Raw genomic sequence first — 144,179 nt, 5'->3', positions numbered from 1 at the left:
CCATTGCCATTTAATTTAAGTGAAATTTTATACAAACTTCAATTTTAAATCAGAAAATATGTAATTATATTTGGTAAAGTATTTAAACAAACAATAGGTTTCAATACTCGTATTATACTATAATTATACTATATATGGGCAAAAATAAAAGGTATGACCAAACATATGTATGAATTGTGATATTGTAAGTGTAGATGGTCTTTAATTATAGTATGATTCGATTCGATTTCGGAGAAATCAAACGGAAGTTAAAGGGTACAATAATTATACGCTATTTACTCTTAATCAAAAAAATAATGCATTTCAATTATAAAATTGCAATTATATAAAAACTCATGAATTTAAGAAGAGAAATTTAATTTATCGCTTTGTTCAGTATTAATTGTTATAAGTTAATAATATTTTTATGATTTCATTGAAAATTTAAAAGAATTTAAAAAAAAATTTTTCGTAATTTCACAGCATTTATACAAGTAAACAAATTTAAAAAACTATTTGTATTGATAAATGGAACGGAAAGGTTTAAGTTGAATTAGAAGGCTTTCATAATAATTTAACGTGAATATTAATAATTACATTGTTCGTATAAATTGTATTCTAATTGCTCTTAAATTGTATGTAAAGCTCTTAAACAACAAGAAGGTTAAATTTCTTAAATGAATTTGACAAAAAATTTGACATGGTATTGATAGGAAAAATAACAAAAATTTAGAAGTTTCGTTTTAGTACATTGTATAAAAGCTCAAAATGTTGTGATTCACTTGACACATGCTTAAGTACTTTTAAAAACTGTGATTAAAAATTATAATCTAATAATAATCATCTTCCGTCTTGCATATTATACGAATAAATTAAAAATTTTAATATTTTAACTTTTAATTTAACTCACATATGATTTGATTTAAGTAAATAAAAAGTTTACAACGTTTCTTGGATGACTATTGAAGTATTATACATCACGTATCCTGGTATCATAACATTAGCTATTGACATTGTTCAATCACAAGACATTAATCAGCTACAGTGTTAATTTTCCATTATAAAATTAACCCTTAAACAATTATGTGTTCGTTCATATAAATAGCTATTGCCTTATGACGGTGATAATTATAAGGGTAATTAGGCTCCTTTTAGTAACATTATTGTTTTCATAATACATATTTGTATTGTAATCACCATTTACGAATTATATTCACAACTGGCTGCCAAAGAAATTCGCTCAAAATTTTTGAATTTGACGACAATAATCTCTTTAAAATTATTACCCATATAATAATTTTGCATATGTAATGCAAATACAGATTCAACTTACAGAACTTTTAGTAGATTCGAAATGTCTTATGCAATATATAAATGAATATACATACAAATACTTGTATTTCTTTACACGTTATGTATTTTCATATGTTTTTGCATATTGCACTTAATAAATTAGTAAAATAATTGAAATAAGTATCTCGATTTTATTTATTAATTTCTTAGCTATATACTCATTGATTTCAAAATACAAGAATAGGCCATGTGTTCACGCACTATAATCATTATACAATTGCAGTATATTGTGTGATTTTCAGTGTCAATGTTATGAAGTGTGATTTATATATATTTTTTTATACATCTTTTCATTATACTAAAACCAATTGTAATAATAAGTGTATTGTGAAGAATGTAAACTGATTTTTCAAATAATTCACTAATAAAAGAAAGTTAATAATTTAAAACCAGTTTGTTTTTTATTTCTTTCTCTATCGATTTTATTATGCCATATTATAAGTTTTTACCATATGCTATACCTCATATTCTTGTACGCATTCATAGTGTGTTGTGTTCATAATAAGTCAATTGTATACGTATACGTATACCTAATGTGCAAAAATTGTTAATGCAATCATATGTAAATTGGTTGATTTACTTTTTTCACTTTTTGTGCAAAATTTTTTAATATTTTGCGCCAAAAATTTTTTTCAGAACATTGTTTTTGAATTATACAATGTGCAGCGGTCTGTTTTCCATATTTATTTCATTAGATTAATAATGATGATCTTTTGGATCATCATTTTGATTAATTATTTAAACTGAACTTGGCTATAGTACTAAATTACTATAAAAATAGTTTTTTACGGCTCTAGTGAATGTATTTCCTAATTTTTTTTTGTTTAAAATTTTAAGTCCCAATCGATCATCGTTGAGGAAATCTATCACTGATGAGTCTGCACTTTAAGTTGAGTTTTTTTTATGTTCAGCGGTGAGTACGATATATTAGGTCTTCACATGTTAATATTCCTACAATAACTAAATTAAAATTGATAACAAGCTAGCTTCTTGGTTTTATTTCACACGAGAGTAGATAGAGTTGGCCGTATTAACTTTGTGATACCTGTACGAATATAAATGATTGTAAGAGTTGCATTAGAATTGTCACACTGTTTCACACAACCTTGTTTTTCTTTTATTTATAATGCTATTTTTTACATATATGACAGTTAAAACATAAACTTATACCATCCCGAAAATTTTTACTGAAAATAATTACCATATTGATTATGTGAAATTTCAGCATTATAATTTTAGTATAACTTTGGAAGTTGTAGGGCAGTTGCGGAAACTACTGTATCGATCCCATCCAATTTAAATAGGGTTCCGGAATTTACTATTTTAAATCATTTGTCGAAATTTGGTGAGCTTAGCTCAACTGGTTTGTGAGCTATCCCTCGGACAAACGTACAGTTTGACATTCATGGTTGAATCGACTCAGAATTCAACGCTGATCAATAATATACATTTATGTCTATACCTCAAACTATCAGTTCTTAAGGTTACAAACAGTAATGCAAATTTAGTATACTCTTTGAACATACGTTTGTACGGGTATAAAAAATTCAGTGAATTTGTACAATTTCTATCAAAATTTCTTCAAAATAACAAAGGAAAATTAAGAAAATTCATTAAAATATTATCAATTTTTATTTTAATATTATGAAATGAAATTTAAAGATGATATCGAGACTATAATTAGCTTTTTTTTTATAATTCACAATAAATAAAATTCCAAACAGATTCCTCTAAAAGCATTTCATCGTAAAGGTGTTTTCTTAATGTTAAAATTTTGATGCATACACAAAACCTATAATTTTTTTATGAAGCTTTCTACAGACGGAAAACTGATAGTAAAATGATAATTAACTTTCTTTATCGCTTCTCTTTTTTTGCTTACAATGGGTACAAATTTGTTCTCTTTCATTTCTTTTCAAATATGAAATTCATTTAATGACTTCGTAGCCCTAAAAAAGTAAATATCTTCTATTATCTTTAACTTTTTTTTTGTGCATTAAGCAGTATAATGCATAAAAATTATGCGGTGATTAATTGTCCAAACAAAGAAAAAACGGTAACACAGAAAGTAAACCTTCATACCATTAACCTCTTTTCTTTCTTTTTAAACCCGTACGAACGTATGTTCGAAGGGTATACTAAATTTGCCTTACCGTTTGTAACGCTAAGAAATAACGGTTTTAGATATAAACTCAAGTGAATGTTTTTGATCAGCGTCAAATTCTGAGTTGATTTAGCTTTGTCTGTCCGTCCGTCCGTCCGTCCGTCCGAACGATAACTCAAAAACTAATTGAGCTAAGTTCACCAAATTTTCACAAATGATTTATTGTAGTAAGTGCCAGAACCCTATTGGACGTGATCAGGGTACCGGTTCGGGTAGCTGCCATACAACTTCAAAATTTATTTGGCTATATCTCAAAAACTATAAAAGTTGTGGTATTGAAATTTCATACAAACGAATATATTAGTAGGGCCAATGTGTCTCATAAAAGTCGTTGAAATTACTTGGCTCCTTCTGGTACCTGCCATGCAACTTCAAAAGTTATTTGACTATATTTCAGAAACTATTAAAGCTATGGTATTGAAATTTCACACAAACGAATATATTAGTAGAGCCAATGTGTCTCATAAAAGTCGTTGAAATTACTTGGCTCTTTCTGGTAGCTGCCATACAACTTCAATAGTAGTTTGGCACAACCAGTATTTTGAAAAACACATAGTACTGAAATTTTGCATAAATTAATATGGTAATACGGCAACTTAAAGTCATAGTCTGCCCCATAGTTAGTTATGGCACATTAGTTATTCGCACATAGGATAACAAATTCGTACGGGTATCACAGAGTTGACAAGGTCAACTCTATTTTTTTTCTCGCTTTTATTAATGTTGCTTACTATTATTATTTTAGGTCACTTGAAAACAACTTTTTTGACAGAATTTCTTCTAGTTTATGAATAAGAAATAATTTTCATTATAACAGGAAATTTAATAGAACATCTGTAATGTTAAGGAAAAGTGTTAATACACCATTCAAAAAGAAAGTTAATTGATTTTGAACTTTGTTTCATTTATACGAGTACAGAATAAGTTTATTACAATCATACTAAATAGTAGCTAGTTTAAGAAGAGTTTGCGTCTGTATTCTAAAAAAATTATGGATTCACGCAGACTGTATAAGCTTGTAATGTTCAAATAATATTTGTCAGCTATATTTCACTTTCACTTCAATAAATTGGCTCAAAATGAAAATTATTAATTATTGTTAAGCAAATTATAATACTACAAATAATTATTGTACGAAGATATTCGTACATTCGGTTCCGTCGAGGTGTGTGTTATTAATATACATACAAAATCAAAATGTATTTTCATTTTCTAAGCTTCTGTTATTTATAGTTATAAAAACCATTGAGTTACTTTAAAAACCATTGAGTTGATCCGGATTAATTGTTATATTATAAGTGTATATTTAAGTGAACGTAATTTTTAACCGAATTATTTAACCAAGTATTTCATGTTTTTACGTCAATATTCTGTGAAGAAGTTCATTTAAACTGTTTACACAGATTTGAAAGTTTAAAATATCATATTGCATATGAAAGTGTGTTTGTATATATGCAATTTTCATCGATCAAAAATTTAAATTGCCATATTTTTTTTGTTAATCTTTCATAATTGAATTTTCTAAGATTTTCATAATTTACACAAATTTAATTAAAATTTTAAGTTATTTGAATCAATATATTCACCATTAAAATTTAACACTGGTGCTGTTGCCCCTTCTACATTAAATAAAAGTCACATTTTTGTTTTAAGTTTTATTAGTTATGTTAAAATACGAAAACAATTTAAGTTACAATATGATGTAATAATACGATCTTATACCAAACAAGTAAAAACGTTTCAGTCGGTATAAACCGATTGAATTATACCCTGCACCTTTCGTTGTTGTATAGCAATTATTTTAACCTGTGAAACCATTCTATAGAAATTTCACGGATATGTCTGATTTATAACTGGACACACAACTGCAAAGTTTCATGAATCTGACTTTATTTTTCCAAATATTTAAACTTTTGGACTTGTATGGGAGCTACTCGTAGCTGTGGAGCAATTCAACCAAAACTTCAGAAATATATCTGACCTATAACTCGACACACAACTGCCAAGTTTCATGAATCTGACTTTATTATTTTTCCAAATATTTAAAATAAGCTTCTGGAGTTGTATGGCAGGTACCCGAACCTGTCAAGGAATTCCTCTAAAACTTCAGAAATATATTTGACCTATAATTGGACACATGACTGCCAAGTTTCATGAATCTGACTTTATTATTTTTCCGAATATAAAAAATTTGCTGTTTGAGTTGTATGGCAGCCACCCGAACCGGTGCAGCTATCCCATTATAACTTTTAGAGCATGTGTAGAATATAATTGGAAACGTGTATACAAAATTTTATATTTATACCTTCATTATTTTGTGAAATATTTAAAATAAACTCTTTGAGTTTTATGGCAGCTACCCGAACCCGTTGTCCGAATTAGTCCAATAACAATAGGGCTCGTCCTTGGCACAAAAGAAAAAACTTGTGAAAGTTTGGTGTCGAGTGCATTATTCGTTTTTGAGTTATCGTGCGATCGGACGGACGGACGGACAGACGGACATGTGTAAATCGACGCAGAATTTTACGCTGAGCAAGAATATATATATATGTCCATACCGCAGATGACTCCTTCAAGTAGCTACAAACTCCATACCAAAGTTAATATACCCTTCACGAAGTGCAGGGTATAAAAATGTAGTCGATCGAACTTACGATCAAACTTATAAAGATCTAAATTTAAATTAATCGAAATAAGGTTTAAGTATTCTCTTTAAATATTTCTCTTATCAGAATATAATTTTGTATGAATTTAGAGTAAATCTTAAACCAGTCAAATGCGCTTAATATCAATCCGATAAAATATTTTATATTCTCGATTTTTATTTCATATAATTTTAATTTATCTGAGCTTCACTTAATTTCACAACTCGATTAAAATCACAAATTCTTGAACATTTTTCTATGCTCTAACATTAAACGTGTTCGACCATATTTTTGAAAAATTTATGTCACTTTATATTGGAGCTTGAATGGTATTTAATTAATGCTAATTAATTTAGTTAATTATACTTGCTTAAATTATTGTTGCATTTTTGCTTTTATATAAGTACGTGAAAATTTATAGTGTTAAAGAAGAAGAGAACTAAGAGTATTTCGCATATTTTATTTCAGAATATGCAAGAAATTTTTGTCTGTTGAGAGGTCATGTGGGAGGAAAACTAGTTTGAAATCTGCAAAAATCAATTGGAAGTAACGGAAGGGTCAATTAAACAACTTAACATTTTCTTATAGATTATTGTATTAGAAGAAGCCATATTTGACCTTTCTGTGTTTACAGAACTTTCAAATTTCTTTTAAATTAGGCATCGAAACTTGTGGAGAAAAATTGCATTTTCACATCTTTTTAATCTATTACTTGGACAAAATGGAGGACACTTCTAATCCAAAATGGATTCTAAGGAGATAGCACCACCCGTAAAACCTATATATGCACACAATTTCGTTTTCATATTCTGAGCCCTGCAGAAACCCTGAAGGTATGCAATAAAATAAATTATAAATGGGAAATTCTATTGTTTTGTAAAATTCTTCAGTAATAATAGCTTTAATATTTCTATTTCTGACTTAATCCTTCTTCTTGCACATCATAAATGCTAGAATTAAAAATATTTGCAAAAAGACTATTTCATTGGTTAGCGTAATGGGTGCAGCGATTAACAAATTTTTGGTTTAACACATTAAAAATTAATTTTATTTCGAACTTCTTTAGCGAAAAAACAAAATTTTAGTAATATTGCTAATACATACATACATATATACATATATAATATATTAAGCAATAATAAAAGCTTTTCTAGTCACGATTTTTAAGTTCAGTCAACCCGAATGCACTTAATTTATTTTTTTATTTTATTTGTCAGACTAGTCTTGTTTTTGATTATTTCACATAACCTGATTATAAGTTGACTTTATTTGTTTTTTTTTTCATATTAATTATTATGCACAAAATTTTATATATATACATTTACACATACATACATATTAATTGAATATTTCTCACACCTTTTATGTAAACAATACTATTTTAGCAGCAAACAAAAAAAAAAATTATTGCGATAAAATGCTAGCTAGCTATTATTATTAAAAGGTTGAAATTAGAAAAAATTCTGTTGCATTTGGTGCAGAAAAATTCTACCGAACTAGCAAAATAAATTACAATTGTCGATGTGAACATAAATTTGAAGTTTTTATCGAATTGATCATGCTAAAATATCTGTTCATATTTTGAATTCTGGTTGGTTTAAAATTTTGCTTTCATATCCCATTTTGATTAATATTCTTTGATACGAGTACTAATTCATCTTTGGTATACTTTAGCACTAATTCATTAAGAATGTTTGACCTTAATAGTAATTTATTTTAGGATTTCATTCAATATTAAAAAATCTATGAGATCTCTAAGGATCACTATGAGGTGACGCGAAATATTATAACATCTTGTGATATCTTGTGTCGTAGAAAAACAAAGTATCACTTAAGCGATACTAGTCGTATATGATCCGTCTTACAGAGCTATGGTGAATATGTGCCACAACCGAAAACATAAATATCAACTTGATCTCAGATTTAAATAGACAACATTCGATTTCTATAGATATAATCAACCGGAAAAATATAGATTGCCGCTAAAATTCGATTATCGTGAAAGTTTTCTTGCAATAAATTTGCATTTCTTTTGAATATTATTAATTATTTCAATTCAAAAAATTTTACCCGAATTTTTTATTTTTAACTTTTAAAGTTTGTAACAACGCTTACATCAATTAAATTAATTTAGTTTAATGTTAACCTGAAAAATGGAAAATAATACTATTTACTACGCTTCACTTATTAACTTAAGTAAGAGTCATATTTTGTTACTGCTTCAATATTCAAACCATATTGATTTACTTTAAATATTAAATTTTTTTTAACAATTGAATTCCTTCCAAAAATATTAATTAAATAGAAGCGAAATTTTTGCAGTCGTGCAATATATGCATATAGGGTGTCTAAGTTTCATGTATCCAATCCAATTTTATACAGAGTGTCCCAGACTATTTAACAATATAATAATAAGATTTTTGCTTGGTACTTTTTGTTCGTCAAGTTTTTGCCCAGTATTTGGCTTGAAAAGGGAAACTCTTCACCTTAAAACATGCTGATAGGTTAGTACAAAATACATAATTAATAGTAATACTGGTATAATTACAAAAATGTTGCAAATCTACTGAATTATTTCACAAAGTGAAGAAGTTTTTAATTTTGCTGATATCTCGACTTTAAAATGATTTTACAGAAATCGGTCTATTTATTTTGAAATTTATTTAATTTTATATAAAAAAACTGGACACTTTTAAGAAAAACCATTTTGACTTTGAAGGAATCGTCGAATTTGATAACTATTATGTTCACGCTTCTTTCAATTTGTTTTTTTAGTTCGTAGATTTTTAGTAAAAGTATATTAACTTGTTCAAAGAAAAATGGGCTACTTTACAAACCATTGATTTGATCTAAATTTATTAAATTAAATTTTATGTTTTCTATATTTGATTATGACTAGTTTTTGAACTATCAACAAAATCGATATCAACAAAAAACAACTCATAGGATCTTACATTATCATGTAAGATGAAAATTCAACGCAATTCATTAATTTAGAAGCTTTCTTTGGATGTCAGTCTCTTTATGATGAAACAAATTAAATCAAAATGAGTCAATTTAAAATAGAAATATCATATTGTATGTGTAATTTAACGTCTACAAAATCAAAACTGCAGGATTTGTAATTTTCATAAAAAAACTGAATTATTTTGGAATTTCGTGAACTGGAAGGGATTACGTAACCAATACTTCATTAATTAATTAAATTACTTTATCTCACACGTCCAGAAACACACGTCCATTTCATAATGTATTAGAATAGGTTCACCTGTATTTTATTCATTAAAATATTTTTAATAGCAGCAAGTAAATAAATAAAAAAAAAAAAAAAAACAATAAATAAAATTCTCTTTAATGTTATGTTGAAATTCAAAAACAAAAAATTTATCACTTGCTTATTGAGTTTTACAACATAATTTGATTTTAAAAAACATTTCACTTTATACACATTTCATTAGACAGTTTTTCAATAAAATTATTGGAATACGCAGTTCTTTAAGCCCTTATGCAATCACAATATTGTAAAAGCAAAAATACTTTATTGTTAATGCAATGACAACTCACTCGTTAGCTTGTCTTCATATTTAACAATGTACTGTACTTAAATTCTCCTTCCTTGTTTAATATTTACTTAACTAAAATATTTTAAATTGTTTTAAATTCATCGCTACATTTTATTATAAAATTTATTTTTGCTTAATGAATTTTAATTTTTATTTATCGATTTTGATGGATTACTTACTATATTGCTTTTGTAAATTGAAACACTTGCATATAAGGCATTTTAATTAAATAATCGGAATTGAATATTGTATACAAAACTTTACATAAATTTAGAAAATAATTTTAATGTACACATAGGTTTTAACAATAATCAAAATAATGCGTACAAGTAACTTATGTTTATAAAAGGTATGTAAGTATAAAAATATTATTAAGTAAAAGGTATGCAAAGCACAATAAAATTACATAATTATATTTAGGTATACATAAGAAAACGTGATTAGAGAGGGTTATTATTTTATTTTTAGTTCATAAATAATTTGAATAAATTCTTGTTTTAAAATTTATTAACGATAATACTTTCTAGTTCTAAAGAGTTCAAATAATATTTTAAAACACAAACATATTTAATTTTATTTTTGATTTCATAGACATGCTTACATTCATATTTGACACTAATGTTTTGAAATAATTTTGCATTCATGTATATAAAGCATCGAAAAAATAATATATAGAGTTTTCAAAAATCTGTCAGTATTATCGGTTTTCTTAAAGTATATCAACATTTTTAAGCAACTCTGTTTCAATTTGTACCTACATATATGAGTTTATTCTTAAAATTTTGCAAAATTTTTCGTCTTTTTAAATTTTGCCGCTCGGATATGAACGCATACGTGCTTAAGTAGACTATTCAATATAGCTTCAAAAATCAATTGATTTGTATTTTAAGAAGTATAAATTTACGAAATTAAAAAAAGTACATGGTAGTGAAAACATATAATATGTATGTATATATGTAAATGTATATTAAGATACAAATGCAGATAATAAAATGTAGTCCAATATATTATAGGACAATTTCCAGACAAAAAATAAATTCGGTTCACAAGAAAATTGTATGGCTTCTTCCAAAAATTTGAGAATTTAGCCAAGACTTTATTACTAAATAATGTACAATAATGTATATCTACATAATATAAATCTACTGCAATCAAAGCATTGCGTTGTTATTTTATAATATAAGTAGTGTTATATAATGAAGAGAATGTTGAAATTACAGTAGATTCTGTTATACTGAAGTTAATTTTTTACCGACCACCTAGGCTGCAATAAGACAGGTTATGTGATGATACCAATTTAGTAAATCAGTGATAGGGAGTTGAATCTTTTCACTTCCAGATTTTGCATTTTTGATAATTTTTAGAAAAATATTCAACAGATTAAATTGAAATCTTATATGGGATTTTGGGCCAAGAATTAAGAACCAAAATACATAATTCTAGATATGTTAACAAAAACTTACTAATCTCGTTATAATTTGAAAGAAATGTTTAAACATTTTCTCCAAACTAGGCAATACATCTTGCGGTCAGTTATGTGTTGATCACATCAGAATTTTCGTTATATATTTTGATGTAAAAAAGACTAATCTGTCGAAAGAACGACTTTTAAATTTAAAAGTAAATTTTATTATCACTGACTTTGATTGTAAACGAATAAAGTAGAATCAAATGCTGAAATTTAAAATTTTTTTAATATACACACATGAGAGCCTACAGTTGCTTCTTCACGGAAAAAATGTATAAGAAAACGGAACCTATATTAGGTTTTGTTTTATAATTAGGAAATTTTTCGATCAATCACCTGCATTTATACTTCCGACACCTGGTTTTTATGTAATTATATAATTTTATGTGAAATTTATTAATTAAAAAACAATAATGTCTCTTGTATCATTGTGTCTTTTTTTAAATCAAGCGCAGTTAAACATGTGCAACAGTAATTAAATAAATTTGAATAATTAAAATTATTGGGCATTAAGAAAATATTTTTAAATTTATTTGTTTGAAATGTTTCGAAAACGCAATATTTTAGCGTTGATTGGAAGATTGTCATTAGTGAAATTTTCTAATGTATTGTTTAAATTTATGAGAATGCAATTGAAATTGTAATTTAATTACTTATTAATTCAATTTGTACTAAAAGTACATACATAATTAATTTATAATATATTATTATATAATATATTTATAAATGTATAACAATTGGCTTTTTATAATAAAGTAGACCAGGCCAATTAAAAATGGAATTGATTATTAAATTTGAATTAAATTAAATCCGATAATCTGAATTATGTCAAACATACTACAATTGATTTTTGATAAATTTCTAAAAATGTTAGTGTTTATTAGTTTTTTTGTTCGCATTTTACAAAATTTCTACACTTTTAAATTAAACTAAAATGTCAAAGCATCGAATTGAACCCCGCAATTATGAGTATTTTTTATAGGTAAAATTTCTTGAACAAGCAAGTTTGATTTCATTGTAATCATCTCAATAGCGACTTTTCTCTATCCCGACTTATTGTCTCAAAGATTGAAAAAGTCAACTTTCGGTCTTTAATTTCTCTAAGATTAGTATGAGATTACCCGTAAATTTATGCAAACTTTTATTGTAATAACAGAATTACATATTTCAAGTGAATTTATTCATTACCTACAATTAAAATTAATTTATACAAATAACAGCTCTTAAATTACTAAAGAGAAATATGCTGTTTTACAAACAATGCTATTTAAAAGCTATTTAAAATTTTCGATCGCTTTACGTATAAGGTTTTCTATTGTGTATTTTCGATATGATCAATTTGTAAGAAGAATGCAATTTCTCTTATTATACCAAAAGCTATACACTCGGTAATTGGTTTTTGCAAGAATACTATCTCACTAAGGTTTTTTAAGTTTTAAAGAACAAAATTTAATTTAAATCATTAATTAAAGATGATATATTAAAATAATTAATTAAAATTTTTATACGTTTACGTTTCTAATACTTTTTGAACTTAATATACAAAAAATCTTGATATTAAACTTGACCCGAATTTTTAATTTTAAAATATTAAGGTTATTTTCATAAATTTATAATTTTCGATTTAATAAAATAAAACCTTTAATTCCCTTATATATTAATAAAAATCAAAAATTTTTAATTAAATCTTTTGAATGCCATCATAATTCAAAAATGGATTTATATTAATTTAAGTCCAAAAATATTATTTACAATAAAATATTGACTGAGCAGTTTGAGTTGAATATTAATTTGGTCTAGATTTTTTGATTAACAAAACAATAGAATATAAATCATATAAAAAGTTGGGTCAAACCAATGGTTTGTATTGTAGCACTTTTCCCTTCAACAAGTGAAAATACTGCTTTTAAAAACAGTCTATGTATACCTATCACACTATTAAAATTATTTACATTCATATACAAAACTATTTCTAGAATTGCATATATTTAGGATGAACGATTTATGCAGTCTTTGAAAAAAAGCAAAAATAATATAAAGTGGGGTTAACATAATGCTCGATTTTAAGGGTTAATTGTGTGAGTTAAGAAAAATAATTATATTTTTTAATGTCATGGAATTTACCGTTAACTTTTTGCGTTTATAGAAATTCGAAAAAACTTGCGGTTTCAGAAATATAAGGTGTCAAAAATGCAAATTTTATAAATTTCAAGAGGCCATAACTTGAGAGGGGGTGGAGATGGAAAAAAATTTTCTTCTAACGAAATGAACTACTTGTTAATGTCTAAAAGCCCCTAAAATTTCAAGCTCCTAGAGGCTGGGGTCTAGAAGAAAAACGACATCAAAAATTTGGAAAAAAAGGACTTTAGATAACGGTAAATTTGAGCGGCCATTTTGTTTTTCTAAAGTTTAACTATAGTATACCACGGTAGGGGAAGCACGCCGCTGCCTTTCTGCGTTTGCAAAATTTCAAAAATGCTTATGGTTTCATTGCAACAAATAGTTAAAGTAGGTAATTTTTAGTGCTTTGGGGGGGTATAACTTCTAGAGGGGGGGAGATAGGTAAAAATTTTGTTCTACGAAAATAAGTTTCTAGTAAAGATCTATGTACGTATTAAATTTCAGCTCTCTATCTTTAAGAATGTAGAAGTTTTGTAAACAGACACACGGACAGACGGACGGACGGACGGACGGACAGAGTGAAACTAATAAGCACTTTTTTTCAAAAATTTTTTGGAAAAGTGCTAAAAACGAGTATTACCCATACTCAGCTCTGACGAAATAATAATAAATCAGTAAATAGTCAAATATTTGGTAATCACATATTGAAAGTTTTAAATATACCTTTAACTAATGGAGAATGACCAGTTAGATTTCTTGATTTACTTTCACAGTTTTTATTATGGATAGTATTCCTGAAGCAGCACTGTTAATGAAAGAATGATTGAAGAAAAAAATGTGAAATACTCCTAAAGAATGTACTCTATTATTTCTTATTCATATGAGTTAATTTTATCGTCTTGCTTCGGGAATTCCTAACGACATTTTTTGGAATTAAATTTCGCTTTTTTCGCCCTCTTTCTTAAGCCGTTGTGTCTCAAAATAAATTTTTCTTTAAAGGGCTAAGATTTTAAATTTTAATGTTATTTTTGAGTTTTAAAGCAAATATTTTACGAAAAACACTCAAAAGGTTATTATTTATTAACATGCGGTTCTAAGTTTTTTCGAATTTCTTAAAAGTTTAAAGGTTCTATTTAAATTTTTTACAAATTATTAAAGCACTAAATTTCAGACACATGATTAACTTTAGAAAGAAGGAAAATGTTATATATGTTTTAAATCCATACTCTCGAGGCTTCGACACTCTGTACAAAAAATTTTTTAACCTGAATTGTTGTCACTCTAATGTCGAATATCAATTAAAAACAAAATGATAATTAAATTCAATAATAAATCAATTACTTGAAAATGAAATGTCGATGATCCTTAGAAAATTCTTTTATGGGTAGCCAATCACCTTTAATTGGTTAAAATTTTTGGTACGTTTTTAGTTTTCAATATTAAAATTATATTCATCTTTAATTTTAATTCAATGGACATACTTTAAGTATTCAATTGTCGTTTGTTAAAACTTAAAATAAATTGGTATTTCAAGGGAAATATGATTAATTTTTGTAATTTGTTTTTGATACTATGAACAAAAAATAATCACGAAAAGAAGTTTTCCTTTTACTGTTTGCACATAATTTTTTTTTTTAGAAAAGATCGGAAATTGATTAAAATCAATATTTCGACAAAAAAAAGGGGCTACCTTCAAACATATTAGTAACCAATAATTCGATTTCAAAGTCATCAAGTTTTTTTTTTGTAAATTACTTTGCTAGTGCGCGTCTCAATTTCAATGTCTTAAGAAATAATCTTTATATTCTTTACTTCCACAAAATTATAAAAAAAATTAATAGTCTATGTAATCACTTCTGTTTTCCATACATACAAAACATTCTCAATCATATTTACTTACGAGTTACGCACATTTGTTTACAAAAGACTTAACTGAGTTCTATGCTTTTTAAAAGTACACTGACTAGCAATTGTAATTAAATGTCCAACTGTATTTAAATTTTCTAGCAATATTAATTTTTGTATTTTTGAGAACCGTCTTTTTTATTCGGCGTTAACGGATTGTTGTTACAGTTATACCTAAAATTACTAGAGTAATTATAAAAATAAAATTGAAAGAAGAAGCTTAATTTTGTTCTCTATTAAATCATATGGCTCGGAATTATTGAATTGTTGAAACAACAACGCTCCAAACATTGAACGAAAGCGAAAATCAGATAAGTTCTATATCCAAGCTATTTCCAACAGTTAGAACTCTGGATCTTCATTTTTTTGATTGGAAAAATTATAACAGTTTTAGTTATTTCATTTGGTTTGGTAGGCAGCTAATGATATTATAAGATCTGACAGTGACATAATCGATCGTTACTTCTCAAAAGAAGACATTAGCGATAAATATATTGAAAAATGCATTAGGTGGACATTTAAATTCAGATTTTGAATATGTCAATTGGTCGCTGCAGTACTCAAATGCTAAAATTTTATAAGTAGATCAAAACTTTCATTCCTAATGGTCTATCCAAATTTAATCGGTCTATGTTTAATATAATATATACAAATAAAGAGCATTATAACTGATATTGTGTTGACGAATAAAATTAATACTTTAAATAAAAGTAAAAATTTTCAAATATAAAATTTTTGAATCCTAAAATGTTCAACTCTGTTAGCCAAAATCCATCACATAAAGAAGAATTAATTTTCTTTTTACTGGAACGATTTGTTTTTGTATTTCCGTTGATTTTGTTTTTTATCAATTAAACAATTAAATTTCATCACTTATTTTTTAATATAATTAACAGCGATGACATGCTGTGTTGAACATTATGATTAAATATTTAGCATAACTCACAAATAAATCTTTTCTTCAATAATATTCAAATAAATTTTCTATATATAATAGTATAAAATGCATATAAAATAAGCAGCGTGTTAATTATTAGATTGTGTAATAATTGCGTAAATGCAAAAACGAAAAAAAGCATATAATAACGATTTACGGGGGTCGATCATTGGAAAATCTCTGCTTAGCTAACAACAAAATGTTACAAAAATCTCTTTTATGGTTTATTTAATTGAAATTCTCTTGTTTTTTAACTTATAAACAAATTTGTATAACAAAATATTTTTTATTTATTTTTGAATGATTTTACTAAATTGAGCATAAAAGTGGGTAAATTAATTACAAAAGGTTTAACAATAGTAGAAAAGAAACAATTAATTATTATTTAAAAAATATGTTTTTGTTTTGTTTTTTAAAAATTAAATAATTAAATTATATAATAATGGTCATTTAACGTCATAGACGGTATGGTGGGATGATTTTAAATAAAGGATAAAGTATGATGAAGATTGCATCTCAGCTATTGCAGAGAATGTTGTTAAATAAATTGTGAAAGTGTTTTTCATTTTCAAATCTAAAATTTTAATATTGCAAATTTGAATTATTTCCGTATCTATATTATGCTTGTGTAATATTCAAAGAAGCAATCATATGTTAATGACTGCCCATTTGGGGTATTAAAAACGCAAACTATATATATATTGCGTAAATATCTATGTTATTATGTAACAAGTTAATTGTTGTTAAGAAATGAATTTTTATATTCCCTTTAAATAGTATTTTTTTCTTAATTTTAATTAAAAATCGTGTTCCTTTTTTGCAGTTAATTTCATAATGGAATTTATATTTAATTACTGCCGCCTAAAATTATATAATTGTTAATGTTACAAGTTACGTAATTGATTACTTTACTAAAATTAAACAATAATCAAAAAATTACATAAAATCGTTAACTGATAATAAGTACAATTTTTAACATTAATACATGCATATTTCTAAAATGGAGATTTGACGTCAACTGCGAGTACTTGATCGACTCGACAATACAATTTTAATTATTGAATAAATCTAATATAAATCTGTAAATAGGTAATATGTGAATCATAATCATAATTTATAGAATTAAGACTGCTTTAAGATTGAACTGGATAATTATACTATTACATTGAAAATAAGAATTTTGGTTGAAAGCAATCAATATTCCATAAGTCATCACAAAATCGTTTATTTCTGTGTTTACTTACAGGAATCAGAAATTTAACAACTATACAAAGCAATTGTATTTGTTATATGGTCCCATTTCTATAATATCTGCAAAAGCATAAATCTGACAAGCGGTATTTGTGCAGTTTTACATTTTGACCGACTGTTCCCACTGTACGAGTAAAAGAATTGCATAATTTATAATTACAATAATTATTTTTTTATTAATTCATATTTGAATATGTTTATATGAAGTTTCTATATGCATTTGGTTCAAGAATAGATGATCAAGAACAAAACACATTAATTTTATTTAGATGTAATGAATTGCGAATGTGTGAATAATTCAAAAATTTTTTTTTTTTTAAATTTTTAAACTTTATTGTTAAAATTGTTAACAATGGGAATGAGTTTACAATTGCGTGCAGAGAATGTCAATGTATTTTTACTGGTACCATTGCAACCCATGTAGATTATATTTTAAAAAATATTATAAATTATTCTTTTCGTTTGTGATTCTATGAAATGAAAGTTTTTTTCTATGAAATGAAGCAAATGAATTCTGCCTTATGATTTTCAAAATAGAATTGCTTAATGAAATCACTCAATTGGCTATCATTTAAATTTATGACACCAATTTGAAACTTTACCAAAGAAAATATCCTTAATTTGACACAAAAATCTCTATAATAAATTATTCTTCTAGTAAAATTTTTATAAGACATTGTTCCTAAAAGAAGGTATGTATAGTATGACTAAATTTGCTTTCAACTGAGTAAGAACTGTTTTAACTAACAACAGCTGTAGAATTAATAAGATTTCATTTTAATAATGCAAAGTAAAATTTAATTCCCAAATGCAACTTGGTAAAAGAAATCCTAAAAAAAACTTTAGATTGTTACTTTGTATCGTCATTGTTATTAGAAAATTATTCCCATAGGATTTGGGTTAACATGAAATTTGAATGTCAGAAATTATCACATGCAAGAAAATTTATTACAATAATATAATATGTGTGTTTATGCATAATTATGCTTACATTTTAATGTTATATGTAAAAACTAAATTTTATTATAAAAAGCAATTGTCAACATTCATTCAAGCACGCAAGCGTTTACATTAAATTAAAAGCATCCATCCATTGTTCCACTTAATATTGGTGCCATTATTTAGTCTTCCATTTTGATTCACATTCAATCACTCATTTAATCACAATTTTAATGGTGTTGCAAACTTAGTTTTGGTTTCATGTTGTCAAATTTTTTAAAATTGAAAATAAATTATTTTTTAATTTATAAATTTTAAATTGATTGCTTCAAGTTAATCTCCAGATCCTAGCTTTGATTTATTTTATAATATTTATGTTACATGGTATTCAAATTTTGTGAAATTAATAATTATAAAAGTGATTTTTATAAAAGTTTCAAAATATGCTTTCGTATTTCAAGTATAATTCAAATTTGATTTTAAAAGATATCCAATTGCGAGAGAGGTTATTAAAATCGACTTCATTTCAATTAAAATCGACTCATTGATGGGAAATTATTTTACTCACAATTCGAACATATTTTGTTATTAATTGTCACTTAAAATCAGCCGTATAACACAGATGCAGAGGCAAAATAAGAAAATTTTCATATAATTTTTTTACCGTGCAATCAAAAATTTTAGAGAATAGTGCAGTCATTCTCTATACGTTACTTAAGAATCTAGCCACATTCATGCTTACAGGAAAAAATCTGAAGAAGGAATGCGTTACAAAAATAGGTGGGAAAAATATTGTTAGGACTTAAAATACGCAATACTTTTAAAATTCTCAAAAAAAAACTTTATTCCACGATTCTCCAAATAAAAGAGATTTGACGCAAAATTTCAAAGAAATTGTTTTTAATTGGTTAAAAAAAAAATTTGTCTTAAATAATGCTGAAGAATTTCAGATCGATTTCTGACAAATGTACAGTCCCTGAGACTTTATGTGAAAAAAAAATACCAATTTATTGCATTCGCAAAAGAGAATTTCATTAAAATATCTTCAAAATCGTTTCGTAATTGTGATAGAGGGCAGATTTACCGACCATTGGACAGGCAAACAGACGCCACACTAATGCTAACTGTTTGTGCAACGGTCCTACGAAATAATGAATAATAGTTCCAGTTTTTATGGAATCACTCATATTTTCATAAATTAGAATTAAAATCTGAAAACAAGTTCTATTGCAAAATTATGAAGGAAAACACTTCTTACACCATAATTATACGTATAAACCAGTATCAAATTCAATAAAAAAAATAATAAATTTTATTTGATTTTCCCGACTAAAATACGATTTTTCCGGTATATTGTTTAAATATACTCGTAATACTATAAGTGTGATTTCAAAAGAAACATTGTTTTGTCTACACGAAAATAATTTTGTCACGGTTTATAAATGTAAAACAAAAAATCAAAAAACAAATTTACCTTTTAATCTACAAATATCTTAAGAATATTTTTTCTTTCATAAAGTCTTGTACGATTTAGGCGCACTTTTATGATCTTTCATCACAATAAAGTAAGTAATTATATTATTTGAAATCTTAGCTATCATAAGAGTACCTACCATTTAAAAATTTGGTTTTCAGTTCCTCTAATTATAATAATCTACAAGAAGAATAAAAAAAATTTTTTTTTTCTGAAAACCTTGTCAGGTGTGCAATTGTTGAAAAACTGTTTGAAGAAACAAAAGTAATAGCAAAAATTAAAGAGTACAAATTACATAGAGATAAAATGTATAAAAAGAGTTTGTGATATAAAAAAATCAACCGGAAGTAGTAATTTATCAAAAAAATTATTGAAATTTTATAACAAATTAGAACTTCACTGTGTGTATGAAATTTTTAAAGTTTAAAGTTATAATCGCGCAGCATTTAATAACGGTTTGACTTGTGGCATTTAAAATATAGATTACACGGTGTTTAATTAAATAATTATAAATACCTTTTTTTTTGCAAAAAAAATTGCATGTTTAAAAATAAATATCAAATATTTATTGTTCCGCAAAATCTACGGGAATCTTATACAAAATTGAAAGTGACTTTAATAACAATTTAATTGTGTTTAAAACAAGATGGAAGCTCAGAAGCAGTTTTCACTATATTTTGATCTTTGTGCTTTCTGCTAGTTTAGAATACTATGATTTAGTGATTCGGTGATAACAATTAAAAGCACCATATTTTCGGTCTCAATATTTTATATTAAACAATTTGTCGCCTGAATGTAATCTGGATTCATACGCCCCTTTCGTTATTTTTGATTTAAGAACGCTTATAGGTTTTCGAGGATCATTCTTAAAAAATATGCAATGCATATTTGACTATCTCGTTTAGTTTTATATAGATAAGTAGAGGTTATTTTGATTCACCTTTATTTTTAACTCAATTTGGAACGTATTTTGACCCATATACAAAATCAAAGCATTAATGGAACGAGTTTTCAATCAACAATTATTGTTATAAATTTCAATAACTAAGAGCAACAATAATTTCGTTTAGCCTGCAAATTTGTCATATTATGTCAATTAAAATTAACGATGAATTTTTGATGAAAATGAAATGAAATCAGATGAAAATGAGATTATTTAACTACAAAACGATCCTCAATCTTTTGTTTCACTTTATTAAGTGACCTATAATAACGATAATCTGAATTTGCTTTAGAATACAATTGTGAATTAAAATTAAGTAGATCGGTTTTTCAATTTTTTATAATAATTATTAACTTAATCAATACTTTAGATTCTGTTGTCCACTTTTCGGCTAATGTTTAAATTATTAAAACAGTTTTCGAAAATTAATTCTCTATTTGAAAAATCGGATTGCTGCTGTAGTATTGATATAGCCGAAATTCTGTTAAGAATTGAAAATCTACATAAAAGCAGAACATTAACATTTAAACAGAATCTGTAACGAAAAACAAATTTCCTAACAATATTAACAGACAAAAACATTTTATAGAGCTAATGAACTGAAACCGTAATACAACTATAAATGTCAGATCTTGTCCAAAGTTATTACAATTTTTTCATTACAAATTCTCAAAAGGTTTTTTTCTCTTAATAATGTAGTTTATTGTTTCTTTATATAAAAACAATAAGTGCTTAAATGGAAATCAAGATTTTATTGATTTCCTGTTCATATTTTTAAAAGTAGAACAATATTATGCAATATGATTTCCAAAATTATTATCAAATGTATATAGAAAACATTTGTGAGAACTTACCGTATATAAATTATTATTTAATTGAATAATAAATGAAGCAGAAATTTTAATGTTTTGTAAGAGAAATTATAATTTAAAAGAAGAAAGTTCCTCAAGAGAATAACTTATTTTTGCCTTAATGGTGAAAAATTTAATTGTGGCCCATTTAAATTTTCAGAACTTTTATTCACTGTTCTGTTACATTTAATGATCTTTACAAATTTGAATAAAATTTCGATTTCAAAATTAGTTAAAATTTTAATTTTAAATTTATTTTCATATTTTATTCAATAGTTTTGATTATTACATATACAATTTCTTCATACAACTGCCTCGACCAACTGGACTCGAACCAGTGACCTACCGCTTTTTAGGCGAACGCTCCAACCAATTGAACTACAGAGGTATGAAGAATTTGCCGACGAAATTATCGCTGGACGAATTACAAGTTTGCTAAGCTTGGTGGTTAACACTAAGAGATTGAAATCGTCATAATTCAACGCTTTTATTTCAAAATATTTCTACTACATTTTTAATAATAAAAATATATTCGCCTTAATAATCTCATTATTACAGAAATTATAAAAAAAAAATATTTTAATTTTTGTTTTTTTTTATTCGAAATTTGCATACAATAAAAACTTCTTAAACCTGACTGTATTTAACCTATATTTCTTCCCTTGGTTAAGTTAACGTACATTCTATTAATCAGTCTATGTTATTATTATGCAGAAAATGTAGCAATATCACTGACTGGAATAATATTTTATGAAGACATAGAAAAAACTAAAATTGCTCTAAATAAAAATTTTATTATTCTTAGGTTTTTCTATATTCAAAAACGCTTCTTAAATTTACGTTGACAAGGTGATGAGAAATACAAGTATACCAGGAGTCATGTAATAATTATTTTCCGATGTAATTTTTTTTTTGTGGTTTTATGGCTCCCAAATTATCAGATTTTTGAAATTTTTGAATTTTTAACTACTATGGTGTATGGTATATAAACGCATAGCAAGTTTATTTTTCTAATTCCACTCATTCGTTATTTTGATGCCATAATAACAAGAGGAATTAAAATGCTCACTAAATATTTTGTTTGAATTAAATTTATTAAGTTTTTTAAAATTGGGATGGCTAAGAGGCAGGACATTTCCTCATCGGATATCGGCCGGGGATGCCAAGACATCGGGGTGGTGGAGGATATTCATAACGTGCTGTGCGAGTGCTTTGCTTTGATGCGGAAAAGGGAACACTTTTTGGGAGGATATCGGATTGACGAGTTGGAGGAATTGTTGGCCCCGCCTGTGAGTGATCTGATGAACTTTTTCAAGGGACTTTAATGGATTTAGGGGAAGGGATGTGTGTTGGAAGAATGTCGATGGTCCTTCTACTGGCCTAGTGCTGGTGGCGGCGTTATTGCTGCCGCCTCTCCTCTGTAACTAACTAACTAAATTTCAATTAAATTTCTTTTATAAACAAATTTTTTTAGCTTTGCTTATCACAACTACATATAATACAATAACTGCACATCTAATTCTCAATATGCTTTTATATAATGTTATATTGATACAAGGTGATTCAGTAAAGCATTATTACCTTTTAAAAAATCAAGAATCGTTTAAAGAATCAAAAAAGAGTAAAACTTTTATGGTTTTCGAGATACACGTATTTAAAGAATATTAGATGAAATTTTTACTTGATCACGCGTTTTTTGCTTATAGTTGAAGTTGTAAAGCTGATATGAGCTTCAAACAAAAAAATTAAGGATTAATAGGGAACTAAGATCCTGTTTATAACGTTATCAAAAGAAAACCTTTGAAGTACCAACTAAATCTTGAAATCATGTTGCAGCATTGCTGTTGATTAAAATATTTTTAATCATTTGAATTTTCTTATGCAATTTCAAGCTTTGGAATCAAACTTGGAATATGCTTTCTACTTATCTTATATACTTTGTTTCTAATAAAATTTTATACACCTTATAAGAATATCTCAATTACCCAATTGAAAAAAAATCATTGCAATTCCAATTTTGTATAAATTATAATTATAGTGATTAATATTTCATGCTGGTTATGACTTTTCCCAATGACTATAAAATTATAAATGTTCAAATTTATGAATTTTTGGTATTTTCATTAGAAAACTCAAATAAGAAAAAAACATTACTTTGCTAACAACATGACAATACTGTTATTAAAAATATCCAATTCCTTTACAATTATTTAAGGTTTTCAGTATAACCTTGAGTTAATTTTTATGCCTTTTCTTTTCAAATGTGCAGAGTACCTATTTCAAACTGTTTTAAATTGTAAAATTTTTATTGAATTTTTGAATTATCATTATGCCTGATTGAGTTTGAAAAGAAAATAAGTACAATTTATTAATAATATTGCAATTTTTTTTATAAATATCGTAAAAGCGTTCAAAATCAACATGATATTTTTTTTTGTATAACTCCAGGGTGAACCAGTATTAAAGACTAATGGACTTTTGTAAAAAAAAACAATAGTGAATAAATGATAATGTGATTCGGTTCATTCAATTGGAATGAAAGTAAAATTTTAATTGAAAAAAAAAAATACTTAATTTGTTTGGTTTCGTTTTTTTTTTTGGAATATGGTTGTTATTCTTTTAGTTAGACAAAACAAACTTCAATCACAAAATTGTGGTGACATTCCATTAGCAGATACTTTCCGTCATTTTGATCTACTATTACAAAACGCTTTAAGAATAGAGAACAGGTTAGTAAATTTAGAGAAGTATTTGATTGAAGAACAAGCCTTTATTGTTAATAAATCCGGGTCGTACCATCTGGGTCAATAGTTTACAGTTTGTAGTAAGTAGTACATTTCCCTCCAGTAAGTGAAAACATTTTAAAAAAATCGAAACAACATATGAACAATTTTAACAATGTGAATTTGGCACTTTGAAGAGGTCCCTGAAAAATTCTTCAGTTATTTCTGATATAGTAATCGGAACCTAAATATTAATTTTTAAAAAAACTTTCAATTAGTTTCTGAAATATGAAAAGAAAAGTTAATTCGGCCCATAGTAAAAATCTAGAAATTGATATTTAATTTACTTGAAAAGCATTGTGAGACGAACCTTACGAGTTTGGTACCTTCACATAACTTGTCTTATTGTATGCAAAGCGGTCGGTAAAAAATTATTTTTTTTTAAATTACATATTCACATTAACATATTCTGAAATACTTTATGATAACTGCATATTTTAGGGGTTAGCACATTTCAGGGGTTAGAAAACAAATATTGTAAGAATCATTAACATTAGCTCATATAAAGGATTAACGTTAATTAAGATAAATAATTATATTTTGTCATATTATAATTTTTATTTCCGTTATTGCAGTTTTAAAAAATTGAGAAACTCAAAATTACACGACGGTAATTTATTAAAAAAATCAATAAATATTTGTTTCAATTTATTAGAAAAGAATTTTACCTCCCTCCCTTCTTAAATTATCATCTATCAAATTTAAGAATATTTTAATATTCCATCAGTTTACTAAGGAATGTTAGTTCCGCATCGAAAACTAAGATTGCGTTCCTTATTTAAATTAGAGCAGTTTGTTTTTAACAGTGCGCTAGAACAAAATTTATAAAAATTTATAAGCTTTTAATAGAAGAGTCTAGATTTCAAATTATTGATTAAAATTTTCTATAAATATTGGAGAATTTGTTGCAGTTTCGTAGTAATTGACCATTTATTTACGTAATTGTGTCATGACATTTATTATAAACAAATTTTCACGTTGTTGTTGCAAAATAAATTCAACCGTATAATAATTGGGTCTTTGCAAAATATTTAGTAATAATCTTAAACCCTCTAATTATTTTGTAATAAACACAATCAAATAAAAATCATTGTGAAACCTCAATTAATTAAAGATTTCGAATAGAAATTTAAAATTATAGCATTTTACATTTTTATTTTCCAAAAATAATTAAAATATTTCCAAAATCATCAGAAAATTTTAAATTATTTTTAACAAGATTCCAAGTTAATTTTATAAAATAAGTAATTATTTTATCAATTAGTATCATAAAATATTTGAAATACAAGAGTATCTGATTGCTAAATAATAAGTACAAATAAATAAACTCATTATATTATTTAATGATGGAAAATAATGAGATTTAAAATTTATAATTTGACACAAAAAAAAAATGAAGAAATCTTCAAGTAAGTAGGCAAATTTTGATTATAAAGTTCAATCAATTTTGTGTTTTGAGGGTCTTTATAATGAAGCATCATCATCTTTGGTCAATTAAATTTTTATTTTTAAATTGTTATTTTAAATAAAATATTTCAAAAGCAAGCAATAAATAGTGTTGACAATGCTAGAGAAAAAGAAAAATTTTAATATTTCATTTGAAATAAATTGTAAATTTAATTTTATCTTATTGCAAATTTAATTGTTGAATTATTTGGAATTTCATTTTCAGTAAAACAAAATTTTTTTTTTATCAAACTCAAATACGAGTACTCGTATTATTCAAAATGAATATTGTAATCTGAGACAAGTATAACAAAATAAAAGATAATGTGTGTAGAGTGAAGCAATCGCATAGAGTACCTATACTATTGCGAATTATTGTATACGTACATAATATTGTGAATGAAAAATAATTTTTAATGTTTCTAAATTCATGAAAAAGACCTTCACGACCTTTCATTTCAATCATTGTTTTTTTTTTTCTATCATTAAGAGTTTGATATAGTCGTCGCCTAAAGCAAGTTATGTAAATTTCTGCATAGTATTAAAAATAGAGTTAACAAGGCAGCAAAAACCCAAAAAAAAAAATAAAACAGTTGTTTCTCTTTGAAAAAATTTTTTTTCCATATTTTTTCATTCTTTAAATTGTTTTAAATGAAAAACAAAAAAAAAATGTAAAATTTAGATTTATTAATTTTAACTGTGAAAATGTTTTTTTTTTCTATTTATTTTTCTATAGTATAGAAATTAATTTTCTAAATACAATTGTTGAAATTTTCTTTTTTCTTACTTAATAAAACTAGGTGTACTTATTCACAGTGTTGGTAAACTCACAAAAGCTATTTTGGTAAAATTTTATTAAGATTGGGAATTTAATGAGATTAATGAAAATATTATATGAGAACTATATAGAAAAATACCTTATATGTACAGTTACTCAGGTCTTGTACAAATTTAACTTATGACTTGTTTTTATTGAAATTACAGCACTGAAATTTTGCATTAATTAATTCCGTACAAACGTTAGACATTTATAAATACTTATTATCGAATTCTGAAGCGATTTAGTCATGTCGATTCGTCCTAGTGATATCCTAAAAGTTTTTACCGAATTTTCACAAAGAGTTTATGATATTAAACTATTATACCCTATTTAATACAGATTTGATCAATAGGTGTAGTTTAACCAGCTATCGTATAACTTCGTACCGGTATCACAGAGTTGACATGTTCAACAAATTTATGAATTAAAAGTAAAATTCCCATGTTTTGCTAGCGAAATTTTCTGCATTATCGAGCTAATTCTACATTGGATAATGTGAATGAAGGTTTTAAAGAGAGTTCTTTTAAATTTTATTAATTTTTATAAGTTTTATTAATTTTTATATGTTGTACTTAAGATTATCATCTAACCGATGATAGCGCATTCTGTTGATCAATCATTATTTTTATTTTAATACATGCAGTGTAAATATAAGAATGCCGACTGACCGTGTGAATGTAAAAATCCCAACATTTTAATTAATCAATGCTGAATCCCAAAATATATTAACTATATGTACACATATATTCCATGCGGAATAGGTTATTTATTGGGTTTTTTTTTCTAAATTTATTAATTTGTTTAAGCTTTGTTCATCGTTCTATAATTCGGAATATCTAAAAATTTAATTCTCTCTTAAAAAAAGATAAACCAATTTAAATCGCGTATCAATTTGAACAAATTCCCATTTATCATTGTGGCACGTTTATTTTTCTAACTGTATATATGAATGTGTAATTGTATGCAACTATCATGAGCATAATATATGAGTGTTTGAAAATGGTAATCTTTGAGGTGTGACATATAAAAGTAATTTGCATGATTAAATTGTAAATAATTGAAAATATTTGATATTGTTCTATATCTATATTACAATTGACATAATTATGTACATTATTATGTATAACACTATTTATGCATACGTGTAATTGTTTACGAGGTGCTTATTAAAAGTATTATAGATAAAATTTGACGCCCGCCTTATACTTGAAATTTTTCTCTTGCAAATTTCCTACTTTTTTTTTTCTTTACCTTGAAAAATTATGCGAATTATTTAGTTTTTTTTTTTTGTGAATTCTACAACAATTAAAATTTTGGTAATTAATTTTTAAGTTTATTTTTAGATATAAGTTAAGCAATTGCTGTTATAATAAATTTTAGCTATAATTTGCTTTCGAATTAAATTATAAACTAATGAGTTGCATCTGATTGATGTTTGCGGTTTTAGGATAGCATAAACGCCACACAGTACACACAACACTGGGCTTATTAAAAAAATCTTGATTTATTCACTAGTTGGAAATATAGATTTCACGTTGTCATCCTGACTTAATTATCAACTAACTTTCTCGAGAAAGTATTTGTAACTATTTTATAAACAGGGTGATTCAGAAATGTATAAAACAACATATACCATCGGTTAGCATTAGAGAATCAAAACAGAGTAAAACTTTTGTTCCGGACTGTTTGTCAAATCTCAAAGGTTTCCGAAGTACAAGGAAAAGATACGGCCTTCAAATAATCAGTATCTGAAAAAGCTGGTTATCTGAAAAGGCTTGAAACCAACACATTACTTAATTTTGTACTTTATGTACTTTCAGAAGACCAAACATTCGAACTTTAGAAAAAATAAAATTTTACCCTTTTTTCATTTAAGTTTTCTACCTGATAATTTCATACGAAATTTTTGGAAACTTTGAAATTTTTTTAAAAAGCCTTACGTTAAAAATTTTGTTATGGTACAGGGGCATAACACAAAAACCATTTCTATGTCAAGATTTTAAAGGCCCTAATATATAGGAACCCCAAAAATTAACACTATTTTTAATTTTTATTAATTGTAAGTTCTATAATTATCAATTATTATTAATTTTGTATAAACCTTTACGAATCACTCTGTATACGAAAAATTTAAGAAAATAAATTATAAATGCATTTGATTAGGGCCAAAAGGTTTAAAATTAACAATAAAATATTACGGAAATGATTTTTTTTATTTTTATTCAGGCCATTCAACTTTTCATTTCATTCAGATAAAAATTTTTGTTTTCATTATTATTTGTGATTTTAATCGCAATTATAAACAAAAAACTAAAAAGAAAAAACAAATTTTCACAAGCAGATCAAGTGAAATTAATCATAATATGCTTAATATATCTATATGTATATATATGACGTAAATACACCGAATACATCACCTGCTTGTAAATTTGAACATGTATAGGCACTTCATCATGTATTCGTGCTGTATAAAAGTTTAAATGGATAAAATGAATGAATGATTTCAATAATCCTACACATTAAGTTCGCCGTTTTAATCTTCTGTATATTCCTAAATGTTTTAACTCTGAATGGTAATAATGATAACCTTAAAGTCAAACTATAAACAGCCATCATCATCATCATTTTTTGAACTTTATTGTATGATTTTCTTTTGTATCACTTTTTTTTATCAAATTAAATTTTTGAATATAAAATATTTGAGTAGAAAGTGAAAGTCATTAATGATGTTACTTTCGTCGAGTAGATTTTTTTGGAAATTTTTATTTCTCTGTTTTTTGATGAATTTTATTCACTAATTTGAATGAAAACATTTCGAGTGAAAAGGAAACAAAATATTCGGTGTTTATTTAAAAGACTTCCGATGATATTTTAATGAATATTATTTTTTTAGGAAATTTTTAGTGTGATTTTCACTTAAAATTTTAAAGAAAAATTTTTTTTTTTTAATTTAATATTGTGATTATATTAAAAGTATTCAAATTTATTATGTGACTGAAGTCATAACCATTACAAATTAATTATTAGAGTATTTGATAATAAAATTGGATGTCTTTCTCTCCTATTTTGATTGACTCTCATGTTTTCGAGTTCTGTAGGAAGAAAAACTTAAAAATCTTTCCTTGCAACAATATTGCCAGTAAAACAAATTAATATTATGTCTGAAATATAACAATTTGGAGCTTACAAATTACTTACTAATTATACTAAACCATTGGCAAACTAAAATTGAAGTTGCTTTAAAGTAACTTGAATTGAAGACTATACTTATGGCTGTTCGAAAAAAAACGGGAACTAAGACCACACAAAATATTTAAATATTTGGTTTGTAGAAACTTATATATACAAATTATATATTATATGTGAATATTAAATAATATTGTATACTCATATACCTATACTACATATTGCGATTTTACACCACTTAGTGCATTGCCTGGTACATCAAATTTTCTTGTATTTATCTTTGAAAACAATATAGTACAACTTCCTACTTTTGGTTACTGCAAATTTTTATTAGATATTTGAGAAAATCCGGAAAATTTTAATCCTGGGGTTTTAGTTTAAATAATTTTTATATTTCCAATTTATATACTTCTATATTATATTGTAGTGAAGTAACAATTTCCATAAGATCAAATTTACAGCAATTTTTACTTGTTTAAGATAAGAAAACCACCGTTATAAGATTATTGTCATATAAAAAATGATTTATGAAGTTAGTGAACAGAAGCAATTTCAATTTATGAATTCATTTTTATATCAAATTTCTAACAGATTTGAAACAAAATTTTTTTATTAAATATTCAGTTAATCAGTTTAGCTGCGCATATGCTTGGAAAGAATAGGAGCTGCGCATATGTTTAGAAAGCATATTTATTTTTTAAAATAGAAAACTGAGATTTTATATACAGAAATAGAATTTTTAACGAAATCTGATGTTTTTCTGGAAGAAAACTGTTATACACATACCTTTCCATAGCCTCTTAGTCGTAAAATTTTTATTCAAATTTCGTATATATAGCAACTAAAGGGAAGTATATATAGCAACTTTCATCTTTAATATCGCAAAGTAACATAAATGTAGATAAACATTTTTTGAACGCTTTCAAATTTTCAATATCAGCAAAATTTCATTAATTTGGGAATACTTCTTTTAATTAGAGATATTTGCATATATATATATATGCAATAAGGAAGTTTTTACTCTGTTCAAAATAAACAACATCCGCCTAGCCAGCCTAAAACTCAATTGTCAGAAAATAAATTTCTGTTCCTTAAGTAGTATAATAACAGCTGAAGGCGGGACTGAATTAGATATGGAAAATAGGCATAAGAAAACTAAAACAGCATTTGGTAGGGTGTAACCGATATGAAAGAATATAGCCAGAAATATCAAGAGTAACCAAACTAAGAATATTTTAGAAATGTTTAAAATTAGCTTACATCAAAATCAACTTACCAGAAACTGCAAGTTTTCATCAATAAATAATATGCCAAATGCCTAAGAATGATATACCGAATATTCTAGCCGAAAATCTAATGTAACGACAAGCAAATCAAAAGGAAATCCATTTTGGACACTTTACGAAAACCCGTAAATAACATAACCAAAATGAATTTAAAGTGAAATTCGCAAACCAGGTTTAAGCAGATTCGGACGTCTCGGAAACAATTGACTATATCTGTATCAAACAAATCGGGTTTGTCATATGGGCTTTAGTTAAGCAAATAGCCAAGAATAGAACAAGATGAAGAAGTCATATAGAAGCTCTATGCTTCCAAGTGCGACCAAATATTGTTACAAATCTAAAGATTTATGCATTTATTCTTTTATATTCAGATTATTGAATTAAATTTTCTATAAATGGTAAAAGTTTAAAAATCTTAAAACGAAAGCGAACACACACTTTATTAATCACCAAGTCTATCAAAAGGGCAAAATTTTTAAATTAATTTTTTTACATAATTTTATTTTATTATTGAATTTTCACTTTTTTTCCATTAAAAATGTTTTTATGACGATAATATTTTTTATTGATAGTATAACACATTTATTTATATGTAGGTATATGAGATGTAAAACCAAATATAGCTTAGTTTATAGTGGTTGATATTTTTGCAAAAATAATAAAAATTTCACTCCAATTTCTAAAGCCCACATAAAAAGTAATTATGTAAATTTGTTATATTCGTATATAGAAAAAACAAAAAATTTCTCTTTCATTTAAGGTTGCATTGAATATCAAATAAAATAATATCGTATAACAGAAAAACAAATATTGCAAATTTTGTATTAAAAATTATGGGAAGCCCTTATAACTATTTCTGTTTTTATACCCTGCACTTCGTGAAGGCTATATTCACTTTAGTATGGAGTTTGTAACCACTTGAAGGAATCGTCTCCGGTATGCACATACGAGTATATATATAATCTTGCTCAGCGTAAAATTCTGCGTCGATATAGACATATCCGTTCATCCGATCGCACGATAACTTAAAAACGAATAATGCTTAATGAAACCAAACTTTCACAAGTTTTTTCTTTTGTGCCAACGACGGCTGCTATTATAATAGCATCAATTCAGACAACGGTTTCGGGTAGCTACCATACAACTCAAAGAGATCAAATTTTGTATAAAGACGTGTCCAATTATACTTCACATATGTTCAGAAAATTTTAATGAAATGGCTGCACTGGTCTGAGTAACTGTCATACAATTTCGAAAGTTAATTTTAAATATTTGGAAAAATATTAAGGCTAGATTCATTATACTCGACAATCGTGTGTTCACTTAATATCCATGAAGTTTCTTATTAGTGTTTTGACAAGTTCAAGTAATTGCCATTTAACAATCAAACTTTTTTCTAAATATATCAAAAACAAATTTTTAAATTCAGATTGTCAAAGGGCAGGGTATTATACAATCGGTTTATAGCGTTTAGACTGAAACGTTTTTACTTGTTAATTTTCTAATTCACAAGATTCATCTATAAACAATTATATATGTATGTAAGTACATATAACAAATTATTTACATTATTTAGGAAAATAAAATTTTGCAAATTAATAGTATAGTTTCATACATTGTAATAGCTTTTATTATTGTACAGCTTCTACACGCTTGTCACAGTTGTATATTCAAAGTGAAATTAACCTATTAATATTGTGAATTTAAATTTATAATAACCAAATTAACAATACCCTTTTCTTTTTTAAGCACATCAATGTACATAAGTAAATGAATATATTTACTTGTCACCACAATTTTTTATTCAAAACCCTGAGAAATATATGCATATGTAATGTATGTATAATAATTTTTTTATTTGTCTTGTTTGATAGTGAAGAAATTATCACTTCCAAGAAGTTGGTTAAAATTTCGGTTTAGTAAAAATTCACATGATCTTTGTTTAATTGTGTACAACAAAATTATTTGAAATTAAAGAAAAATTATTATCATTTTCTGTATAACTATTTATTAATAACAACATTATAATTTACACATTCATACTTATATAACATATACATACATACATACATTATTTATTATTGTGTAATTTGTTTTAAATTTAATATTTTTTACATTTATAAATAACATCACTGTTTGTTTTCCTAAAATTTTTCAAAAAAAATAATTAATTTGTAAAAAAAAAATTTTTTTTTTCATCTTAAAAGGTTTCACTTTTTCACGCATCTTAACAATTTCACATTGTGTTTTACATTATGACAATAATTAAAATAATATCAAGTCTGGTTTTTTTTTGTAAAGAAGAAGTTTTTTTTGTGGATTTGGTTTGCTTTTTCCAACAATTCAAAAAGAAAACATAAAAAAAAAGTTGATAATGTCTTTGGCATAGCTGACAGACAGAAAAATAAAAATTTTAACGTAATTTGTGATTGTTTTTCATACTAACGGTTCAAATTAATAAATAATTCTTTGGGATTTTTATATTAAAGTATCAAAAAATAATAGTTATAAAATAATTAAAATTTTAGTAACAAAAATAATGGTAATAAATTTTTAACAAATTTCCAAAAAAAAAAAAAAAAATGGTTAAAAAAATGTTTATTAATTCGTCCAATGTTCGTCTGTCTGTGTTTTTGTTTACAAATTTTCTAAAGCCTTTGTGATAGAATCTATATTTACCTATCTTATTCGCTCTAAGAAGTTGTAGTCTCTTAAAATCCAAAATATTTTATTGTAGCGAAACAAATATTTTTTAAATTTCGCAAAACCCTGAAAGCTATAGCGACAAGCTTCTTCTATACTGCGTCACAGCACAATTTTCATATTATTAAGAAAATATGACCATTAAAATTGAATGTTGATAATTTTTTATTTTTCTTCTAAACGACAAGTTGTGGGAGTCTGAAATTTTAACAGTTTGTAGACACTAGCAATATGATGTAATTTATTTCGTTAGAAAAGTAAATTCTCTTAGTTATCTTATTGCTTCTCCATATTCATAAAATTTGAATTTGCGGCACCTTAAATTTCCGAAAATACAAGCTTTTCTAAATTTCTATAAAAGCAAAAAGCTTGAAGTAAATATCGTAAAATCAAAATGTCCTGCTTTATTTTCTTAGCTGGCTTAATTAAACGTTCAATTCAATCATGATGATAACGATTATTTGGATTCTTATTTTTTTTTTATCCTAAAAGTATGCAAAAGTTTAATTTTTTTTTTTTGTTACATAAATGAAAGTATTTAAATTTAATTAATTAGTATGTAGATTATTTTTTAAGAGCAGTATTTTCACTTGTTCAAGATAAAAGTGCTTCTTTGCAAACCATAGGTTTGACCCCACTTTATTAATATTTAAGAAGTAAATGTTTCTTTTTTAATTGAATACTTAGTTGTCCGGTATATTACAGAAAAATATATGCAAAATAACTTATTTGTAGTAGTTAAACAAAATATTCATTTTTCCTTTTTGATGACGATGATTACTACGAGTATGAAATAAATTTCAATTGCCCTATTGTTGTATGAACTTTAAAAAAAAAATATTTATGCATTCTCAGAGCGCAGAAAATGAATTGAGAACTGAGATTTTCTTTTATTTTGGAGTAGATCGTTTTGTTTCTCTTTTATTTGTAGTAGGTTTATTTTGTAGTTTAATGTTTCTTATCCCCAACAATCACGCGTATTACACATAATAAACATATTTTTTTCCATCAGAATACATATTATCTATATGTAAGGATTAAGCCCTTAGTAAAAATGCTGCATGAATCTTTATAATTGCTATACTTTTGGAAATTTTCCGTAATTTATGGCTAAACGGTTTAATCAATTAATAATTTATAGTAGATCAACACAAGTTAGTCTACTATAGTAGTAAGAATTTCTTCCCGAATTTAAAGTTTATTGAATTACAAAATTGAATGGAATTTTTAATAAAATTATTTTGTTATTTTATTTGAATATTGTTCAAAATTTGTTAATTGAATAATTATTCAGTCAAAAATTGTTATTACAAAATATTGAGTCACTATAAAAATGCAGATCTAACGTCAACTTTTCTAATTAATTAGTTTACTTTTAAGTAAATGCCAGACGACATGTAAATTATTGAATGAGTTGTAAAAAATTGAATTGAAGTTCCTCCATTTGTCATAACTGATGATTTTTGAAATTAATTATGTTCTTATCTCGCACTTAATTTGACAATGTTGGGAATTACAGATATTCTTACAAGATAAAAGAAATTTTTGTAACAATTCGTAATTTCAGGCGTAATTCCCATCTCTATTTCTCCAAAAGATCTTTTAACTTAAATTTCTTTTATTTTCGCGGTTAAAATTTCGATTCTTACATCGGATTTAAAATTTTTATATAAAAAATTTTTTTCAATTTCTATATCAAAACTAATTTTTTCTTATTTTCAGATTTAATACATTGTTCATCATTACAATAAATCTCATTTCCCCGATGTGTTAAAATTAAAGTTTGGCATCAAACTCTAAAATATAGAAGAAGGTGTTCTAAAAATATAAATTTACAAATTTTAAAAATGAATCTTAATTATTCAAAGACTTCAATACATCTAGCTAATTTTATTGCTACAATATTTTATATAATTTGTTTAACATTATTACCAAATAGTTGTAATGGTCATGGAAGGCTGATTGAGCCACCAAGTAGAGCAAGTGCATGGCGTTATGGTTTTCAAACTCCACCAAATTATAATGATCATGAATTGTACTGTGGCGGATACCAAAGGCAATGGAGCAAAAATGGTGGAAAATGTGGTGAATGTGGTGATGCCTGGGATTTACCCAAACCTAGACCACATGAATTTGGTGGTAAATGGGGACAAGGTGTTGTTGTTAGAAAATATAATCCTGGTAGTGAAATAACTATTAGAGTTGAATTAACTGCAAGTCATATGGGGTGTGTATATTTTCTTATAAGTAACAAAAAAATTTATGTTTAACATTTTATGGTTTATTTTTAGTTATTTCGAATTTAGATTATGTCCTGAAATTAAAGCAAAACAAGACTGTTTAGACAAGAATTTATTAAAAATAATAACTGGAGTACCATTAACACCAATGCCGGATGACCTAGACACCAGATTTTATCCAAGAAATGGTAGCCGAATTTATGAAATCAAAGCTAAATTGCCAAATGGTAAAACGAAAATTTTTTAATTTCTTAAATGTTAAATGCTTTAAAAAAATTCTTTTTAGACATGAAATGTAATCATTGCGTAATGCAATGGCGATATGTTGCTGGCAATAACTGGGGTATGTGTGATGATGGTGTCGGTCAAGTTGGTTGCGGACCGCAAGAAGAATTTCGAGCTTGTGCTGATATATCAATTGGTGAAACTGGTCGTGCTACAATACGTCCAATTATACGGCCTGGTGTTAAAATACCTACAACAAAAACTTCAACAAAAACAACAGAAAAGACACCAACAGAAGAAGAAACAACCAAAGATACTACCACAAGCGAAGAATTACCAGAAACAATACCATATATTGCTCCAATTATTATTTTACTTACACTGCTTATTGTTATTTGTATATTGGCTACCATTTATTTGTATTACTATCATGGCAAAAGAGTTAAAGAACTTTTACGCTGGCAACGTAGAAAAGATGTTAATGAAAATTCAGAAAATAATGAAGAATATAAGAATAATTGTGAGAAAACAAAATCACATTTTTTCGCTCCAATAATTATTAATCCGCCTGTACCACCACCAAGAAACAAAAGACCATCACAATTTAAAAGTTTTACACCGGAACAATCAAGTGTCGCTTAAAAATGCAACAAAAATTAATTTTATTAATTTTTATTGAATTAATAAAATTTTAAATAATTTTATTTTAAGTAATTTTTTTTTTGTTTTTACAATTCTGTTCATCATAATGCTACTATTTTTAATTTCTTATTATTATTATTATTACTATTACAATAATAGTTATTTTAATTAATATTTTATTTTATATGAAATTTATTTAATTACGATTAAGAAGCTCATTCCACTGTCTCTTCACAAACATCAATCATAATTATTTTCATTGTAATTTGTATTCAATAAGATTTTTATTATAAGTAAAATATTTCCCTGTAATATTTAGGTATGCCCTCAGAAACAAAGACTTTAACCTCTTTAACTATAAGTGAAATTCTTCAATCTAAAATTTTATTCAATCACTTATTAGTTCTTTAATACTCAAATTTGTAAAATTAGGGAATAATAAGAATGACTGAAAAATATTATTTTATTTAATATAAGAAATTTATGACTTCGTTGTAATGCGGGAATATTAATTCTTTAAATTATAATATCATAGAATATTGATAATACCATATAGCAAAATCTTCCCCGTGAACTTACAGTGTAATCCGATTTTCGTGAAATGATTTTGGTATTCGGAAAAATTGTAAGGTAGCACAAATCAATTTGTATGGTATTGCCTTTCAATTTCTGCGCATATACGCAAATCGAATTACATAGTATAAGGACCCAGTGTCCAGTGTAATTATTCTTCTTTAAAACATTTCGAAAGATACGATATTTAAGAATGCTTTTATGTTAGAATTATTTTATTATAGCCTATTAGAATTACATACATTGTGTGTAAAATATGAAAGAATTGATTGACATTAGAGCAACTACATGAAATTCTTAATAAATTACAATAATATTGCGTCTACTTTTATTTATAATTTCTGATTTGATACTACACTATTTATGAAAATATTAAATGAATTTAATTTGCTTAGATGTTCGCGATTAATTATTAAATTTTCCGTTTACAACGAAGTCATGTTTTTGCAACCCGATTTCATTTATAAAACATTATTTGCAAGAAAGTATTCACTCTTTTGACTTCGATTTTTATTTATTTTATTAAATTTGCTAAAAACTCTTTTTAATGTATAATTGTAATATAGAAAAATCTTAATAGAAACTTTTCAATTTTTCATTTATAAATTTAAAGTAGAAAATATTGCAGATGAATTAAAAAACTTACATTATAAACTGAGTTCGAAATAAAAAGTAAGCCTAATTAAATTAAGCCAATTAGGCATATACTATAGCTTTCGAATTCGTATTTAGAGCTAATAAAAATATACCTATTTTGTATTTAGCCAATATTATTATTGTTAACTATAAGAACCATAATTAATTTTTTATATAATTATATGTATATAAATTGTGATAAGGTTCAAAATCTAAAAATGAAAAATTTTACAACTATATGAATTGCTTATTTGTATAATTAGAAATTTAATAAAAAAAAAATATACTATATACGAGCTTAATTTTTAATTGATTGTTATGAACTAATTTATTATTAAAGAAGTTGTTTAAATAGTACGATTAAATAAAGAAATTATAAAAGGAACCACTATTGTTGAACAGAACGACTTCTGACCCAGAAACCTAATCAACCATTTCTGTTGACTAAAAGCATAAATAATGAAATAATTGCAAAATACAAGTTCTTTTTATATTAACTTATTTATTTATTTACCTATATTAAAATTACATTTTATATTATAATGACGATCGCCTAATACCCGTTTCAATATTGAAAAGAAATTGCTTCAATCTAGAGCATATAACTATTTGAATTTTTTTTTTGATTTAATTTTAAATTTTATATCTTATATAAATTATAAAATGACTATAATAATTTTCTTCTTTAAATTTTCAAGCAAATATTTTTCAAAATTCTAATGTAGATTTGGATCATATTCATTGATAATATCAGTCACAATTTTATTATCCAACATACTTGTATGATTACCTTCAACAAATTTTACAATTACTTTACCAGATGTATATTTTGAATATTCATAATCTTCTACAATATCTGTAACTGAAGCTGAAGTTGGCCGTACTAATGTAATAGGCGATTTTACATGTTTCATTTCAATACCACATGAAATTAATGTTGTACGATTTATTAGTGTGCTAATCAATTGCAAACTATATTCTAATGTAAATTTATTTTGTTTTTGAAGATATTCTGAAAATTTCTTAATTTTATCTTGGTAAGTTTTTTCATGTAAAAATGTAAGTCCAATTTTATCTTGTCTCTCTTCTGGAAACGCTTGATTTACAACTAATGTAAGAACTAGATCTGTAATGTCATTATCGGTATGATTTTCACCCATAAAACCAATAAGAAGTTTTTTCAATTGTATTGGGGATCCATCTAAAATCAAAATTTGTCCTGTATATCCTAATTTTTCTAGTCTTGCAGCAATTTCCATAGCTAATACAGCACCAAACGAATATCCAACAATATAAAAATCTTTGGACTTATTTAATGACATTTTAACTTCCTAAAGTTTGAAATTATAAATTGATATTAAAAAATTATTATTGAAAGAGAAACTTTTATTTACCTCAAATACAGTATCAACAATTTCATCTGCTGATTTACTATTTGACATTTTGAAAGTTTGTAAAACTTTTGCTCTTGAAAACAAGTTTTTGCTTAATTCCTTCCAAGCATTACCGCAAACACTCTCAAAACCTGGTATGATAATTATAGGATTTTTATTAAGGTTCTCTGCTTTAACTAATGTGCTCATATCAATAAGAGTTTCCATACAAGTCTCGGTATCTCCTACATTTCGAACCAACAGATTCATACCCAGCTGTTGGTCATTGACCGAAACATTTAATTTAATATTGTCAGCACCTTCCTTATTTCTAGAATCTGAATATTCTTGTAATTTTTGGAATGTTAGACCTCTTAAATCTTGTGGAGTTAATATTAATTCGAAATCTCTTTCCAATGTTTGCTTAATTTCAACAGCCATTAATGAATCCATTCCCATTTCAGCAAGACTTGAACTCATGGAAACTGACTTTAAATCTCGAATCCCCATTATACTTAACACTGTTTCCATTATACTCTCAGTACCACTTCGTCCAATACGCTTTTCAGCCACAACCATACTAGCTACTAAAGCATCCGGTGTTGACAGGAGGGTGTCCAATTCTTGAAGACACGATGAGATACGTTGTTGTAATGTTCCTCCAATTTCCATATCGATTTTATTTTCTGCCATATCAGCCACCAAACCAACTTCACCAACAGCACCCCACTGTATTGCTTTTCCAGCAAACCCATTAGCAACACGATCCTCAATAATTCTTTCCATGACCGAATTAGCCATCCCATAATTCGTCTGACCAGCATTTCCACGTCCGCATGACACACTTGAGAAAACAACAAAGTGCTCCAAATCAGGACACATCTTGCGCGTTATTTCGTCTAAATACAACGTTGCCAAACCTTTCGGTGCCATGCTTTCAATGAAATTTTCAGAAGTTTGATTTTGGAAAATTGAATCCTTTAAGCGTACAGCTAAATTAAAAACACCTCCAATTTTTCCTAATTTCATTGCGGCTATGATCAGATTTTCACAACCTTCTCTGGTGGAAATATCATCAGTTCTGATTACAGTTTCGACATTATATGTACTCCACAACCTAAAAAAAAGTTATGTTCAAAGGTGAATAGTTCAACACAAAAATAATTTCATACGCTATTCTATAACTCTGATATGTTTTCGATATTCCTCGACTTGAACTAAGCACAATTTTTTTTGCTCCACGAATAGCTAACCAGTCAGCCAATTCAAGGCCGAAACCCCCTAGACCACCTGGTATAATATAAACCAAATTTGGATTAAAATAGATTTGTGGAACAACCTTAACGCTCATTGTAGTATCAAGAGATAATTCATCTCTAATTTGGATTAAAACTTTCCCCATATGTTTGGCCGAGGCTAAAAATCTAAATGCTGATTCTATTTCATTAGCCTTAAAAATATGCCTTGGTAATGGTTGAATGATTCCATTTGCCAAATCTCGATCAACCATTGCTTTTATTTTCTGATAAAGTAAATTTAATTTCAAATTTATAGTTTTGTAATTTGAAATGTAAAAATTTACTTACCAATATTTTGTCAGGTTCAGCTGTTAACAAATTATCGGCAAGAACCGAATGGAAAGTTAATTCTCTTGAAAAATCTCCCAAACCAATTTTTAAATCACTAACCATATCAAATTTTCCTATCTCTAAGAAGTGTCCACCTTTTGCCAAGCACCTAACTGATGCAAGTAATTTATCTTCAGACAGAGAGTTCAAGACATAGTCTACACCTTTTCCTCCAGTTTCTTTTAATACCATTAGTTCGAAGGAAGTGTCACGGGAATTGCCAATATGACTCTCTAAATCAAAAAAAGGGGGGTTGAAAATTGGAATAAACGAAGTAAATTCGAATTTAGAGTAGTTTTTTATTTAAGAAACTACCTTGCAGCTGGGGGTATGTATCAAGCAAGAATTGCTTCTTCTGTGGTGTGCTGACAGTTGTAAATACGTCCAATCCATAAGCGAAAGCAGTTCTTATGGCAGCCAGACCAATACCACCAGTACCAGCATGAATCAGAATTGATTTCCCTTTTTCAATTTGTGTTGAAAAAAAGAAAGCATAATATATTGTTGAATAAACGCATGGTACAGTTGCAGCCTCTGCCCATGACCAACTACCAGGAATCTCCCACATTATACGGGGCTTGTAAGTTAAAAATGAAGCACAAGCCGCTTTATCGGTCATACCCATTATTCGTTTTTTAGTTAGTACGTCAGTGCCACAAAATTCAAATCCTAAAAGACACTGTTGCTCTAAGCGGCTCTCTCCATAAATTTCCGCAGCTAAACGCCCGCTCGCTAACATAACATCGCGAAAATTTAGGGATGCATACTGAATATCGATTACCTTGTTTTTTTCTAAATACGGTCCCTGGAACCAATTCAACGATGATAAATCACCACGGTTCAATACATTAGTGTAAATGTGGTCTTTTGATGGTTTTGGCACAATATGCAGTTTTAGTTGCAAATGACGATAGGTTCCCCATTGTCCCTGCAATTAAAGAACGTTGAAACAAATCTATGAACAATGATTTAGAGTTTAGTTACATATTTATATATATTGATAGCCATTCCTTTCTTGAGTTGCCTTTGGTAAAATGAATTATCGATATTGAATGGGGGTGCATTAGGATCATCAATTATAACACACGTTATTGAATTACATTCAGGCTCTTTGCGTAAACAATTAACCATGCCTAAAAGGCCATTAAACTTTTCATTTTGACAATACAAAATTACTGGACCTTTAGATATTGCAGACTGCACTTCACTTATCCAAGAAAATTTTTTATCAGTATTAGAAATTTGTAATATTGTTGGAGTTGCACTTAGTTTCTTGCTCAAACTTTGTAATAAAACCAGACTATCAGTTTGTGTTTGAAAAATACCAATCAATTCAAAATCGTTTGGCACTTGAATTGCGCTGATATCAAAACTAATTACCTCTCTGGAAACGAGATATGATCGTTCACCTAAAATATTTGCCGCTTCTGCTAACCGTTCTTTGCTCTCTAGTAAATTGGTAGCGACAACAAAAGTACAATCATTCCGTTCTGGTAGATTTCCTTTCTCGATTTTAATCCCTTCTATTGTGATATCCTTATTTGTTAGCAAAGTATAATCCCCTGAAATTAACGGCAAATCTTCTATGGCATTTAAAAAATGGGAAATTATGGGTTCATAATCACTACTATTGGAATTATCAAGCTCAACTATTTGCATTTTAAAGCTTGGAATATTTTCTAAAGAAAGTTGAACACATATTCTTACTGCATCTGCCACGTCTAACTTAGGTGATGGAAAATGTGGTAAAAACTGGTATTTTTCTAGAACTGGAATCCCTGGAGATTTGCGACGAGCGACTGGACTTGCGTGGAGGCCTATAATTTCAATTCCACCAGCCACAAGTCGTTGGAACTTTCTACTCATAGTAACATCAAAAATTTGATTTTCTGGGTCCATTTCATTTACAAGTTGAATATGGTGTCTACCAAAAATGCGTAGTTTGTGAATTTTGGTTGGCAAAACTAAAGAACGTGCATCAGTGCCCAAAATATGAATTTGTAATAAACAATCCATAAAAGTCACCCAATTGAAATTCCATCTTACTTTTCCAGCCAAACCATCCCCCCTAGCTTCTTCAACAGATCTAAAACCACCATTGTAATGATAGCCTCGAAGACGCAATTCTTTATAAAAATCTTTTGAAGATACTGTGGGGAATAAAGACTCTTTAGGTTTTGGCAGCGGTTTGGGAGGTTTAGGATCTAAAATTTCGCGAATTATTCCAGTTACTACAGTTGTTCCCGTGTCAGAAACCTATAAAAATTAAAAATTCGTTGGTTTTTAATTAAGCGATTTTAATTATTAACCTCAAATTGTCCACTTTCATAATCAATCAGCACTGTTAAGTTCACTTTTGTATCTTTGCTTAAATGAGTTGCTCTTAAAAATTTTACGTCTTGAAACTCAACTGCCATATCCATATAAACTGGACCGCGATACATTGAAGAAAATGATTCCCAAACATATTGTAAATAAGCTGTTGCTGGGACTAAAATTCTACCATCAATCATGTGACCACTCAAATATTCATTATCATCATCTTTTAAGTTTATGTTGAATGTATGCTCTCCAGTTTGTTCGACTTTAATGTTTTCAAATTTTGTAACAAACCAATCATCTTTGTGATCCCATTTAATTAACGAGCACAATCTGGATGTACCCCTTGAAACAGGCCACTCAACTTTTGGATATATTGTGTTTAACGACATTGAAGTTTTATTTAAGAATAACCTGCAATATGTTTTTAATTTTGTAATTTCATCACTTTAAAGAAAAAATTGTTTACTAGGAACTTTAACCAATTTTGAAGGGAGAAAATAGGTAAATTAAAATTTTTTTTTTTTGGCTTCTGAACTTACTTTCCTAGCGATTCCAAAAATGGCTTTAAACTAAAAGACTCACATTTTTGATATAATTCAATATACTTAGCATTAGGAACAGAATCTTGTAAAATATGTTGTAAAAGACCTCTCGGTGAAACTTCAATTAATATTGAATTTGATGGTAGCATTGAAATGAGTTCCTCAAAGAATACATTGTTCAAAAAGTTATTGACAAAATATTCAGCAGAGCAAAATTGATTCTCAACTTCATGCCATGAGTCTCTTGGCACACTGGAACTCAACCATTTAGGTGATCTCTGAACAGATTGTGGGATTACTTTTTTCATGCAAGTTAATAGAGCTTGACCCAGATGTTTGACATAACGAGTATGATATGGCACATTTATTCGAAGGTTTTTAATTTCTTTAACTTCGTTTTCCTTGAGTATTTGAACAAATTTATCGACATCTTCTGTTGGTCCACAAACAAAACTTGAATTTAGGCTATTATGACACGCAACATCCAAGTTTTCTGGTAAAAATTTTGTAATTTTTTTATAGCCCAGTGGTATAGAAACCATTTTAAAATTGGCTTTTTCAATTTCTTCGCAAACTTTTCCGCGGTAGTATGCAGCCAAAATTGCCTGTTCCATTGTAATACCACCATCAGCATAACCACATGCCAATTCCCCGATTGAGTGTCCAACATAATAATCAGGTTCAAGATCAAGAACCTTGAGTATATTAACTAAACCAATTTGTACTGTTGCAATTCCAACACAAACATTTACTGTGTTGTCAAATATTTTTGAATCTGATGAGGTCAATATTTTAAATATATCAACACCAAGTGGCTTCAAAATCATATTGGATTTTTCAACAGTTTCTTTGAATGTGGAAATCTCCAGGAGAGCAGCGCCCATACTATTCCATTCTGATGACAATCCACTAAAAAGGAATACAACAGGTCGTTTAAGACCTGGACTGTAGACAATCTCTTTTGATAAACATTCTGCAATGCCTTTTTGATTTTTAGCAAACACACCGTAACCGCGGTATACCAAACGATCTATAGGTTTTTTGTGTATATCATTAATAAGTGCTATAAACTCTTGGTCCAAATAATTTCCTTCAATTGCATTAAAAATCTCATGAACTGCTTCTTCTGTTCGTCCAGCCCACACGACAAGTCGTGGTATGTTATCGTCAGGGATTCCATTATTAATCTTTTCTTTTTCATTACTTTTAAAAAGCGCATGAGCATTTGCACCACCAAAACCAAAAGAATTAACTCCTATGTAAGGACTATAAAATTTTCTTGGTTTATCCACAACAATTAAACGGCCTTCTTCTAAAGGTGTTATGCCAGGCCTATATTTGGTATAATTAATATTTGGCGGTACCATACCTTTTTCACAAGAAAGTAACACTTTAATAACAGAACAGAGCCCCGAAGATGCTTCGGAATGTCCAATATTTGACTTAACTGAACCAACTAGTAAAGGCTCCGTACGTTGACTACAAATGACACTATCTATAGCCTTACATTCTTCAGGATCTCCCACAAAAGTTCCTGTACTATGAGCTTCTAAGTATCCTAATTTAGCTGGGCTAATTTGGCAATCTTTATAAAAGTCTTTCAATAAAATTTCTTGTATTTGTCCAGATGGATAAGTAATACCCTCTACCTTATGGCCATCACAGTTAGTTTTTGAATAAATCAATGTTGCATATATTCTTTTAGCATTTTTTTTTCTTTGAAGAAAGCAACAATTTATAGCTTCAGATCTTGTATAACCACTTGCATCTTTATCAAATGGCCTACAATATCCATCTTTTGAAAGTACTCCAAGCCTAAAAAAAAAAAATAAAATTAGTACTAAGAAAATTAATATACATATATGAAATTTAAATAGAAAGTTACAATACCTTGCAAATTGTAATGTGACATAAGGATGCAATATTAAATTTGCACCACCAACAATAGCCGCATCAATTTCACCACTTCTTAATGCTGAAAATGCATTATCCAAGGCATACATTGAACTTGAACATGCTGTATCAATGATATATGATGGACCATTTAAACCAAAGCAATATGAAATTCTATGTGCTAATATAGAACGAGAACATCCAGTTAAACTAATACCATTTCTTGGAACTCTTTCATAAAGCCAACTTTTTTCAGATTCTGATATACATGCACCAATATATACACCAGTTTTAGAACCACGTAAATCATTAGGATTAACACCAGCATCTAAAATAGCTTCGTATACACATTCAGTTAGTATACGACTTTGTGGATCCATTGCGTGTGCTTGTTTAAAATTAATTCCAAAAAAATTTGCATCAAACTTTTCTAAATCATATAATTTTCCAGCTCTTTTCGGAATCTCTGTATTAAAATGTTTCCATCTTGTTTCAGCATCATCAACCATATCAACCTGAAATTGTTTTCATTAATAAATGAAATTTTAAATATTTTAATTATAGTGTAATTATTTTAATAACAAAAATACAATAAAAAAATTAAAAAAAAAAAAAATAATTCTAAAATGCACTCATGAATTTTATTTAATTTTAATACAAATTATTTTAAAATTCAAAATAAATTTCACTTAAATTTGTGATTTTTTTAACCTTGCAATACACATGAGGCCAACTTTTTAATTAATTATTCATTAATTTTAAGAATTTCCTAAATATTTAAATTAAAACCATTTTGAATGAAAAAACAATAATCTTTATGAACTTGTACTGAACTATAAACAATATAAAAATAAACAATGTATAGCTTCATTGACTTCATACGAGTACAATTTATGAAATCATAAGACAGGCAAATAATGTCAAATTTACACAATTTATTTCAAAACGTTTTATAGCATAGCAACTTGCTTTTGCAGTTTAAACGTTTTAAAAAGGCACCAATTGAATAAATTTAAAGTCACTTGATCATGTGCTAAAAATAATGTTTATATAGGAGAAATATTTAAAAAATAATTTGAATTAAGGAAAATGAAAACTTCTTTAAAAATTTTTTTTATATAGAAAATAATTAGAAAAAAATTTAAATTTTCATTGCGACATTACGTATGAATTATAATTTTTGCAACAAATTTGTGGTAAGAATAAATTTGACTTTGAAATTTTCAATATTTTTAATTTCTTTGGTATTAATTAATTTATTATTAGTTTAGAATTCGTTCTAGATCTGGTTAACAAATTTTTATTCATATTACAATATTAATAATTACTATTATTTGAGTATCGGTTAAGAGCACTCTCCAACTGCAGCTTACATTAAAATTTTGAATTACTATTAATTAATAATTTTATCATACTATTTAAATTTCATAAAATTGGATTAATACACTTAATCTGTTTCTACGTGTTCACATTATTCTAATTAAAAAATTAAATCATTAAAATTTAAATTTAAGTTTAAATCCAAATTTAAAGTCTTTGAATACAATTTTGAATTATAGTTATTATCATTGACATATTTATTTTATTTGAGTCAAACAAAAATTAAAATTTCCATTAATAGTAAAATATAGCTAGTTTATTACATAATAATATTTTAGAAAATACCTACCTTATTAAAAAGATTATATTCAAATTCTGCAATATTCCTTGTATTTGGAAAACGTCCGGACATTCCTGATATTACAATTTCTTCGCCATCATTCTCAGCTACAATTCTAGAGAAGGTTTTCTCATTCGATGAAATATTTTCATTCGGTTTCGGAGACATAGTAATATTAGTAGATAACTTGATATTAAAAATATAAACCAAATATAGATAGTAGATAATAAGCAAATTAATATTTTACACAAAACACTTGTTTTAAAACAAAATTAGCAAAGATTCACTTCTTATTTTACACGTGTATATAAACCAAAGAATAAAATTTTTCATATATCTAAATATATATATATATATATATATATATATATATATATGTGATTATTTTTTTATATTTATTTTACTCAAGAAAACCCCGTTTAATTTATTTTAATAGAAGAAACAGGCATAAAATGAGACGTTATCGATTTGCGAGCTAAACCGCAATTAACCCGGTGATTAGTCTCTACAATTCCTTTTATAAATTTTCAATTTATTGTTTATGTATTTGTGCATAAATTATATAGTACATTTAAGTATCAATAAATAAATAATTTATTTATAGTTTTGATTTAAATTAAATTTAAATTATTGTTAAAATTTAATTCAATTGCATAAATGTTTGGGTATAACGTAGGTATATTGATAATATTGAAAGTACAAATAGAAGTTTTACTTTAAAAATACCATAAAAAAAATTATAATTACGAGATTATAATTAAATGAAAGTGAAATGCTTACTGTAAATTTCTTACATATACCGTATATAATATTGTAAATATTGTAATGAAATATTTATTTTAAATTGTACAACTGGGGACATTAAAATAATATTAAATTTAAGTTTATATTACCTATGTATTGTATATTTGTGCTTGAAAAACTTACGTATTATGTTTTCTGGTCAAAGTACCTGTCTGATTAAAAGAAATCAATCACAAGCAAGAGAAATTATTGAATCTATTTGAAAAGTTGAAATACAACCATTTAATTAAATTTTTAATAAATTCAATCTGTTTTTTATTTGATTGCATTTTTTGTGAAATTTTAGAGCCCTTAATACCCTAACTAATGAAGAGATTCCATTAATATTACTACTCCTTTAAATCAAACCATAAATTTTGCATATGTTTAGGGGAAATCTTATAATGAAATTCAAAAAAAAATATATATATGTGGCTACTAGCTGTCTATAGATTGAATTTTGTTGCTGAATAGTTAAAACAGCAGTATACTTTTGGATAATAGGACAGTTACGTTGGAGGTATTCGATGAATAAGAGAAAATATATAAATATTACTATGAAATTTATGAACAATATGAAACAAACATTTAAGAAACTGTGTTAATTATGAAACTGAATATGAACAGAAATAGTGGAAACAGAAAAAATGACAAAAATTATCGATTACTAAGTCTTTAAGCGACTAATATTACAGCTATTTTGTTCCCCGTTGTTCTTCCAATCGCTATTTTATTATTTATTTTTTTGTAACGTTTTCCTCACGACTTATACGATTATTACTTTTGGCCACAGTGCTAAATTATATATTTTACATTAAATACACATATTATTTAGAAAATGCAGATACGGCGTTTGGTATTTAAGTAAAATAATCTTATAGAAATTGATTTAGGTCTAACAAAATTTTAGCGAAACTATTTTTTAAAATGTAGCTATAAAATTCACAAATTAATTAATAAATATTTTTCTTATACTTCTTTTACTAAATATCTAGAGAAATCTAATTTAGTTATAAAAAAAAATAGCTTAAGTTCTGCAACGGAATTCTATGTATTTTTTACAATTTTAGAAAATTTATTATGAAATCGAATTAAAATATTTATAAGTATAGGGTGAGTTCCAATAGCTATGGACGACCCTGTCTGTGAACAGGTGTTATTCATATCTCAGAAGATATGTAAATTATTTTTCATCAAATTTCCGCCTAAAGTAAAATTTTTTAAAAATCTTGAAGTTTTTTCTGACTACACCATTTGCTTAATAGAATTTTCAGTTTTTTGTTGTATTAAATGCATTATATATTCCATATCCTATCATCTATAAGTGGAGTTCTTTTACATTTTAATCAAGGATATTTTGTCTTGACATGAGTTCTAAGACTAAAATTAAGTTCTACCCATAGAATGTGTTCATGAACACAATATATTTTGTATACCATCTCATCTGATTTCTAACAGCTTATTAGTTACTACACCTTTTTTAATAACGTATAATTAATAAGAATAAATTATAAAAACATGTTACTTGAGAAAAATTTGCAATGTATATTCATTACAGATCTACTGTACATACATTACAACATACATGCATAATAGGGAAGTGCATAATAGCAAATACAGTACATGCACTTAGACAAGAATTAAATTTTCTCATTTTTTCTTAATAAATCATTAATTTTATCACTAACGGGGTGCATTAACCAAAATTTGAAATTTAATTTCTGACAAAGGTTGTTCACGAATACATAAAATTTTTGATTTTGCCCATAGGTAGATTAACTCACCATACATAATACACATACATAATATGTATAAAATATGTACTTAAAATTTTAAAATATTCTAGAATTAACGAAATAATTTTAAACAAGAATTTATTTAAATTTTTTAAATTTAGTTCAGAAATGCATGTATTTTTATGTAAGGTTCACGTGCCCATTTTTTTTACAAAAGTTCAAAAGCAAAGTTTGATAACTCTTTAATTATTATGTAAATTAGAAAAACAAGTTCAAAAATAGGTCAAATTGAATGCTTCTAAAAATTTTAAAATATCAATACAAGCATAAATATGTATGTATGTATGTATGTATGTGAGAATGTATGAAAAAATCCTTAATTTAGAATGAGGAAAAAATAGAAAGCATATAAAACGAAATATGTATGTATTATGATATAAAAAAAAATGTGTTGGGAACACTAGCCAATCAAGTGCTTCATCATTGACAATCTTATCAATTGATCGTATAAGAATTTTGGTTCTACAACAAATGGTTAAACAACAAATAGTGTTACCTAATTTAAGGCTATTTCTTATCCGTTTGTATTGTATTACCAAAATATTGTAAATGCTATTTCAACTTTACATTAAAATTTTTTTATGGTTTAGACTTATTAAATTAATCTACAAATTAAGTACATACATACATACATAATTATCAATAAGAAAAATTATTAATCGGATATACATACATACATACATAAGAATCCAGTCCAAAATTTGGCAAACACATATGACACAGGCCACCATCATGAGCCACCATTTTACATCTTCCGATTAAAATATTTTTTTCTCTTTTTTTCCTAAAATTTTTCAGCATTCTCATTTTATTTGTACATTGTACCAAAAGCTATCTAGATTACTAGAATAATTTTTTTTTTTCTAATTAGAAGACAAAAATTAATGAAATTATTACATAGGGTTCTTTTTTTACTTTTAATTCAAAAATTTTAATTTCTAATTTAGTACCAGAACCATTCCATTTGGAAGATATAAGAAATCAGATGTATTAAAATCGCGAATTGTAGCGAGTCAGCTAAAAATATTAGTCAATTTCCTTCACACAAATAATTTCCAACACCTCTTGCGATTTTCATACAATTAACAATTTCAGTGCCCTTCCATTTTAGAAGATAGGAAAAATCTGATGCTGATGCCGCTACAGAATAGTTTCAGTTCCTAACCGATTTTTTCAAAATTGAACTTTAAATACATTTGTATTTACTTATGTGATTCTCATACAAATTCGGAAGTTTGTTTTGGAAATCAGAGAGTAAGAGCTTTGTGGCCTGATATGTATGGCATTAATGAAAACTATAATAAAATTACTTTCGTTTATATCGAATCAAGAATATCTAAATTGTGGAAAAGAATGCTAAAGGAAAATGTTACAATGTTATACAAATGTATGTATGTATGTATGTACGTACATGCATATGCTTTACTTAATACGATTTTTATACTTTTTATTATTAAAATTTTTATTTAATTCTCATAGAATTTTTCTATCATCAGTACAATTTGACACCGATGCCTTTTCTAACTCCGTATCTGATAATTCGTTGTGAAAAAAATTTAAAACCAAAATTATTTAATATTCTAATTTAACATAATAAAATGTAGTCATTAATTGAAAATTCCAATTTAAATAATATTATACTGTTTCTTTTTAATTCAGTTTCGAAATAATCGCTGTATAGAATAGAAGAGTTCAAAAAAAAATGTGGCTTACAATAATTGTTCTTTTATTTGTTATATTTTATTATTCTATTATAAGGGCAAGATATGGAATTGTACATTACATATTATTAGGACCTCTGTGAGCTTCTCATTCAGTATTCGTTATATGAAAATAATCACATTCAATAAAAATATACATAAATGGTTTTTTACATAAATATGGCACAGGTTTATTATCATATATGGTGTGAAAAATATTAATGTCAATGAATAAAATTATAATAATGAATATTATAATAAAAATGTTTTTGAAATCTTTTTACTGCACAAGCTTGTATCATTTTGCTTTTTTATTTGTGCATATCAAAAAAATCACATGATGCATTGATTAAAAAGAGGCTTTTCGAAAATGCGGTTCAAAATTTTAAACCTGAGAATTGCATTAATGAAAAATTTATCAAAAACGTAGATCTCTTGAAGATTTACATTTAAGAACTTCGAGAAACGAATCTAATAATAAAAATCTAATAAAAAAATTATTAAGTCCAATTGATTTTGTTAATTAAAACACAATTTTTATGCATATAAATTTTAATATATTTTATTAAAACTTAGTAAAACCAACCACCAACAAGAATAGGTTTTTGAATTCAGTTATTATCTGTTTCAAATTTTCGTCCACTAGTTAAAAATTCCTGAAAATTTTGTTGTTCATCACGATTTGGATTAAAGTCATTAATCAAATTTCCAAGCTCTTCGTTTTCCATAATAGTAAAATGATTACTTTGGAGATATTTTATTTCAACAGTGCTGGTTGTTATCGCTGACAAATTATAATCCTCTTCAATATCAATGATTGAAACTTCTTTGGGTTTAACTAGCATTATAGGACAGTTTATCTTATTATTTAATCCTTTGTATTTTTTAATCATTTGTATACGATTAAACGCATCTTGAACTGCATTCAACGCATATTCTTCTGCATAATTACTTTGTAATTTTATATAATCTTTAAATCTGTTCAATTTCTCGTTATATGTTACAATATTACTGAATTCAGTCAACAGTTTATCTAATGGTTGATTATCGAATTGGCTTAAAATTATAGAAAGAACTTGATCAAAAATTTCTGCATCCGACATTTCACTATTATCAGTATTTTTAAGCAACTGTTTCATAAAATGTGGTGCTCCATCAATTATTAAAATCTTGCCTTTGTAATTATGTTTTTCTAGCATCGATGCTAATTCTATGGCTAACATAGAACCAAAAGAATATGCGACAAAGAAAAATTTCGTTGTTTTCCGCAAGACATGACGAATGTCCTAAAATAAAAGAAATATGAAATATTAATTTTAAAAAATTGATTGTTATCAGAATAATGTGTTATTTAAACTTTATAATTTTATTGTAATACAAAAATCTTGTATGTAGCTAAAATGCTATTATTCCCGTATAATACTTTCAATATACTGAAAAATACAAATACTAACAAAAAAAAGTATAAAACAGAACATTCCTTTCCAAAATAAATTCCGTGATACAATGCATACCTTGAAAATTGATTGAACTATTTCTTCGATTGATTTAACACTTTTTATTGTATTAAATTGTAAGGCAATAGGATAAGAATTCCAATTTTTAACCGCATTATACCAAACACTAGATACGATTCCTTCAATTCCAGGAATTACAATAATCGGTGTTGCCTTTTCAATAGATTTATTTGGTATCTCAACTAGTGTTTCTGCATTTATAGGAATTTCTCTAAAATCTGCCAATAAAGCTGACACACCTTTAACTTTTCTATCGTTGCTTAGTTTTAATTTTGTTTGATGAACTATACTTTTTCGTTCCGTTGAAGTTAAACTTTTTATTTTTTGTAAGTTCATTTTATTGAGTTCCGTAAATGATAAATTTAAATTTAGTTTTTCATCCAATAATTTTTGTATTTGAATTGCTATAAAAGGATTTATACCGATGTCAGAAAGATTTTTCCTTTCATTTGTTATTATAATTTCATCAGAAATTCCAGTTAAATTTAGAATTTCGTCATAGACATTTGATTGATTCCCTTTCAAGTCAAAATTTTCTACTTTATCTACAATTAAACTTCTTGTTTTATTGCAGTTTGTAAGAAGAAGTTTGTCTAAAGTGTTTAAACAAGAACGAATTGGTTGAGTTATACAACCATCAACATTTGTGCTTTCATGTTCTACAGCACCAAAAGTTAAAATTTTCGCTGGTAAATTTCTTGCATTACGATTTTCTACAAGCTGCTCATAAATTGAACACAACATACTGTTCGTTAATTTATCGATAGAATCATTGCAATAATTTGTTACTATTACAAAATACTTTAACTTTGGACATGATGATGAAGATAGTTCATCTAAAAATTTTATTTTATTGATTTGTGGTATAAGCTCATTTATATGTTCTTCAGCTAATTCCCAAGTAAATTTCTTATCAACATTAAAATTATTTAAATTAAATATTCCACCTACTGGTCCTAGTAGTTTTTTGCTAGATTCAAGTAAAGACAAACATCCTTTCTTTGTTGTGATATCTTCATAGCTTAAAAGTAAATTTACTCCGTATGTTTTCCATATTCTAGAAAAAATTAACTAATTTAAATGCAAAATATTCACGAAATATAAAAATAGAATTTTACGCGATTTTATTAGCTTGAAAATCATTCTGTTCTTTAGAATGTAACAATATATTCTTTGCACCACGCATAATCATCCAATCAATAAATTCTACCCCAAATACTTTTAGATCATCACAAACAATGTAACTGAGATCAGGATCAAAGTAAACTTGACCAATAATATTGTTAATTGATTGATGTTTCATATTAAATACAATTTTGCAGTGATGCTCTAACTTTGCTGCTAAAGTAAACGCTTCTTTCAATTCTGCTGCATCAAAACATTTTAATGGTAATGGAATAACAATACCATTATCTATATCTGCCTGAATCAAATTGTGAATTTTCTAAAAAGTAAATTACAAACATTAACTAAATGCTTAACATAATATTTAATAAACAATATCATAAATATTAAAAATATGTTACCAATATTTTTTCATCAGATTCTGACAAAAATTTTTCTATAGAAATAGTATGTAATGTTATTTCTTTCAAAAAATCTCCCATTCCAAAAGTATTATTCTCTGATATATCATATCTATCAAATTGAAGCATGTGACCTTGCTTTGATAAACAACGAAGAGATGTTAACATTCCTTCACCTGACAGTGTGTTTAAGACATAATTAACTCCATAATCTAATTTATCTTGAATCATTTCTTCAAAATCAATATCTAAACAACTACTTATTTGCTCTTTTTTAAAATCTTGAAACATGTTAAGTAAAAATGTCTTCTGTTCTTCATTTCGAACTGTTGTAAATACATTTAAACCACTTGCAATAGCGATTCTAATAGCAGCTATACCAAGATCTGATGCTCCTTCATGTATCAAAATTGAAAAACCTTTTTCAATTTTAATTATATGGAAGTAAGCATAATAAACCATAGTATATACATATGGTACAGTGGCTGCTTCCTCTAACGTCCAATGAGTAGGAATATTCCAAATACATTTTGAATTCGAATATTCAATGTATGATGATAAAGCATTTTTATTTGCAATACCCATTACACGTTTTTTAGAAGCAAGATCAACCCCTGAATATTCTACTCCAAATAAACTTGCATGATCTTTACGGTTTTTACCATACATATCTTTTGGAATGCGTCCTGTAGCTAATGCAATGTCACGCGAATTAATTGTTGCAAACAAAACTTCTATAATATTTTCATGCCTGTAATTATTCTTTTGGTACCATTTCAACGATTCTAGGTTTCCAGGTTGGTCAATATCTGCATAAAAATTATTTATATTTAATGAAATGTCCTTTAGATTTAGATCTTTGTAAGATCCCCATTGTCCCTAAAAGTAAATTTCATATAAATTTTGGTTATATAATGTTTTAAAAATTATTTTTAAAATTACTAACATCTTTAAATATATTCACTGTCAATCCCAAATCGATTTGTCTTCTATAAAAATCATTGTTTAAACTAAACTTTGGAGCGTTTTTATCTTCGATAAAAACGAAAGATACTATGTTTGCATGGCCATTCAAATCTTTCAAGCAGTTCACCATTCCTAAAATACCCGTATATTTTTCATTTTCTGTATACAACACAATTTTCGCTTTATCTTCCATATTTTTAACATTAGAAATCCATGAAGGATCAAATTCAGAAACTTTTATAGCAATGGTATCTCCAGAAGTTTTAACACGCTTTACTTTTTTTAGCAAAATTAAAATTTCTTCGGCAGTATTTAATATTGCCACACAATTGAATCCAATAGGCAATTTTTTCGTTCTTATATTTCCTCTTAAAGTTTCACGTGATATCATAAACGCACCATCTAGTAAAGATTTAGCAGCTTCATCAGCTAAGGAAACGTTATCTAAAGCATTGGTCAAAACAATGAATGAACAGTTGATATGATTGCAAATAGATCCTTCTTCAATTTGAACTTTAGGTAAACTAACATCCTGGTCGGTAATTAAGAAACATTGTCCATTAACTTTTACAGCATTTTCAAATTCTTCAACAAAATACTTCACCAATGGTTCTGCGTCATGATTTTCATTTATAAACTCAACAACTTTCATTTTTCCATCAGATAAGGAAAAGTTTTCAGTTGCTGTTTGAATACAACAACGAACAGCATCAGAAATACTCAATAATGGACTTGGAAAATTCGGAATAAATTGATTTATACTTAAATTTGGTTCAAAAGTTATTTGCTTTCTACTGATATGTTTTGTTTCCAAACCAGAAATTTCAACACCGCCTGAAACAATTTTTTTGTAAATTTTGCTATTTTCGAAACAGAAAATTTCATTGGTAATCAAAGCATCTAAATGTTGTTTTCCAAAAAGTTTCAGTTCACGAATATTAGATACTAGCATAGGATCTCTTGTGTCAGTACAAATCATAGCAGTTTGTACTAGCGACTCAAGAAAGGAAAAGTAAAAACCATTCCATTTCACTTTTCCCTTTGAACCATCACCACGTGCCTCTATTACACTTCGAAATATTCCAGTATATTCTTGACCTCTAAGTTGAAGCTCCTTATAAAAATCGTCTGATGATAAATTAGGTGTCGTGGAGCGGTTCACAGTCTTACTAATATTTGTAATTTCATCAGTTCCCAACAACATCGAGATACGACCTTCTATTACAGCAATTTCATTTTGAGTTATCTAAAAATTAATTGATAAATTTTATTTATGTAAATATTGAACTTAGAAAATTTATGTGTACAGCAAAGTGTCCACTTCCGGGATGTATCATTAAATGTAAATCGATTTCATCACTTTCAGTTAAAAATAAATATTTTTTTATTTTAATATTATCAAACTGAATTCCTGTTTCCATTAAATTCGCTTTGTGTAAGAAAACATAAAAATCGGCAACAATTTGAACTAGGAACATTGGTGGTACCACAACTCTGTTGTCGATTTTATATCCATAAAGAAATTTGTATTCTTCTTTTTGTAAACTAATCTTTAATGTTCTTTCATTTGTGATCTTGTCTTCACTAACTTCTGTAACAAACCAATTATCAGTATGATCCCATGATACTAAGGGAGAAATGCTTTTTGTTCCATTTGAAACTGGAAAATCTACTTTTGGATAAATATTTTGTACTGGCATGTCTACTCCATTCAAAAATATTCTATAATTTAAAAATAAAATGTCATTTATAAAAAAGGGTCAGAATGTTTTCCAGAAAACTTACTTTCCCAAAGACTGTAGTAAAAAGTGATGGTTATTTTCATTTCCTCTCTGAGTAAGTCCAATATGTATAGCATTTGGCATTGATCTTTTTAAGATTGCTTGAAGTAAACCATGGGGCGCTATTTCAATACAAAGTGCATCTTTCGGTAATAAGTTTGCAGTTTCTTCAAATAAAACACTGTTTAATAAATTATTTGTGTGATATTCTGCAGAACAAAATTGTACTTCAGGACTGTTCCAGCTATTTTCTGGTACACTTGAGCATAACCATTTTTTAGAGCGTAACTTAGGATCCGGAATTATTTGTTTTAAATATTTTAGTAGATTTGGTCCCATTTTAGCAATATATTTTGAATGATAAGCAATATTGGAACATGGTACCTCTTTTGCAAATATATTTTTCGATTTTAACTGGTTTACAAATTTTGTAATTTCTTCAGCTGGTCCGGAAATAGTACTTGATTCGTGACTATTATGACAAGCTACCTCAATTGTTGATGGTAGAATATTAATGATTTGTTTATAACCTAAACCAACTGCAGCCATTGATCCCACAATCTTTTCAGTCTCGAGGCTAACTTTTCCACGAGAATAGGAACAGAGGATCATTTGTTCAGGAGTGAACCCACCATCAGCATAACCACATCCTAATTCCCCAACAGAATGCCCAATAATATAATCGGGCTCTAAATTTAAAGACTTTAACAAATCGACGAGAGCAATTTGAATAGCAGCTATTCCAACAAAAGAATGTAGAATATTATCGTAAGTTTTAGGATCTTTAGATGTTAAAATGTCAATTAAATTTAAACCTTTAGGTTCAAGCGCTTTGCTGCATCTAATTAATGATTGCCGAATCACAGGAATTTCCATTAAAGCTGTGCCCATTCCTGTCCATTGTGATCCCATTCCACTAAATACCCACACAACTGGTCTTTGAAGGCCTGAATGATGTTGAACATCCTTCACCAAAATTTTTCCATTATTATTTTGATCTTTAGCCAATAACCCGTAACCGCGAAAGAGGTATCCAGAAATAGACGTAGAACTTATTTCATGTAATAAAGCTATGTATTCAGCATCAAGTGGTTTGCCTTCAAGTTCGCGGAAAACATTTTCCACACCCTCTTCTGTTCTACCACACCAATTAATGATTCTTGGTAAGTTATCTTCCGGTAACCCTTTATTAACTTTCGGTTTTTCATATGCCTTAAATAACGCATGTGAGTTTTCACCAGTCAAGCTATATGAGTTTACACCGATATATGGCGCTTTAAGTGGCTCAATCTCTTTCACAACTTTCAACCTTCCATCGCGAATAGACACTATTTCTTTACGTGGCTCAGTAAAATTTAAATTGGGAGGTACCTTTTTATTTTTAAGTGCTAAACAGCATTTTACAATAGCAGCTATTCCAGAAGCGGCATCAGTGTGGCCAATATTTGATTTAACGGAACCGATCATAAGTGGTTCTTTCCTATATTTGCTTAGAGTAGTATCTATTATTTCACACTCACTTATATCCTCATTTGGAACACCATTCGCATTAGCTTCAATGTAACCCAATTCACTAGGATTAAACTTTATTTCATTATAAAATTCATTAAGAAGCTCCTTCTTGGCTGTAGTTGAAAATTGAGCTATACCATCAGATTTATACCCATCATAGTTACACCTGGCATGAATTAACTGACCATAGATTCGCTTAGCATCCCGTTTTCTTTGTAATAAAACACTAGCTACAGTTTCAGATCGATTGTAGCCTGATGAAAATTGATCGAACGGTCGTGTGATTCCGTCTTCTGAAATAGCACCTAAACTGCAATGTAAATACGTAATGTTCTGTGTTAATATCTAATAAGATTGTACGAGTATAATGTAAAATAAAATTTAATGTAAATTTAATAAACTAATTTGAATTTACTTTTTAAAATGCAAATCTATATAAGGAAATAGAATAATATTTGCTCCACCAACAATAGCAGCGTCAATTTCGCCGTTCCTTAGACTATTGTAGGCTGCAGTTAGGCACTGAAGTGAAGAATTACTGCCAGAATCCACTAAGTACTAAATCATGGAGAATTAGTAATAACAAAAAAAAATCATAATTTATTTACCGAAGGTCCATTCAATCCTAAACAATACGAAATACGGTTTGCCATCATTGCACGACAACATCTTTAAAAAATACACATTTACTTACATATGAATAGATTTTCAAAAACAATTACTGAAATTTGTTTCAATATTTACCCAGTTATTCCGAATCCACCAGGTAAAATGAGTTCATAAAACCAAGCTTTTTCAGCTTCTGAAAAACTAGCTCCAACAAAAACACCCGTTTTGGTTCCACGTAATTTTGAAGGGTTTACACCTGCGTCTAACACACATTCAAATGCTGTCTCTAACAGAAACCTGCATTGCGGATCCATACATTTGGCTTGTTTAAAATGAACGCGAAAAAATGTTGAATCAAATTTATCTCGATCACACATTTTACCAACACGATTTGGCAAATCGTTCAAAATGTATTGATTACTGCCATCAGGTCTTACCATATCCACCTTAAAATTATACAAAAATAATTAGATAACGAGCATCCGATCCATTTAAAAATTTAATTATAAAATTTTTAAAATCTTTGAAAATTAATATGAAAAACATTCCAATAAAAATAAAAAGGATTTAAACACAACCAACAATTTGATCTTTTGGACAGATCCCTTTCCCGTCTATCACAGGCTACACACATACTTCAGCAAGGACGCATAAACCAGAGTAAATCATTACAAAGTTTTAAAATTTTTATGCGCATACCTATGTACATATGTATGTATGTAACATAGCAGTTAGTTTTCAATATCTAATAAGTATAAACATTTAGAACTTATTTCAGAAACAACAAAGCAGCAATTTCAACTTCAAGTATTTCTACCCGCATTTTTAATCTGTTGTTATTACACGATTGCCCATAATCGGCATTTTACAGTCACGCCATAAAACACGATATAAAATATAGCAAAGTTATAATGTCAAAATAACAAGAATCCATCTGCAACGAAAACTAAAGGAGGCCATCAATATATATTTAATAAAAGCACATACTATTTTCTATAACGTACGTACGTGCATATGTATGTATGATTTCTAGAGAGCGAAAGAAATAATTATTTCATAATAAGTTTCTATACTTTGAAATTCCACATAGTAATAAATAACACACTTCTATTTATGTGTGCCTACAACACGAAAAAATAGCTATGTACATATATAGTACCACATTTCACAAGATATTAAAGTTTCTAAACAAACAAGTGCTAAAAGCTCACTTACTTAAAAAGAAATTAAAAAATAAACAATTAGATTTCGAAGGACGCAAGATTTTTGTTCACATTTAATTCCAGTAACATAGTGATGCATATTAAAAAGCTCTGCACTAACTTCAGTGTCACAATACTCCAAAATCAAATTTTAAATATCATTAACCATCCCACATGAACTCAAAAAAATATGTAGACAACTAATACAATCCTGCACTGACCATGCAAAATAAAATGTTATAACTATTCTTAAACCACCTCAACACGAATATTACGAAAAGGCTAATTTACTCTCATGTTTTATTTTAATACCTCTCATGTTTTATATTTACCATATATGTATGTATATTGTAATTGTAATATCTGTGGAATTTAATTGTAAAATCATGACAAGGGTCTAACTATATTTGGTATCGAATTGAACTCTTGTTTCATATACACGTATACATACAAATGTACAATATTTATTTTTAATTTTGCAAATAGGTCGAATTTTAATTTAGATGCGGTTTACTTGAAGAATATGTATTTGAATATTTTTAATATTAAATTATAAAATCGGTATACCCTTGAACATTCTTATAAAACGTAAATTACCAAATATTTTACAATTATAAAAAATAAATAAAGCCCCAATATCCTAAATGGATTCGTTTTTTATATAGCATGACAATAATATCTGCTAAAATATTTTTTTATAAGAAAAACACCTGCCATCGAAATTTTATAATAAATTTTTTTCCAATACATATGTAAGTCCTTTTTTCATTTATTATAGTAATTTTTTTTAATTGTAATACTGCCTTTTTTTTAGTTTCGAAAAAAATTTATTTTAAATGCCAAAATTTGTTAAAATAAAATTAATTTTTACCAAAAATTTTTAAATCTATCCTAGAACTAAGTAATAATATGCACTTGTATCAATGCTCGAATTGTGGCTTTCACACATACTTATGTAACTACATATATCACGGAATGTAAAGTAAAAAATTAAATTTTGTGCTATATTTACTAAAATTAGTAAAGCAGAACACTATGTTATCTGCAGAATTTAATATTGCATTATAACTTTCATCAATCTTTTAATTTTCTTAAAAAACATTTAAAAATTTCAAGAATAGTAATTTTTTAATAAGCTCGTTAAAGCATTTATATTATTTTAAATATTGTGAACTTTTACACTCTGATAACATCACTTGGTCATTTAGTTGCAAAACATTGTCTTCTATTTAATTTTTTAATTCTATTTCAAGATATTATATTTTATGATTATGCATAAATTCACCTTGTTATATAAATTATACTCAAATTCATCAAGATTTTTGCAATTGGGAAATTTCCCAGATATACCGGATATTACAATTTCGTCATCTTCAGACATAGCCCGAAAACGTGAAAATTTATGTTTTTCAATTGAAGATGATTCTTGTGGTTTTGGCGTCATTTTTGTTTTTTTTTTTTTTAAACACTGAATAACTAATTTTATTTATTCAAATTCTAAAAATTTTGTTTTAAAAATTATTAATTTTTTTTTTAATCCAATTATTTTGAGTTTTGAGCTTGCGATATCCAAATTTCAATTAGATTTCAAAAATTCTATTACAGCAACCGTGTGCTTTGCCAAACCGTAGTTGAAAAAAAACTGCAGAAAATTATAAACCAACGTTGAGCTATTTATATGAAAAATTTCTACTTGATTTAAATATTTTCGTTTTTAATTATAATATAATAAATATAATTAAAATAAAATAAAAAAAAAAATGAAATCGAAATTATTCGAATGTAATCATTTTTAAGTTACTTTTGCATATTAACATTCTAAAAAATTTACATATTTATATAAAATATATTTATTTATTTATAAAAAAAAATGTATCTTATTTAAAGTCTGTAATTTAATTTAAATGAATTTAACATTAACTTGTTGCCGATATTGAATTGGATATTTGGAAAGTATATATTGTATTATTCCAAAACAATTCTAATAACTTATTGATAGGCTTGTGAATCATTGCATTGTCGAAAAACAAATATTACTTAATAGACGACTTGATTCTAGGCATGTGTATATACTTATGTTCATATACAAGAAAGATTAAAATATTTTAATTGAATTTATGATCATTACGTATTTAAAATAATTTATACAAAATAGCTTTAAAGGGTAAACAACCGAGTAGGCTATAGAAAAAAATTTCTAATTTATTTGTATTTTAAATAACAACTACATACATACACTTTTTATTTGATTATTTAAAAATTTAAGGAGTTTGCATAAAAAATATGTATATAAGTCACCGTCATAATAAAAGTTTTATGAAAACATTTAAAAGTGAGCGCATTTCTTAAATTAGATTAAGTGAAATTAAAGTGCAAGAGTCAATGAAGAATTTTTATTTTCAATTTTTACCACTGCAATCCAAACGCAATATCTTCTATGCACCAACACAAGGTTATCATAATTTTAAATCATTATTAATCTATCATTCTACTTATAATATATTAAATAATTTAAAGTTATATAATAAAAAATATGTGAATTTATTCTAATATGTAGCTATGTAAGTACATATGTACATAATAATACAATTTGTATTAAATTTTAAAACATGCCTTCGGGTGGAATTTTAAAATTCATAAACCCATTTCAAGAATGAAATGCTATTTATTGCTACTGCAACTTCACAAAACTTCATACTGTAAGGCTATTTAACTAAGACTATTTAACTTAATTTAGTTAACTAAGATAAAATATACACACATACATATATGTAAATAAAATATACATACATATATGTAAAATTCTTAGATCAATATATTTTTGTGAAATTAATTTTCTTTTAAAAAACTTTTATTACCTGAAGGTTTTATAAAAACAATCACTAATCTTTCCAACTATGTGATTGTAAGTTTAAAAAGAATTATAATTTGAACTAACGAAATGGAACAATGTTTGCTTAAAAACTAAAATTATGTATGTGTATATGGATGTAAGTACATATGTATACAGTTCGAAATTTGGTAATCAAATTTAACTTTATCTTCGTTAGCTCATAGAAGTATACGTGGTATAAGTAAAATGATGTCAAACTTTCACAAAAATTTCAAGTCAGGGTTCACGATTTTACGTACTGGGACATGTCGGCCTGCTTATACCTACATACATTTTATGAAAATAAAATTTCACAAATCCAAAATATTTTCTGCTAAAATTTATACTTCTCTTTATAGCATCTTTGATAATAATCGCCTTGTTTAACAAATAATATACATATTAAAAAATTTTATATTTTAAAGCTTTGATTTCTTCAATTTATATCATAATTTATAATATTTTAGTCATTAAAAGAATTAAATTAAAAGATCAAAACAATTAAAGCAAAATTTTGTTTTTCGTATTTTGTTTTTTTTTTTTGGTACAATTGAAATGACCATTGAAATTTTATATTATGGTAATTCTAAAATAAATATGATATATTGTGATATTTAATACATCTGTATTAAAAGTAAATTCATGTTTGTGTTAATTAAGACCAATTTATATGTATGTAATTTACGTAATTTTAATGTCCAGCCCTTTCAAGAGCATTCAATTGATGTGATAATCTTTCCTCTTTGGCCTTTCGCATTGCACTTATCTTTTTGGAATCGCAGTAAGAATTCAAAAATGTTTGCACATCAATTTTACCAGACAAAAACAACTCAACATGTCTTTCACATTCTGAATCTGAATTAGATGCAGCAATTTGTAAGAGTTCCTAAAAAATGTAAATGTTGTGTAGAACGTACAATAATTTAAAATACAACAAAATATAACAAAATATAATATCTAAAAATTATGAAAACCAAATTTACTTTAATATGTTGCGGTGCATATTCTTCTGATTTTTTTAAGTACTTTTGGTTTAGTTTTTCACATTTTTCACCCAAATCCTTGAGTGTGTTCACATCTTGGAATAGTTTTGTTTTTAGTTCATTTAAATGCTCTTCCTTCGAAGTATTTTCCTCTGAAATATATTGGAATAAGTCATTGAATAAGGTACAAATACAAGCAATTAAGCAAAAATTTGTCTTCCAATGAGGTATGTTTGTCATAATTCTATTAATCTGGCCTGAAACATAAATTTATCAATTTTAACTTACTTGCAATGAGTTCAACTTGATTAATAAGAGTATCGAGATCATAGTTTAAGTTCCGGACAACATTCAATTCCTCTATGAAGTCATCAAAAAATTGTGGGTCGCTGTCCAATTTTTTTAATTCATTTAACGATAATTTTGTCAGTTCAGACGGAATTTGACCACAAAAAATATTTTTGTTGACTGCAGGATAAATCATATTTTCCTGTGGAGACAGCTCTTTACTGACGCTTAAAGAATCAGTATTGCTATTACCATTATTGCCATCACATAATGGTGGAGGAAATTTTTCAAACTCTCTTATAATTGCTTGAACAACCCGACCTAAATCAGAATGTGGCGAATACTAAAACAAGAATAGTTAGAAAAATAATTTAATTCAAAGTAAACCTTACATTTAAAACTCCAGGTGCGTTAAGGACAACCCCTGCCGCATTGCAGTATGAATGCTTTACTGGTGGCAATATTGTCAAAAGAGGTTTTTCATTTGGAAACTGTTGACTGAGCACAACACTCAAAGTGAATAGACGTTGTCCAGATTCGAATTGAATGGCATATTCTTCATTTTCCTTTATTTGTGTGACACTAAAATTAAAAATTTCCATTAATTATTTTCATTTAATTGCACTTTATTTCAACCTTCAATTTCGGCCTTTAATTTTAATAAGTTTGCTTTCATAGGTACAATAGCTATGTATGTACATAAGATAAGTACATGTACTTAGATACTTAACGTATGTATTTTATATAAATTAAATACTTACTTGTCATTGAAAATTTTTAATGTATCTATTTGCCTCTTCCGTTCCAAATCGTATGCAAACGGACGTGGTATCATATTATTTTAACATTTATAATTTTTAAATATTTTTTAAATTTGTTAAACGAAAATTAACCCAAAAATAATGCGAAAAACAAAAATTGAAATTATCACAGAAAACTTCTTAACTGCAAAGCAAACGTCAATAAAGAAACTAATTAAAGAACAGCTGATGTAGTATATTGCATGTTGCGCGGCGCAAACTGTATAATCAATTTCAACCCCTGATGTACTTTTGTACTAAAACTCTACTTGTACTAAAATTTACAACCTAACGACCTTGAATAAATATATTTCTAAGTCAAGCAGGGGTGGTGTCTTGCCTAATATTTATAAAAATGTTCAAAAGAAACATGTGAAAACATAAAATCCAATAACATGAATTGTACATGCATATAAATTGTATGGTCATAGAAAGGGATGTATGTATGTATGTACTTGCATTAAGCTAACTTTATTTGCAGCGATAAGACAAGTAGACGATACTTTTGAATAACAAAAACACATACATATGTACATATGTATATGTAAATGGTAATTTTGAATTATGGACAAAGCTTTTAATGCCCTTTTGCAATGTGGCTTGACTCGTTACGATTCTTAAAAATAGTTTTTTCAAAGTGCATTTCTCCAAATGCCACTTACTTTTACGAACCATGTTATATTTTTTGCTTCAATGTGTAGTTTTCAACCATTCTATTAATATTAATACTAATATTTGAGTTCCTGAATGGTAATATTTCAGTTCCCGAATGATAATATTTCATAATATAGCTCTTAATATAAAACTAAAACTATTTAATGGGGTTCAATCTTTTTTTTATTATCAACTTTATTCTTATTCAGATCTATAAGTTATAGTAGAAAGGTGGTAAATATTTTTATATTTCGATTGTGGATGTGCTTAATAACAAAAGAAAAATAACAAAAAAATTTATATCGGGAAAATATGCTTTTACTTCTTAGCGAAATCAACCCCCTTCTTAATATTTTTCTGTAATTCTGGAACGGCGGCTTCTACCAATTTCTTTTCGTAGTCATTAAGTGGTGGCATGCCAAGGTTCTTTTCTAATCCATTTCTTCCTAAAACTACGGGAGTGGCAAAGAATGAAGCATCTGTAATTTTGGATTCAACGTATGTACATTCGATGACATTGCTTTCTCCATTTAATCCACGTAGAAGTGAACCAGCAAATCTTGCACCTGCATAAGCCATAGAGAGAGTTGCAGAACCACCACCAGCTTTGGCTTTGACTACTTCAGTGCCAGCATCTTGAATTCGGGCAGTTAAAGCTTCAATTTCTTTTTGCGAACCACTGTATTTTGGTTTACATTGGGATAAAATGGGCATAATTGTTATACCAGCATGACCACCAATAACTGGTATTTCTACCTTTTGTGGGTCGACTTTTAGGGCTTCACCAAGGAATGCACGAGCGCGAACAACATCTAAGGTTGTTACGCCGAATAAACGATTTGGATCATAACATCCAGCCTAGAATTGATTTAATTTTTATTTATATAAAAACTTGTAAATATTAGATTAGCAAACCTTTTTCAACACTTCAGCTGCCATCGGAACTAATGAATTAACTGGGTTAGTAATAATGGCTACTAAAGCTTTTGGACAGTGTTTTGCTACACCTTCAACAGTTGCTTTGGCAATTGAAGCATTAACATTAAACAAATCATCACGAGTCATTCCTGGTTTACGTGGCACACCAGCTGGAATAACCACAACTGAACAACCTGAAACAAGCAATATTAAAGTAATTTAAGAAATTTAACATTTCCCTAAAAAAGTTGGAAAATTCCTTGGTCTGTACTCTTATATAGAATGAATATTATTAAGAAAATATTCAAGTAGGTATAATTTCCTTATCTTACAACGTTCATAAAGGCAACAACACATTCATACATATATATTAATCACATAAATAATTATCACTTATTATATTAACTTATTTAACTAAGTTAAAAAATAGTAATTTTAAGCTTTTTTTTAAAGTTCGATTTTTAAAGCAAGTGACACTGATTTGCTTTTATAATTTATGTATGTAGATATTTCTAGGAATTAATATTACAATTATATACATATATGTATGTATTAGCTACTGTTATCAAGTTTATACATTTATTTGTAAAATGTTATTTGTAAAATTTGTTACATTTATTTGTAAAATGGAAGAAGTATGTATAAGTGTTCAACATTGTTTATTTACCTTGCAAAGCTGCACCTAACTGTTCGGGGCCAACATGCCCTGCTGTTTCACTACTGGTATCGCAATGGGATAAATCACAAGCAACACCGGGAGTCACTGGAGCGACATCATAAACCGCAAGTTTTGTTACATTAGAATTTAATTTCAATAGTAATGAAAGGGGTTGTCCAATTCCACCTGCACCTCCTATAACAGCTACCTTATGATTATTCTTAAAATAATTAAAAATTTTTTAGATTTCATCAGATGAATTTTGAAATATCATCAATTCTCTATATAATGTTCTGATACACATATTACGTAAAAGTAACCTAAGTAAAATGAAATTACCGTGCTTGTTGTTGAAAAGCTACGAGCAGAAACAGTAGCAACTTGTCTTGCAATTTGTCCAAACATTATCGAATTTTTAAGTTCAAATTGTTATTAAATATTACAAATTTTTTAATTTATAGTATATTGCCAAATTTAACAATTAGAAACTTAATCCACGACCTCTAAAAGTTCAAAACCCAAATGCAACTTTTTAATGAAATTGGTGTCAAATTGAAGTATATCGCATTTACAATGCAATGATAAGATTTGACATTTCATTTTTATTCTAATTTTAAATTAACATTAAAAATTCATCATGTTCACATGTATGTATGATTTCTATTCAGAATTTAATGAAAATTTGGAGTAGATGGTATTGGTAAAGTAACAATAAAAATTCGTTCTTACATATCGTATGTTTTTGATTACACACCTTGTAACAGTAGTTTCTTATAAATGCAGTTCAGTATCCAACAGAACTCTGCTCAGAAGTATAATTCGGAATTTGTTATACACAATTTTTGAGACATGTATATGCATTCATAGTAATGTTTGATCTACAAGTGTCGTTTTTTTTCATTCTTGTGCATTACAATATATTATTTTTGCTGATAATTAACAAAATCAAATTTTACAAAAGTTGATATTTCAAAGATGTTTCACAATTTCTTATGCATATCCTATTTTAATGGTCCTCAATAGTTAGCATAAAAGTCAGGTAGAATCGTATGCGGCTTATGTATAATACGAATGCCTTCTTTCATTGCATATTTTTAACTATTAGTTAAAAACTTGTAAACTCTAACCATTTTTCAAAACTGAATCTTTAAAGTATTAATAATTATATTCCAACTTTATATCATTGTTCTATACAATCTCAGCAAAATCCGCAAAGTCTAAAATCTTAACCTATTAGATTTTTTTGCTCCGTATCAAATCCGATAGGAAAAAAGAAGAAAATTTGACTACGATTTTGTTTTACTCATGCGTTTAAATTTTTATTCATTTACTACTAGTATTTCATTTGTATATCGTTATTGCCAATGACATAAACACAGCTTTTCAAATGACACCTTTAAAAAATGTTATTACAATGTTATGACGTTTAAAGAAACGTGATTTGATTGATATGATTTTTCCGAAAGTAAAATTGAAAGTAAACATTAGATTTGGAAACAAAATTTGCAATGAATAAAGACTATTCAAATAAAAATTTTATATCAACTTTAAGTCAGTCTTGGAAAAACGGAAAGGATTTAAAGGAAAAAAATGTGGAATTCTACGGGTCTCCTTTTAAGCTAGCAGTAGTAGGTATGGTTGTTTAGAGCAATTTAAAAAAAAATGAAACCGGTAGAAGTGAATTTTATTTAAGTTTCTAATTATAACTACCTTACATATTTTTACATTCCACATTTTTTGTACTTAAAGTTTATAATTTCATTACAATTTTTTAAGGAACTTCTAGTGTGTACTGTTGTTTCAGAAAAATTCTTTGTTTGTTTTCAAATAGCAAACAAAAATCTTATGTAAATAAAATAACAAAAATTCCATAAAATATCTGATTTTGGCTTGGTTTCATTTAAATTATCAATAATTAAATTTACCGTCATATAATACTAATTCAAATATATCTCTAATTTTCAGAAAATTTTTTTGAAAAAGAAAATTTAACAACAAATTTGCTTCATGATATTCTTGAAGTGGATTGGATAAAAAAGCAAATGGATCTGTATCACTTTAGGCAGAGTGATGATATATCAAAATTAAATGCACAATACCTAAAAGAGTTTCTTAAATTGTTAGAAGATGAAGTTAAGCCATGGATTGAAACTATTTGTGATGTAAAAATTAACCGTGTTTCAGCGTCGTGTTCAATGTATAATAATGGAGATTTTTTATTGGTACATGATGATCTTTGCTCCAATCGACAAATTGCTTACGTATTTTATATTTCCCCATTTGATAAAAATGTATGGACAAAAGATATGGGCGGTGCTCTAGAAATTTTCAATGTTGATTCAGATGGTTTTCCAGATTTTCCAGCAATCCGCCATATATCGCCAATAAATAATCAATTTGTATTCTTTAAAGTTGGGGCCTTATCATTTCATCAAGTTGAAGAGGTGAAAAATTTAGATTATCCGCGTTTAACAATAAACGGATGGTTTTATGGGGACGTGAATAAAGATTTGAAATCATTTGTAAAGCCAAAAATAACGAATTATTATAAAAATCCAAATACTTTAGATATAAATTTATCAGAATGGATAAATTCTGTATATTTAGAGCGTAAAACAAAGACCAAAATTCAGAGTTGTATTGAAATGAAATCAGAAATAAGTTTAGAAGATTTTTTAATTCCAAATGTCTTTAATGATATTTGTAAACATTTAGAAAATCCAAAATTAAAATGGATGAAAAGAGGACCTGCAAGCAGTTCACATTATGAAGTTTTAGATATCCTCACAACAGATGGCTTATTACAAAAATTTATTGAAATATTTTCATCTACAGAAATGTTCAAATTACTCTTTGAGTATACGGCATTAGATTTTTATGGCAAAAATTCAAAAAATCCAACTTGTTTTTTCGAATTTCAGAGATTGAATAAGGGCTCATACACTCTTTTATTTGACGACAGTTTTTCAGAGGATTGCAAACTTAATTTATTTATATATTTTAATTCCATAGATAATGTTGGAACCGTTACTTATTTGTCGCGTGATAGTGATGGATCATATGAAGAAATTAAATCTGATTCAGCACTTTTAACAGTTTATCCTCAAGATAATTCATTAAATATAATTTACTGTACTGACGACCAAACCCATTTCACTAATTATATTTCAAAAGTAAATAACAATTTAACAAAACCGGTTCATAGATTGTATTGTACTTATAAGGAATAAAGTATTTTAAAAATTGAGTTTTCCAAAAATTTATTTATTTGCTTTTTAATTTATATCTTGTTTACGATCCTTGAATAAGTTGTTTAATTTAGTTGTTAACAATTTCATAAGTGTGTAAACCCATCTGCATTTTTCGAATGTGATTTTTTTGTAGCAGAAATTTATTTTTCTTAATTTTTTTTTTACGCTTTGTATTAAGAATTAACTTAGAACTGAGTAACCAAAAATTTCCAAGTGGGCTTATTGGTATTTTGGACAGGTTTCAGACTGTAAACATCCACTTTTGTAGATTTTTATTATAAAACATTTTTCAATACCCTCAATATCCGACGTTTTTCTATTTCTACTCTTTTCTTTTTTAATTTAAAATTGTAAAAATATTACGCATAAAAATTATCTGCATTTATAAAAAAACTTTAAAATACCAAATACAATGCATAATATTCAAAATAAAAAGGAAATAATAAAAACAGTTTTTCGTCATGGGCTTATGGAGAAAAGCCTTTGTCCCACACTGAATTTGGTATAGGTTTATTTTATTAATTTCAAAATATTTAAATATTTCTTTTACATAATATTTTAGACAGAAGAGTTTCCTCATAAACCCTCGATTGTACACATATTTTGAGAAGCAGCAACTTATTTTTGGCCAATCAAAGTTATTTGAATTGTTCTATCTAATTTTTATGTCAAAATATTTAATTACCCCTAATTCTACAACTAGCACCTTAAAGGAAAAATTTTACATATAATTATTGCAATATAATACTGAATTTTTTATTAATATTATTGAAAAGGCATTAAAAACGTGAAAAGAATTAGTTACACATTAAGTTTTCGTAATTAAAGTAACTTCATGAGCCTATTTCAAAACTTTGATGTCCTACTCAATGGTAGTTACTTTTTTTAAATGTAATTACCGAACATATTATGTATGTGTACATAATTCAATCTTATGTAAAGAAATTACGAAAAGAAAAACCACAAGAAATAAATATATTCCTTAATTTGAATTATTTATTGCGTTTTATATTTTAAAATATTTTGGATTAAACTTATACGTAAGTTTCTTGTAATCTTTACAATTTTTGTTTTTTTGTTTTTTTGTTGTTTCTTTTTTTTTTTTTTTCATATGAATATAATAATATATTGAAATACTTGTTTCTTTCTTTTTTATTCTTTTTTTCTTTTTTTTATTGTTTATAGTGATTATTTCATATTTATTGCTAAAATAGTGATGAGAAAATGACTTAAATATAAAATTTTTTTTTTCTTTTTTTTTTCTTTTTTTTTACTTTTTTTTTCTGTTTTTTGTTCATAATGATTACAATTGTTTAGTATCATATAAATATAAACAATATTTTACAACGGAAGTGTAGGTGTATTAGTTGGTGTTGGCGTCAATATTGACGCGGATGGAGGATAACGTAATGTATGATGTGAAACTGTTTGATGCATGTAATCCTGACTGGTCTGATTATTTAATATACTATCTCGCGAATTTGAATGTGAGGTTGCACGAAGCAATGTAACAGCTTCACGTTCTGGGCTACGTTGCATACCCTCTAGTCATTTTTGACGTGGTGATTTCTTTTTTTTTCTTTTAAAGAAGCAACAACATCTATAAAGAAAAGAATGCCTTTTTTTTCTTAATAATTTTTGTAAATAAATAAAATATTAAAAAATTAATATACATACATATATACGTAATATATTAATATACATATATACAAATAGAATTAAATCTTCAATATATTTTTATGTTTTATATTATTCAATAAAACAAAATCTAGAACTGTTTTAGAACAATAATAATATCTTTGATAAGAAAAAAAAAAAAAATACTAACTTTGTTTCATCAAGAACTTCAACTTCTTGCTGTTGTGTAATTGGAGTGTTTGAATGTCCAGTTGTTGGATCGTCTGCATTTAATTCTCCGTTTGTAGAACTTACAACCTGCAAAGAATGAATAAACTGAATTGAAGTTATAATATGGATGAGAAAACAAAAAACAAAAAAAAAAAAAAAATATTTTAAATTTTATATTTAATAACTTTGTATGTATTTGATAAAAAAATTTTTTTTCTTTTTTTAAATATGAGTTGTTGTGTGCAATTTGTGAATTTTTATTTTCGAAATGAGTTTATAAAAACATTCCTAAACATAACATTTAGCTTTTCGTATGGAAATAAAAACAAAATATATGTAAGTACTTCTTTTAACAATGAAATTTTAAAATAATTTTTAAATGTTTTACCAAATTTCGTACCCCCATAATATGAGCTTTAAAATGGGCTCTATGAACAATAAAAATATAAAAATAAAGGATTTTATGACTCATAAAAAAACAAACAAAATAATTATATTTTTTTTTCGTAAAAAGTTTGCAATGATTTTTTATAACGATTTCAAAGAATTTACAGATTAAAGTGCTGAAAAATTTTGTAATCTTGTTGAAATTTTGTTTTCTTTAAAAGAATCGAAGACGTGAAATTTCAAATATTTTTGATCATTTATGAAAAATAACATATAAAAAAATATTTTATTTAAAAACAAAAAAAAAAAAATTAAATAAAATAAAAAAAAAAAGTAATACAAAACAGAAATGTAAATAAGGATGCACTTTGAATGCTGTAAAACATGGATGCCTTTTCATTTTTTGATGATTTTTGTTTTATTTTTACTTACATTGGTTCTTTTAATGCTTTTTATATAAAATATAATTTGTTTTTTTAAAATTTTATACTTATATAGGTAAATATTTGTTTTGTTTTTGTTATCTTTGAAAATATTCAAAATATATTTATTAGCTTTATTTTCGCTTCGCACTATGCAATTTTTGTTTTTTTTTTTTTTTACTATTTATACTAAAAATATTCATCTACAAATCATTTTATTATTGAAATATATATATATATATATATAATTTATATATATTTATATGTATTTATTTTGTATTCTGTGTTATATATTAAGAATTAGAATCAAGATTTATGTATCTGATTTTTTGGGGCTATCTAGAATTTCGGTTTGTTCTTTTTTTTCTTTACTTTCTGTTTCAAGTTGCCATCTTCCTGGATCAACAAAATTAGAATCAAAAGGAATATCATCACTATCTGAATCGGGATCTTTTTCCTAAAAAATTAAAATTAACATAATAAAGAATTTATTACTCTCCAATGAATACCAAAAAACTTCGTATCCTTTTTGTTTGTTTTTTTTTTTTTTTTTTGTTTATTTTTATTTTTACTTTCGTTTTGGAAAGGATTTAAGAAAAAGGAAAATAGGTCACCCATACTTTCTTTATTCTATATTAATTTTATTAATTTTTTGTTTTTATTGATTTCGATAAAAGTAATTAATTATAAATTTAATAATTAAATTATCATCTTTTAAGAACAAAATTTTCTATATTTTGATGACAATTGAATAAAAATAATAATTTTGATGGCAATAATTTTAATTTTCACATATTGGAAAAACAAAATATTAATGAAAAAAAAAAGAACATTTAATATATGACTTATTTGAAGCGAACAAATAAATGATTTAAATTATATAAGAAATGAGCAAAGTGTTTGAATTGATTCATAAAATTTCAAGATGATGTTGTAAAGAATATGTTTTAGGAAAAAAATATTACATTTTACAAAAAAAAAAGTAGATATTTAACGAAATTTTAGTAAAAGTTTAAAATTTTTATTTAAAATGTTCGCATGCATAAAATTTACAATAAAAATTAACTTAATTTTCATATTTTAAAGCATGCAAAAATCCTGTTTTTTTTTTTTTTGTTGGTTCATATTAAAACGATATGGTACTTACTTTAAATTGTTCATTTGAATCTTCTTTAAAAATTTCATGCAAATATTTTATGTGCATATGAATCGAAAAGAAAAATATTTTAATTTTTTCAAAATTCTTTCAAAATTATAAAATAAAATTCTTAAATGAATTTCATAATAAATTATTTTGAAATTCTTAATATGGAAAATTTTTTTTCCATTAAAATTATTGAGGAAAAATACGAGCTTATCAATTGAATTAATCAAATAAATTTGAAATCAATCATAAGGAAAAATAAATTCTTGAAATATTGGAAAATGTTCTCATCATTTTTTCATTCAAATTTTAATTCATTCCGTCTTTGCAAAAAATCAACGATTTCACGAAGATCTGAATTAGATTCAATTTAAGATTCGAAAAAATTTAATTATCATATTCAAGAACAAATGCATGTATTTTACAAGATTTAAAATATTTGCAAATTAATTGAAAATTCAATGTTTTAAGAAATTGCAAAGATTGTAAAATATTTTTATATTAATTGGAGAACCATAATTGAAATTAAAATATAAATATTATAAACTAAATCAATGCGTTAAAACTAGCTTCTATGTAAATTTGTGCATGTTAACGATACCTTACGGTTTTTTCTTGGTACGTATAGTAAACATGTTTTGTATGATGAATATAGTTTTAATGAAAAAGAATATTTTCGAGTGCATGGCATTACCATTAAGAAATAAAGAGAAAATTGTACGAATAATGGATTCGTTATCGGAGCTGTTAAAAAAAAATGAATATGTTCATTAAAAAGAAGACTCATTTAACTTTTTTAATAATTAACCTGACGAAAATTTTACACTAAATTTTGATACTTTATTTTTGTAATTTAATATTAAAACTTATTAAAAACTTGATGCTATATAATTTAATGGAAACTGAAACTGCCTTTGTAGTAATTATTTAAAAAGTTGTTCTTAAATATTGAGTCATTAAGTATTTTTCAAGTGAATGTTCTATTCGTCCTATTGTTCATATGTTTCCTATTTTTCGTACTAATTACTAAAATAAAAATTAAGATTGCAATTTATTCTATCTAAGCATGCATGAAAGGGCATGGCATACCTTATTTTAATTTATTTCTAATTTAATTTATTATTAATTTTATTTTTTTATCAGATCTATAAATATTTATTTTAACCAAGTGGGTATTTTTTTTATAACGTAATAAAAATTAAAGAAAATTTTTAAATATCCTGAAAATTTATTGCAGAAATTAAGCCAACTCAAAAAAAAAAAAAAAAAAAAAGCTTTTTCTTTGTGAATAATCCAACAAAAAAAAAAAAAAAGAAAAATTTTTTTATAGTTCTTACCTGTACTGAACCGTGTCTATCTGCTGGTGTAAGATTTCCAAGTGTAGCACCCTGCTTTGGAACATCAGGCCATGCTGACACACCTTGTTTAGTGTTTGCCTTTATTCATAAATTAATTCCATTTTTTTTTTTTGATTTTTTTTTGTTCATTCAAATGTTTGTGTTTTTTTTTTTATTTACAAGTTAGTAAAAATTTTTGGTTTATGGCAAGATCGGCATTAGCACATATGTTGGATGTTTCGTATATGATGAATGTGAGAGATGATAGCAAATTTGAAATTTAAATAAACAAAAAACAATATGAAAATTATTTTTCTATTATTTTAAATTTTAGATTAAACTTTTAAGGCAATTCAATTAAAAAAATCAAATTTTTATTAAACCAAAAAATTCTTATTTTTTTTTTAAGAAACCAAATTTTGTAATGAAGTTAAATCAGAAAATACCCTCTAATTTGGGTTTCTTAATTCACTTATATGCATGCAATACGAAATAGCATACAAAACTTTATAAGAATATAAGCAAATTAATAAATTTTAATTCATTACAAATTTTGGATTTTATGAATAAAATTTAAAAAAAAATGTATAAAAAAATATATTAAGCTTAAGAAAGTGCAGTATAATGGGAAAATTAATAGCGTTTTACTAGCTTTTAAATGATTTGTTCGTAAAGTTTTACTGTTTTTACCTACAATTAGCCGAAATTATACAAATGAAGATGTAATAAATTCTCAGTAAAATTTCAAAACAAAAAAAATTTCAAAATATGATATCATCAGAGAAATAAAAATGTCACTTAGTAAAATAAATTAAATTAATAATTACAATAGACTAAATTTTTAATTCAACTAGCCAATACTGAAATTCATGAATTTTAAGGTGTTCAATTTAAGATTATATATTTTTTTAAATAATTTTAATATTTTAATTAAATACTTAGATCTTTATAATTTTGGGTATTGAAATTTTTTTCTTATATTGTTTTATTTGTTTAAAGCTACATTAAAGTCTGTTTTAAGCGAACTGTTCCACTTCCGAAGCGAGGAAGTAGAAAAAAAATTTTGCTTTCGATTGCATATTTGTGTTGTTTTTTTTTTGTTTGAATGGATGTTATGAATTATCTATAAAAATATCTAATTATGTTAGAAATATAAGAAGCTGAAAAGCTGAATTTTTGTCTTTTTAAATTATTTCACATTTCTATTAATGAGAATTTTATAAAATTTATTATTTAAATTTCCGCATAAATTTAATGAAATTTATGTACGTTACGTTTCAGTTCGCTTCCTGCATTCAGTTAGTATTTTGAATGGATTGATTGATAAAGTGCATTGAAAAAAAATGATAACAAAACAAAAATATTTGGCAAGAAAAGAAAAAAAAAACTAAAAACAAATATTTTTCACATTAATTAAAATCGATTTTATGAATTTAAATATTCCCCTATTTAAAGATGCGTACATAAAACAAATGGTTTTCATTTATACTGGCAATTGTAAAAATTTCCACTTATTGTGAAAACCTAGCAAAAATTTTCTAACATAAATGAAAAGGCACAGTTAGTTATATTGTTTTAACCCTTAATTGCTAACCTTGAAACTTCGTATTTCACTATCAATATATAATTCCTCATCTTCCTCATAAAAATCGTCATCATCAAAATCAGCCTTTTTTTTTTTTAACAATCATTTACAATTACATTTGTTTTTTTTTTTTTTTTGTATTACGCAAAATGTACATAATATAAAAAACAAATTTTAAACAAAATATTCAAAAATTCAAAATTTTTAATTAATAATTAAAAAACAATGAAAAATGTAGCAAAAAATATACCAGTTATTTTTTAATATTTAATTTAATAATTTTCCCTAAAATACAAAAAGCTCAAATTATTTGAGTATATGAAAAACACTGTGTTTGATTTGATAAAATAAAATCAATTAGGTTTAATCTCATATTTGAAGAACAATTTATTATTGCCCAAAAATAATATTCAAAAAATAAAATTTATGTAAGTAAATCACAAATTTACTTACGGAATTTAGAAACATACATTAATTATAATATCTTATAGTCCCATATGAGAGAATTATAGAGTTTTCTAACAATAATTTCGTAAAATAAGAACAATAAAGGATAACACAAAATTTGACGAATCAGGCGAACCTAATATATTGATATCATTGAATACAAATAATTTATAATTTGATAAATGTGAAAAGGAAACTATAATATGAAAACTTCTTTATGTGCTTTACAATTTTACGGATTTCTAGAGAAAATTATTAAATATAAAAAATTTTTATATCAAAGAAATTAAGTCAAAAAATAGAAATTTTTAAACAAAAAAAAATCTCGAATAAATTTTTTTCGTTTTATTAGTATAAGAGTACAGAAATACAACAAGATCTTCTAATTGCAATAACACTGTTTTTATTATTTTGTATTAATTAATAAAATCATAATGGATACAGGGACTAACTAGTTATTGATAAAACTTTAAGTTTAAATTTAATTAAATTAATTTATAGTTGCTAATTTCAATAAAAATTTATTGCGCTGAAAATAATAGTGTATAAAATCGCATTTAATTCAATGCAAAAAAAAAAAAAAAAAAATTAAATTAAAAACTCCAATTTTTGATTTTTGATTGCCAGTGAAGGAAATTAAAAACAAAGTGATATTTATTAATAACATATACCTTAGATGTGGGATGCCGATCCTTATTTGGTGAAATAATGACTTCATGTCCAGTTTGCAGAGATCCTACTGGTGTAGACTACAATCAACACATTGAAGGTAAAATGTAATTAGAAATGAAAAAATAAAAATAAAATTTGGTTATATACAAATAATGCAAAACATTTTTTTTTTTTTTTAGTTTAACATAAAAAAAAAAAAATTATAAACCAAGTTACTATTTAAACATTAAAATTTGTATAGCAATACCATGATTCGGTAATAATGTTATAAATGTTATTAAACAATATTGTATGTATGTACGTATAAAAGTAAAAAAAATTTTAACAAGCAATTTATTTTATCACTAAATTGTTAGATGTAAATTCAAACGGTTTGATTTTCAAAATATTTTTATCGAAATAAAAACCTTAATTACTGCCTTTTTTTAAAAAAAAAAAAAAAAGAAGTGGTTCACATATTCAAATGATGATTTAGTAAACCTTTGTAATATTGTGAGAATAGTTAAAAATACAAGCATGCAATTTTTGGGGGAAAAAAATTATTTAAAATATGGAAAATGTGAGTGAATTGCTTGCCACAATTCACCGAAAGTACTTTATGAATTCATTTTTTTCATTTTTTTTAACGTTGATCTATGGTTCAATAATGTTCTAATTTTTTATTTAATAACAAAATAAATTCAAAGCATTTTTAAAGAAAGTTTAATGAATTTTTTTTTTTGTTTTTGGTCTCTGAATTAAGTACCATAATTCAAAAACGATTGAATAACAGAACGAATATTTCGAATAATACGTTAATCATATTGTAAAATATTAAATAATTGAAATTAAAGTGATGTTTGTGATAAAATTTTACAATTTCATTGAAAATATTTGCAAAAATAAGCTAAGCTATAAACATTTCTATATGTAGGAAAAAAATAATCAATATTAAATTTATTGTATTTAAGAAATTTTTAATGTTTCTTAATGAAATACATATTAGTTTTGCAAACAAAAAAAAAAAAATTGATGTAACCTACCTACCTCTATGAAATTTTTTCGTAATTCAAAAAACAAATATAATTTTAATTTCGAATCATAATGCAATTTTATTTTATTTTTCAAATTATTTTTAGTTTTTTCCATAATCGGATTGTATTTATTTTGTACTTTTAATAAAAGGAAACACATTGTTACAAGGACGAAATATAGTAATTTGAGAAACTATTAAAAAAATATTTGAGAAACTATACATTAACTGAATTTCAGGATGTGACCGTGTATATCTCGCTATTTTACTCGCCAATAACTGTAAATATGAATGACTAACACAATATATATATATATATATATATAATATAATTTTCGAGTGAGAAAATTTTTTTCGTATTACGTATCTCGCTTCTAAAATGTATACAAAATTTAATTCACTTTGTTTTTGGGAGATGATACAGGTTTAGTCGATAATTTGAGAACAAATACAAAAAACTTACATGAAAAAATTATAAATTATATTGGTAAAATGAAATATCCCTTAGAAAAAAGGAGAATTCTGATTTGAAAGTGAATAAAAAATAAAGTAAAAGAACGAGAAAGAATTTTTTTTCAAATCTTACAAAAATATGAATTTTAAATGCAATTCTGCATTTGATTTTTAGAATTTGAATTTTGACAAAAAGATCTTTATATGGCTTTACATAAAATACTCTTGATTTTTTGTGCTAAATGTGATATTTTCAATTTATTAGTGAATTTATGTCGATTATTAGCAATACAATTTTACATTAAAATCAACTTAAAAATCACCTTATCAGATTTGTTTTTAGCACGATGAGAAGGAGGTGCGTTTTTAAGTATTCTCATCCGTTCAAGTTGGTCTTTATTCTTTTGTATTTTTTTTTTTTAATTTCGTTAAAAATCAATCAATTAAAATTATAATAAAAAAGTATTTTCGCATGCAAGTGTAAAAAAAATCCAAAAAAAAAAAAAAAGAAAACAAAACAAACAAATGAAAGAAAATTAAGCAATTTTAGAGTAAAATATATGAAATCAAATAATATGATAAATGTAAATATTTTTGTTATTGTTTTTCAAATCATTTTATATTAAAATCATTAAAATTTAGAAAAAACAAAAGTAAAATTAAAACAAAATTATTGTTTCTTTATAGTTTTTTAATTTTTTCCATTATATTTATATGTATGTTTTAAGTATGTGCTCCAATTTTCCTGTTTCCTTACATTTTCTTTTTAATTTTCAAAACTATTTGTTTATCAATATTATTCTCGTAACATTATTATTGAGTTATTAATTCCATTTCGTGTTTTTTAAAGTTTTCAAAATTCAAATATTTCATTTTCAATCTTAAGTTTAGTATAATAGAAATTATGTGTTTTAAAAATATTGTCATTCAAGTTTTAATTATATGGTTTTAGAAAATTTATAAGAAAATTTTATAATATTTTTATATATACATATAATATATGTATTTTTAAAGTGTATATATATATATACATATAGATATATATATAATTGTATATATATTTACCATAGTTTTTCCCGTCCAATCGAATTCTCCATCATCGATGTATCCTTTTCGATCAAATAAGTCTTGAAACAGTCTTCTAAGAAAATCATAATCAGGTGTTTCAAAAAAATCTAGTCTTCTAACGTATCTTAAATATGTGGAAAACTCTTCGGGATGACCTTCACATAAAACCTAAAATTTTAAATTGATTTTTAAACATAATATAAACAATAATATAATAATAATATATATACAATTATATAATAATAAAAATTTATAATAAAATACATATATATAATAATTTTGTTAATACCGAAAAATTATTTTCTTAAATTATTTTATACCATAATACTTAATGCTTAAATAAACATATTCTATTAGATTACAATTATCAGAGAAAAGCTTAAAATAAAAAAAAATTCGGAATGAAATAATATAATTTTCAACATATAGAAGTATTTTTGTTTTATTTGATGGCCAAATAAATTAAAATAAGTTTGTAAATTTGCTTAAAATACAACTAGAAAATTTGATTAAAAAAAAGCAAAAGCAAAAATACAAATTAATCGAAATATTCGAGTTATAATCTTTATAAAATTACCGAATAGAATATGTTATCTAGCAATGGTTAAATTAAACATGTTTCAGAAAATTTCAAGCTTTTATAAACAGAAGAAAAATTACTTTGGTTCTAATATATACAATTAAAATAATAAATTGTATAATTTATTTAATTATTTTAGACTATTAAACTTAATAATGTAAAATTAAAAATCCTTTTACAATCTAAATTTAGCAATTGTGATATTTTTAAATTTAAAGTTGTTATATTTAATTTTGATTTCATTCTCAACTATTCTATTAGTTTTTTGAATATTTAGCAACTTTGCCATATTTAATAAAATTTATATTTATATTTAAATAATTTTTACAAAATTTATAATTAACTTTAAATAAATTATAATTTTTTCTTATTACATAAAATTTCCTATGTACTTAAAAGTGAAAGAATATTAAAATTCAAATAAAAAGAAAAATTTAACGTGTAAAAAGAAACATAAACTTGAAATGTAATTCCAACAAGAATAAGAATTTAAACTTTAAATATTTTTATTACAGTTTACAAGACCTTGACTTTACTTTTTCAAATTCTTAAATAAATTTTAATACAAAATTAAAAAATTAAATAATTAATTTTAATTCATGAAAATTTGTACATAAAAATGTTACATAATTATGTATGTATATAATTTATCATTTTGAAAAATTTTCAATATCCATTTTTTAAATTGAAAGGATATTTGTACATCTATGTTTATCGCAATTCAAAATTATTAAAATTAAATAAAAATATTGGACCACAAAAGAATTTTATTCAATTGAAAAAGTGAAATTTTCGTACATGAAATTTTCTTAATTAATTTCGGTTGTTTTTTTTTATTAGAATAATTTTAACGATTTTAAATTAAAAATAATTTATTTTTTTAACCTCAATAGGTGTTGCTCTTTTGGTATCGCCAATTTTTTGATATCTCTCTTTGAGAGTATCTGCTTTTAAACCTTGCCATGGTAATGATCCTCTAAGAAAATACATAAACATATGACCTAATGCTTCTAAATCATCTCTACGAGACTGTTCTCTCCCCATGTGTGTATTTATCGACATGTAGCGTGCTGTACCTGTTAATGACTTATGCTCTCTATATGGTATATGTTTGTTAGTATCTAAATCAATGTATTCTTTTGCCAAACCAAAATCTAAAATAATATAAAAATTATTAATTATTAAAAATTAAAAACTATAAAATTATAAATATGTAACAAATATACATACATATGTATATATCATTTACACATTCTCTTATTTACATACCAATAATATGAATAACTTTTTCACGTTTTGTAGATGCCCGCCCAATCAAGAAATTTTCTGGTTTAACATCTCTGTATATTAAATGGCGACTATGCACATATTCAATCCGGTGGAGCTATAGGAAATAAGGAAAAAAAATATTTGAAATTTATAAGGAAATTTTATTTTTAATATAATTATACTTACTAATTGTACTGCAATTAGAAGAACAGTCTTTAATGTGAAACGCCTTTCACATGAATCGAATAGATCTTCTAATGATGGGCCAAGCAATTCCATTACAAGAGCATTATATTTTCCACAAGGACCAAAATAATAAACTTCTGGTACCCCTTCTACTGTCCAAAGATAATTTATTTTCAAAAAAAAAAAAAAAAATAAAAAATTAACAAAACTTAGTTACAATGGTTGAGAGAAATTGCAAAGAGTAAGGATATTAATTGTTTTTGTGAAATTGAATTTTTTTTTGTTCATTATTAATTCGAATTTGATAAGAATTGTTTTATAAAACTGAAACCTTACCATGAGCGCCAAGTAGCTTATAAAACCTGTATTCCAGATGCAGTTGAGGAGCCTTAGATTTCATGGGTTCCATTTTAATAGCTACGTGCTCATTGTTATAAAGATTTTTTCCTAAAAAACAATAAAAACAAAAATATCGATAAGAAAATTTGAAAAATATATAAAAATTAAATAAGTACTCGTACTAAACATACACAAATAATTTATATTTTATGATAGATTTGGAAAAATAAATTTATAAATCTGTACCCCGAAATTGTCCTAAGAGATTTAGAACTTTTAATACACAAAATGTTTGAATAAAAACTTTCAATTCTTATTATGAGACATGAGTTTACATTCTAATCTATAAACCAAGATTATAGTGAAGTTAAGAAATAAAGCATAAGAAGAATATGTAAAATTTTTGTTCGAGGCTATGAAGAAAGCTTACATGCATTCTCAACTCAGAATTTCGTTTATTCAAAAAACTAATTCCGAAGGCATACATTAACTCAAATTCAGGCCGAATCAATTCATTTGAAAATTATATTCATTTTTAAATTGATCGTTATCAAATTATTTCTCAAAATAATTGATTTTTGTATAAACATAAGTACCATAACTTGACTATAACTTTTTTTTTTTAATTTTTGATAATATAGGTATTCTTTTTGAGTCAAAGGTTGTAAAATATTAAAATACACTTTTTTTAATCCAACAAACAATAAGTTCACTTTTTATAAATTTCAGCATTTATAAAAACTTGTTGATATTTTAGGTTTTTTATATTGGTATAGCATTTTCTTACCTATGCAATTCCATATTGCAAGAAGGTAACAAGTACAAAAAGTTCAAACATTCTTTAATATTGTCTAGAAAATTGTTACATAATTCTTAAACTGACATCATTTATGCAATATTTTAAGTAAAATAATAAAAGTATTAAGAAACTAAGAAAAAAAAGTTATGTGTGCCTATATGAATAAATTTTATAAAATGAAAAAATTATATAGGGGCGATTGGAAACGAAAAATGTTAACAGAAAAAATAATTTTAAAATCTGATTTTCGTACATTTCCAAATTTTTTAAGCAATAATGTGTATAGGGATGAGACACATAAATAATTTGAGATTCATGATCAAATTTTAAATGAAATTAATAATCTCACAACAGAAAGAAGTCCTTTTTGTTAATTAATTACAATTCACTCTAAACATATTTTACATACCTCGATTCCCTCCACTAAAATAACATAATCGACGACCTATCAATTTACAATAAAAAAAATATAAAAAATAATAAAATGAAAATAAAAAAAAAAAAATTAAATAAAATTCATAATTTTTTTTTTAAATGTAAAAAAAAAAAGGTTTTCTCCTTCTGAACACAAACAAATGCAAAAAAAAAAAAAACAAGAAAAAATAAAAATAAGTTTGTAATTGGAATAAGAAAATTTTGGCAAAAATCTGGTTTGCGCTGTTGTTGACATTATAGAATTATTTGTTTTGTTTTTGTTCCAAAAAGATTCCCGTAAATATAATGCACTTGTTGCACCCCATCAGCTCCTTTTGAAGAATACACGAACAATATATTTAATTACGTCATTATAGAAATATATGTAACGTATATGTATGTAAATTGCGATATCATAAACTATACAATACTATAATATACATACATTTCAAATATATAATAGATTATTTATACGTAGACTTAGGTAATACATGTTATAATGCTATAATGAATGGCATAAAAATAATTTCGGCACAGATAAAAAAATATAATGATGAGAAAAGTTGCATGAAAATTGGTATTATTCTAGCAATTTATATACAAGAACACAAGATATACTTATATGATTCTGCAAGTAGAGTCTAATTTATAGAAATATTATATTTTCTTTTTATATTTCAATCAAATTTTTATTGTTATAATGATTTTTTACTCATAATATACTCGTATATCAATGAATATTGGATTATAATTATTAATTAATAGCATTATCTATTATTTTATGTATAAATAATAATTCAATATAACGGAAAATTGAATCGTGGTTATATAAAAAGTCGGAAAATTTAATTTTCGAATTTTAGATTATTAAAGAAATTTGACAAATAATTAATTAAGTACTTATAAATTTGGGCAAATCACACTATGTTCTAATTCTTATATAGATAATTGAAAATAAAAAAATATATTTAAATATCAATATAGGTGTGTATATATGTACATTTTAAAATTTTATAAGAAAGAATTTTTATATTACATAGTAGAAGGATTTTTGATAACTCAGTTCTAACTTAGGTCGATGAATTCAAACTGCTAAATTTGAAAAAAGAGTATACTTGAAAATAACAGTGTTCCTTTTAAATGAATTTTTGCGATTTTTTGTATTTACTGCAAAAATATTATAAATAAATAAGAAGAAAAGCATAAGAGAAAAATGTTATATATTAAAAAGTATTATGTTATAACAATTCAAAATTAAAATATTTAGTTTCTGAAGATATTTCGAAAGATATGTGTGAAAAGGCTTTTAGGAATTACTTTTGAATTTTCAGTGCATGAATTATTGAAAATCCCCTAGTATTCAAATATCATTTTCTTTAAGCACTTCCTATTATTCTAGGTATTTGATTTTTGGAATAATATTGCTGTTCTTAGGTATATAATAAAGCCTCTGTTGTTTAACAGAGACCATTCACTAAACAACAAAAATGAAAATAAATTTGTATAATTCGTTTGTCTATACTAATGAATTCAAACAAAGTTTAAAAGTGAAAGTGTATATAAAATGAAATAAAATAATGGCATAAGTAACTATGTACAAATAAATGTTGTTTATTTAGGTCAAGGTTTGATAATGCATTTTTGCATACATATATATATATACTTAGTGAAAAATTGTTTTATTTTATTTGTTTGTGATTGATGTAAAGCAAAAAAAAAAAAAATAACAAAATTTATTTTTCATATTTCTGTTATAATTCTAAATTTGCATTTATTATGTAATCTTTTATACTATGGTTAACGATATAATAGAATAAGTATAAAAGATTAATGTAAACTTACAAACAAACAAATATTTCTAAGAAATTTTAAGAAAATGGAGTTCAGTATAGGGATCTGATAATATTCAGTCTTGTTCAGCATCTAGTAGATATATCTAGAGTACTATTACAATATTTACTATACTTTTTCCATTTCCTTTAATTTTTTATTTTACAAGCAACTGTTTTTAAAGATGCTTGTAATTTCGGACGCTTTTTGTGACATAGAATACCAAATTTGTGACCTCATTTGCTTTTATTTTACATGCTTCTAGTACAATAAGGCTGATGATAATTTATGTAGAAAGCTACTAAATAAAAGCAAATAATTGAAATAAGTTTTTTTTTGCTAAAACATTTTAGAAGTTCAGCATAATCTCATTGAATTTTAGAAATTTTGGATCTTAATTTATATATGTACATATATGCAATAATTGTTTGACATAACTCAAAATTAGCATATTTGAGAAAAACGAATTTTAAGGTGTTAGAGTTAATATATTTTTCTCGTTATAGCATTATCTTACATTTTATTGTAAACAACAATTTTCAAGCTATAGAGAAATTTTGTTCATGCACAAAAAAAAAAATGTTTTAAGCGCTTATCTCTGTTTAAATAGCTGAGAAATCGTATATTTCATGTTATGTTGATGTTGCGCTTCTTGCTGTTACTTCTTGGCAACACTAGGAAATTCATCGAAAATGTTTCCCCTCATAATTAAACAATAATTAAATCTATGGTTATACATATTAAATAACATAGTTAAAATACGGTGCTATATAAGTACAAGATTACAAAACTTAATGATTAAATCATCTTTTTTTTTTTATATAATACATAAATAAAAAATAAAAAAAAAAAAAAAAAAAAAAAAAATCGCATAAAATCATATTAAAGAAAAAAAAGTTATTTTTAAACAACCGAAATGTTAAACAAAACTTTTATATTGTATAAAAACAGAAATAGTCCGAAAATTATAATGCTTTTCTGTACCAAATCGTATAAGAGAATAAATTTATATTATACAAATATATTGGAGAAAGCGTATAAATGTATGTATGTATGAATATGTTTAAATAATATGTACATACATATATTGAAGCCTAAAAGTCTATATCTAAAAAAAGAATAATAAAAATCAAGTTACTAATTGCTTACTGATAGTTTGTATTACAAACATTTCTACACACATAAATCTACATACACATGTACATGCATATTATGTATATACATATTATATTAATTTCAATGACCTTATAGAATACGCACATGGGCACATGTTAATTTCAAACGCGATTGTAAAATGATTCCTTTTTTGATTAAAAATAAACGTTTATCGTTTGCTGTGTTGATTTTATTTATTTAATAACAAAAATAATAATAATATTTTGCAAATATAAATTATAAGCCGGTGTCAAAGAATTTTGCAAAAAATAAAAAAAAAAATTTTTTTTTTTTTTAACATTAACCTATAAAACTTGTGCGTCATTTTTGAGACGGCGTCGTAACACTAGATTTTCGAATTATTCACATTTCTCTTATAGGAATGAATAATGATGATAGAAAACAGATGCAATGTGGATTCGTAAGTATTGACTAAAATAAAGCTTTTCTTTTTTTTAATAATATGTTTACAAATAAACAGTGTGGTGACCATTCAATAAGGTTATATTTAGCTGTAAATTTTTATATGATAAATAAATCCTTAATATGAAAATTTGTAGTTTAGTTTTTACTTATGCAAATTAAATTGCATTAACACACTGCTCCCAATGATTTCTGATCATATATTTCAAATTGGATCAGAATTGGAACAATTTTAAACATTTCATATTTGTTGATTTGCTTACAGATCTAACTATCTACTGCATTTAATTATCTACTGTAATTTAAGTGAAGTGACAACATTTTTTATAAGCTTTTAAATACATAAAAATACGCATGTAACATTTCATTATAAAATTCAAATTAAATATTTTTTTATTTTTTTTTCCTTTATTAAAACTGTTATACAAACTTATTCACGATCATATATGAATGTGTCTCAATTTTTATTAAATAATATTTTATACAATACTGTTATCAAAAATAGTTCTGAATTTAAATTAAAAAAAAAAATGTAATCAAAACTAAAATATAACAAGATTACAAGATTGAAACGAATACCCGATTTTGGTATTGAAATAGGTTATCTATGTACATATACATATATGGATAGTATTTTTGTATTTACCATTTAGAATTGAATTTAATCTTCATAGCCGAAATAATTTGTTAAGAATTATTTTATATTGGTTGACTTTCTTTAAACATTCATAATCAAAGAAAATAAATTCATATAGTATATAACAATTTCAAATATCTTTTCATTGTTCTTAATGTTGTTAACAATTAGTGAACATTTTGACATTCATTGTTATAATAAACGTGTGGTTTCCTTCGCAAACATATAAGATTGCGCAAGAATATAAGATTTTCTGATGCACGCGAATTAATAAGAATAAAAATAAAACAAAATAGTAGTATTTCCGAACTACACAAAATCGAAATTGTTATACATCGTATAAAAAAAAGCTTCTCACTGAAAGAGCAGAGCATTTAGAATTATTTTTGTATTAGGTAGTGCCCAATATACCTTTATTAGATAAGCACCATAGAAATAAATTTGAAAAAAAAATTTTTTTTTGAAAAATAAAATTTTTCATATGTAAGTTGTATAATAATTATACTAGATAATTGGCATCTTTAAATTGTTTATAAATAATAAAAAATTGATTTTAATAGTAAATTTTTATTATAAAGTAAATTTTGAGTAATAATTTTTGAAGCTTTTATGGAGTTGCACATGTTATTAAGATTTCTTTGCAATAAAAAATTTCAGAGTTAATGACATATGAAAGAAAATTTTCTTATAGGTTATGTAATGATTCGCCTTGAAAGTTTGAAAAAAAAATATAAAAATTTTGAACAAATGCCAATTTAAAAGAACTAAAATTAAATAACGTATTATGTTTTTTTTTTATTTGTTTTATTCCAATTTCAAGAGAACAAAATGTCATTAAGTTCACTATTTGAGGCCGCACAAAATTCTCCATTCAAAAGTCCTATCACTACAGCACGTTGTGAATCGAATACTACAGAGATTCAAAGTAATAATGAGCAACAAACTCGCGTAATTGCAGCTGCTGCAACACCCGAAGGGGGTAAGTTTTATTTAATGTGTTTAATGTAAATATAACAGTTATGTACTTAATAGAAAAAATTCAAAAAAAATATGTATAATTTATATAATTTTATATGTAATTACTTTTATAGATTCATGCGAATTCGGTTCCATGAAATACTTTGCTTTATGTGGTCTTGGTGGTATTATTTCATGTGGTACAACACATACAATGGTTGTACCACTTGACTTGGTCAAATGTAGATTACAAGTCGATCCAGGAAAATATAAAACCCTTGTAAATGGTTTCAAAGTAACTTTAGCCGAAGATGGCGTTAAAGGTTTATCAAAGGGTTGGGCACCAACTTTCATTGGTTATTCAATGCAAGGTTTATGTAAATTTGGTCTATATGAAGTATTCAAAGTAATTTATTCTGATGCAATTGGAGAAGAAAATTCCTATTTGTACAGAACTTCATTATATTTGGCTGCATCTGCTTCAGCTGAATTTTTCGCTGATATCGCATTATCACCAATGGAAGCCGCAAAAGTAAAAATTCAAACTACACCAGGTTTTGCTAATACATTGCGTGAAGCTTTACCAAAAATGACATCACAAGAAGGTATTTCTGCTTTCTATAAAGGTTTAGTACCATTGTGGATGAGACAAATCCCATATACAATGATGAAGTTTGCATGCTTTGAAAGAACTTTGGAACTTCTTTACAAGTTAGTATACTTTTATTTATATATGAGAAAATTTGTTTCTAATAAATTTAATATTTTGCATCTTGATTTTAGATATGTTGTACCAAAACCAAGAGCTGAATGTACTAAAGGTGAACAATTGATCGTTACATTTGCTGCCGGTTATATTGCTGGTGTATTTTGTGCTGTTGTATCTCATCCAGCTGATACAGTTGTATCAAAATTAAATCAAGCTAAAGGAGCTTCAGCGTTTGAAGTAGCTAAATCATTAGGCTGGTCAGGTAAATAACCTTTACAAAAATTTGTATAATTTTTTTGTAAATAATTCATTAATGCTTTAATAATTTTTTTTTAGGATTATGGGGAGGTTTAGGTCCAAGAATTATTATGATTGGTACTTTAACTGCCGCACAATGGTTTATTTATGATGCTGTTAAGGTATTCTTTAGAATGCCAAGACCACCACCACCAGAAATGCCAGAATCACTCAAAAGAAAAATGGGTCTTGCATAATTCATTCGCGTATATAATAATTAAAGCATAAATAAGTAATAGAATTTATTCTAAGATACAAAAATGAGATTTTTAATTTAATTCCTATACAGAATAACAAAACAAAATGAAAATAATAGATGAAACTGAAATTTTCGATTCTAATAAATGAAATTTTTCAAAAAAAAAAAAAAATAACAGAAAATATGGTGTATATAAATATCAGTATATCAAATAAATGGTATTAAAAATCGTAAACTGTTGAATTATTAATTTAAAACACCAATTGGATAATTAAAAGAAAAAAAAGAAATAATTCAAAAAATCACAATGTAATCTATTTTTAAATGATAATGAAAAGTGAAATAGAAATTTGGCATTTCAAAATGTAGTGCAAAAAAAAAATAAGATTCCAAACGCGCAAACTTGGTTACGCAAATAATATTAGAGGACAAACATTACGTAAAAATTAGAAGAAATTTAAAATAGAAAGTGGGTGAATAAAAACAAATTCTAGAATCAGAATTTTTAATACAAAATTTTAATTAATTAATTATTTTAAAATTATGTGGTATACAGGGAATAGATTTTTGTAAATAATTAGTAAAATAATTCAAAAAAATATTTATTTGTAAATGGAAAAAAAAATTAATTTTTTAAAAATCTAAAAATTGTTTATGCAATCAATTTATTAAATTACAAGTAAAATTTTATATAAAACAAAAGAGTATAGGGGAAAAAAAGGATAGACAAATGTTTTTTCGTTAGAGTTTACTCTTTTCATAGCATTAGTAAATTGTCAAACTTAAATGTCATTTTTAATAAAAATCAAAATATATTTAAAGGTTTTTTTGCTTGCCAAAATAATTTTACGAATTAGTAAACAAACACTGAGCGCAAATTCAAAATGACATTTAATTAATTTTGTACAAGTATAGAAAGTTCATTGGCATAACAGTCTAATTATTAAATTTTGATTGATTAATTTGGTTATTTTGATTTCAATTCTATTAAAAATTTAATACAAATTTTTAAAACATTCTGTTATATTTATAAATGTAATGTATATCAATATTTTAAAATAATTGACATTAAAATTTTGTAGGAGAAATTCGTACTTATTACATTTTTTTTAAAAAATATTGAAAAAAGTATTAGGAATTCCAAAAATAAATAACTGAGTTTGCATCATTTTTTCTTAAGAATTTTCTTATTCTTCAGATCTGTTTACTTAATTGTAATTGAGAAAAATAATTTTACAGAATTTTACAAAATTTTTTTGAACAGAATTCAGAACAATTTGATATAAAACCAATATTTTTCAATCAATGGTAAATAAACATTACAATTCTCGTCAAAAACTTATTCTTATTTTTAAATAAAAATACGTTTTACAAAATATTTTGTCCCCTCACATTTTACAAACAGAATTTCTATAGTCCGAGAGAAGTTTTCTGAATGACTTTTATTGAATACGCTCTAATCTTTTTTGGTTTACAGAAAAATTTAACATTATCTGCGCTTTTATTTAGATTTTAGTTAAATTGAGCACAAATTCAAAATATTTTCTACAATTAAAACTAAACTCATCATTTATTTAATTTTTAATTAAAATTGAAACACTCATTTCAACTTTCATGTGATCTTTTTCAAAATTTGAATTAGTTTAAAAAAAAATATAAATTTTCATTTCGAAAAACTGTTGTTCACAACAATATTTCCCCATTTTACTTGTATGTCACACATTAAAAGTTTACTTGTGTCTAAATTTCCTTACATTATATTAAAAATAACAAGTCTAGAAATCTGTCTTATAAAATTCTAGTTTTCCCCAACTTTTCGATGTATTAAGTAATAAAATTACATTAAAATAAATTTGACACTATCTATAAAATTATTTACTTTTGCACTGATAAATACTCGTAATGTATGAAGGATATATCGATGTACTTGCACAAACGACAAAATTCGATAAGATTAACATGAATATTAAGTAAATAAAAGTTAAGTGGTATGAAGGTTCAATAAAAAAAAAACATTGTTTACCTTTGAAAATTTCGTAATATTTAGTAATTTGAAAACATTAGCAAAATAAAATATTAAAGTAGTACAAAAATAATTGTTCATGTTGCAATTAAATGGGAGACGAAGAGATAAATTTTTATGAATTGATTTACTCCAGAAAATATTTTTTTAATTATGGGAATTTTCATGAATTTGGTCATCGATCATAAAAAATTAAGTTTTTCAATTATACGAGGAAAAAAAGGAAATTTTTTTGTGTGAAGCAAATCGGAAGAATAGAAATTAAAATTAATAAACGATCAATAGTGGTTTATAAACCTTATTATAAAGTGGAAAACTAAGCAGGTTTTACAACAAATTAAAAATTCATGCTACTAAAATAATGTTTTATTTTCAATTTTAAAAAAATGAAAGTCAATTTAAAGCATTTCTTGCAAACTCCAAAATTTTTGCTTCAAAATCAAAATTATTATCTATATTTAGAATTCTTTTAATTTTTATGGAATTTCCTCAAAAAATCTATAGGAATGCGGTTACCTGTCAAGCTATGAGAATATCAACGTTCATTTCAAAAATAAATTAGTAATTTTTATACACGAGCTTCAGTTGCACATTTAACATTCTTGTGTATTATACAAAAACAAAATTGATTTTATTCCCACGTTTTCAGTGTATAAAACAATCTTATTGAATTTATTGAAATTAAAATTAATTTGAATTATTTTCATACAAATTAATAAATTTGTACATACATATATACGTGTACACATGTTTTGTATACATTATTTAAATTACGTTTTTTGTCATATTTCCAAGAATATTATAAAAAAGTGAGTTTGTGTTTACCACAAATTAAAAATTCTACAGAATTGCTAATTATATTTAAATCCTGAAAAAAACGTGGAACATATATAATTCCTCTAGACATTATTATAGAAATTAAATATTATCTTGAGTTCGTTTAACAGCTTTTTGGCATTAGTAAAAGATTAATTCCTTTACGCTAAAATTTTCTTTCCCTCATGATTTCAATTTTCGGAAAATTTCCAAACGGAAGCAATAAATATTTTTCTATAAGTATCAGAAAACAAAAGTTGAAAGCAAAAAAAAATCAGCTTGGACATAGATCTCAAAACTTAATTCTGATAAAGAGCTTATTACTACGTTATCTAATTCAATCTACATTAAAAGCGAGTTTCTAATCACCGAAGTATCTGATCTATCGTTACTTCGGAATTATATTACTAGAATAATTGATTGGTTGAAAATTCTGTTCAGACAGCCGGATATTGAGTGAAAATCCACCTTAATGCTTCTCTTATTTGCGATTACTCCTAAATGTATGCAATAAAATATTTTTATATAAAATATTATGTATGTACATCATGTACATAATAATAATAACATCTCGTATGGAAGCAATTTTTCTAATATCTAAAAGAATAGCTTCTGATAACTTTTAATAAGTTTTAATGAGTTTCAAGCAGTATTATAGATTTTGCAATTGAAATCATAAAAAAATCCTCAATATACAATAAAAGAATTTTGCATTCTTCTCATTTTATCCAACTCCCTATACATAGTTTAATACCTTTGCGCTATAAACCATATTAGAAAAATAGTTATAAGTTAAAGCAAATATAAATTTTGTATGAAATTCTAAAATTCTAAATATAGAAAAAATATCATTAAACATTCTCAAAAACTTTCACTTTCTATTTTTCATTTATATATACTTAAATAGTTTACTAATGCTTTTGTCACGTACTGTTATTGTCGAATATTTTTTAGCTAATACAATTTTGATATAATTAACTTGAAATATTACCTATTTACTATTTATTTATAGATTTTTATGGATATATAATCCATGTATCTATTACAAACACACATACACATATATATACAAAAGTTAACAGGTTTCTTATAAATGAAAATCAATAATTCGCACCAATATTAATGAACTTGTTGCGTTATTGGTAACAAAAAAAAAAAAACAAAAAACACGTTTTATAATTCTGAAAAATTATTGCACGTGTTCATTCCTTTTTAGCATTACGAATAAAATAATAATGTTCATTTTAGTTTTTTTATATAAAATTTTAGAATGTTTAAAGTTAATAGTTGGATTCTGTAAATTGCAGACGCAACCTACAAGATTCATGACTTCAATTTCACTCCAAACAATCGGGAAGCATGTAGCAATTTAACACAAATATGCATGTGCGCAAAATGCATATTAATCTTAGGTCCATTCGTCTAACAGTCAACGTAGATTTGTTTATAAAAATTTTACACTATTAGAGGCAGAAAAACTTGAATTTCATGCACAAATAGACCTTCTCGAGAAGTCTGTTTCCCTAGAAACCTAGTTTATAGTTATTTTTACCTCATTCATCCTAATAAACTGCAAAATGTTAATGTTTAAATAGGGTCCTGGTAAGCAGTTTCCATATAATCTCTTCTCGAAATTAACAAAGTTTAAATTTCCCTTATTTTTCTAAATTCGGAATTTATTTTAAAATTTCTATGAAAATAAAAAAGTAGCAATAAAATTCCTCAAAATCAAAATATATAATTATTTTTCTTGACTCCAACATTGAAATTAACACATGAGTCCGACAATATTATTTATTTCTTTTTTTTTTTTTTTTTGCATCATCCTAAAGGTATGCAAACATAAATTGTGTAATTATTCTGCTATTTTTTTTTCGTTTGTGGCAAGAAACTTTTTTTAGACATTTTTGGTGATTAAAGCTATGAAGGACAAAGGAAGCTTTGAACAGAAACTTTTATATAACTTTATAAGTACACAATAGATTTTTTTTTGGAAAGTAAGGTTACTGTAAGTAAGATGTTTTGGTTTCTGTTACCTCTAAATACTATTTCTAACGCCTTTATTGTTAAATTTTAGGCAGAGAATATTTATTCGAAATCACCACAAAGGCGAATCGGGCGAATCTCAAATTAAATTATTTTAACTTAATCAAAATAGAATTTACGCTAATGTTCACAAATACGAAACGTTTCTTAAATATTTATGTATGCAAATAGTGTAAAACATAATAACATATTAGAATCATTTACGTAATCGTGTAAAAAAATTCTAAACTTTTGAAATATCTCATATGCAAAATTAAGAAAATTTTATTTTCAAGACACTTTCGAATTAACTTTCGGCAAAATCTTAATCTCTAATCTTAAACTCATTATGGGTTTCTGTTATAGGACCTAAATATATGTGATCGGCTATTTACAAATTCTGTTGGTAGTCTTCTAATTCTATTTCTTCAAACAAAGATTTTTTTAACTCTAGTAACAATTATCTAATCTGCTTTTTGGATTTATTTTAATATTACGAAAAAAATTAAGAAATTTCTCGAATGTTCCCTTCTCCGAAAAATCAGAAAACAAATTTAGCGAAAATTTATTGATTTTTTCTTTTTTTGTTTTTTGTAAAGTTCTTTGAAATACAATTTCTCTTCTTCTTTATTATCTACAAACATACATATGTATGTACAGTTTAAAACAGTAAACTTGAAAATTTTTAAACTTTTATTATCTATTTCCTATAATAGATTTTATGAGAAAAAACATCGAACTCTAATGTAAACAATTTTTAAGAGAAAAAAAAAAGTAAAAGAAAAAATTTCTTTGCTTTTTTTAATGAAACATAATTAATTAAATATTTGGCAAGCCTTTTCCTATTTTTTTTTCTTCTTTTTTTTTTTTTATTTATTGCATATGATTTTATCAATATCCAATTCTTTTGAACCTTTTGAACTCATTGAAGAATTTTGGCATTACAATTGTGACCTCTTTAATTGTATCTCATTCAATTCGATTGACCCTTCTCCCGATTCACAAATATATCATTCATGTTCATACATTCATACAATATGTGAATTATGTATGTACATACTTATACATATAAATATGTTTGTATAATAAAAGAACTTTTAAAAAAATTTATTCATATACAAGTAAATACAAGTTCAGTTTTATAAGAATTTTATGTGGTCTAATTTAAAAATTTTGAAGGTACTATATAAATTACTTTTAGTTCCTAATTATCTCTAATAATACCGCTGGAAAATATTATAAACATACATCATATACACGCATGTAAAATAATAATAAAATAATAAGCAAAAAAAAAAAAATATGATGACTCTTTCAACACCAAATAACGAATTATATTTACTTATATTATAAAATTTCAACAAATGCATGTATAGATATAAAAGAGATATGGATATAAATATATATATACTAAAATTTTATATTCATATACAAACATCTATAAATCGCAATATAGATATGTGAATAATAAACTTGTATGTACAAAAAGCTCGTATATAAGCTCGGTATGTTACCTAAAATCGATTATTGATTTGTTTAGGTCATTTATTCATACTAAAAATGTACAAGTACAAGTATATAAGATACAAAAAAAAAACATACATACGAACATTTTATAATATTTTATTGTACATAAGATATAAATGTGTATGTATAAATATGTATGTACCATATAGAACATATATCCTCTTATATCATTGAAAAAAATAATAAAAAAAAAGAAATAGAAGAAGGAAAACCTTCGCTAAAGATTTGTTGTAGTTAAAAAAGAATTATTCGAAAAAATTGAAAAGTAAAGAAAAAGAAGGAAGAAAAACAATGAAAATTATAGTTAGTCATGCTAGCTATAGGTTAGCTTAATGAAAAATAATAACAATTTTGAACACTTATACATACATTTTATTACTAGATTAAATAAACGCGGATAAGCATTTTGTATAAGTTTATCTTCTAATATTGTTTCTCAAATTATTAAAGAAAATTATTTAATTGCACACGTGCTTTTCAAGGATAAAGGAATATGATATACATATGTATGTATGCGATATACAATCTTTAAAGGTGCAAATTTTATTTCAAAAATCATCGTAGACTATAAATTTACAAAGAGGAATCAATTTAAATCAATTTTCTAGAAACATCGTTCAGCAAATTTACAACAATATTTAAAAGAAATTGAAAGCTGATTAGATTCATTCTGTTTGTCCGTTTGCGGGTTTGTTTATATAATTTCATAGAAAGCTAAAATTTAATGTAAACAAATAAATTTTGGCAAGAAACCTTTTTATACAGAACAAACTTTTTATCTACTTTCAAGCCTTGCAAAGTAACGATCTCCTTAAGGCCCTAAAATGATATTAAAGACATGAAAATAGCAACTTACTTACTTCCAGTACGAAAATAACATAGGCAATAAACAATGAACTATTAAGAGAACAATGTGAATAGATAATATGCAAATACACAGTAAAAAAGATGTACTGTATATACGTAATGATCCTTAGAAAATATTTTTCATAGAGGTACGAGTATAACAGAGTTGACACGATCCATGCTTGTTTACAAATGATTTCAATTGGAAATGTGTTGATTTATTTTAATGCGAATTTATTTTAGGTTTTTTCTTAATTCTATAATCTACCAAGAGAATTTCGAGCGTTTTAGTTTAAAGCAGAGCTCCGCATGTAAATGTAACGCTTCCATACAATATATATTCATTCTTCCTGTTCAAGTTTTATATTTCCAATTATAGTTTCTTTTTTATATTTTGTGTAAAAGTGATTCTAACTGATTAATTCTGATACTGATAATAGTGATCCTTACTGATTAATATGAAAATAGAATATATGCCGATGTTGCTTCGGTACTACATACAATTTATGGTTTTTTTTAGAAAGTGGGGTTATTCAAAAATTCAATAACTATCATTCTATTATTATTTGAATTATCCGAATGAAAATATTTAAATTTGCAAATAGATTAATAGAAAATTCTAAGAATTTTATAAAAAACTGCAGAGTTGTGAAAACCCTCAAGTTATTTATTCTTGTGAATCAAATAGAATTTAATAAAACCATCTGAAAAGATTTTGCATACCAATTTTTCCTTTTAATAAATTTCATGATGACAGTAAATGTTATTTAAAACTCAACAGATTTTCAGTGGCATTTAGTAGATTTTTGTACAGCTATACGCCAAAAGTTAATTAAATTCAAGTCAATATTATGCAAATATCCAAATGGATTTTTAAGCATTATAAAAGAAAAAAATGAAAAAGAAAAAAGTTTTTCAGATGACTAAATTTTATTACAAAAATTTATAAATTTTTTTTTTGTATATTTTTTTATTTATTATACACACAATTTTTAATTATTATTAAATAGGAAAATTGTTTATTGAAGTGTTTCAATAAATTTTACGTAGAAAAAATCATTTACCTTCAATAATATAGAGAATTCTTTAAGTAAACATTAAAAAATAATTGTGTATTGTAGTTATACATATATAAATGTATGTATGTATGTATTCCATACAAACAAATTTTTTATGTTTGCGTATATGTCAATGAATATACTTATGTAGTACATAAGATATTTATGCATTTGTTACACTTTAAATAAATATAAAGAGGTTGCCAATATGTTCTACTACATTATGTACATACATATATATATATATATTATGTATTTGTACATTTTCTACATTGTTTACGGACATTTCATTCAATTTGAAGTCATTGAGCTTTTTATGTCTTATCTCTTATTAATCTGTCTTTTAATAAGCCAACGAAAAAAAAATCAAAAAAAAAACAAAATTGAAGAGTTGCTATGAGTATAAAAAAAAGGTGTAAATTTTTATTTTAGATCAATAGGCTATAATTTTTATATGGTTACAGTCGATGTATACTTTTGTTTAAATGGAAAATTTCATGCAAAAAAAAAATTTTAGTCAAAAGTTATTAAATTAGAAATATTTTTACTAAGATAATTTTTATAATAGAAAAATTTTATTGCAATTGATAAAAATTCGTTTCCAAATGAAGTTAGAAAATATTGGGTTACCTGCTTTATTAATAGGCAAGAATTCAAAAATCTAAACGTTTAAAGTTGAATACCATGACTCCGAAAATGTAATCTGATACTTAATACCTTAAGACCTTTTTTTTTTTAATTAAAACAAAATTAGACGCGAAATATTTTAGGCGTTGTTATCAGAAAAATCAATAAAGGGAAAAAATCGGGCACTCAAGGATATTTAATAAATAGTATGTTTAGAACTCAAAATACGGAAAATCAGACAAATTTGGCTAATTTGTTTTTATTAATTTAGTTTCCACTCAGAAGTTTTGTTAAAATATAAATTAAATTGTACAAAAGTGTATATGTATATGTAAAAGCTAGTTATTGTCTTTTAACAAAAAATAAAAATGGCAATCCTTATTGGATTAACATAAAAATAAAAATTAGTGGAAAATTGAAAAGATTTCGATATAAGTTATCGGTGATTGAAGATTGAAGAAGAAACTCTATGGGAAATTGAAAGAAATTGATACCCCGAAGATATTCGAATTTGTCAGAAGGATAGGTCTTGAGAGAATACTTTGTACAATGCTTTCTAGCATGAGAGATGAAAAGAATAGATCCATCTCTATATTAACCAAGTGTCTAACATATTCAGAAATTATCAAAATCAGCATAATCTTTCATTTGTTATACATAATTATGTACATACACCTATTATAAACATACAAATGTATACACATGAAGATAAGAAAAAATATATCGAAAAATTATAATATTTAATTTAATCAAAAAAAAATTCTTAAATTAATATGAAAAAAATTAATAAAACTCACCTAAGCGCAATTCTCCAAAGTTACCACAGCCAATTTTCTTTCCAACACGAAAATTTGGTCCAACCATAAGAACTCCGGAAGAGGAGCTTACAGAATGACGTCCAGAATACATATTGCTTGTTATTCCGGTAACTCTAACTGCACTAGAATTTCCTCCTCCTCCTCCACCTCCAGCAGTAACTGATGAACTACTTGGTTGAACTCCACTACTAAGAGAAAATAAAAAAATAAATAAAAGTGAACAATACTAAAAAATTATTTTATAATTTATATTTGTTTGATTAATTTTGAATTTAGAATAAAAAATAAAAATATTTTGACAAAAAACTTTTCATCGAAAAATGATTTTCAAATTTTTTTTTCAATGCTATTTTTTTATTTATTTTTTTATATAATAAACATATTGAGCCTTAATTTATTAGAAGCATCAAATTTGTGACTGTCACTTTTTTGTCACGTCGCGTCAGATGAAGCGAAACTCGAAATTTTCAAATGTCAAAAAGTTTGAAAATCGCTTTTAAATAAACTACAGTGACAGACAAAAGTATAATCGACAAAGAATAAATTAGAAAGAGACAGACGTCTTTTAAATAATTTTGGTTTTTGAAAGACGTGAATGAACTTGAAATATAGGAGCATAAATGATAAATTGAACCCTATGGATTTAGCAATTACTTTAATTTGTTTTAATCGACCTACATGTTTTTTTAGATTTATTGAAAATTTTAAATGAAACATGAAAGAATTTAAGTAATTTCGTTAATTTTGATAATTAATATTGCTATTACAATTATATCTAATTATATTTACAAGATGTAAAGCTCCGTTTCTTCGATTTAGAGCTTTTTTTAGATCTATGTCGACAGCAAAATATCAAATGTGAAAATAAATGTGAAATTTTTAAAAAATGCGTAAATAAAACGTGCGTCTGGTAGAGTAGCAACTCTGTTACCTCACATTTTTTTATGCACGGCTTGTCTGGTTTAATAAGGTTGATTGTATATGTATCATGTTTATATATTATAATATATAATGTATATTTATAAATGTACGCCTTATTTTACACACTCTATCAATATTTTGGATAACATTAATTTTCATCCTTAACACGTAATTAATTTGAGATAAATTTTGAAATTTGACATCAGAATTCGACCCTAAACAAGAATATAAATGTACATGCACATATACATTCTTATATCTCTGACGGGTATTTCTTAGCATTACAAACAGAGTGGTTAATATTGTAAAAAAGAAAATGCCGTCTTAAATATTTAAGATTTAGCAATATTTTGTTTTAAAAAATTTTTTATCAGAAATAATGAAAAAGGATTCGTGTTTTAAAGCAAATCTAAATCTGCTCTGAAATAAGAAAATGTGAGATATAATTTATTTAAATCAAAAATACCGTATTTTTTGAAAACCATTACCAATATTTTTCCAAATTTAACCAGAAACTTTGAAAAATGTTTAAAAGCCCTACCATAAGACATATAAGAAACAAGTGAACTTTACTTGTGTATTTCAGTGTTAATTATTTATGTTTGTTAATGTGAGTACAAAACTAAAATAAAAATGTTAAAATTTGAGTAAAAAATAAAATGAACATAATTTTATTTTATAATAAAATAAAGCTGCTTTATAAATATAAAAAATATTCTTAATTTTTAAATTATAAGTGAGTACCAAACCAAAAAGAAAAACAAAGATTAAAATTGATATAAATAGAAAATAGTAAATTGATCGAAAACTACTTTATTTTTTAAGTTAAAGTAATACGAAAAGTTCGACATGTTTACTTATTCGCTAGAAAAATGTATGTAAATAAATTTTACCAAGCATAATTTATACGAGAACTACTTGTTTTGTAAGCCAAATTACTTATTTGAACAGAGTTATAATGTTAGACATGTTCCTGAATTAAATTCTGGCTAACAGTGAACACCGTTAAATAATTAACATATTAATTTAGTATAAATCTTAAATTCGACATTACAAAACAGAAGAGAATTACAGTTATCTTTCTCTTTTTTTTTTAATTTTACAATATTTAATGAAACATTCCTTCAAAAATTTTATAAATGTCACACCTTTGTGTGTGCTTATATCATTTGCGTTCCATTTACATGTTCAAACTACCCATGAGTTTATATGAAAATTTTTGTAAATTGGAACTGTATATATATGAGTTTTTCGTTATATATGAGTAAAACTTTTACTTTTTTGCCATAACCCTCCTTTTTTTACAATTTTTTATTATTCAAAGCTCAATTCAATAAGCATTTCAAATATTATAATGTTTAATCACGTATAATTATAAACACGTACTCTATTCACTGTAAATCAAATATTCTATTTAAATTTTACAGAAGGAATTCTGCATAGGTTGCCGGTGTGCATTTGTTTGTGGCAGTGTAGTTGTGCTCTCTTTTGGACATTCATGAGTAGTTTGAAAATGTTAAATTGAACGCAAATATTGTGTTTCATAAAATATTTTAGGTAGATTATTTAAATACAATAAAATTTAAACATAAAAGCTATTTCTGTTCGAAAATCTTTTTGATTATTACAGAAGATTTAATTAAGTAAATCTTTTATAAAAGATATTTAATATAATTTTCCGAAAAAGCAATATTAAAGTAATTTTGTTTTTGTATTCACAATTTTTTATAGTAACCATTGAAATAATAATAACAAAATAAATTAAATAGACTTGAAATATACATACACGTAGTAGACTTTTGAATAATTTCGAAAAACGAATTAGTCAATTGACCTCTCACATGATGTGATTTAGCCTTTTTAATTCACTTTCACAAACGGAAATATCGGAATATATCCGGAAGTTCCACAAGATATCATTTGAAATCATAGCGGAAAATAAAAATTTCAGTTGTAGTCAAATTTCATTAAGGTTTTCAGAAAAAAAAAAATAAGCCAGACAAATTTTTAGAGAGTCAATGTTTCAAAAAGTAATGAAAGTAAACGTTATACAAAATTATTGTAACATTATTGGCATAAAAATTCGTAAGTATAAAATCAAATTAAACTAAATTCATAAGTTTATTAAATATTAATTTCAGTTATATTTGGACTTAAATAATTTCAATGTAAAAAATCAGTTCATTTTGCACAAAACGTTTAAATGTATACAATATAACAGTTTTGTTAAAAGAATAATCTCAAATATTAAAGAAAATATGACATACACACAAGTGAAACGTGATTTTATGAATAAAGCCTGAAAAAATAATCTGAATAATATAGGAAAAATATTTAATTAAAAAATAGAAGCCAGCCATCTAAGCTACATAATTGTATATCTTGGTTTTTGCATTAAAATAATTGTATTTATTTTTATCATATTCTACTTTTATTCATTTAATAAATGTAGGTGAAAAAAAAGCATATAGTTATACTAGCCAACAATCTGGCACATTTTTAAAATAGTTAACAGTGTGTTGTTTTTTAAAATACTTAACAGTATAGTTATGAACATTTTCGGGATTTGAATGAAGTTAATCGAATAATTTTCGGAATTTAGTTAGGAAATAATTTATGCAATTAAAACTTTCTATAAATCTTAATTTTACATAAATTTAAGAATTTTAAAATCTCATCTTAAAATTTAGACGATTAAGTTGTATAATGTAATTATTGAAATGAAATTTAGATTATAAGTAAGAAAATTCATTTATAAGAGGATTAAGTACATAGTCATTTCAATCACGTTTTAATATAATTTGTAATATAATTAAAAAAAACAAAAGAAGGATAGTGATTTCTTGCATTTCTCCAGAACTGTTGCTTCACGTATTTTTTTTTCTAATTTAATTTAAGATAAATTTTTTTTATATTAAATGCAGATAATTCTAAAATTCTTGAATTCTAAAATTAGAAAATTAATAATTAAATTTAAAGTGCTAGAACTCCATTTTAGGGAACATTTTTTGACGAACTCGAAAAGAACTTCATTTTTAGAATATTTCCAAAAGTATTTTAGAAAAACTCTCTTTTTTTTTCCTTTATTCACTCCTAGAAGGAGCATAGGGCTAGTGCATGATATCACGCACTAGTTTCATAGCGTCATAGAGTTAACTAGGTAGGTGACTAGCCTACCGTAAGAAAAACTCTCTAATTAGTAAGAAAGTAATTTTTCTTGAATAATTTTCCACAAAATATTTTAATAGATTTTCATTTTATTAGATCTAAATTCTTTAATCTAAATATTATTTTATTAGATCTAAATATCAAAAATATTTATACTTTATTTAATATTTATGAATAACTTTTATGAAAATTATTACTTTAAAATTCATCCTAAATTTATGTAAAATTACATGCGGTAATAAGAGAATTTTTTCAAATGAAAATTATTGATTTTATTTCTCTGAATAATTAAATAACTATTTTTAGTAGCATATTTGAATTACCTCGTTTCTTGAAATATAGATTTAACTTATATACATATATACTTAATGTAAATAATACTTTAATACACTTATTCCAGTTAAAAATTAAAAATATTTTATATGTACGTGTAGAGAAAACAAGAACGATTTTGTAGACCAAAAAATATTTTGGTGAGCTTTTTAATTAATTAATTTGGATTACGGTTCTTAAATTTTATAGTTTTAGTTAACTAAAATTCTTCTTCCGATTACGTTTAATTCAATTTATACTGAACATATAAAAGGGGGTCTTAAATAATGTCAAATGTATGGTCATGTAATATATGAACAGTTCCTTGTCTCAAATTATTAAATTATTGTTGCACACCCTAAAATTAAAAGTTTAAATTTTATTATTTAAGTTCAGATGCTTTTTCAGGTTGACATAGAGTTTACCATGTATTTCGGTGTATCACTTGTATCAGGTGTATTTCGCTTAAAACAGAGAGCCCTCATCATGTACACTAATAATTATAATTTGTTATAAATTTGAAAATGATTATTTTATGAATTTATTTTATATATGTCAACGTTTCAGAGGTTAATTATTAAACTCTAACAATATTGGGTTCTTCATTAAAACAAATATTTTTAAAAATGCTCATATGCTCATATTTCGCAAATAAATATATAAAACGAATTCTCAATTTCAGTATATATTCTTATAACAAAAAAAATTTAGTAAAATTTTAAGGTATAATAATTGCATATACTTAAATAAAGAAAAAGAGGTTACAAGGCAACAAATTCTATTTAGAAAAGTAAAATAAAAATAATAAAAAAAAAACTAAATCGCTTTATATACTGAATTTAACTTTCAATGTTATAGTAGGAGGAAGATAATGATAAATATCGCAATTTTTCTGTCAACTGTTGCTCAATATACAACATGCATGCATACACATATTATGTTGATATGCACATGTTCAGTTGTATATATATAAATTGTATTGTAGAAGTAAATAAGTACATAACTTAATATATAAACTATATAAATATTTTTCCTATCATTTCAACATATGCACACACAAATATATGAGAACTATACGAGTATTGTTATTATTTGAATTTGCCCACATAAAAATATCTTAAATGTACGTATACATACATACATGAATGTATATATACATATATATAAAATACATATAAAGTATAACAAATATATAAAATATAAATATAGTATAACAAATTGAATGAAGTGTGTGCAATTCAATAAATGTCTTTAACATTTTTTACTGCAATATGCTACTAAAATAAAACATAACAAACACGAAACAAAAGGTTCGTGTAATGTCTAAAAGAGAAAAGTAGAAAATAATGTCACAAAAAAGAGAAATATTCCGCCAGAAGCTAATAAAAATAATTAATTTTTAATAGTAAATTTTTTAGTTCCTAGTTTAAAGGTTTTCTTTAAACGTAATTAATGCATGTTTATGTGTTATTTTGTAAATAATTTGAAATTTTGAGTTTAAATTTCGAAAATTATAGTGATTAGATTGAAAAAGTTGGAACTCACATTTCAATAAGCAATAATTCTTCAAATAAATTTTGATCAGCAGCATTTATTACGATGAACACGCTTAAAGGACGAAAAGGATCTTAAAAAATAAAACTTAATTATTTAAAAACAAAAAATTGAAACTTTTAGAATAAATTGAAAAAACAATTTAGAAATACGTAAAAATTTCAAGGTCATCTGAAGGTTAAATAGAAGACCATAAATTAGTATTTCAATTATATGGAACTGTGTTATTTTCTTACCATTTTGAATGTTATACTGTATGGTATTTTTAACATATTATGAATTTTTGTTATTGAAGTAATTTGATTGTTTTCCGAAAAGTATAACATTATGAAATCTTATTTTTTTCTTGAATCTTATAAAGGACACTATGCAGAATATCATATCAGCAAAAATGGTACTAAGAATGGAAAAAACTAAGAAAAAATGCACAAAATTTTTGACACATTTTTCAAAAACGAAAATTAGAAAAAAAAAAGTGCCTATAACTTTTATAATTTCAGTCGGAACGGACCGTTCGTCAATTTACAAAACTTCTATAGCTTTCAAACAAGAAAAATGAAATTTTGTTCACAAAAAGGTCGTACTATAAGCAAGTTATTTTTCTTGCACCAAATATTAATGAGTCCCTCATCACTTACCAAGTCTTGAAAGTTGTTCATAAGCAAAAGTTTGTACATCGAATAATGAAGCAACTTCTTTTTTTTGCACTCTTGAGCTCTTGTCTCTCATAATTTACAAAACGTCTGTATTACGCTATTACCTCAGCAGAAAAGCTCTGCCTTACTTGTTATAAAAGCAAAAATATAAAAGTAATCAATCGTTCTTTTATCAAAAAAGGTACCCTTATTCAATCCTTATGCAAGGAAAACTTATGAAAATAGTTGCTTCAAAGTTCATCCGAAATTTATGCAAAATTTTATCGTAATAAGAAAATTATGTATAGATATGTATTTGGATATAAGATGCTATTTTTATTTATTAAACTTCAAACAAGATTTAGAATTATAATTTGTTTGAGGTAAATGCTATTTTATGATTTTAATCGACTTAATTTTTATATTACACAAGACTTGCCCTATTTTTATAGCGTAGTAGGGTAAGTAGGCGATTGTAGACCATGTTAAATATTTTTTTTTTCACTCTTCCATTGGGAATTATGATTTTTTCCATTATATAAATATTTTATTAAATTTAATTAAATTTGAAAGATAGTTATTTCTCAAAAATATATTAGTGTAAATTTTATAAAAAGTCTTTTAGTCGAACCAGCAAATACTGTTACAACATAAAAAAATTTATTTTACATTCAAGTACTTTCAAAAGTATAATTATCAACGCATTTAAGGCGACATTTATAGGAGCATTTTGACATTGAGTGCCTAACACCTACTGAAATATATGGTACGTTATAAATATTTTATTTATTGTGAAAGCATTAAAACACAATTACGATTAAAGCTGTGCGTATGTATAAATAAATTGACAAGAATTTTTATAACTATTGTGCTATATGTTTTAATATTTATAGGGGTTTTGACGTTTTTAAATGTGTTTTCAGTTAAAAGTGCAGATTGCTTAATTTACCTACTTAATTTTAAATTCGACATTTCTTTAACATAATACATATATCCATTTAGTATAATCTCGAAATAAGAGTGCAATTTTCACATTGAAAGCTTTATGTCATTTAGTTCAAGAGTTTGAAACATTTTATGCGGGTATATATACTGTGGATTTCGTCTTTAAAGTTTTTTGTTTCAAAATATATAAGTACATGCAAATTAAATCTAAATGACTTTTATACATATTAATATTGTGATTTAAGCACACAAAACACACTCAAGGAGTACAAATTGTGTCCAATCTTCAAATTATAGTCGTTTTATCTATAAAATATTGTCAAAGGAATTCGATCTAACAGTATAACAATAAGAACAAAACAATTACTTGTTTATTAATATAACAAAAATTTTAAATATATTTTCATATATACATACTTAAAGTACTTGTAGTCAATTTCATAGAAAAAAGAATAAATTAACAGAATGAATTTTAAAGTAGAACACCAATTAAACCATTTTTTTCCCCGTGCCACCTCTAGTACTTGCATAGATTTTTGAATTGCATTTAACAAAAATTTCTTTTTGAATTGTCGTGCTTAAAAACAATTTTATTGAATATAGCCTTTCCAATCTGTGCCAAATACTATATAGTATAATATTAGTGAAATGAAATGGATTAATTTTTAACAAGATGTGAAAAATGCAAGTGTAAGTTATTTGATTACACCAACTAACACGTAAGGACAATTTTTATTTAATTTATTTATTTTTTTTCATATTTTTTTTGAAAGCCTCATATGTAATTTGTAAAAATGAAAGATTTTAATTAGCGTTTTCATATAGAATGTATTATACATATATAGAAACTTCACATTAATTTATTTATTGCACCCTTTTCACAATGTTGTTTGGTCTATTGAAATTTTAAATTTTAATTTTTTAATTTATAGAATTTTATTTAAATCTTATCATATTTAGCTAACAACAACAAAATTATATTGTATATATTTACCTCTTATATGTATAAATAAAAATTTTAATTAATTCCGAAAATTTGAATTAATTTTACACTATTTTAGAAAATTTTAAATTTAAATTTAATATCGAAGATAAATCGATAAAAAAAAAAACAAGAACAAAAGAATAACCAAATAAAATATTTTTCTAAAATCAATACAAGAGTAATGAACAAAATTAAATCAAGAAGGAAGAAAAAAAAAGTTGAATTTTCTTAAAATACAAAAAAAAAAAAAAAAAGACAAAATTTTCACTCAAAATATTGGAAACAATAAAATGATTTTGATTTCTTCGGGTATTTTTGGTTTTTTGTTGAATAAAAAAAACGAAAAATCGGGTTTTTTTTAATTCAATTGCAAATCTTAAGTATTTTTTCGTCGTCAAACAGAAAAAAAAAATTAAAGAAACAGTGGAAAGAAAAAAAACATAAAACAAAAAGATCTTCATGTTTGAATAGAATTTTGTTTTTGTTTTGACTTTTTATTTGTTTTTTTTTTTTTATTTTTAGCTTACCTAGAGTGTCTATCTCTTCCTTCGCGCGAATCTCTGCCGTCACGTCGCTGCATTTTTACATTTATGTGATCACAGTTGGCAAAAATATTTATACTAAAAGTGAGTCCTATATAACTCTACTAAAGCAAATTAAGAGTGTGTGATCTCCTAATTAGTTGTTTCTGTTTTACAAGGAATTTCTTTTTTACCCATGTATAAAAAAAAAAGAAATAATTAAGTATAGAAAAAAAAAAAATAAACAAATTATTTTTTCTATAAATTTTTGTTATTTTTTTTTTTTTTGTTCGGTTTGTTTTTGTTTTTGTTTGTAAATCAGTATAATTGTTTTAACTATTTTTGTTTCTGGTATTTTAAAGAAAGAAAAAAACAAAAAAAAAAAAAAAACAATAAATGCACAGTAAAATTCGTTTGTAGAAAGCAGGAAAAATTCTATATACAATTAAATTTTGAATACCTCTACACACTAAATTCGATTATCTTGATTTTGTTTTTTAAATATTATATTTAATAAATAAAATATAGATAAAAATAAATTGTATTATGATTAACCTATAATAAAATTAAACGAATAACATAAAATCTTTTCACGTTGAATCTTGGTTAATTTTATTCAATTCACAGACATTGGCATACTAGCACACCATTTTAATAATAAAAAATATCGGATACTAAAAATTTATAATATAAAAAATAAGATGTTGATAAAATCAAAAATTTCGACAATTACCATCTTAAACTCATCATCAGATTTTTTCCTTAATTTTAACTTTGAATAACTAAGAACTCTGATCGTTTTGTAATAAAAATTTAATAATTTTATATATTGGCGTAATTTTTAAGTTACTTTGAATGTAAATATGCTACCTAACGAATGTATGTAAGAATTAGAAAAATAAATGCAAAAATAAATTAAAAAATCATATTTTAAGAATTTAAAAATCAATATTCGATATGCGGTCTTGTAATTTTTGAAAAAAAAATATATACTTAATCATTTTTAAAATTTGGAAATATTATAGAAAGTAATTGGGTTGAATGATAAAATTTTAATTTAAAACTATAAAGTATTTTAAATCACATATACATATAAAATGAAAAAAATTATTATATTTATAATAAATTTTTATTTCAAATTTAATACAGTTTTAATGTAAAACCAAACTATTCAAAATATGTATTCTACTACAATATTAAATATTAATTATTATAAATAGTAAACCTGTACCCCGTATACATTTATTCTTTTAAAAAACCGAATTGTATATTTAATTAATTTTGAAAATTAAATTAATTTTTAATATTTTGAAATTACATTCACGTGTTCTATTCCTTATTGGCACTGTCACTATATTAAAATTGCTAATTTTATTGTATAGTTTAAAAAATTGTTTGTTTTAAATTATTTACTCTATTGAATAAATTAATTGAACATTCCGCAAATTCTTTAACGTCAAAATTTTGTTTTCTGTCTGCAAACTGTCTGACGTATAAAACTTTTACGGACAGAAATGTAGTAAACTTTTTACCCGTAATTGACTTTGAATTTTGATCATCCGTAAACGTCAAAACAAAAAAAAAATTTTTTTTTTAGATTTAAAATAATTTTATACTTACATATTAAAAATTAACAAAAAAAATATTTTTTATATTATTTTTAACGTAAGGATAGTCACTCAATACATCAAATTTATTTACTGAATTACTACGTTTAAGAATTTAAGCTTTAACTGAAAGTAAAAACGCAGTAGAGTATTCGTAAACTCAGACAACTCAGATTTTGTAAAATTTGACGTTTAAGAATTTACCAATTCTAGCATCCTTAAACCCTGGCATCCTTCTGGTATGGCTAACTCACAAATTTAAACCAAATTTTCTCAAAATTTTATATTCTATATCCTAATATATAAAATTCATCCTTAAATTCATAACTATGTACATACATTAGAATAAAATTCTATTTAGTTGTTTCAAACGAATTCCACTGTATATAAAACAAAAATAAAAAAAAATTACTCACAAATAAATGCAATTTAAATTAAAATTATAATTTAAATTATATACACATACATATACATACATATGTAGGTAAAAAAAAAAAATAAATAAATAAACACCAAAAACAAAAAGAAAAAAATTAAAAATACAAACAAATTTTTGGTTTTCGATTATTGAACTTGAACCAAAATAAGTTTTCTTTATTTTTTTTTTAAATTTAGAAAAAACATTTAAATATATAAAGAAATCTAAAAAGGGAGGCAAAATTTTGCACATATAATTCCGGGATTTTGTTTTAATTTTTTCTTATTTGGAAAACATCTAAATAAACATTTTAAAAAAAAAAAGATACAAAATTAAAAAAAAATAATTTTCATTTAAAACAAAAACGAAACGCTTAAATAGCACGTGCAACTTATATTTATTGCCAGTTTTTATAATAAGTTACACACCATACGAGTACTAGATATTTTCAGCAATAAGCAACCAATTGATCACGAACTATATATATACATGCGGCTCTCTATTTGTTATAACGTGCACTATTCAACAATATATAATATTTCATAAGGATCAGTATATTGTTGTAATTATTGTTGAATTTCGTTATTAACATAATCGCATCATACACTGTAATCGTACTGCCAATTTATTGCAAAATAGAAATTTTCTACTCATTTGCGTTATACATAAAAAGACAACCAACAAAATTGATGTGCCATTTTTGAAAAAAAAAAAAAAAAAAATATAAATAAAAATTTTAATAAAATTATTTTTAAAATTTTTTACATTTTTATTGTAGTTTGAAAAGAGAAAAACAGATATCACAATTTTATTTTACTAGAATAACAATAAAATATCAGTCGGAAAGTGCTTTACTATATATAGGTAATAAAACAGGTATATTAGTTAAAGAATTATTTGTAATTTTTTTAATTAAAAAACAAAACATCTAATAAAGAATTTATTAAAAAAATTAAATTGGTGCAATTTGAACAGCAATTCAGTTTACTGCTCAGTTAACAAAAATAGTAAACGCTTAACTCATCTCTAGTAATGAATTATAAATGAACGATTTAAGAATTTAAAAATTTTATAAAAAATTTTTTTTAAATCTAATTGATATTAAACTAATTTTTTTATAAAAAAAAAATAGAGTAGATATGGAAAAAAATATTAATAAACAGGGCATATAAAACATTCAGGGTGGTGAAAATAAAAACTATATTTCAGTCATTTTTTAAGGATTCAATATTAGTGAGTAAGTATATCTACTTTTTAGGGCTGTGACTTTGAATATTAATGATAATAATCAAAAATTTTTATGAAAAACTATAACTATGCTGGAAAATATTTAAAAAAAATGTAAGCCTTTTAATTATTTTCCTCCTATAAATATGCTTTGATAATAATGATTTGTTTTAGAATTTTTTTACTTTGAGATACGTACAAATCAAATACATATATACATATTTGGCAAAATAAAAAATCTAGTACTAAGTAAAACTAATAGTTTAAATAAAAAATTTGTTAGAACATTTAAAAAAAAAAAATTATGTTTGATGTGTAAGGGTGAGAATTTAAGGATTATTTTATGCACACAATATACGAAATAAATTTTGTATAGTTTGAAAATGTTAATGTTTATACGCGTGTACAGAATAATAATGAAAAAAAAAAAGGTTTTGCAACACTGACAACTTGATTTTGTATTTAATAAAATTAAGAGAATAATCTATAATTTCGTCATAACAACATTTTTATGATTATGGGGGCACAGGTTTAATTTCTTAACTTTTAGTTTTTTTTTTTTTTTTGTTTTACAACAACAATAAAATAAATATCTTGGATTAAGAAAAATTTGCAAGAAAGTTTTTTTTTTTGTAAAAAACAAAAAATAAAAGAAAGCCTTTTTTTCCACATTTTTATTTTGGCCGGAAGGCCATTTATACTTAAAAATATTACCCAAAAAAAAAATTTATATACAAAAAGGAAAAATCATAATTTGGTAATAGTTTATTTTAACTTCTTATAATATTTATTTAACGACCTTTTAAGATCGTTAAATAAAGAATATTTTGTATATTCTTAAAAGAAAAATTAAATTGGATAAGAATATTTGAAAGATTAAGTGAATACTTGGTATATAAAACTGCAATACTTAATTCTAAAATCAACAAACTTTAAAAGTAAGTTAAAGTTTAAGTTAAAGGATATTGTAGAGCGTTAAAGAATGTTTCATAAGAGATTACAATTAAGATCCACAAAAATTTGACACGTCCATAAAATATAACCGACCGCATTATAAATTTTTCGACTTAGATTCATAAATATTCTATAATTATATTCGAAAATAACCTTTTTTGGAAAAGTTGGATTGTTTTCGAAAATTTATAGTATTTTCGAAAAAAAAGAGGTACTCGTATTTTTGAAAATTTATAGATTTGGAATGTAATTCTATATTGTAGTGCATTTCAAAACTCCAAGCTAAATAATCTGTAATTGCAAGATATTCGAAAATTTAACATGGCAAAAGAAATGGAATTACAATAAAACTCAATTTATAATTTAAAAAATCTATAATTTTTTAGTGTTTAATAATTGAAGTATCAATTTTGTCACTGTTTGAATTTGAAAAGCAGTTAAGATTAAACTGGACGACAGCTCAAAATAGGAGAATTACATGACGTAAAATTTGGTGCAAAAATAAAAGTTCACTTTAATTGAAAACGGAAATGCGTTTGAAGATTTTGAAAAATTAAAGTTTTGTTTCATTGGAATGGAGTTAATAAAAATGCTTAATTAAATAAATTTGAAAATATGTAAGTACTTATAGAAGCAATAATTGATTTTGAACACAATCTAAAACGACAAAAGGACATTTGAAAAATTAATATATTTATTAATATAGGATATATGTAAGATGAGACCACTTAAATAAATTAGGGAACATTTTGAGCACATTGATCTAACGGAGATTAGTATACATACTTAAAAAATATACAAATAAGTTTTTTTTTTTGTTTTTAATGAAATGAATCGAGAATGTGAACTGCCTTTAATTAAAAACCTAATTAAGGTAGCTGCAGCTTGCTTCTTTTTCCCCCTCTCTCTAGTTCTTATTAAAAAAATTGCAATTGCTTATGTATAAACAATTGGTCTTAGCTTTCTTTAACAATACTTACAATATTTTATTAAAATAAAAATAAAATTTTAATTTTTGTTTCAAGTATAAGAAAAGATGTTATGTAATATCATTTAGAAGATGTTGATTAAAGAAGGTAAGAATGAATGTTGTAGTATGAAGCACATACAAACCTAAAGTATGTTCTTTAAGTTTGTATGCATTTTACATACAAACATACATATTTTATTGTGTTCTTTGATTATAATTTTTATGTGGTGTACAAATATATTACATTATGTAATATTTTTTATTAAAATTTCCTTCTTTATTTATTTAGAAAATGTCCCTTTTCTTATTATAGTCATATTTTAGCTATGAATCCATGGGCAAAACATTTAATTCCGATAGTTTCATAAGACTGGCTCTGAGGACAAAACAAATTCACTCCCTCAACAACTTCTCACTTGAAGGCCATATTTCTAAAATCTATTAAGGATCTAAGTATCATGTTCAAGATTTCAAATTACGGTTACTTCTTCATTTAAACTCATACAAAAGGATATTTGATCCATTTTGATGCAAAACTAGTTTTTCTAAGATTACCAAGGTTTATAACAACAAAAATAAAATATTTTACGTATTCTCCTTTCTTAATTAAGGCCACAAAAAAAAAACAAATTTCACGTAAAATAATGAAGGTCAACAATAGGTAATGAAAGTTAAGAGTTAAAATTTAAATTTTTTTCCTATTTTAGTACAGGATATGCATTTCTAATACATCTAAAATTTAAAGTTTCTTAGGTGTAGGTGAAAAAACTCATATAGATTTCGCAGGATGTAGAGATTTCTAAAAATGAAAACTAGTAGCTTTCTTGAATAACAATTTCTTTAATTCGAAAAATGATTTGATTAATGTTCTACAATTTAAATCATATTAATTTTATATAAAAAACAAATTATTTACTGTAATCGAAAAACTATTCACAGAACCTTAACATTCATTACATAATTATAAGTACGATTTATAAAATTTAAATAAATTATCAATAAAATAGCAAAAATTATTTTAAAATGATACAAAATTCAAGTGTTTATTCCAAGATAGCAAACAATTCGTATGAATTGTGTAATCTATATACAAATCATAATCACACACACACATATACAAAATCACCAGTAAGTAGGTCTGTTTTTGATAAATTTAAAAAAAAAAAAAATTAACTATTAAATATGACGTTATTTTTGTGATTGAATCTGACTGTTTACTGATCAGATCCTTATTTTTGAATAGAATGAAATTTTCTGAAGTAATAATTAATTTAAATAAAGAATTTCAAATTGAGAATATTTATGAACATTGATCATTTTAACTTAGAAAAGGAAATTGAAAATTTGCAAATAATACAAAAACAAAAGAAAGAAAAACTAAATTGAAAAATACTAGAAATCAGACTTAAAGCCCCTGTGTACATATACAAAATAAGCCTACTACGGTAGAACAATCAAATGAAGGAGAAATATTCAAAAAAAGTAAGAGAATCAGAAGACGTAGAAAGCTTATGAGTCTGATTATAACAATTCGAATTCGGTAATTGGCCTCATCATTATCGAATTTTTCTCAATACTTTAGGCAATAATTTGAAGATTTCAATTAATTGCCTCTAACAAAAATTAGATGTTTCTCATTTTAATTTCTACCATTAGAAAATTTCGAATATAATACGAAAAAAATTTTCCTAATTTAAATTGTATACGAATATTATGATAGATACTCAACCTCGCTTCGTGTCATATGGTCATAAGAGCGAAATTCACAATGATTTTTATTAGGTTTATAAAATACTAAAGTAAGCGTACATGTACTAAAATAATTTCTTTACAAGAACCATTCCATTATTATTAATTAGAGAATAATTGTATTAATTTTACAAAAGAGTCCAAAAAAAAAAAATTGACAAAATAAAATTCTTAACCTTTTCTTTTTATTAAAAAAAAAAATTAATTACGTATTCCCAGCATTCAAAAACACACTTTTTTCTTTATTAAAAATGAAAACTTTATCTTTTACCTAATCAGATACAGGTTAAAAAAAAAAAATAATTGATAACAAAAAAATACGAGTACATTGCACACACATACATAGTAATTTAATAATATTTGTGTTTGTAAAATATCATAGCATAAAAGAATGACAGGGTTAAGATAACGTTGAAAAAGTTTTCATTTTCTTTTCTTTTAGTTTTAAAAAAAAAATAAATATAAACTTGCGTAAGGTTTATTTTGTGAAGGCACTTGAAACTAAAACAACACGATGAGTAGCAACATAAATTCTGCGGAAAATATAGTTGTATACATATGTATATATATAATGATGCAAGAACGTGCAAGTACATATACATACATATATAAACATATATACTTATACATAAAGAAAGTGGAATTATATAAATTCTAAAGTCGGTCTTTTAAAGTTTTGTATAAGAAATGAATATTATTTTTTTTTTAAATTCCTACATTGATTAATTAAAATTTCGAAATTACAATCTGATTATAACACCTTCATGAAAAGAGCTTAATAGATAATTTTTGGAAATGGTCATAATTTGAATGATACTTCGCATACTTATGCATGTAATTTGTTTAAAAAAACGTTATCATTTCGGCAATAATACAAGTACTCATACAAAAAATAATCATAAAATATAGAACTAATAAGTATGGGTTTTTCTGATTTTATGGTAAAATTATAATTTTTGATTATTTTAATAAAAGTTTTTTTTTTAATTGAAATAATTTTAGTTTCTATAAATCTGTAATTAATTCTAAGATATTTGAATTTAAAAGAAAATATTATCGAGAAGAGCGAATAAGTCATAGTCAATACAATTAAATTTTCTTTCATAAAAGTTCATAATTAGCGGATAAAAGAACCTGTGTGAGTTATTTCATTACAACTTCATAACAATCAACAAAATAAATTCCGCTTATTTTTAATATTTCGTGACAAAAACCCAGAAAAACAAAAAAAAGGGACTATCTGAATTTTCTACTTTTGCTTTTCAAAAAAATTACTAAATTTAAAATGAAATTAAAAATGACCTAAACAAATGATTTTTACTATTGAATTGCTTGAATTACTACTATTGGTAGGTCACTGGCATACCTGAATTTGGACGGTGTTCCGATCATTGAAATGAATTGATACTGGAATTTCCTATAATTAAAGTAGACAAGATATTCATACAAAAGAAAAATTCAACAATAACTTATTAAACGTATTCAGTCAGAATAAAAGTGAATTTTATCCGACGAATTGTTTAGAACAAGTCCCAATTAGCAAATTAACATTGCATAGAACAGCCAAAACGATTATATCATTTAGACGCACAAAATGCTGCTATCAGATGTTTAACTATACTTAAAAAATTTATCAATTTTAGAAAATTTAGTGAATTTAAATTGCTTGTAAATCGGTTCTTACTTCAAATTTCAAACTTCTTATTAAATTTTTATCTTATAGGGATCTTTTAATTTTAAACAGGTAAATTAATTTTAAAATGAAATTTTTGTATAACAATTAAATGCCTAATTATTGGTGAACTTCAAAAATAATAAAATAAAACTAAAAACTTCCATATTTATCTATTTAATATGAATGCACTGAGTCATTCAGAATCTTTTAAAATCATTATAAAATCATAAAATTATTTATAACTAGTTATAGATTGCATATATATATATACATACATATTCACGTATACATTTTATATATGCTTTTAATTAGGTCATAATGAAATTGATCTTCACATCTAATTGATTAATAGTTTTTGCGGTTTTCTATATTTTGATATTGTGAAACTTAAAAGAAATATTATTAAAAATTGAACTGAAATTAAGATTGCTTGTGAAGTATGGGGGGGGGGGGGAGTACTGACAATGACATGTGAAACGTAAATAATTTAAAAAAATGTATGTATGTACGTATATGTATATTTTTCATCCAGATTTCTGTACGTATACAAAAATACAAATCTAAAAAAAAATTTGTTACTGGAATTTGAATGTAAATTTTCTATTTAACATTTGTAATCATTTAGATTTAATGAGATTGGAGGGTTTTTTTTTTGTCAATACTTAATTTTTTAATTAATTCAAAATATTGAGGAAGGCACAAACCATTAATCTGTATCAAAGCAAGTGTTATATAATTTTTAAATTTTGAAATACTTAAATGTACATATATGAATTTACTAATAAAAGAGAGTAATAATAAAATTAATTAAAAATTACTTAATTATAAGTGATTTATTATAATTGGTAAAGAAATGCTTATTTATTGAACAGAATGAATGTTCTGCGTTCTAATAATTAAAACCAAACTTTTAAACTATTTCTAATCATGAACTAAATAAAAGAAACAAAAACAAAATTTATTTTTTAAAAAATTCAATTTAAAACAAAATTGCAAGTAATCAAAATGTAAAATGAGTAATTTATCCCAAGGTATTACTAAGGCCTTTTCATAAACGCAATACATCGCAATAAATGTCATCAATTTGCTTCTGAACAATAAATGTCATCATAAACTGCGCTTTATTTACAATCATAAACAAATGTTGCAAATAAAGTGTGTTGATAAACATTTCAAGCTTAACAATAAAAAAATGTATATTTAAATTTAATCGTGACAAGTGCAAGTTAATCAGCCGAACTGCTTTTGTTTTTTTTTTTTACATTTTCAAAACGTCTTGTCCGATTGAAGATAAATTAAAGAGGTTAGAAAATATAATTTTAGTAAAATTTCTTACTGCATTTTTTTTTAGAAATTTATTAAAATTTATTTATTTTGTTTAGAGAATTACTATGTATGAACAAGAAAATTTGTGTTCATAAACTCAATAGCTACTACAAAATTAAAATAGGAGCCAGTACTTTATACAACTGTCAAGAATATAAGTGGGTAATGCATCATTATCATTATTGTTTCGCAGTATTGCGTTTGAAAATATGTCTATAATTATATCAAATAAATTTCTTAAAACTTCTAAAATTTTAAGAACATTTTAGTTTAAATTCTTATATTATTGACCAATTTTTTATTGTGCATTACATACAAATACAATTGAATTCCAAAAATTTTTCTAACTTACAAAACAAATTACTATTTACTTTCAAAAATTTCTATAATATTTTAAATAGAATTATTTAAATGCTGTTAGGCATATTCCAATAGGGAAATACCTCATTAATATTTTATAATTACTAGGAAATATGATTCAGTTTTGTGAAATGCTTATGTAGTTTAAAGTAAAAAATTAGATATTCATTTATTATATTATGGAATTATCGATAACTATACACTTTGTATATATACATACATATATATGTATGTACTTAAGAAAATAACAAAAATTGATCATGGATTTAATTGTATAAACTATAAAGCACGTTTGTCGAATATAAAATGTAATTTTATTTTCTTATTTTTTTTTTCTTTGCTTTCATTTTTAAAAAATAGTCAACAATAACTTATTTATAGTCATCAAGTATTTATATTATACGTTTAGTTTTAGAAATAGACGTAAATTTTATTTATTAAAAAATTTCAATAAGTACCTAGAGAAGCTTTCAAAAGAATTCATTTGAAGTATCGAATTAATATTGCAGAATCCTTATAATAAATAAATTATAATAACATATAAAAAATTACACAGTCATTTTAAAAAATATAAATATATATATAAAGGTATATAATATATATATATATATATAGATTTTATTAGAAAATAGAAAATTGTAAAAAATTTTTGATAAATTTTATTTTTTCAGAACCACAGAAACCTACTATTAAAAAAAATATTAACTAGAATTTATAATATTATTTTATTGTTTTGTAAACATAATATGAAGGTTTAAATCACTTAACAGCACTGCTTTTACTTAATGTACTGTCTTAAAATAAATGAATAATTAAATTAAATATAATAAGCTTCACGTCAGTTTTCGCTGAAATCACATACACATACATTGTTGTTGTAAAAAAGAATGACGAAACTGAAATTTCAATTTTCTTTAGTTGTTAAGTCTTAAATTAAAACACATATTGTGTAAATCACCTGTCACTTTTTCAGCACTCATAACTACTACTGACGTGTAATCTTCACCAATAAATAATGAATTCATAAACTAAGTTATATAATTTATATGCACAATTAAATTTGACAATCGCTACGAAATGTATCAAAAATATTAAACTTTATAATTGATGCTGCGCTACATTCAGCATACTTAATGAAAAATTAAAGTGATTAAACCTATTATTTAATGCAATACTCTAATATTTATTTTGCCTAAATAAAAATGTACATATTTGCAATCTTTAAATTAAGCAAGTCTCAACAATTAGTAAACTTAATGACGTAAGAAACTGATTCATGGTTATCTACAATATCATTCAGCGGTATGATCCTCCCAATAGCGAAGTAGAATAAAAAAAAATTAAGCAAATAAAATTCATTATAACGCTTGTCAAATTTCTCTGTCTCGTACTGTCTATAAGACGAACTTTTTTTTTTAGCTCGAACTGTTTTGGATCTGTTAAATTAACATTTAGAAATATTAATTTCAATTTTTCAATATTCTAACTCAAACTTTTCTCTATATTAAATTATTTTCCGAAATTTGAAGAGTTTGAGATATAGAAATTCCACTGTATATAGTTTGTATGAAAATATAATTTTTTATAAGACAAAATATCGGGGATTTATGCGAAAACCCATTCTATTTAACATTACTTATGCATTTAACATTATTAAAATTTCTGAATCAATTGAGAAAAATTGAAAAACATTGGATTTGTTCACTATGTTTAATTACAAATTATATAGATACATACATATATGTACATATCTGCTTAAAAGAAATAGATATTGATTAAGAAAGAAGTAAGTATGTCCCAAGCAAACTTTATAATAAAAATTATTTTTTTAAATAAATCAGACTTTTCAATATATTTTCATGAGAATTCAATATAAAAATTAAATTTCTCAATAATTTATATCTATAATTATTTTTATAAATGAAATTTTTAAATACTTCATAGACCTTAATAGTAGATTAATAATAATCTCTTTTCTAATAACAATAACAATATATTAATAACATTAATAGTGATAATACAAGTAATTATTACAATGAAACTTTCTAAATTATAAATTTGTATAAGTATAAGTAAGTACATACTAAATATAAGTATGATATCAAAAAGCTGAGATAGTAGGGTAGATAACATATTATTTAATAAGTATACATATATACATATGTGTGAATAAAATTATACAAATCCAATATAAATAAATATAAGCAATGTCTTATCTATTAAATAAATACAATTTTTTTTATACACTTAATAAATATTCAAACATATTTATTGGTTGTATTTATTTAATTTAAAACTTAAGTAAACGCACAAAAATACCTGATTCTATAATTTTTATAAAGATTAACCATTTATTTTTTCATATCAAAACTATTGCAAATAAGTATATTAGAGTAGATTTCATATAATGTAGATTTCAATATAGATTTGTAATTGAAATTGATTAATTTTACACATTAAAATATTGGTATTGTATAATGGAATTGGTTGTAAATTACAATTTAGTCATACTTATTATTTATATTAGTGAAAAAATATATGATAATTTTATTTACGATAAAATAACAAAATTATAACTCTGTAAATAATTTATATGTACAAATGTACATAATAATGTTCTACATAAAATTTATGGTTATAAATTTAAAATCGATAAGTAAGCTAATACACGTTGTATTTATATCTAATTATTAAATAGAAATTCATATTGCTATTATGAATGAAAACTAATTGAAAAATTATTAATGGAAATTAAACTCAAATTTATTTATACTGTTAAAATATTACCAAGCATCTTTCGTCCGTTCATGTGTCTTTTTAACAAATTTCTATTAAGCAGTTTTTCTTTAAAAAAAAAAAACTTACTAAATCTCCCCTCTAAAAGTTCTAAAAATGCTATTTTTTTGATTATTCATTGTATTTATACATTAGAAATATTTTTCTATCTTCCGCCTATCGAAAATCATAAAATTTCAATTGTCGGCCTCTTGTATTTTCGAAATATTTTATAATCAACAATAAACATGATCACCTAATTAACTCCCGGCTATTCGGCTATTACTTTAATGCCCCTTTCCCTAATTTTTCATCTCATTCTAAAGGTTTTTGAAAATACTATGCATATGCAAAGTTTGTTACCTTCTGTTAACTAAGCAACATTTTGATTTGTTTAACCGAGAAGACCTACTTTACAAAGCATGCGTTTTGAAAAAACTTATTTATCTAGGTTTTATAAAAATTTTGTCCTTAAATTTCATAGTAATTATGAACAAAAAAAATTTATCAGAACAGTATGTATCAAAAATGATAACCATTTATTGTGCATATAAGTCATTCTAAATTTTAAGAAACTAAATTTCTTCAAATGGATTCAATGACAAAATTATGACAAGTATGAAATAGGACATAAATAGTGAACACATTCTTTTTTTTTTTAAACACTGAGAAATGTGAAATTTAATCCCTATTGGTGTAGAAATACGAAAACATACACAAATAGATTAAAAGTGAAAGAAAATCGAATATTGGCGGACAGCTTGTGTTTCTACGAATTTTATAAAGATAGAATTAATTAAAAATATTAAGAGGTGAACAGATAGGATAAAAATATATTAATGGAATTAATATACCATTACAATTATCTTATAATTAAACAATAATTTAATTTACAAAATTAAAATTTACTAAAAAAAAAACATTAATTTTAATTGCATAAGTAGTTACTATTTTCGAAGTCAAAAGGTAAGGTAAATTCTTTGTAAACGAACTCAAAAAAAATTTATCATTTAATTTATAATCAAGTGCACAATCTTATACTTAAATATCTTGCAATTTTCTTTTTAATTTTAGCTTCGTACTTAAATACTTCTTTTAGTGCCTCCTACCTAAAGTACATAATTTTGTTTATTATTCCTTGTGTGATTTTAACTCCATAACAGTAAGTTCATAAATCCAAAGAATACAAAAATTGTTAAATAAATGAACTACAAATGTACCTATATCTTCAAAATTTCTTATATAAGCTATACATATATACATACATATTTCTAATAACATTTAAAATTTTGACAGTAGAATGTAATTTAAGTTTTTCTTCTGTACCTATATCTAAGAATATTCTAATGACGTCATAAGATGTTATCGAAAAAAAAAAATAAAATAAAATAAGAAAAAGATAAAAATAAATATAACAAAACCAAAGAAGAAAAACAAATCCTTCAAATATCCTAAAAATACAAAAATAAAAATTTGTTATTGTATGATTATTGTTGATGATTATTAATTTGTTTAAAAATTTTATGTATGTGTGCGTGTATTTGTAGGGGATTTTTTTTGTTATATTTGCTATCATACAAAGATTCTTATAAGCAGCCACTAAAATCTTATTATATAGATATGTACATATGTAGGTATTTAATTCTCTTGCATGATCAATGGATAATGGATTACATGACGTATAGATGATTTAAACCTAAAAATAATGAATTATAAATATGTGTATTATATTATGAATTTAATAAAAGAAAATTTTGAATTAAATTTAAATAAAATTGTTTATGCTTAAGTTTAAAAGGTGATTTTTCTTCTTTTTTGCATACATACATACTTACATACAAACCTAGGTAGGTAGGTACGTATTTAAAAAACACTTAATATTTTCTCTTATTTTTATTTTATTTTTTTTTGTTTCTTTCTTTTTATTCAACGAAAACAATTTTTGCTAATTCAATCTACCTTTCTTATAAAAGCATATTTTTTATAAAAAAAAATAACATGTTCAATCCTGTTCACTATTCAGGTGAGAAATAAGAAAAACGAAAATATACGGAATCATTTTGTAACATTTAAGTGAAGTATAGACTATACACGACAGTTTAGTTATTTTTGCGTATTAAAACAAACATGAAAAATGGATACATGGTGTTTGCTAACTCACGAACTTAAGTATCTCACTAAAAGAAACAAAATATATAAAAAAAAAAAAAATATACTTCGGTACTAAGCAAAAATTTTTCGATGATTTTGTGCTACCTTTACTTTTATATTATTTACCCATTTTAAAAATAAAATAATTATTTTATACTAATCAACTAAATAATTGCATAAATTGTTTATAATTTTAAGCTTCAGGTATAGGTAAGTATTAGAAAGATAGTTCCAATGCCTTCGTATCTTTATCAAATTTAATATATACGGTTTAATTTCATTGGTATAAAAATAAATTGAACTTCGTAAGTATTTTTCACTATATTTTATATAAATAAAGTAAAACAAACACTTACTCATAATTAAAAAAAGACAAATGGAAATGAAAAGAAATAAATACGCTGAAGCTACTTACATAGATCAAATCTTATTTAAATTTAACTACCAACCTACCTATACCAACTTATGTGAATTTGGATTGTTAATCAGGTAGGTATCTGACATTCATTTTAAAAAAATTAGACCAATATTTTAAGGTTATGTTATTTTATTCAATTGAAAATTGCAAAAAAAGAAAAATTTTTTTTTTTTAATTCTCTACAGGATAAGATCGATACATTTGTATTATGTAGATTGGACCTACCCTTCTAACTATACAATTGTGTCTATATTAAAGCAAAAACAAAAAAATATTAAAACATTTTAATTTTATTTTAATATTTAGCGATTTTAATACAAGAAATTTTTATGATACATCGAAAAATATTTAACAAAAATAAATTTATATGTATATGTACATACATATATATCACACAAGAGTTTTGTTTTTTTTTTTTGCAAATTAAAAGAAAATAAATGTAAAACATAGAAGCAAAAGAAAAAGAAGAAAAAAATCTATAAAACTGGTAAAAAGATGGTAGAGTTTTATCTACACAAAAGATATTTTATATAGGCAATATTAAGTAGGTACCTACATACTTATAAAATGCTAGTGACAGTGACTCATTTTTTTTTTTGTTTCTTCTTTTCGAAAGGATTTAGAAGTAAAAAAAAAAAAATTCTAAACCCCAATATTCCCAGAAAATGTTTTTTCTTTTTATTCACAAAATCAAAATATATGATAAACAACAATAAACATGCAAAATAACAAACAAAAATTTACTTTAGTTTTAAAAATTAATAAGGCAAAAGTTATAACCAGAAAAAAATAAGAAACATGAAAAAAAAATTAAGTATTAGACCTAAATTACATTTTTTTTTTTTTATAAAATTTGATATTCTTTAATATATTTATTATATATATATATACGTAATATACATAATCATATTATTTATATATATATATATATATGTTTATTAGGTATTATACTACCTACCTTTTATCAATAACACTCAAATGATGATTTCAAATTTTCTTAATTAGGGCACATGACAAGCTGTTCATTTTGCATTGAACTTTTATCACATAAAAACTATTAAGTGTCTTTTTATTTATATATTATGTATTTTTTTAAGCTTTTATCTAATTTAATTATTATTTTTTTTTTAATTTTAATTTATATATCTTTTGTTACCGGCGAATAAATAATTCTTCAGACGGCCAACTATATTCAGTGGCCATTTTTTATAAACTGCACATCACAATTTTGACAAATTGCATTTTGTGTGTGGCAGAAAAATTTTCTTTTTTTTTTTTTTTGTTTTATATAAAAATTTTCAGTGAAAATTATTACTTAAGTAAATTTTATATTATAAATTATATCATATATATCATTATATATTTATTTTAAATAAATTATTTTAGTTCAAGCCAGATATTCCTTTGGTAATTAGCATTAATAGTAAAAAAAAAAAATTTTTTTTTCTTTCCTCTTTTACAAATTTACATCTAAAGTATTTGAAGTGAAAATTGTAAAAAAAAAAAAATAAAAAAGAAATTGGAAAACGCAAGCGCTTTAAAATTTTAGAAAAAAAAAATAACACTTTTAATTAAACTAAAAGAAAATTCTAATAACAATTAAATAAACACCTTAGATCACTTAAACTTTCATATTTTTTTCAAATAAACTTTATTTATAATTTAATTAGAATATTTTTATACTCATTATTTTAATAAGCCTAATAAGGTATTTTGTTAAACTCACAAATCACAAAAAGTCAGAAACAGGTATTGCCCATCAAAATGAAAGACATACACAAAATTATTTTAAGATGGATTTTGCTGCAACATAGCAGAAAAATGCTTAAATATAGCAACGCTTTAGACAATTTCACGTAAGCAAATTTAAATGTGTGCTTGCGTATTTTTTGTGTAAAAATAAGGAAATTGTAAATAAGATAACAATATCAAAATTCTCAGCTGGTTGCTATTATTTGATACTTTTAAAATAAAGAATAAACTTGCAACATTTCCATGAACAATGTTTTCTTATCATTATAATATAATTTCCAAAGTTTTTTCTCAATTAACTGACGAACTTTAAGGTTTAGTAAAAATTTGCGCTCTATATTCTCGTAATTTTTAATAAAATATACTACATGTTCTCAAATATGGTTATAATACAAAATGAAATGAAAAAAACTGCATCCCTATACCGGTCTTTTGTCTAATATACGCTACTGGAGCAAAGTTCTCTGCCATTTTAAATCATTTATTTTTATACTAGATTAATTTTTATACGTTTTATGTAGATAATGTTTTCCATAAATTAGTAAGTAAGCAGAATACAAAGTTTAAAACACAAATTTTCTAATAATTTCAAAATTTCAGTATATTATTATTACAAACAGTATACTGTACGGCAATACTATAGTTTACTGTTTCATGAGTTGGTGTTCATTGAATTGGTATAAATGCAACTAATTTGTACAAAAGTTGTTTTACGAGAAATCTGAAAGTTTACAAACTACAAATTTCAACTAAAGCGACGTATTCATAGCGAAATTTAAACTCTTCAACTGAGTCTAACATTACAGCAGATTCAGACCTGTCAAAAAAAAAAGATCATGTTGGGTTTTTATCACTGTACAAAGCTAAAAATTCGTATTTTTTTTACGTTCAGCATACTTTGATTCCACGCTCTAACATACTATTTTGACTCGTCAATTTTTAAAAATATTTAAAACAAAATAATATTGTCGTTTTTATTTTTACTCTGCAACTGATCAAATTCAACCTTTGAAAGAAAAAAAGCTAAAAGCCAAAACGGCCTGAATGTTAGTTACTGTTTGGTAAACATGTGGCTAGTTTTATATACATAAGCTGTTACATATTGCTAAACATTGTTTGTATTAAATTGTATACAAATTTTGACAATCACAATTAGTTAATTTCAAGGGCTGTGTTGAATAAGGAAATGTCACTTTAGTTATTCGTCTTAAATAGTCAATGGACATTTCAATTAAAAAAATTGTACTTCAATCTTCGCATTGCTTTGAGTGTGTAATAAGGCAACAATAATATAGATTTTTATTACCAAGATGTTACAAAAACTACTACATTTACACATGAGTTAAAATTTCTTGTAATTTTTTTTTTACTTCAGGACATGATATGTAAAAATAACATTTCTATACAAAGTGTTTAAATGCTTATTATGAACTAAGTTTTCTATTCGAATACTGTAAATGACTGAAATAGGATAACGCACTGTTACAACATCGTTTAATTTTGTGGAAAAAATTTCAACGTCATGCATACTTTACTACATTTTTAAAAAAATTTTGTAAAATTTTGAATAGCGTCTATGCTATTTAAATAGTACAGAAAAACTTGTTTATTTTTTATGTTCTTACATACTTTAATCTAGTTAAAAGTTTCAAATTACATATTAAGAAGAAAGTTTTTGAGAAATCCTAGAGAAATTTTGACGGGTGTAGTACATAGTCATAAGAAATTTGAGTCAAAATTTTGTTATAACTATTGTTATCATTTGATTAAAGTATTAATTCCTTAAAATATTAATGCTGTCTTAAACTTAAAACTATTTTAAAATTTTTGATCCTGCAAAAATTCTTGAAACCTTCAGCTGTTTAAGGTATGTACCAGTACCTTGTGCGAATTAAATGTCAAATTATTTTAGGAATTGTCAAATGTGGCGGCAATATACAATGTGTAGCTACTTTTGCTGATGCTTATAGCAATATTCCATATTTCTAACGGTATAATTATGAAACATTGCTGTAGCGTTACAAATTTTAAATTTCCCAAAGTTATAAATAAAATTCGTTTAGAATCATAATGTTGTTTAATTTTATTACAAAATGTATTTTAAAAGTTTAGTTTAAAATAATATTCATTTAAATCTTTAAATTAGAATACTTAAATAATTTTAAAATCATATGAAAAACCTATAGATATTGTGGACTCTAGATTTTCGTAAGTATATTACGAGTATAACAATTATATTTTTATAAAATTTTAAACAAAATTTCTAAATTTTGAATTCCCTGGTTAAAAAACCCTTTTATCTGAAAATTTAAGTTTGATTACCAAAAAGTTTTTGATTTATTAAAAAATTTCTACTTTTTCTAATCCCATGGTTTATCTTCTGAAATTCGCTTAAAAGAAGCTCGAAATACAAAGTATGTACTTGCATAAATACATTTGTATAATTATAAAAGTCTAATATTAATTATACTTTTATTGGATGCGGAATTAGAAGATCAGTTAACGATGATTTGATTTGATGTTTTGACTATCGACAGATTTTTATTAGGATAGTTGCCGATGGTTTTCTTCGACAGTTTCGTTTGTTTTTTAATAACAGCAAAATGAATACGTAGTTTACCATATACTGTTATTTTAGAAAATACAGACTTTGAAGTTAAGTTAAGTTAATTAAGTTCTTAGAAATCATTCGATAACTTTTTCATTTTTTGATTTTATTTGAATTAATTTTGTAATTACTTTTTTTTATAATTCGTATTTAATTTAGATATTGACGAAGACATCTTGGTATTCTTAAGCAAATCTAGATAAATCTTATACTCGAATAGGCTTAATTTATGATGATTCAAGTTATGTAAATAAAAATACAATTTTATAATTAGGTACATAATCAAAATAAATTACAATTCAAACAAAATATATTTATAAAAAAATAAAGTTTTTAATATGTAGATAAATTAAATTTTTTTTTCCTGAAAATTATCGATGGAATTAATCAATTTACATTATTATTATTATTTTAGATAAAATTTATTAACATAGAATTAAAAAATGCATTTTTCTCTCTAAAATTAACAAAGGGAATAAAACCTTACATACAAAATATATGTATATTTGATCATTCTTTTTCTTTAATAATAAAACAAGGTGAAACCTACACGATATTAGTTATCACGTAATTAAATCTTCGACAACAGGATTATCTATATTGTCTATTACAATTTCCTCAATTGCTGCTCTACACATGGGACAGTGTTGGATTTGTACAGAACATTTCGAACAAAAACCCCTTAAAATATATTCAATTATTATCTTGTTATTAATTAACAATACATATTTATATATATATTTTAATATATTTACCTGTGTTTGCATGGTTCAAGTCTTATGACTCCTTTTCTGTCAAAGCATAGTGTACAAGAATCTTCTCGTACACTTAACTTTCTTAATTTCTCCAAATAAATATGCCGTGGTAAAATGATCTAAAAAATGTTTTTTGAAATTTAATAAAATTTGCTATAACTTTGTCGAGTTAATAGTAGCTGTAATTTATAAATTTAAAATTAATATAATAAAAGAGCAGTATACACGCTTTGATGACTTTTTTAATATTAACCCTATAATATATTCTACATCAAGCATTTTTACCTTATCTTGAGTTTTTAAGGTCGCATTGTCGTTAAAATTACTAAAATTTCTATTTTTAGGAGGATACTTAAATGGTTCAGAACCAAAATTAAATCTACATTGTTGAAATGACATAAAACTAGCAGCAGCAAAAAATCCTTCTCTATTAAAAGAGAAAAAAAATTAAGTAAGCAGAATTTGTATTTTTAATATCAGATAATTACTTTGCATTGTCAAAAACTTGTTTATAAATATCACTTTCCACTCCATTAATGCTAAAAACACATTCTTTTTTATTTAAATCTAATAAGCAACCAACAATGCTTCCACTTGTCCATGCCGGAAGGTTGTGTGAAGTAGCTTTTGCATTGTGCCAAACTAATTTACGACAGCCATCAAATGCAATTGAGCATATATCGTCTCCAATTCCATATCCATCATCGCTTAGAAAATTAGAATCTTTTGTAGCCCAACCTATTTGCATTACACCTGGTGTAACTACTAAAACTTCATAATACCAACAACCAGTTGTTATCTACAAAAAAATTTTTTTTATTGGAATGAGTTTTTCTTATATGTATTTTTAATTTAGTTTACTTGAAATGTGCATCTGACGCTTTCGAATGTATATGCATCACATCTTGCTTCTAATCCATCAGGCGAAATTTTTAAATATTCGCTTACGTCTTTAGTATTCAGCATTACATTCACATTACTAGTGTCAACAATTTCATAAGAATACTTTCTACTATCTAAAATAACTAAATTGGAAAACATTTTTTAAAATCAATTCAATAAGATTTAAAATAAAATTATTAATTTTTGGAATGTTCAGGAAAAATGATATTTAATATTTACAATAATTGTCCAAACACCAACGTGCACAAAATCCTATTTGGCGAAGTATGTAATCATTGTCTAATGTGTATTTTTCTAGTTTTAATAATGGATTGCTTTTACATTGTTCGATTTTTTTCTGTAAATAAATTTTAAATATTCTAATGTTAATTCCAAATAATTTTGCATTAATAATCTCTTTGTATATAGAGAATCTTTTATAAGTAAATGAAAACTTAACAAAATTTTTATTTCATTATTGCAAATTTTAACCTGATAATTAGAGTAATTTTTTTCACGAATGCTACTAGAAGTTTTTGGGTTTGAAAATAATTGCAGAATTTTTTACATATTTTATTTTACAGCTATAGTTTCATTAACTATGTATTTCAATTTACATACATAGTCACATATGTACAGACATACGTATGTTCATGTTCAAATTTCCACGTTTTATCCTAATCAGTTATAATTATCTAATCATTTCTTATACTTACCTTAATAGTCGCTTTATTTTCGCTTGTAAGTGCGAATTTTTCTAAGGCAATTATTGATAGTAATTTTATATTATTATTTGTATCATCTGATAAATTATCAACTAAATATTGCAATGTATTTTCAGAAAGTAAAGCTATACTGCTAGGTCCGGCTAATTTTTCTGCCAGGCAACCTAATATAACACAAAAATTTCGTTCTGTAGATAAATGTTCAAATACTGTTTTTCCAACAATTTCAGTTACTTCCATGACACATTCCTTTGTAGGTAATGGACTATCATCTAATAATAGAGCTATAACATTAAATCCCATTGGATGCTCTGATGGCACGCTTCTAATTAAAGATCTTATAAGTTCCATCCAACCTGCCGGTTTATCCGTTATAGCATTTAATAAAATCATTGAATTGGGAGGTTCAGGCTCACTAAAAAAAATGTGATATTTATAACAGTAAATTCATTTACAAAATCATTTCATTTATCATTTACTTATCAACAGTGGCTGCAATAACATCTAAAGTTTCTTTAACTAAAATATCCACCCTTTCAGCTAAAGTTTTGAATTGATTACATGATGTTGCATTGCTTTGATCACTTTCTACGGAACCATTGGGTTGTTCAACATATTCTCTAATTGATGATACTCCTTCTTCAATTTTATCTTTGCAGAGGCATACACCCATGTCGTTTTTTTATATCTTCAAAAAAATTCCACTAGCATTCATTTGAACACATACTCATTTCTAACACAATATATAATTAAATTTATGTAGGCATTTAAAGGCCAAATTTATAAAAATTTTTCTATTTTATTTTAAAAAAATATTTTTAATATTTCTTTTGCAAACGATAAACAATGTGCAGGGAAAAATGACACATATGAAATGACATAAGTTTAAGTTTTCAAATCCATTCATATATAATTGACTTTTTCGAGTCAAATGTCATTTAAGATTTCCAAACTAGAGGTCTCTTCAGTAGACAAAAACTTAATTTTCTTAATTAATTATTTTTGATAATTTGCAGATATTTTTCCCTTCTATTATAACTCTGTGCCACATTCTTAACCAATAAGAGGATTCCAAAAACAACAAAACTATATGGAGTTTGCGATGGGCTAAATTCAAACGTAAGCGAAATAAACAAACGAATTCAAACAAACTAGAATGCTTTTTAAAGAGTAGACACCCACTAAAGCAAAAATAAATAGGTTATTTCTTAATTATAAAGTTTTTCAAAGTTAAGGTCCTCTTAAAAAAATTAACCAGAAATTACTTAATTTACTTAAATTACTTATTTTTTTGACAAGTTGTATTTTTGGCCGAAACCAATTGTTTTCTCCAAAAGACATTTTTATTTTCACTTTTTGAAAGCGGCTGCTAATCACTTATTGTTGGCCATCTAGTTTTATTTCAATGTATGTACTCATAATATAAAAATTATAATATAAATAATTTATATCGACAGATGTCACTAGCATTATGTTTTTGTTACTTATTATTGAAAGAGTCAACTATTGAACAGAAGATGGTGCTCAATGATAAAAATAAAATAGATTCTCTTGTGTAATTATTACTTATTTTTAAAAATTTTGTAATTGTTTGTAAATCAATTTTTTTACATTTGAAAATAATTTTAATATAAAAATTATAATATGTAATTGGGAATAATCATTCTGATTTTTTAAAAATTAATAGAGACATTACGGATTAATAAAGAAATTGAAGAAGTGAAATGTTCATACTACACTACTTAAACTTATAACACTTTTCAAACTTGTTTTAGTACTATATGATGTTAGATCAAATATTGTGAAATTTTAATACTATTGAAAATTCTAGTGAAATTTTAACACCATAATTGCTTGGCTACTCTTGTAAGCATTTATGTAGCTGAAACTTAATTTTGTTGGAATACTAGTCCGGTTAGTATACTCTTTTAGGTAAAATTTGAATACTCTATTTGAATATGGTTTCTGAAATATGATATGTCAAGTAATTGAAAGGTGTTACAGACAAATTTTATCATAATATTGACCCTTTTACCAAAGTCATATATATGCCAAAATCAGTAACACTATGTTTTACAGTTTCTAAGCTACTTCAACAATATTGTTTCAATTGGACCCAAATTTAATAGGATTTCTTACCTTATTACTTTCTCTTATTGGTTAAGAATGTGGCATAGAGTTATAATTTGTTTATTAGTTATCGTTAGAACGGACGGACAGATTTGTGATTTAATGAAAAAAAAAATTTTTTAACGCTCGGAAATTTTTAAAGAGTTGCGTGTCAATTACTTACGAAATTTCTTTCATTAATATATTAAATTTCGTGGGCTGCTATTCGCCCAAGTCTTGTCTATGCGTAATTCGAAATTTTTTTATCTAAAATTAATTTTGTTTTTCTATTAAAGCCGTGTTTCAATGTAGCCAAACCATCTCTGCTAACTAATGAAATGTTAACATTTTTTGTCATAAAACATGTTTGTACAACAACACATATATCTAAAATTACATGTTACAATAAAAAGTAGACTCTTTCAACTCTCTGATTTTAGAGATGCCTACAAATGATTTTTCATTAATTACGAAACACAATGTTGTGATCAAGCAATTTAAGGAAGTTTCATTTTCTTCAAATTTTTCATTGTCGAAAGAATCTTGAAATAATGTTGAAATTTTATTAAATTAATTTTTCCGTCCGTGCCAAATTACCTTAAAAATTAAAAACAAAAAAAAAAATCTCCACAATTTCATATAGAAGTTTTTCACAAGAAAAAAAAAACAAAATTTTTTCTTCTTGCAGAACAATAATTTTTTTAAGGGCTATGTAAAAAGAACACTCATCTGAAAAATTACTACATAAAGGATTGCGTTATTGTTGTTTTTATAATAAAAAAAAAATAAATAAAACCAATAACAATAAAAACAATTATATTTCACCTTTCAATAAAAAAACAAAAATTAAAAAGTACTACTCGAATTTCTTCTCCTACTTCAGTTCCATTTTTAAGAGTCTCTCTTTCTCTCTACAATGGTGGTCTTCACAAGGTTTTCTCTTTGTATTTATAATTTCATAATAGTTAAGTTTAGGACTTGTTTTCATATTTTATTTTATAATAAATACATACATACATGTATGCATGTGTGTACATATATATTGTATGAGCATATAATGAGGAAAAGGAGAGCATTTTTGATTTTAGACTTGAAAAGGATAAAAGAATTTTCATGGAACGTGCCTGATTTGTAATTTTTTTTTTTTTTGTTAATTTTCTCAATATTATTATTTTTTAAAAAAAACCATATGTCTCAATGTAAAGGTTCTTGTATAGTTATTTTTTTTATTTTTTAAGTGGCATGGCACTATACGACAATAACACTTAATATATTGTGGTAATTATTAAAGTATATATATACGGCCATCTACATATTCATGTATTGTTCGTGTTCATATAAGCATAAGCGTTAACAATTTCAGTTCTTTTATATGATATTTGTATACTTAATTACATTCAGTGTATATAACACTTATATAAATTATATGGTATAATAAGTATCGTAATGCATTCGAAAATTTTGAACTTTTTTAAATTAAAATTTTACTATCAGCTACGTACGTACGTGCTACTATAGTTGATTTTGCTTCCAATTTTAAAAATATTACAAGGGAAGTTTAGCGGATTGATTAAATTTTCCCTAATAGGTGCAACTTATATAGTCTTATATTAATTCTGCAGTGCAATATTTCAAGGATAAAAGGAAATTCTAAAGTATTCTCTAGTAATTTTAATCTATTTCTTTAATAAATTTAATTTTAGATGATAATCAATGTGTTGAGCAATAGATTTTGTATATAGGTCTATAAGAAGAAGATCTATAAGCAGAATATTAAACTTTAATATTTGAAGCTATTTTGTTATTCAGTTAGCATCTAATTAATTTTTGGAAACTGTAATCTGTATTAGTATACTATAAATTGATTAAATTTAGAAAATAAAAAATTTTCATATTTGTGCTAAATTTTTTTGAATTAAATTGGAAGCTTATTTTTAAATATTTTATACTTGTCATCAAAAATTTTTAAATTTCGAATATTACTGAGCTTTCAGGTTATCCAATTCGAATATGACTTGTTGGAAAAGTTTCGATGTCAGCTTAATTTTGTTTTTCTCCTAAAAACGTTACTATCTTTAAAACTGGCAGTATGTTGTTACGAATGTTTGGATGTGATAATAGAAAAGAAATTTCGTTGGGTGAGTCTATACGTATCTTACGGAAGTATCCTAATGTTCTTTTGAATCTCATATTTAAGAATATGGAGCCTTTGTGTTTCGCTTAAGCTTAAATGGTAAAAAGATATTAAATTAAATTTGACTATATGAATAATTTTTAAGAATTCTGTTATAATTTTGACTGTCTTTAAAATTTAGATTGTAGACTTGTATAGTGGGAGCAATAGTGCACCGTCACCCCCCCACCCCTTTGAATGCGTGGCATGCCCTACAACACACGCTCGGGACCCACCCTCCTGATAAATTTGTGTGGTCAAGCAACGTGTGAGGTCCGGAAGAACGCAACTCCGCCGCCGTGAAGCCCCCCCCAGCGCGACAGCATTCTCCTATGAGCGACAGCATTGTACTCCCCCCAGAAGGTTCACTGAGGTTTCCACATTCTTCTCACTTTCCAGACCTAGCCGAAGGAAGTGGCCCCTAAATCTGCAGTGACCCGACAAGACCCCGGTCAGAATTCTCACCTGGTTCTTGCCCATTCCTACAATTTTCTTAAATCACTTCTGGTCATAATCCACCAGTAGTTCCTTGGTCTGCCGTGACTGTCTTGAAAATACTTAGGTATTAAAATACAGTCATACATTTTATGCGATCAAATGATGCTTCAAAATTTTTGCTTAAAAAATACTTGTTTAAATTTTTTGTAATTATCATTGAGTCGAATTTTTTTTTTTCTTCTATAATAAAACTACTTAGTCATATTTTGAAATAATTTACCTGTAATCACCTTTAAATGGTGTTACCTTTTATTGTTCTTTAAATAGATTAAATATATTGAATTAATACTTTTAAGTTCTACCTTATTTTAAGAAGATATTCATAGCATTTTCATGCACATACAAACCATATACTTTCCACAAAATACCTAGAGAAAGTAAAAGAAGTATGGGCTTATTGTATTCATATATATATAGTCTTATAAACAATTTGAAGGCGCTTAACCGATTAAAGGATAATCTCTCTTTAAATAGATCTAAGTATATTTCTAATATATATACATATACATACACACGCATCATATATATTATTTATGAATATTTTAAAAACAATAGCATTAAATATAATTGACAATGCACGCTCTTTTATATTCGATTTACACATACACACACACTCACATTATTCCATTTGTTTCAAAGAAAAACGAAAAGATAAATCACAAAGTAAAGAAAGAAAAAAAAAAAATTGAAAGGACATAAATTATTATACTTGCACAGGATAAAAACCTACCAAATCTTAAAAATAAAAACGAAAAAAAAAAGATGAAAAATAGGATGTCCTTTCGTTAATCTTAGAGGATTACATTGTCTGGCGCCTGTTTACATTCTATATATTTTTTTTATTCTTTCATTTGGCTTTTGTTTGCTGGCTCTTTTCTTTTTATTTTTTGTTTACTACAATATTGCAAGGGCCATCATTATTACCTTTAAATATAATTTAAATATAAAGGATATGCGAAAATATTTAAAAATTAGGTTGAAAAATTAAAAAAAATTATTTTTTTTTTGAAATTCAACAAAGGATATTTCAAGTATATATAATATTTATCAATTATTTTCCATCTATACCTCTCGATCTGATCTAATTCTAAGTAAATATGAAAATGGGAAAATTTAAAAAATTTTCAAAATTTTTAATACCATGTTTGTTTGTATTTTGCATTTTATTTGCATAATTTTCTAAACAAAATGTTCTACATTTTCATATTGCAATTCAAATTAAGTTCATGTGTGTCTTAAAATTTTGGACATAAATACGAAATGTATGTATTGTTAAATTTTAAAATTTTTGTGAAAATTATTTCTTCAGTGGCTTATGCGAATGAATGACGATTTAAGAAAAATTTATTGAAGAATTTTTTTACTTGGTACTTAAATATTTCTGAAACCAAGTGTTGAAGAATCTAAGGCTGATACAGGTAATCTAAGGTTAGATTGCGTTTAACTGTCATATTTACGCAGTTATCAATAATAAAAATGTGAAAATTCAGATATAAAATAAAAAAAAATGATCTAATGTTTTTAGTTAACATACCTAGAATTTCGCTTTGTACTACTAGAATTCCCTGAAAAGTTCATCAGTTAGTTTTGGTAATAACCGAAACTTAAATATTAAATTTCAAGAAATTCCATCAATCCATTCTATAGATATGGTAGAAAATATAAAATCGGCCCCCAGAGCGGTTTCCGAGCCCCTTGATTTTTTCAAAAATTTACAGATTCATTGCTTTGACATCCCAATTTCAAATATGAAATTTCGAAGAAATTCGTTGATTATTTCTCTTAAAATTTGTAAAAAAAGTGTAAAAACAGCCCGTCGCAAAAATTTAGTTGCTAGCTCCTGATTTCTTTCAAAATTTATATACATTCTTGTACTGTCAAACGAAAGTTGTATATGACATCTTAAGTTAATCGGTTGAATTGCTTCTTATAAATAATCAAAAATGTAAAATTGACCTGCGAAAAGGTCCAGTTCTCGAAGTCTGATATATGCCAAAAGTTAATTAATCCGCACCACAGTCAAAATAAACTCACATAGAAAATTTCATCAAAATTAATTCAGCAGAACTTGAGCCAGACCGACATCTTTCTAAAAGTAGTTTATTTACGATTTCCTACTATGGAGAAATGCATTGCCACCGAAAACTCGATATCCAAAATTTGATGCCATCACATAACCTATATATCTCATTATATACAATATGATCGGTAAAAATGTAAAATAAAAGTTTACAGAAATTTCAACCTTTTCCTTATAATTGGAGGAAGGGAACCCAAAAAGCATAAGATTTTTTTTGTTCGTCTTGAAGCATTTTACCACGGGAATTCCACCGAGTTTGGACACTCTGTATAATAAAATTAAATTGCTTGAAGTTTCAATTTACTCAAAAAAACTGTCTAACAATTCCTCTTTGAATAAGAATTCAAAACAAATTTTCTTTTTCGAGACCGAGGTGGGAAGGATAACAGAGACATGGGTACATCGATAAATTTATTATTTTTTTATAACACGGACATAATTAAATTTCCATTATTATTTTGCCGTTATAGGTTTTGTATCGAAATGTTTAATTTTCAAAATTTTGATCAGTTTCCGATGCTTTTAAATGTTTACGAAGTTCAGAATATCTGAAACCTATTAAGATCCGTAGAATGAATTAAATTATGTCAGAATCTTCAGCTCTAATATTTTTTTTTCATAATAAAATTTCGATATTTAAAAAATTTTTTGCATATTTGAAAGTTGTTCGCAGCCGCGTAAATGCTATTCAAATTTTTAATTTTCTATTGAATTTTGAATTAAATGTAAATATTTCACATCTTTTGAAAACTTCTTGAGATGAAAGGGAACTAATAAAACTGCAAATATCGTATACTACTTGAAATCACATCTGAAATTCAATTCAGTATCACTTTTCAGTAAGATGGTAATTTTATTGTATTTCAACTATACTTTTAATTTTTTCTTTTCATCCAAATCCATATGAGTTGCAAAATAGTTATGATCTACTGAGCTTTATTAATCGCATTTACTCATATAAGAAAAGGGTATTTTGTTTGTCATATCTCACTGCAGGCATAGTTATATTCTTATTTCTAAAAACTCTGATATTTAAGACTTCTGACAAGTGCTGATATACAGTTAGTTCAGTCAGAGGTTACAGTTAGTTTAGCTAGTCCCGTATATTTCGTAAATTTCCATGGAAACTTCAGGTATAAAAAATAAAGTGAATATTATAGAATTGATTTATAAATCGATATACTAAAATTAGAGTTAGAGTGTGAGTAAGCCGAAGTTTGACTGTTTTATAAAATCATTTCAAATACTAGTCATTTAATTTTTTGAATAGAATTCACGAAAGTGTATTGGTACTGTATAATGCGGCAACATCAATGTAGATGTAGTGTAGAAATTTTGCAATTCTTAAATTTTATTTTAAATTTAAAAACTTTATAAAGATAAACAAAATTAAATTGAACACCTCATTAAATTGAAATTTTTAATCCTAAACTCGGCATGACCTGTTTTTACTCTAATAGAGCAGGTTAATTGAAAAAATAAAACACAAAGTAATGAATAACATTATGACACTATACTTTTCAATTGCTAAAATGAATCCCTTAAATATCATTCAAAAATCTTTTATAAAATAAGGATAAAATAAGGATTTTTCGTTTTGTTTCCCCCTCTTCTAAAATAATTGAGAAAAATTTGTGTAACAAATAAAAGCAAATATAAAATTTATAATATTTGGCATCATCACTTCAATTGCAATTTATAAAGATAAAAGTTGACAACTTTGTTTAAATATTCATACAAAATGCATAATTATACAAATATACATACATACATATAATACAATTTTTAGGGGATGAAAATGTTTTGACGGGAACAAGACTCATAATATTAAAAATGCAATTCGTATCGAATTTTCTTAAATGTTTAGTAAGCAACATCAAATTTTAATATTTATGAACTGTTATACATACACAATCCATGCTTAGTTAAAATGTAAACACGTTTATAATGCTGCTTTCTATAATGACTTCATTGTATCTCTCTCCTAAATATTATATTTGAGTTTGTAATAAATATTTTCTTCCAAAATATTTTGAGAAAAATTTTCTCTTTAATTTTTTCCATGTAGTCTCTCTTTTAGGGAATACCGTTACTGTCATGTCAGTTAATAAAATTTTTATGTCAAACGTGCACATATATTTTGTAAATTGTATGAAAATTTGAATTTCTCTCATTTTATATAGATTTTTGTGCGCAAAAAAAATTTCTCTTTTCGATAAAGTTGGTTGAAAGTCAACATTCCGGAGCTTTGGAATTTAGTTTAGCATATTTCAACCGAAGTAATAAATAATTTTGTGAGAGAAATAAGTTTAATTAAAAATTTTTTTTGGAATTAAACGCGACAGAGTTTAAATACCAAACATTCTCCATGAAGTTTGCTTCGTAGGCTATTTAACACTTTCACTATCACGAAATTTTTAAGTCTTTTGTGAATAGGTTTGTGTCAGTCCAAAATATTAGATAAAAATAAACTAAAAAATTGTTTTGGCAGACACTTCAGGCTGACGAAGAGCTATTCAAAAAATTGCCTCGTCAGCCAAATCTTTCGATATATATTATTATTATTTTGAGAGATTGACGGTCATTATAGATAAATCCAGAAAAAATTCGATGTTCAGAAATTTTTCGAGATTCGAAATGGGAATTTTCTGATTTTTGATGTTACAAAAAATCGTCGTAATAATTTTCTTTCTGGTCGTTGTTTACAGTAATGTGACAGGCCTTTTTAACTGATCTGGTGTGTGAGTGAGTTAGAGTATGTTAATTATTCTTTATTTATTATTCTATATTTTTTTCCACTACAAAAAACTTACGTTTTTAAACGTTTACTGTCGTTAAAATTCAATTGAATCAAACAATCTTTTGAAAACTTTGTAAACTTTGAAAATTTTTAAGAGATATTAGATATCTAGTGTTGAATTAAAGGGTTAAAACATAATTAATCGGAATTTTCTAGCTTATTATAAAAGCTATAGAGAGTTTTTAACAAATATAAAATTTTTATTAAATTTCGAATAATTGTAAATAGAATTATTAATTAAAATTTAATTAATTTAAAAAAAATTAAATTCAAATTATTTTTGGGTACGAAACCGGCAAGTTTGTTGGATCAACTTTTGTTTGATTCATTTTTGAGTAACATACATAGCTCTTTCTGATTTTAATATTTAGGGTAAATTTTATAATATAAGGAGTAATCGATTCATAATTCATAAAAGATTATTTATTTATATGTAGTCCTTTTAGTTAAAACTCTCCCACGAGGATATCAATGACATATGTAAAAATGATAATTAGTGGGATTTCATATAAAAAGGAAATCTTTGCAACAAACAATACAAAGGAAAATAAAAAAAAAAACGTAGCTGTTACAACGTTTTGTATCATCTATATAAAAAAAGGGGATGAAAATGATTTCTCCCTCAAATTCTTTTTTTTACACTTTTTGTATATTTTTAAAGATTTTACACTTCGCACCCTCAATAAAGAACGCATCAAGAAACCAAATATCAAAATTAACTCCCTTACTTCTTGTATGAATGATGTTTGATTACAAATCAGAGTGTATAGTTTTAGCGTATAAATAAGAAAAATTCATTTCATTCATAAAAATCATATTTTTCGCGTATACTTGTGATTTCATTTAATCAAAAAAAAAAAAAATTGGAGTGACAAAAAACAATCGGCTTTAAACAGATTTTAAATATCAATTGAATGATGGTTTTTTAAAGAAGGGTTTGCATACGCAAAAGGACATCGGTTTATTCTTCTAAGGATATATCACATTACACATTATGCACTCGCGTAACACATGAAACTATAAATTTTATAAACTTGTGTATAATATGATTAAAATTTCTTGCTATTAACAACGTCGTCTACATTTTATGACATTCAATAAAGTATAAAATGTGATTATGAACCAAATTCTTACTTTATTTATCCCTGTAGATTGTTTTCATTGTTTGAAAAAAATTTAATGAATTCATGAAATGTGGTTTTTATTATAAGAAATGACTTTTAGAAATTTTTGTATATGATAAGCCGTAAAACATATTTAAGTTTTTATAAAAGATTAATTTTAACTGTTCATTTTTGTGGAAATTAGAAATTCTCACAGTTTAAAAATTGCATTTTTATTTTTATAACATTGTATAACAAAATATGTGTGTTTTGAGTCAACGAGAAAGTTATATATTGTATGTATAAAGGAGCAGTTAACATCGTTAGAAATAATATTTTAAGTATTAGGAAAAATGGGCAAATATAGGTCAGACAGTGTTCTAATCTTATTAGGTCATATTAAATTAAATTAATTTTTCTCTGTGCTGTTTAAAGCGCTCTTTTACTCACTCATGGTCATATACGATTATACTCGTCATAATAGAGTTAATTCTTGGGTCATAATCAGTATATTTGTCAAAATTTGTTTCACTTAAAAAAACCATAACAAAAATACTTGTCATGTATTATAAAGAGTTTAAAATGTTTGTGTGTGTTTAGCTAACCCATTAGATGTTAAAATACGTTTCAAGTGGGTGTACTTGAATATACCTATATGCGGGCTCAAATATTTTGTAGACAATGTGTATTTTACAATTTCAATAACGAGAAATATTTGGTTCTTGGCTAGACGCGGAGAAATATTTT

The 144,179-nt window shown here is 25.1% G+C and overlaps 9 protein-coding genes across 27 annotated transcripts; 3 read left to right on the top strand and 6 right to left on the bottom strand.

Moving 5' to 3' along the window:
• The first annotated feature begins 35,664 nt into the window (after positions 1-35,664).
• LOC129609783 (uncharacterized) lies at positions 35,665-36,924 on the top strand. The gene is made up of 3 exons (XM_055521903.1): positions 35,665-36,044; positions 36,109-36,284; positions 36,344-36,924. Exons 1-3 carry the CDS (start codon positions 35,665-35,667, stop codon positions 36,922-36,924), a joined length of 1,137 nt encoding a protein of 378 aa, XP_055377878.1.
• Positions 36,925-38,636: 1,712 nt separating this feature from the next.
• LOC129609650 (fatty acid synthase) lies at positions 38,637-47,856 on the bottom strand. Of its 2 annotated transcripts, XM_055521704.1 has the most exons (10): positions 47,561-47,855; positions 45,889-46,406; positions 43,996-45,813; positions 43,444-43,867; positions 42,119-43,390; positions 41,450-42,062; positions 41,093-41,367; positions 40,679-41,028; positions 39,528-40,623; positions 38,637-39,464 (listed from the first exon to the last, which is right to left on the bottom strand). In XM_055521704.1, exons 1-10 carry the CDS (start codon positions 47,717-47,719, stop codon positions 38,850-38,852), a joined length of 7,140 nt encoding a protein of 2,379 aa, XP_055377679.1. In that variant the 5' UTR covers positions 47,720-47,855; the 3' UTR covers positions 38,637-38,849. The 2 variants fall into 2 exon arrangements, with proteins under 2 accessions (XP_055377679.1, XP_055377678.1); XM_055521703.1 differs by having other exon boundaries at positions 43,996-46,406; positions 47,561-47,856.
• A 4,555-nt stretch (positions 47,857-52,411) lies between these two features.
• Positions 52,412-59,969, bottom strand: LOC129609631 (fatty acid synthase-like). The gene is made up of 10 exons (XM_055521679.1): positions 59,855-59,969; positions 59,741-59,801; positions 59,548-59,690; positions 57,625-59,442; positions 57,147-57,561; positions 55,820-57,085; positions 54,874-55,752; positions 54,466-54,791; positions 53,345-54,404; positions 52,412-53,116 (listed from the first exon to the last, which is right to left on the bottom strand). Exons 2-10 carry the CDS (start codon positions 59,786-59,788, stop codon positions 52,442-52,444), a joined length of 6,630 nt encoding a protein of 2,209 aa, XP_055377654.1. The 5' UTR covers positions 59,789-59,801; positions 59,855-59,969; the 3' UTR covers positions 52,412-52,441.
• Positions 59,970-64,209: 4,240 nt separating this feature from the next.
• Positions 64,210-66,069, bottom strand: LOC129609632 (vacuolar protein sorting-associated protein 37A). The gene is made up of 5 exons (XM_055521680.1): positions 65,848-66,069; positions 65,479-65,668; positions 65,087-65,429; positions 64,799-64,950; positions 64,210-64,701 (listed from the first exon to the last, which is right to left on the bottom strand). Exons 1-5 carry the CDS (start codon positions 65,919-65,921, stop codon positions 64,507-64,509), a joined length of 954 nt encoding a protein of 317 aa, XP_055377655.1. The 5' UTR covers positions 65,922-66,069; the 3' UTR covers positions 64,210-64,506.
• A 631-nt stretch (positions 66,070-66,700) lies between these two features.
• LOC129609612 (malate dehydrogenase, mitochondrial) lies at positions 66,701-68,658 on the bottom strand. The gene is made up of 4 exons (XM_055521639.1): positions 68,456-68,658; positions 68,126-68,336; positions 67,456-67,652; positions 66,701-67,398 (listed from the first exon to the last, which is right to left on the bottom strand). Exons 1-4 carry the CDS (start codon positions 68,519-68,521, stop codon positions 66,859-66,861), a joined length of 1,014 nt encoding a protein of 337 aa, XP_055377614.1. The 5' UTR covers positions 68,522-68,658; the 3' UTR covers positions 66,701-66,858.
• Positions 68,659-69,551: 893 nt separating this feature from the next.
• LOC129609732 (prolyl 3-hydroxylase sudestada1) lies at positions 69,552-71,368 on the top strand. The gene is made up of 2 exons (XM_055521844.1): positions 69,552-69,748; positions 70,082-71,368. The coding sequence occupies exons 1-2, from the start codon at positions 69,625-69,627 to the stop codon at positions 71,344-71,346; spliced, it is 1,389 nt and encodes a 462-aa protein (XP_055377819.1). The 5' UTR covers positions 69,552-69,624; the 3' UTR covers positions 71,347-71,368.
• A 998-nt stretch (positions 71,369-72,366) lies between these two features.
• Positions 72,367-127,702, bottom strand: LOC129609873 (casein kinase I). 18 transcript variants are annotated; one of them, XM_055522035.1, is made up of 15 exons: positions 126,906-127,700; positions 110,324-110,502; positions 101,256-101,464; positions 85,325-85,360; positions 84,114-84,224; positions 83,778-83,929; positions 83,592-83,706; positions 83,208-83,476; positions 81,740-81,910; positions 80,998-81,075; positions 79,209-79,286; positions 78,100-78,174; positions 76,506-76,604; positions 73,196-73,302; positions 72,371-72,967 (listed from the first exon to the last, which is right to left on the bottom strand). In XM_055522035.1, the coding sequence occupies exons 2-15, from the start codon at positions 110,374-110,376 to the stop codon at positions 72,916-72,918; spliced, it is 1,605 nt and encodes a 534-aa protein (XP_055378010.1). In that variant the 5' UTR covers positions 110,377-110,502; positions 126,906-127,700; the 3' UTR covers positions 72,371-72,915. The 18 variants fall into 18 exon arrangements, 17 of the variants coding, with proteins under 17 accessions (XP_055378012.1, XP_055378019.1, XP_055378010.1 ...); XM_055522037.1 differs by lacking the exon at positions 78,100-78,174 and having other exon boundaries at positions 72,367-72,985; positions 73,196-73,320; positions 126,906-127,702; XM_055522036.1 differs by lacking the exon at positions 85,325-85,360 and having other exon boundaries at positions 72,379-72,985; positions 73,196-73,320; positions 83,778-83,926; positions 126,906-127,697.
• On the top strand, positions 89,709-91,711 carry LOC129609875 (phosphate carrier protein, mitochondrial). Its single transcript, XM_055522054.1, has 5 exons — positions 89,709-89,857; positions 90,195-90,353; positions 90,466-91,042; positions 91,115-91,302; positions 91,377-91,711. Exons 2-5 carry the CDS (start codon positions 90,203-90,205, stop codon positions 91,532-91,534), a joined length of 1,074 nt encoding a protein of 357 aa, XP_055378029.1. The 5' UTR covers positions 89,709-89,857; positions 90,195-90,202; the 3' UTR covers positions 91,535-91,711.
• A 2,947-nt stretch (positions 127,703-130,649) lies between the features above and the next one.
• LOC129609705 (RING finger and SPRY domain-containing protein 1-like) lies at positions 130,650-133,516 on the bottom strand. Its single transcript, XM_055521812.1, has 8 exons — positions 133,149-133,516; positions 132,661-133,084; positions 132,185-132,302; positions 131,924-132,087; positions 131,551-131,861; positions 131,348-131,489; positions 131,063-131,181; positions 130,650-130,988 (listed from the first exon to the last, which is right to left on the bottom strand). The coding sequence occupies exons 1-8, from the start codon at positions 133,340-133,342 to the stop codon at positions 130,871-130,873; spliced, it is 1,590 nt and encodes a 529-aa protein (XP_055377787.1). The 5' UTR covers positions 133,343-133,516; the 3' UTR covers positions 130,650-130,870.
• Positions 133,517-144,179: the final 10,663 nt, after the last annotated feature.

This window comes from Condylostylus longicornis, unplaced genomic scaffold (assembly GCF_029603195.1).
Source record: "Condylostylus longicornis isolate FDR11 unplaced genomic scaffold, ASM2960319v2 ptg000040l, whole genome shotgun sequence".
NCBI classification, from domain to species: domain Eukaryota; kingdom Metazoa; phylum Arthropoda; class Insecta; order Diptera; family Dolichopodidae; genus Condylostylus; species Condylostylus longicornis.
The sequence above is the reverse complement of the archived record's forward strand: the minus strand, read 5'-3'. Positions and strand labels throughout refer to the sequence as shown.

What these genes read in the sequence shown, in the direction of transcription:
- LOC129609783 (XM_055521903.1), top strand. Translation starts at nt 35,665, where the DNA reads ATGAATCTTAATTATTCAAAGACTTCAATACATCTAGCTAATTTTATT. An exon ending in TTAACTGCAAGTCATATGGG is followed by an intron (nt 36,045 to 36,108) that starts GTGTGTATATTT and finishes GTTTATTTTTAG; the next exon opens with TTATTTCGAATTTAGATTAT. An exon ending in CAAAGCTAAATTGCCAAATG is followed by an intron (nt 36,285 to 36,343) that starts GTAAAACGAAAA and finishes AATTCTTTTTAG; the next exon opens with ACATGAAATGTAATCATTGC.
- LOC129609650 (XM_055521703.1), bottom strand. Translation starts at nt 47,719, where the DNA reads ATGTCTCCGAAACCGAATGAAAATATTTCATCGAATGAGAAAACCTTC. An exon ending in AATATAATCTTTTTAATAAG is followed by an intron (nt 46,407 to 47,560) that starts GTAGGTATTTTC and finishes AAACAATTTCAG; the next exon opens with GTTGATATGGTTGATGATGC. An exon ending in TTTTTGGAATCGCTAGGAAA is followed by an intron (nt 43,868 to 43,995) that starts GTAAGTTCAGAA and finishes AACATATTGCAG; the next exon opens with GTTATTCTTAAATAAAACTT.
- LOC129609631 (XM_055521679.1), bottom strand. Translation starts at nt 59,788, where the DNA reads ATGATGGCAAACCGTATTTCGTATTGTTTAGGATTGAATGGACCTTCG. An exon ending in TAGGATTGAATGGACCTTCG is followed by an intron (nt 59,691 to 59,740) that starts GTAAATAAATTA and finishes TCCATGATTTAG; the next exon opens with TACTTAGTGGATTCTGGCAG. An exon ending in CCGGAAGTGGACACTTTGCT is followed by an intron (nt 57,086 to 57,146) that starts GTACACATAAAT and finishes ATTAATTTTTAG; the next exon opens with ATAACTCAAAATGAAATTGC.
- LOC129609632 (XM_055521680.1), bottom strand. Translation starts at nt 65,921, where the DNA reads ATGATACCACGTCCGTTTGCATACGATTTGGAACGGAAGAGGCAAATA. An exon ending in TTAAAAATTTTCAATGACAA is followed by an intron (nt 65,669 to 65,847) that starts GTAAGTATTTAA and finishes TTTTAATTTTAG; the next exon opens with TGTCACACAAATAAAGGAAA. An exon ending in ATGCACCGCAACATATTAAA is followed by an intron (nt 64,702 to 64,798) that starts GTAAATTTGGTT and finishes TACATTTTTTAG; the next exon opens with GAACTCTTACAAATTGCTGC.
- LOC129609612 (XM_055521639.1), bottom strand. Translation starts at nt 68,521, where the DNA reads ATGTTTGGACAAATTGCAAGACAAGTTGCTACTGTTTCTGCTCGTAGC. An exon ending in GCTTTTCAACAACAAGCACG is followed by an intron (nt 68,337 to 68,455) that starts GTAATTTCATTT and finishes AATTATTTTAAG; the next exon opens with AATAATCATAAGGTAGCTGT. An exon ending in CAGCTGAAGTGTTGAAAAAG is followed by an intron (nt 67,399 to 67,455) that starts GTTTGCTAATCT and finishes AATCAATTCTAG; the next exon opens with GCTGGATGTTATGATCCAAA.
- LOC129609732 (XM_055521844.1), top strand. Translation starts at nt 69,625, where the DNA reads ATGAATAAAGACTATTCAAATAAAAATTTTATATCAACTTTAAGTCAG. An exon ending in TTTTAAGCTAGCAGTAGTAG is followed by an intron (nt 69,749 to 70,081) that starts GTATGGTTGTTT and finishes TCTAATTTTCAG; the next exon opens with AAAATTTTTTTGAAAAAGAA.
- LOC129609875 (XM_055522054.1), top strand. Translation starts at nt 90,203, where the DNA reads ATGTCATTAAGTTCACTATTTGAGGCCGCACAAAATTCTCCATTCAAA. An exon ending in TGCTGCAACACCCGAAGGGG is followed by an intron (nt 90,354 to 90,465) that starts GTAAGTTTTATT and finishes TTACTTTTATAG; the next exon opens with ATTCATGCGAATTCGGTTCC. An exon ending in ACTTTGGAACTTCTTTACAA is followed by an intron (nt 91,043 to 91,114) that starts GTTAGTATACTT and finishes TCTTGATTTTAG; the next exon opens with ATATGTTGTACCAAAACCAA.
- LOC129609873 (XM_055522035.1), bottom strand. Translation starts at nt 110,376, where the DNA reads ATGCAGCGACGTGACGGCAGAGATTCGCGCGAAGGAAGAGATAGACAC. An exon ending in GGAAGAGATAGACACTCTAG is followed by an intron (nt 101,465 to 110,323) that starts GTAAGCTAAAAA and finishes ATTTTCTCTTAG; the next exon opens with TAGTGGAGTTCAACCAAGTA. An exon ending in CTTTGGAGAATTGCGCTTAG is followed by an intron (nt 85,361 to 101,255) that starts GTGAGTTTTATT and finishes GTAAATTGATAG; the next exon opens with GTCGTCGATTATGTTATTTT.
- LOC129609705 (XM_055521812.1), bottom strand. Translation starts at nt 133,342, where the DNA reads ATGGGTGTATGCCTCTGCAAAGATAAAATTGAAGAAGGAGTATCATCA. An exon ending in TTGGTGTTTGGACAATTATT is followed by an intron (nt 132,088 to 132,184) that starts GTAAATATTAAA and finishes TTTCCAATTTAG; the next exon opens with TTATTTTAGATAGTAGAAAG. An exon ending in CAAGTTTTTGACAATGCAAA is followed by an intron (nt 131,490 to 131,550) that starts GTAATTATCTGA and finishes CTCTTTTAATAG; the next exon opens with AGAAGGATTTTTTGCTGCTG.